General features: G+C 50.4%; 5 protein-coding genes and 1 pseudogene across 18 annotated transcripts; 3 read left to right on the forward strand and 3 right to left on the reverse strand.

The window, feature by feature from the left end:
• The first annotated feature begins 8423 nt into the window (after window positions 1–8423).
• Window positions 8424–9360, forward strand: LOC132591180 (olfactory receptor 13H1-like; annotated as a pseudogene).
• Window positions 9361–12173: 2813 nt separating this feature from the next.
• Window positions 12174–30938, reverse strand: LOC118096727 (zinc finger protein 345-like). 6 transcript variants are annotated; one of them, XM_060268420.1, is made up of 7 exons: window positions 30896–30938; window positions 24157–24260; window positions 22167–22670; window positions 21678–21759; window positions 21328–21407; window positions 20673–20799; window positions 12174–17909 (listed from the first exon to the last, which is right to left on the reverse strand). In XM_060268420.1, exons 3-7 carry the CDS (start codon window positions 22575–22577, stop codon window positions 16168–16170), a joined length of 2442 nt encoding a protein of 813 aa, XP_060124403.1. In that variant the 5' UTR covers window positions 22578–22670; window positions 24157–24260; window positions 30896–30938; the 3' UTR covers window positions 12174–16167. The 6 variants fall into 6 exon arrangements, with proteins under 6 accessions (XP_060124403.1, XP_060124401.1, XP_034994714.2 ...); XM_060268418.1 differs by lacking the exons at window positions 24157–24260; window positions 30896–30938 and adding exons at window positions 24853–24951; window positions 26870–27006; XM_035138823.2 differs by lacking the exons at window positions 24157–24260; window positions 30896–30938 and adding exons at window positions 24853–24951; window positions 26758–26884.
• Window positions 30939–31035: 97 nt separating this feature from the next.
• On the forward strand, window positions 31036–35327 carry CRK (CRK proto-oncogene, adaptor protein). Of its 2 annotated transcripts, none has more exons than XM_035138826.2 (3): window positions 31036–31321; window positions 32315–32853; window positions 34624–35327. In XM_035138826.2, exons 1-3 carry the CDS (start codon window positions 31126–31128, stop codon window positions 34759–34761), a joined length of 873 nt encoding a protein of 290 aa, XP_034994717.1. In that variant the 5' UTR covers window positions 31036–31125; the 3' UTR covers window positions 34762–35327. The 2 variants fall into 2 exon arrangements, with proteins under 2 accessions (XP_034994717.1, XP_034994718.1); XM_035138827.2 differs by having other exon boundaries at window positions 31050–31321; window positions 32315–32683; window positions 34624–34766.
• A 3926-nt stretch (window positions 35328–39253) lies between these two features.
• YWHAE (tyrosine 3-monooxygenase/tryptophan 5-monooxygenase activation protein epsilon) lies at window positions 39254–55534 on the forward strand. 2 transcript variants are annotated; one of them, XM_035138831.2, is made up of 7 exons: window positions 39254–39454; window positions 42418–42617; window positions 45829–45935; window positions 46550–46756; window positions 47452–47588; window positions 52955–53000; window positions 54037–55534. In XM_035138831.2, the coding sequence occupies exons 1-6, from the start codon at window positions 39391–39393 to the stop codon at window positions 52960–52962; spliced, it is 723 nt and encodes a 240-aa protein (XP_034994722.1). In that variant the 5' UTR covers window positions 39254–39390; the 3' UTR covers window positions 52963–53000; window positions 54037–55534. The 2 variants fall into 2 exon arrangements, with proteins under 2 accessions (XP_034994722.1, XP_034994721.1); XM_035138830.2 differs by lacking the exon at window positions 52955–53000 and having other exon boundaries at window positions 39256–39454.
• Window positions 55535–57718: 2184 nt separating this feature from the next.
• MYO1C (myosin IC) lies at window positions 57719–97434 on the reverse strand. Of its 6 annotated transcripts, XM_060268425.1 has the most exons (33): window positions 79162–79518; window positions 78546–78660; window positions 73534–73692; window positions 72866–72981; window positions 71376–71574; window positions 70918–70998; window positions 69983–70162; window positions 69720–69818; window positions 69490–69603; window positions 67994–68065; window positions 67738–67857; window positions 67408–67493; window positions 66934–67039; window positions 66479–66559; window positions 65635–65726; window positions 65317–65411; window positions 65143–65189; window positions 64966–65046; window positions 64761–64866; window positions 64317–64434; window positions 64051–64164; window positions 63907–63983; window positions 63687–63755; window positions 63029–63113; window positions 62722–62881; window positions 61717–61800; window positions 61494–61587; window positions 61350–61405; window positions 61036–61171; window positions 60573–60643; window positions 60292–60389; window positions 59542–59641; window positions 57719–59253 (listed from the first exon to the last, which is right to left on the reverse strand). In XM_060268425.1, exons 3-33 carry the CDS (start codon window positions 73657–73659, stop codon window positions 59227–59229), a joined length of 3090 nt encoding a protein of 1029 aa, XP_060124408.1. In that variant the 5' UTR covers window positions 73660–73692; window positions 78546–78660; window positions 79162–79518; the 3' UTR covers window positions 57719–59226. The 6 variants fall into 6 exon arrangements, with proteins under 6 accessions (XP_060124408.1, XP_060124404.1, XP_060124409.1 ...); XM_060268421.1 differs by lacking the exons at window positions 78546–78660; window positions 79162–79518 and adding an exon at window positions 97243–97433; XM_060268426.1 differs by lacking the exons at window positions 78546–78660; window positions 79162–79518 and adding an exon at window positions 93434–93599.
• A 4340-nt stretch (window positions 97435–101774) lies between these two features.
• INPP5K (inositol polyphosphate-5-phosphatase K) lies at window positions 101775–115199 on the reverse strand. 2 transcript variants are annotated; one of them, XM_035138832.2, is made up of 13 exons: window positions 115071–115199; window positions 113139–113246; window positions 112552–112660; window positions 111462–111578; window positions 110641–110816; window positions 109655–109766; window positions 109054–109163; window positions 108792–108818; window positions 107446–107635; window positions 106791–106928; window positions 105641–105724; window positions 105444–105548; window positions 101775–105178 (listed from the first exon to the last, which is right to left on the reverse strand). In XM_035138832.2, the coding sequence occupies exons 1-13, from the start codon at window positions 115100–115102 to the stop codon at window positions 105077–105079; spliced, it is 1410 nt and encodes a 469-aa protein (XP_034994723.1). In that variant the 5' UTR covers window positions 115103–115199; the 3' UTR covers window positions 101775–105076. The 2 variants fall into 2 exon arrangements, with proteins under 2 accessions (XP_034994723.1, XP_034994724.1); XM_035138833.2 differs by lacking the exon at window positions 108792–108818.
• Between the last annotated feature and the right edge of the window lie 1106 nt (window positions 115200–116305).

The following is a 116305-nucleotide window of genomic DNA, read 5'->3' on the forward strand; positions in this document are numbered from 1 at the left end:
ACTTCATATGTGGGTTCTCTCAGGTGGGTTGGTTTTGTGTGTTGTGGGACATAGGGCTGATGTCCCCAAATCCAAGCTCTGTATCAGATCCAGTAATTAATATATTATTTGTGACTTCCTCTTATTTCAGTGAAGGAGGTAAGCACATGACTAACTCTCTCCAACTAATAAAAATATCATCAATGTAACGTAGGTACTCTCTCTCCAACTAAAATCATCAGGTGCTAAAAGTATTGTCTTTAGTTGCCCTTCTGACCCTGACAGAGATGTTCTCTCTGTGTTCCAACTGCCCCATTTATTTCTATGAAACTAATGAGTGCATGCACAAAGGATATAAGAGTGTGTGTGTGTGTGTGTGTGTGTACACGTGTACACACACCCACACCCCCCCCCCTGCCCTGAACTGAATGGAGCAGTAGCTGTGATGCAGTGGCTGCTGCACATTTGAAATCCTGCCATCGTCCTATATCTGCAGATTTTCAACCATTCTTAAAATGCAACTAGGATTATTTATTTTTAAGAGCCATTTTGAGGAGATCAGACTTAAGAGGGGTTTTAAAAAAAAAAAAAAAAAAGTCTGCTGAGCTGAGGGACACAAGACTGATATCGGCACAGCAATTTGACAGGGGTTGTAACACTGTCACGCTTACAGGATTCTTCCCCAACCTGGTGCTCTCTAAATGTTGCAGGACTCCAGTGAATAATATTTAATATATAGATTCTCTCTGAAATTTGTGTGTTTGTGGTGTGTGTGTGTGTGTTTGTGATATGTGTGGGGGGGGGAGGGAGAGAGAGTTATGAACTATTCAGAGAGGGTTGTACGTCCATGACTATCTCTATCTCATAGAAATCACCAGCTCTTAAAGGTGCTTTACTATGGCTCTATCGACTTGTGCAGCTCCTGTACCAAGCTAAGCTCACTGTATCTCTAAGTACCATTGCGAAAAGCAAAACAAGGAAGAAAAGGGTTTGTTATCTGCTAAACTCACACTAGAGTCAACGAGGGTCTATCATTCAGAACACTACTGTTCAGACCCCCACCACTGACCACAGTCAAGAACCAGATTTCTTAAAATCAAAAGCTGACAGAACTACCACACTTACTGGCACATTCTACCACTTGGCGTTGTCTTCGTGTTGAACTCCAATTGCCTTCATCCCTGAAGTGTAAGTGGTGGTTGAAGTCCAATATGTGGAAAGCTCTGGTCTGAGAAAGACAAGTTTATAAGCTCATAATATAATATAGATTAGGGTTGCCATATTTCAAACAGAAAAGTTGTTGAGGGGTTCACTAAAAAAAGTTTAGTTCTGCTCAAATTTGTTGAGCTTAAAATGCAATTTTTGAGCTATTTTTATGGGAAATAGGCAAAAATGACACTGTCGACGTGGGCTACCATATGTCCGGATTTTCCAGGACTTTTTTTGGCCGCTTTTTGCCCAGACACTGCTGACGACTAAAGTATTCTAGATATGTCCAGGAAGTTCCAGACATTTGACAACCCTAATAAGGATTGACAATAAAGCATAAAATCTGACCTGGAGCTACGTTTAAAATGATCACAAGGACCAAACTATAGTGATCCTTCCTTTTGAAAGAACAGCAAAATGACCCTCTCAATGTTTTAACCAGTAAGAAGGTCAGCCATTTGTTATCTAGTTTGGCGTGTTTGTCTGTCTGTCTGTCTGTTTGCTTGTTTGTTTCTTTTTGGACAGATAAATCTTTAAAGTGATTAGAAATAAAACTGTAAATATTAGTGATATATAAAACACAGAATAAAATCTCTTCCAGTCCATATGCCATGAGTGAGTGATTACCCATATGGCTGTACAGACATCTGCCCCAGCCAGCTTGGCCAAAGGTCAGGGATGATGCGAGTTGTAATCCAGAAACACCTGGAGGGCACCAGGTCCTCAGGTCTCACCTTAAGAAAACCTTAATATCCCCCCAAAAAAAGGTTAAATCTGATATTGTTATTGGCTTTCATTACAACATGAATTAAATGAGGCTTTGGGTGAGGTGGAGTGAGTTTGCTTGCAAATTATTTCACCCTTTATGGCTTGACTGGTGGCGAATGTATGGTTGTAGCCCCCCAATGTATGTTGTGACCTGGGGATCTATGCTTGTTTGGCATTAATGGATGCAGACACAATATCCAATACTCAGTAGAATGGAGGGAAAGTGTTATCTTCCTCAAAGATTTAGTAGGGAACACACATACTTTTTTCACCACTGTTCCTGCATAGTGCAAACCAGTAAAATGCACCCTCCAAAGGCAAATGAAGAAAGTAATAGGCTTTAGGAAAAAGTGTCCTCCATGCTTTCCTAATTACACAGAACCAATTGAATTTCTTAATCTCCTATCAAATGTTAGTCAGTTTGCAGTACAACCTGATGCATGTTAATGTGTCACCTAAATTAGATTAATCAACAAAAGCCTTACGTTTTGCCTTTCATTAATGGCCGGGACTTAGTCATGATGTCTACACATGAACTTTTAATTTGTTTTCCATTTATAACATTTCACAACAGACTGAGGAAATAACTAGAAGGGCTGGGATGTCCTACATGAGGTCGAATGATATTTGATATCACTTTTTATAGGTAATGTGAGGGACAGGGGATATCGCGAAGTCCCTCCCCTCCTGAGTTCAAGCCCGTCCCCGAGCAAAGGGGAAAGCAGGGAGAGTTCCGATTCCAGTGGGGAAGCAGGAAGTCGTGTCCGAGGCTCAGGCAAGGTAGAGGAGCCAGGGTCCCAGGTGGGACAGGAAGGGGCAAGCAAGGGGGGAAGACCCATCCCCCCAACTCCAGAATTACGCAGGAAAAGGAGGGGCAAGAGGATGGGTCTGCCAAAGCTTTTGTGTTGGAGAAAGACGCGCCAAAAGCCATTAGGAGGTTCTGAAACCGACTGACCACATCACTCCGTGTAAATAGCAATGACTTGAGCACTGTAAATACGCAGCACCAATAAAAGAATAAAATGCAGAGCTGCGTGGCGTCGTTACTCTGAAGTAGTCCACTCCGGCCACCGTGACAGCAACCTCCTAATCTTTTTTTGGGCTACTTTGGAGTTGCCGGGATGAGCGTGTCAGAGGCGGAGAAGTGGCGGCAGATCGCGGAGCAAGCCCAGCTAGAACTGCAGCAGCTGTCGCTGCAGGCGCAGGGAGAATTGAAGGCAGCTAAAGAGGAGACTAAGAAGGTCCAGGACGACCGGCTACAACTTGCGGAACAGGTGAGAGAGCTTCAGGAAAAAGAGCAGCAATTAAGGGCGGTGGCGGTAGACCTCCAAAACAAGCTGGATGCAGAGAAAAACAAGGCGGGAGGGGCACCCCAAGTCCAAGTGCTGCCAGGAAGGAGAGCTGGGACCCTAGTTAGCAAGTTCAATGGAGACCCGAAGGAATTTCAAGGCTTTGAGACTGAGATTGTGTATGCTCTTGAGCTGCACCACGATGAGTTCCCTGATGATGAGCACAGAGTAGCGTTTATTGTGGAGCACCTTACCGGGGCAGCCAGGGAGTGGCTAAGACCGTTAATTGCAACAAGGAATCCTTGCATGAAGAATGTCAAACTATTTCTAGAAGGTTTGAAAACGATGTATTCGTCCGATAGTCATATGGACCAGACTAAGGAGGAACTTCATAATTTACGCCAAGGAAATATGACAGTTCGCGCGTATTGGGCGAAATTCACCATGCTGGTGCACAGATTGGGGTGGGAACTGGGGTCCCCCCCAATGCAAGCGGCGTTCTACTTGGGGTTGCATGAGGAGGTGAAGGATGAGCTCTCGAGAGGTCCAAAGCCCAGTGATATGGATCAGCTGAGCAAAGCGGCTCTGGCGGTGGGGGTGAGACAGGAATCCCGGTGGAGCGACAAACAAGCAACGCGCGCAAAGCGGGCTTGGTTCCCACGGTCGCAGGAGAAACCACTCCCCCAACAACCCTTTCAAGCCACGCCTGGGGCCAGCCAGGACCAGGAACCCATGCAGATTGATAGCGCGCGCGCGCGGGCTTTTCAAACCCCAGCGGCGCCAAGACGCAAGGAGGGAAAGGGCGGGAATTGCTTTCTCTGCAACTCCCCCCAGCATCTCGTCAGAGACTGCCCACATCGCAGGGAGTGGCAAGGCAGGGCGGGAACGGTGGTGCCCTCCCCCACTGACGCAGCACCACAGCAGGGAAACGGGAAAGCCTGGCTGCAGGAGACAAGGGGCAGCAGCCAGGCACAGTCAGCAGACAACAGCCCCAGCCCACCCACCCGCACAGAGAGGAGCAGAGCCAGCCCACCCCTCCCAGAGCAGGAGTGGTTCTAGAAGTCACGCTAACGCTCCCAAATGGCTATCCCCTGACGGTCCTTGCCTTAATTGACAGTGGTGCCTCAGCGAACTTCTTCTCGAGAAACTTTGCAGAAGAGCACCAGATCCAGCTTCTGCAGCTGGATTTCCCCCTTCATGTGGCAACCATTGACGGCAGAGAGCTGCTGGGGGGGGCCATCACTCATCAAACCCCCCCCATGAGAATGACGGTGGGAAGGCACTCAGAGACACTGGCATTCAACGTCACCACCATCTCAGACCCCCCCATCGTCTTGGGCATGAGCTGGCTGGCGCGCCACGACCCCTCCATCAGTTGGCACCAGAGATGCATCACTTTTGGATCGGACTTTTGCCTGGAACATTGCATGCAGCACCAACCAGGGGAGGGGCCTCCGATAGCCACGGTGGCCACCATGCACGTCAAAGGGGGTGAGGCGATACCCAAGCCGTACTGGGACCTGCAGGAGGTCTTCAGCGAAGCGGAGTCCGACCACCTACCCCCACACAGGCCTTTTGACTGCCAGATCAACCTGGTGCCAGGGGCAACTATACCCCCAGCCAAGCTGTACGCCATGTCAGACCAGGAACTGGAGGATCTGCGCGCTTTCATCGACAAGAACCTCAAGCGGGGGTTCATCAGAGAAAGCAAGGCAGCAGGGGGCAGCCCGGTCTTCTGGGTGGACAAGAAAGACACGCAACAGCGCCGCCTGGTGGTGGATTTTAGACGGCTGAATTCGGTGACAGAGCCAGTGGCTTTCCCCATGCCCAGAGTGGATGATCTCCTGACAGCAGCACGCAGGGGCAAGATTTTCACCAAGCTAGACCTGAGGGGGGCGTACAACTTGATCAGGATCCGGGAAGGCGATGAATGGAAGACCACGATGTTCACGCCTCTGGGCTCTTTTGAATATCTGGTGATGCCCTTCGGGTTGCAAGGGGGCTCAGCCTGCTTCCAGGCCTTCATGCACCACGTCCTGGGGTCCCTCCTCTTCAAGAACTGCCTGGTCTTTCTGGATGACATCCTTATCTATTCCAATGACCCAGTGCAGCATGTGAAAGATGTCAGGGAAGTGTTGCAGCGCCTGAAGGAGAACCACCTGTATGTGAAGCTGGAGAAGTGCAAGTTTCACACCAAGGAGGTGGACTTCCTGGGCTACAAGCTGTCAGACAAGGGGCTGGCGATGGACAAGGACAAGGTGCAGGCCATCCTGGACTGGCACAGCCCCAGGACGCGCAAAGATGCCCAACGCCTACTAGGCTTCGCCAACTTCTACAGGAAGTTCATCAAGAACTTCTCTCGCGTTACGGCTCCCATCACTGACTGCCTGAGAGGCAAGCAGAAGTTCAGGTGGACACCAGAGGCGCAAGCAGCGTTCGAAAGCCTCAAGAGGGTGTTCGCCTCGGACCAGAACCTGTTCCACGTGGTCCAGGACGCGCCCCTACGCATTGAGACAGATGCTTCTGAGAAAGCTGTGGGCGCCATTTTGTTGCAACTGGACGCCAACAGGGAGTGGAGACCCTGTGCCTTCTTCTCCAGGAAGTTGACACAGCCCGAGCGCAACTACACCGTGTTTGACAAAGAACTTCTTGCGATCCACGCTGCGTTCAAACATTGGAGACACTTCCTGGTGGGCGCCAAGCACCCCATCCAGGTGTGCACAGACCACAAGAACCTGGAGTTCTGGAGAACTGCCAGGGTGCTCAACCAGCGGCAGATACGGTGGGCAGAGTTCTTCTCGAACTTCAACTTCTCCATACACTACATCCCGGGAGAGCAGAACGTCAGGGCGGATGCCCTCTCCCGCAAGCCAGAGTACATGGAGGAGGAGGAGCCACCAGCCCCAAGGCACATTTTCCCCCCGTCGGCATGGTCCTGCGGAGCAGCAGTGGTGAGCGAGGCAGAACTCACAGCACTGACGGCAGCGGATGACTTTGCCAACCGCATCTTCAGAGAACTGAGAGGGGGGAGGGAGCAGGCAAAAGACTTTGCAGAACGCAGAGGGCTGCTTTTCTACAAGGGGGCACTGTACCTGCCCACCACCCAGCTCAGACGTACGGTCCTCAAACAGATGCACGACAACCCAACGGCGGGGCATTTTGGAAGGGACAAGACCACTCACCTAGTCATGAGACACTTCTGGTGGCCAGGGGTGAGGGAAGATGTTCGAGACTATGTACGGGGCTGTGACACCTGCCAGCGGGCAAAGGTGGTCAGAGCAGCGCCACCAGGGTTGCTGGAGCCCTTAGCCACGCCACACAGGCCGTGGGAAGTGCTGTCCATGGACTTCATCACAGATCTGCCTTCTTCCCGGGGTAAGACCGCAGTGTTGGTGGTGGTGGACCTCATGTCCAAAATGTGCCACTTTATACCGTGTGCCAGGGCAGTCTCTGCAGAAGAGACAGCCAAACTGTTTGTTGATCACGTTTTCAGACTGCATGGATTACCTTTAAGGGTTATTTCGGATCGTGGCCGCCAATTTGTTTCCAGGTTCTGGCGGCGGCTCATGAACCTCCTGCAGGTGGAGGTCAGCTTGTCGACGGCTAGACACCCGCAGACCAACGGACAAGCGGAGAGGGTCAACGCCATTCTGCAGCAGTACCTGAGATGTTACGTCAGCCAGAGGCAAACGGACTGGGTGGATCGCCTGCCACTAGCAGAATTTGCCTACAACAATGCAGTGCACGTCTCCACAGGGGTGTCGCCCTTTAAGGCCAATTACGGGCGCGACCTCAGATCTTTCCCAGAGAGGGAGGGGGAGGAGGAGGAGGAGGGCCCACAGGCGGAGGATTGGGCAGAGGAACTGGAGACGGTGCACCAGCAGCTCAGAGAACACTTGGAGAGGGCCAAGGAAGCGTACAAAAAGGGGGCAGATCGCCACAGGCGACTAGGGGAGGTCATCAGGGTGGGGGACAAGGTGTGGTTGTCCTCGGAGGGCCTTCCCACCAGAGGGAGGTGCAAAAAGCTGGCACCCAAAAGGCTGGGCCCCTTCACGGTCACGCAACAGGTAAACCCGGTGGCATACAGGCTGGCACTGCCAGAGGACATGAGGGTGCATCCAGTGTTTCATAGATCGCTGCTGTCGCCGTACAGGGAAAGCAGCAGGCTCCGAGACAGCGAACAAACCCCCGAGGGAGGGGGGGAGAGGGAAGGCAGGGAGCAACTCAATGAGGCCACGGCCATCCTGGATTCAAGGTGGGGGGTGGGGGGACTGGAGTACCTCATGGCATGGGAGGATGCTCCACCGTCCCAGAATGAATGGGTCCCAGCCACTCAGATACAGGAGGAATTCTTGGTGGAAGAATTTCACGCCCTCTTTCCCCACAGACCCAAGCCCTGGCACATGGAAAGGGAGGGGGAGGAGGAGGAGGCACGGGAGAGCAGCTCACCATGGCGCTGGGAAGCGGAGTTTGAGGAACCAGAGGATGAGGTATGGGTGTCACCGAGATCCACCCAGTCAGAGGAAGGAGCAGATTGGCAGAACGTTTTTACCCCCACCAGCTCTGACGCCACGGACTTTTTGGGATTCCCGTCCGCCCAGGCGGAAGGGGGGGGCTCGCAGGACTGGGGGGAGGTATTCACACCAACAGGCTCGGAGAGCACTGAGTTCTTAGGCTTCCAGTCGTCACCGACACATGAGGGGGGCCTGGGGAGGGGTGAAGGAGAGCTTGGGAGGGGGGTGGATGTGAGGGACAGGGGATATCGCGAAGTCCCTCCCCTCCTGAGTTCAAGCCCGTCCCCGAGCAAAGGGGAAAGCAGGGAGAGTTCCGATTCCAGTGGGGAAGCAGGAAGTCGTGTCCGAGGCTCAGGCAAGGTAGAGGAGCCAGGGTCCCAGGTGGGACAGGAAGGGGCAAGCAAGGGGGGAAGACCCATCCCCCCAACTCCAGAATTACGCAGGAAAAGGAGGGGCAAGAGGATGGGTCTGCCAAAGCTTTTGTGTTGGAGAAAGACGCGCCAAAAGCCATTAGGAGGTTCTGAAACCGACTGACCACATCACTCCGTGTAAATAGCAATGACTTGAGCACTGTAAATACGCAGCACCAATAAAAGAATAAAATGCAGAGCTGCGTGGCGTCGTTACTCTGAAGTAGTCCACTCCGGCCACCGTGACAGGTAACATGGAAGAATGGGGCAACACAACTGAAGTGACTGAGTTCGTTCTAATAGGCCTCTCCAGAAACCCCAAAGTGTGTGCTGTTTTGTTTATTCTCTTCTTGCTGATGTACCTGGTTGCTGTTGCTGGGAATGGACTTATTGTGGTGCTCATTGTGATGGATTCGCACCTCCACACACCCATGTATTTCTTCCTCAGCAACCTCTCCCTCATTGATGTCTGCTATGTCACCACCTCCGTCCCACAGATGCTGGCCCACTGCTTCACAGGCAGGCCCAAAATCCCCAAGGGAAGATGCTTTGCACAAATGAGCATTGCTCTGTTTTTAGCAGTGGCCGAGTGTCTTTTGCTAGCAATGATGGCGTATGACCGTTTTGTGGCAATATGCTACCCTCTACGTTATAGCTTAATCATGAGCCAAAAGGTGTGTATCTCTCTGGCAGTCAGCCTGTGGTCTAGCTCTTTCCTCCTGACCATTGTTCCCTTTTTGAGTATGCAGGCACGCTTGTGTGGGCCCAATGTGGTGAATCATTTCAAATGTGAGCTCCAGGCAGTGTTGAAATTGGCCTGCTCTAATACCCAAGCCAGTGGAGTCAGCATGATGATAACCAGTGACCTCGCTCTGCTGTTCCCCTTCTCCTTTGTTTTGGTGACCTATGGTCGTATTGGTGTCGCTGTTCTGCGTATCCGCTCATCACAAGGGCGTAGTAAGGCCTTGTCAACCTGTGGTTCTCATCTGGCTGTGGTGGGAAGTTTTCTATGGCACAATGTTGGCCATGTACCTCAGGCCTCAAGCCAAGACATTCACCGACAAGGAAAAGGTAGTGGCTGTGTTTTATGGGGTCGTCACTCCCATGCCCAATCCCATGATCTACAGCTTGAGGAACAGGGATGTGAAAGGAGCCCTTTGGAGAGCAACTGGAAGGAAAGTGGAGGAATAAGGCACTTCCGAAATTAAATTCTATATTGATAGATATTTTATCAGCAGGAATACCTAAAGTGTTTTGTTATTCTGCAAATGGGTGGAGTTCAAAGTAGTGCTAAGGAGATTATTCCATCAGTGTAAGAATTTCTGCTTTTCTGAAGGAAATGAGTTCCACTCCCCCCCTTGATGTGCTTCTCTGGAGGTTCTCTGGACCCCACAGAGCAGATTGGGGGGGGGGCAGACCAATTTCCACTAGCATGAGTCATGCTGGCTCCCACTAGCACAACTATTTAATTGAATGTAGCCCACTATTTTTATTGCTGCTGGTGGTTATGGTGGCAATATAGCTTCTCAAAGTGAGGAAAGGAAAATATTTAGCTGCACCCCAAGCAGTTTACAATCTAACTATAGGCATGGGCTGGGGAACCTGTGGTTCTCCAGGTGTTTTTGGACTCCAACTATCATCAGTCCCAGCTAGCATTGCCAGTGTGATCAGGGAAGATGGGAGCTGTATTCCAGCAACATCAGGAGGCCCACAGGTTCTCCATCTTTGCTTCAGACAGTACTTGAGTAAAAGAGTAAAAGATGGGCAATAGAGGACAGGGAAAGGCAAGGATATTTATGATTTCTTCTCTGCAGATTTCTTGAAATCCTCTTTCCAAAAATTGTATGCTCACAGAAGCAGTTTTATTTTTTTCAATTGCAACTAGTAAGAGATCATTTTTTGTTTTTTTTCTCCTTCCTTCCTTCTCTTGGGGAGCATTGTTTCCTAGTTTGTCTTCAGAAATTCTGCATTAAAACATACTTTTTAGGCCAGCTAACCAAATGCTAAAAATTTGAATCAGCATGTTGTAATATCATTTAAACTTGAGTGGTACATGATGTGCATAAAATGGTTTTTTAGTATGATTAAATCATATTAGTCATCTTTCACAGTAAGCAAAGTCCAACTCTTCTGTTTACCATGTGAAATATCTACCACACAACCCTCAGAAGTACATTTTGAGTACCATTTTCAGCCATCAAATAAATCCTTCACATACTCAGAGTACAAACAATTTGCAAATAGTCTATGTATTAAATAAATTTATTAAATATAAATATCTTCCTCTCCAAGTCTTATAATTATTTCCCCCTTATTTTACCTTTAGTTGTGAACTAGCAAAGCAATTCCTTACTTCAGTTTCTGTTATTCAACCAATTAAACTGTTTTTAATATTCGGTTGGAAACCGCCCAGAGTGGCTGGGGAAACCCAGCCAGATGGGCGGGGTATAAATAATAAATTACAATTACAATTATTATTATTATTATTATTATTATTATTATTATTATTATTATTATTATTATTATTGCTGTGGGGCTAAAAGAGTACCAGTTGATTATATAGAACAGGTATGCCCAACTTCAAGTAGGCTGTGACCCAGTATCAAAAACTGGCAGTGATCTACCACACTCTTCCATTGTCATTCTTCAACTTAAACATATTCTATTTGGCTGAGCTTATATTTGGCTTCCCCAAGGCCTTAGCGGAGGACCATGTCCAGCCCTGCAAAACACCATTTTGCTTCCCACTGCAGGAAGATGAGCCTCCTTAATTTCCTGGGGTTGGGAAGCTGCCTTATACCAAGACTGGCTGTCCTGACACAGGTTGGCAGCTTCTCTCCAGGAACTTCAGGCAGGAGAATCTTCCCAGCCCTGCCGGGGCTTCTCACAACCCCCCCACCAACCCCCTCCCAGGGCCCTTGGTGCACACGGGAAGCCAACATGCCCCCCCCCCTGTCCAATTTCTCCTTTACCAGACAATGAGTTCCATGGGGACATGGGGGGCGGCGATGGCTTAGTAAACGCAGCTAGACTGGAGCTGTAAAAGTGAGGAAAGTTCAGCGTCCACACAGAACTAGGAGCAGAAGGGCGAGAGGGGGGAGGGGGGAGGGGGAGGGGGGAGGGGTGTCACTCACCGTCTCCCTCCACGCGCTGCCTTCTCACAGCTCCCTCCGCAGCGCTACTGCTCGTGTGGAGCCCACGTGCCTTGTCATTGCTCCTCCCCCCGCCTCCCTGTTCTGGGCTGGGGCTGCAGGTGTGGAGTCACGTGCCTTGCACCTTTCTGGGGCCGGCCAGCTGGCAGGGCATGGAAGGAGCAGGGGAGAGGAGAAGGGCGGCGATGAGCCAGCCCGGCTAAGCGGAGCCTCGACTGGTCGTGCTGCCTGGGGGGGGGGGGGGGTGGCGTGCCGCTGAGGGTGCCCTGCCCAGCAGACCAGGGAGAGGGCAGCGGGTGGAGGCAACGGGTCGTCTCTTTCAATTCCTATGAGCCATAGTGCGATTGACAAACATCCATCCCATGATTAACCGATCAATCGACATGTCTGCTATAGCCGGTCCTTCTACTTGCTCTGCTCTGGCACCAGCTCTGCTGAATTCCTCCCTCCTTCTGTCTACCGCCTCCATTCCCTGCATTTTCAAAGTGCAGCAGTGAGTTGTGAGTTCCAGTCCTTATTTATACAATAGAGTGGATTTATACAATCCACACACAAAAAGGACTTATCAGCTTTAAGTTTGCAGAACTTAAAACAAAACAGAAACACCAGGAAAATAAATCATAAGGGCAGGGAAGAACAGCCAAATGAGAAGTGAGCAGACTTAGTGACCATGGAATGCTGAGTGCTGAAGTAAAAATTCATTAAAAAATCCTTCCAGTAGCACCTTAGAGACCAACTAAGTTTGTCATAGGTATGAGCTTTCGTGTCCATGCACACTTCTTCCGATACACTGAAACAGAAGTCACCAGACCCTTATGAGGGTGGGGGGGTGGGGGTGATGGGAATGGGTGATGGGCTGATAGGAGTGGTAAACCTGTTGATGACTGTTAACAACTGTTAATGACTGCAATTGGTCTTGCAGGAAAAAGCAAGGACTGAGGTGCTAAAGAAAGCTTGATCATGTATAAAACAGCTACTTTGAGATCTTGTATAGAATGTCCTGGGAGATTGAAGTGTTCTCCTACTGGTTTCTCTGTCTTGTGATTCCTGATGTCAGATTTATGTCCATTTATCAATTGGCGTAGGGTTTGGCCTGTTTGTCTAATATCTCAAAGTAGCTGTTTTATTACAGAAAATGGGAGTAAGAGAGGGAGCCTCCTTCTCCAGGAGCTTTATTTTTAAACTATTTGGAAAGACATCTGTTAAGTCTTGGTAGAATCCCAGCATGTATCTGATGACATTCCTATAATATATTAAATAAGGAAAACTCACCACTGTCTCTTTGAAATTATCATTGGTAGAGTGTAAATTATTTTGAGGCAGGGGTTCAATAAAGATATTTTGATTCTGGTCTAGGAAACCTGACAGATCTCAAAATGCAGGTTAAATATGAATGGGCTAAATGTTCACACTCAGATACTGGATTTCTCACCACATGCTGTACAGTAATGTGTGAGGAAAATGGGTGGAGGAACCTTCAATGGCACCCACCCTGTGGAATGCCCTCCCACCAGAGGTCAAAGAGAACAACAATTACCAGACCTTTAGAAGGCATCTCAAGGCAGCCGTGTTTAGGGAAGCTTTTAATGTTTGATGAATTTCTGTATTTTAATATTTTGTTGGAAGCCGCCCAGATGGGCGGGGTATAAATAAATTATTATTATTATTATTATTATTAAATATCTGCTTCGAAGGAATACCTAAGTTTCTAACTAAGAATATAGCTTTTGAATTATGAGCCCCAATTTATCCCTTTGTGCTACAGACTAAACTGCAGATTGTTGACTCCTGCATCAGGAGAGGAAAGACCTATATTTTCCATTAGGTAGTCCGGGGGCCAGAAGTATATTTTGCTGCACAATACAACCCTTGCAAAGTGCACCAGTGTCTCTATTAAAGTAAACATGACTTAGTACTGAGAACACAATAATTTAATTAATTATGGCATTCTCACTACTTTTACCAATGATAACCTTTGGGCCATGGCTGGGTGCTATATACAGTAGCTGAAAAGGGGTGTCACATGGAAGTGAAAAGTCTACCTCATGCAAATAATTTTTGAAAGCAAATTTATTTCTGAGAACTAGTGTCACACAAGACTAAAAGCTTGAGATACACAAATCATAAAGTCCCCATCTAAATCTCAGTTCCACCATGCACTCACTAGGAAAGGAGGCACACAATGACTTACTCAGTGGGAGAGTTGTAAGAGATGGGAACCTGCCCCTCTCCAGATGTGGGTGGGACTCCAACTCCATCATCCCTGACAGGAGCATCAGAGGTTGGAGTCCAACAACATCTGGAAGGCCATAAGTTCCCAACACCTGAACTAAATAATGTAAGTGAAGCACTTAGAGAATCTCTGAACTGTGTTCAATTCTGATGTTCATAACAATTTATTCTATTTGTTAGTAAGAGGTAGTAGCTGAAGAAGGCTATGACACATGCAAACAATACAGTGGTTAACGAGTTCATTTTCATGGGCATCTTGGCTCACCCCAGAGTGGAGGCTGCCTTATTCTGGCTAGTTCGCATTGCCACTCCCTTTTGCAATGGTCTTATGGCTGTGGTAATTATTTCTAATTTCCACCTCCCCACCCCTCCGTAATTCTTCCTCAGCAAACTTAGAGTCAGCCCACTGCTTTCCAGATATTTTGGACTAGCAGTCAGTATGGCCAAAGGTCACTGACTGTAGGGCAACAGGATCTGCCAAAGGGCAACAGGATCTGCAAGACTCCAACAGAGACTGCCCAGTTGTCTTAGCAATGACACTGCCAATTAAAAATCAGTGCACATGATTTATTACCTAGATAAATGTTCATTCGTTGATTCAAAATCTGGTTTACTCTACTCTATTTTAGCTTCAATATCTCTCACCTTTGTTCCTCACAGACTAGTTGAAGGCTATGACAGATGAAAACAATACAATGGTTACAGAGTTTGTTTTGGTGGGACTTTCGAATCACCCAAGAGCTCAGATGGTCCTCTTCTGGCTGCTTCTGATAGCCTATTGTATTACTCTCTTTGGCAATGGCCTTATGCAGGCATGGCCAACAGGTAGATCGCGATCTGCCAGTAGATCCCCAAGACGTTTCTGGTAGATCCCGGGTTCCTTAGTGATCGCCAACCTAAAAGAAAAGAAAGAGCTCTCCCCCTAAAAAACCCCTCAATAACTCTTGTCTCTCCCCCACAAAAAAGCTCAATAACCATGGGCAATTGCAGGGAGAGCTCCTTCCCTCTTTCCGATACAGAGCTTACCAGTATGTGTGTGACTGTGTTAGTGCATTGCACAGAATGGCTGGATTGCTCCCCATCCCTCTTGCCTGCCTAGAGCTCCCCGGTTCCTCCTCCCTCATGCCGGCAGAGAGGGAGGGGTGTGTGTGAGTTTGCGTGTGTGCATGGGATGGCTCCGCTTTCCTCAGGACGTAATAGGGTCTGAGTGAGTAGCTGGAGGAAAGTGGGAGCCCCAACTCACAGAGGGATATCCCCCGTCCCTGTCTCTTTGAGCCACTGGGAGCCAGTGAGAGAGAAAGACGCTCCTAGCTGGCTCCCAGCTGGGGGTGGGGGAGAAAGAGAGAGGTAGAAGGGTGCCCCTAGCTGGCTCCCAGCTGGGGGGGGGTGGGAGAGAGAGAGAGAAAGAGAGAGAGGTGGATGGGTGCCCCTAGCTGGCTCCCAGCTGGGGGTGGGGGGGGGAGAGATGGGTGCTCCTATCTGGCTCCCAGTGGCTCAAAGGGGCAGGGTATATACCAGCCCCACACGTCAGCACATTTGCTTTCATGGGAATAAACTACCTCCCAGCTCCCCACCACCACCAAACAACAGCCATAGGTATCAGGGCTGAAATAAGTGCTGGAAATCATGATGACCTCTGAACTTGAAAATTTTGCTCTCCTTTCCTCTCGATTACTAGTGTTAGTGACAAAAAAAAGTATGCACATACCTAAAGCAATTTCTACTATTTCACATTGTTGTTGTTGTTGTTGTTGTTGTACTCATCATCATTAATTACACACCCTTTACCAACATGTCCAAGATTGGGTTACAATTCAAAATTCAAAATTTTAAACGGTTAGCAATCAAAGGAATAGAGTGGGCCCTGAAAACACACATCTCAAAGGTGGAGAGGTTCATCTTCATCTTTTGCCAAAAGCTGAACAGCGAAGAAGCCAAACACATAACTGTGAGGAGGGAATTCCACAATTTAGGGGATTCCACAGAGAATACAATCTGGGCCACCTCCCCCCAAATTCCGAGGGCTGTGAAACTCCCAAGAGCTTCCCCTCTGCTGATCTTAACACCTGTGAGGTTCTGCACCTGTAAGGTCTTTCAGCCATGTGAGGCCTGTTATTTAGGGCTTAAAACACTAAAGTGAGTACTATAAAGTGAGTACTATAAAATGCAGCTCTTAGATCAGGGCCTACCGTGTATGAGGGCCTGGGGGGAAAACCCAGAAAAATGGGAGGAAAAACAGTTTCCCCCCCATTTTCCTCCAAAGCAGTTTTTTAGAAGTCCATGAGAAAAATGACAAAAAGGAAGAGGAAGAGAAAATGGAAAATGATAGCAGTAGTTCAGAAAATGAGATAGAATAAACTGCATGTATATGTTGTGTCTTCTGTTTCTTTCTTTTTTAAAACACTACTCAAAGGGTAGACCTTCTATGTAGCTTAAATATTGAGGTTTTCTTTTCCCAAGCAGAGATAATGTGGTGTCTTGAGAGCAGTACATGTGAAAAGGATTAGGAGTCCTGGTAGACCACAAACTTGACATGAGTCAACGAACACCGTAGCAATACTCACCCACCTACTAATTACAGTTTCATGTATTTTAAATTTGTAAACAGCAACTGCTATGGTTTCTGCCCACTGGGAATTTGATGGGAAGTGAGATTGTCACTGCCGGTGAAGCTCATTCCATATTTGAAGCATTGATATGGTTTCTCCCCACTGTGAATTCTTTGATGGGAAGTGAGAGTGCGACTGTGTCTAAAGCTCTTTCCACATTCCAAGCACAGATATGGTTTCTCTCCACTGTGAGTTCTTTGATGGGTAGTGAGAGATGATCTCTGACGGAAGCTTTTTCCACACTCCTGGCACTGAAAAGGCTTCTCCCCGGTATGAATTCTTTGATGGGCCGTGAGAGTTGTTCTGTGACTGAAGCTCTTTCCACATTCCAAGCACAGATAGGGTTTCCCCCCTGTATGAATTATTTGATGGGAAGTGAGACTTTCCTTATGACTGAAACTCTTTCCACACTCTTGGCATTCAAAGGGTTTCTCTCTTCTGTGAGTTGTCTGATGGTAAGTGAGAGTGCTGCTGTGATTGAAGCTCTTTCCACATTCCAAGCACCGATATGGTTTCTCCCCACTGTGAATTGTTTGATGGGAAGTGAGGGCGCTGCTTTGATGGAAGCTCTTCCCACATTGCAAGCACTGATATGGCTTCTCCATGCTGTGAATTCTTTGATGAACAGTGAGATTGCTGCTGTAACGGAAGCTCTTTCCACATTCCAAGCATTGATATGGTTTCTCCCCGCTGTGAGTTCTTTGATGGGCCATGAAATTAGCTCTGTGACTGAAACTCTTTCCACATTCCATGCACTGATATGGTTTCTCTCCAGTATGAATTCTTTGATGGAAAGTGAGTGTTTCCTTCCGACTGAAACTCTTCCCACATTCCAAGCACTGGTAGGGTTTCTCCTCGCTGTGTGTTCTTTGATGGGAAGCGAGACTTTCTTTCCGAGTGAAGCTCTTTCCACATTTCAAGCACTCATAAGGTTTCTCCCCTGTATGAATTCTTTGATGGGAAGTGAGATGGTTGCTCTTACTAAAGCTCTTTCCACACTCTTGGCATTCAAAGGGTTTCTCCCCAGTATGAATTCTTTGATGTAAAGTGAGTTTTCCCTTCTGACCAAAGCTCTTTCCACATTCCAAGCACTGATAGGGCTTCTTCCCGGTATGAATTACTTGATGAGTAGTGAGAGCGGTGCTGTGACGGAAGCTCTTTCCACATTCCACACACTGATAGGGTTTCTCACCTGTATGAATTCTTTGATGGGAACTGAGAGCAGAGCTCTTGCTTAAGCTCTTTCCACATTCCAAGCACTGATAGGGTTTCTCCCCAGTATGAATTCTTTGATGGGAAGTGAGAGCAGTGCAGTGACGGAAGCTCTTTCCACATTCCAAGCACTGATAGGGTTTCTCTCCAGTATGAATTCTTTGATGGGAAGTGAAAGTTGCGCACTGAGTGAAGCTCTTTCCACATTCCAAGCACTGATAAGGTTTCTCCCCGGTATGAATTCTTTGATGGGAAGTGAGATTGCTGTTGTGACTGAAGCTCTTTCCACATTCCAAGCACTGATAGGGCTTCTCCCCAGTGTGGACTCTGTGATGGGCTGTGAGAGTTCGTTTCCGACCAAAGCACTTTCCACATTCTAAGCACAGATAGGATTTCTTCCCAATGGGATTTATTTTATGGGAAGTGGAATTGGAACTCTGAGGGAATCTCTCTCCACACTCTGAATATTTATGTGGCTTCTTCATTGTGTGGATTCTACCATGGTCTCCCTTGATCATTTCTAATTTATCACCACCTACATGAGAAAAACAGATTAGAGTCACAGGAAGAAATTGAGTCCCTAGTTATTGGGCTATTGACTGTCTGGCTCTGAAGCGCCCTCTCCGATTGCATGGAGACCGGACAGCCCCGTGGTTTTCCACAGATCTGAGGACAATGAAACAATCGCTGAGACGGCTAGAGTGCCGGTGGTGGATAACTCATTCTGAAGCTGACCGGACATGGGTTAGAGCTCAGTGTCGAGCCTACCAAGTGGTGGTAGCGACGGCGAAGAAGACTTTCTTCACTGCCTCTATTGCATCTGCAGAAAGCAGCAGCAGGAGACTCTTTCAGGTGGTTCGCAATTTAGCGGAACCACCTGCTCCATTGTGGCCAAACACGGGCCACATGATCTCCTTCAATGATTTTGCAAAGTTTTTTGCAGATAAAGTCGCTCAGATTCAGGAAGAGGTAGACTCCACCGTGGGAGCAGGGCCGGGGCAGGAGAGTGTTAGAGTCCTGCCTAGTCAAATTGTGTGGGATCAATTTCAATCTGTTACCTCCGAGGATGTGGACAGGCTGCTTGGATGAGTGAAACCAACCACCTGTCTCCTTGATCCTTGCCCATCCTGGCTTATAAAAGCTAGCCGGGAAGGGCTGGGCAATGGGCTTTGCGGGGTGGTGAATGCTTCTCTGTGAGGGAGCCTTCCCACACCTGCTGAAAGAGGCGGTTATTAAACCGTTTCTTAAAAAACCATTTTTAGATACGGCCGATATGGCCAACTATCGCCCAGTCTCAAATCTTCAATTCTTGGGCAAGGTGATTGAGCGAGTGGTTGCTAAACAACTCCAGGCAAGCCTGGAAGAAGCGGACCATTTGGATTCCTTCCAGTCGGGATTCAGGCCTCATCATGGGACTGAAACTGCCTTGGTCGCACTGGTCGATGATCTCTGGCAGGCTAGGGACAAAGGTGAGAGCTGTTTCCTAGTTCTGCTGGATCTCTCAGCGGCTTTTGACACCATTGACCATAACATCCTTCTGGACCGTCTAGAGGGGTTGGGAGCTGGGGGCACTGTCATACAGTGGTTCCGCTCCTTCCTCCTGGGTTGAGTGCTCAGACCCCTGGGCCCTCACTTGTGGGATGCCTGAGGGTTCTGTCCTCTCCACCATGCTTTTTAACATCTATATGCAGCCACTAGGAGAGATCATCAGGGGGTTTGGGCTGGGTGTTCATCAGTATGTGGATGATACCCAGGTCTACCTCTCTTACAAATCAGAACCAGTGAAGGCGGTGAAGGTCCTGTGTGAGTATCTGGAGGTGGTTGGAGGTTGGATGGCGGCTAACAGATTGAGGTTGAATCCTGACAAGACAGAAGTACTGTTTGTGGGGAACAGGAGGTGGGCAGGTGTGGAGGACTCCCTGGACCTGAATGGGGTAACTGTGCCCCTGAAGGACCAGGTGCACAGCCTGGGAGTCATTTTGGACTCACAGCTGTCCATGGAGGCGCAGGTTAATTCTGTATCCAGGGCAGCTGTTTATCAGCTCCATCTGGTACACAGGCTGAGACCCTACCTGCCTGCGGACTGTCTCGCCAAAGTGGTGCAGGCTCTAGTTATCTCTCACTTGGACTACTGCAATGCGCTCTACGTGGGGCTACCTTTGAAGGTGACCCGGAAACTACAACTAATCCAGAATGCGGCAGCTAAACTGGTGACTGGGAGCGGCCGCCGAGACCACATAACACTGGTTTTGAAAGACCTGCATTGGCTCCCAGTACATTTCCGAGCACAATTCAAAGTGTTGGTGCTGACCTTTAAAGCCCTAAATAGCCTCGGTCCAGTATACCTGAAGGAGCGTCTCCACCTCCATTGCTCTGCCCGGACACTGAGGTCCAGTGCCGAGGGCCTTCTGGAGGTTCCCTCGCTGCGAGAAGCCAAGTTACAGGGAACCAGGCAGAGGGCCCTATCAGTAGTGGCACCCGCCCTGTGGAATGCCCTCCCACCAGATGTCAAAGAGAAAAACAACTACCAGACTTTTAGAGGACATCTGAAGGCAGCCCTATTTAGGGAAGCTTTTAATCTTTAAGAAATTGGTGTGTATTCTAATATTTCTGTTGGAAGCCACCCAGAGTGGCTGGGGAAACCCAGCCAGATGGGCGGGGTATAAATTATTATTATTATTATTATTGAACAATGCTAACGAATGCTTGCGATAAGAGGGAGAATTGATGAGAGTTCAGATGTGAGGTCTTCCTACAGAGTTCACTGCCTTTGTTGACTACATTCATGGACATATTTATGGGAACCTGGAATTCGCAGAGCCTGGCTGCTTTCTGGGTTGGCTCTGACTCGATCATGGAATCTGCTTCATCTCAAAGGTCAGTCAATGCTCTGACCAACTGAAAATGAACAGCAGTAAAAACATAAAACCTGACAAATGCTACTTCCACCTGTCTAACAATTCTGAAGCCTACATTTAAAAAGGATTGAGCAGTTCAGACGCGCCTAACTTTCTTCTGTAATGTTTTATTTGCAGTTTAATGTAGGTTGTAAACCGCTTTGATTTCCCCCCTGAAAAATATATAAAATGAAATGAATGATAATAATAGTAACAACTGGAGGAAGAATAATCATAGACAAAACAGTAGGCAGCCCTCCATTCAAGGTGAGCTTTGGGGATGTTAGAATCTCAGATGCTATAGTAGCCCTGTTGAGCTCCATCAAAATATTGGAGGTTTGTTACAAAGAGGTATGTATTGAATTTCAAAACAGATAATACAAACCAGCAGGGAGCCTTACCAAGTGAGTCCATGATCCCACGATTCTCCTCCATGACTTCCTTATGTAAAGCTCTCTGGGCAGAATCCAGCAATGCCCATTCCTCGTCTGTGAAACAAACAGCGACATCTTCAAAGCACACTGGACCCTAAAAGAAGGGAAATGTCCTCCACTTAGACAGCATAAAGATGATCTACTACACATTGCTCTGTTGTTTTCTGCCTGTTAGTTACTGCGTTGTTTTAATGGGGATTTTTGCTGCACATTTGCAGCCTCTCCTGCACTGTTCTTCAGGGGAAACTCCTAATGCCCTAAAGTGCACTTCAAGGGGTGAATGGGGACATGGGAAGGGAGAGGATAGAGGGGGAAAGCCCTGCTGTGCAACTGATTGGGGTGGCTAGGTGAATCCTGGCCACTCTTTATGGCTTGTCCACTTCTTAGAAACCTGTTTTAGCATTCAACTATAACTTTATGAAGAAAATGGAGATGACTGAGGGATAATTTAAGTGACATTCGGAAGTTGAGGTGAGGAAGCTGTTCCTTATTCTTAGTAAATAAACCTTCTCAAATGGCCTTTTTAGCATTTGTTCAGGGCAGCTGTGACAGAAGCTTGGGCACAGAGGCACCTGGCTGCCCCACCCTCAGCCTCTCTCCCCACAATGCTCCTTCCCGCTACCTGATCTGGTTCCACAGCTGCCGCTTCCCCTCCGTTGCCATGAAAATATGGATGAAGTTTCACTGATGTCTTTCTGTCACCTGCGAGAGACAAAGGTAAGTGGGAAGCCAAGAGTGTCTGCTTCTCTCAGAAGTTAAGCAGTGCATCTCTAACTACATATGGGCCTTTGAAAAAGCCTCACCTACTGAGTATGTTTGGACGTTTGTACCCATTTCATATTTTAGTTGTGTAAATATACATTTCCCCTCCTGGAGGTTCTTGGCCCCAAGTGTATTCCCCAAAAAGATTCAAATAACCCACTATGTTTCAAAATTGACAGAATGTGAGAGAAATAACTCGTTCCTCCTTACCCAGTGGCCTCTCTCTGGTATCCAACAGAGTCCTCTCTGCCTCAGAGGAATCCATGCCCATTTTTGCAAACAGATAATCTCCCTGAAATCACAGAATGATACAAGTTGGAAGGGACTCCAAGGATTATCTAGTCCAGGCATCCCCAAACTGCGGCCCTCCAGATGTTTTGGCCTACAACTCCCACGATCCCTAGCTAACAGGACCAGTGGCCGGGGAAGATGGGAATTGTAGTCCAAAACATCTGGAGGGCCGAAGTTTGGGGATGCCTGATTCTAGTCCAACCCTCTGCAATGCAGGAACTTCAACAAAGATTCCAAACAGAGAACTGGGAGAAGAGTTAGAAAAGGAATGGCAGAGGCAAAAACATTAGGGGTATCAAATAGCATTCCTTGGATGCTTTCCAAAAAAGATGTGCCATTGGTCCAGAATTTGAGGATACTCTACCTCATGTTCAGAGCCCCTTGGGAGTATTCAGAGGAAAGTCTCACCTGCTGTTCTGCCTCCATTCTCTCCGCTGCCTGACTCAGGAGGAAACCTTCAGCCAGGGCCACTGCCTGGGCACAGGTCTTTGCTCCACATTCCCTCACCCAGCTACCCAGCTCCGGTGGAAGGACAGCCAGGAACTGCTCCAAGATCACCAGGTCGAGCATCTCAGCTTTCGTATGCCTTTCTGGCTTTAGCCATTGATGGTCAAAGTGGTAGAGTCGACTGCAAAACTCTCGGGGACGTTTGACCTCTTGGTAGCAGAACTTCTTGAACTGCTGGCTCTGCACATCAGAGTGAAGGGTGTCCTCCTCACCCAGGGTCTGCACAGAGTTTTCCCAGAATCCCCTGCTGCTCCCCATTAGGATGAAATTGCCTCTTCCTCCTTCAGGGTCAGCTGAGTCTTGCTCATCCATCTGTAATCTCAAGAAACCTCCAAGGAATCAGAAAGAATCTGTTTTTTCTTCCGCCAAGTTCTGTCTGTCCAAAATAGAGGTGCTAGAAAAGTCCTACAAAGCACAAGCACATTGTCTATATATAAAAAAATGTAGAGGGTGCTTTTTGTTCCAACGAACCTTTCCCCACAACCGCTTACCCGATCGTCCTCAAATTTGCACACAACATCAGGACCCCATGTGAGAGTGTCTCTATCCACTTACATTGTCCATACACACACCTAGGACAGGTAGAAACCTGGATCTGTATACCCCAAAATTCCCCCCTCCAGTGGACATCCTATGAACAACATCCAACATACTGCCAAAATCCCGCCCACTCCCCATTCACCCCACCAATCAAAATCCAACATACACCCAATCCCGCCTACTCCCCATCCACCCCACCAAACAAAATCAAATATACACCCAAACTCCCACCCACTCCCCACCCACCCCAACTAAAAAAAAATTAAACATACACCCAAAATCCCTCCCACTGGCAAAATAACGGCCACTCTCCATCTACCCCACCACCCCAGAACAGAGCTCTGCCAGGGACCAGGCCACCCCAACAGTAGCCCACTCCCCAAGGACCCCCTCCCACCACAGAGGTACCTACCCCAGAGATCCCCCCCACTCCCCAGAGATCCCCCCATAGGTCTCGGCCTTCACCATCCTACCCGATCCACAATCCATGCCCTCTGCTCATATGTCGCACGATCTACGATCCCCGCCCTTGGCGGAGATCTCCCCACCGACACGAAACAACCCACCCCATAGCCACAATCGTCCTCCCCCCATCCGCCAACCCCCCAACTCGTGACCGGCAGCGAACAACCACCAGGCCGCGATCCGCAGATATCTCCCCACCGTAGGCACAAGGCCGCTACACAATCCGTCCCCCCCATCTCGGTCCCACCAGGGAGAAACCAACAGGCCCCTACAAGGAGGCCTCCCGGAGTATTCACAAACCCTCTGAGGGCCCATTTAAGAGACTAAGCCAAAGTGGGGCCTATAGGTGAGTCTGAAGGGGGACTCTGAGGGCTCATTTAGGACCTACAAGGACTCTGAGGGCCCATTTCACAGACTAAACCACAGTGGGGCCTAAAGGGGGGTTTGAAGGGGGACTCTGAGGGCCCATTTCACAGACTAGGCCACAGCAACGTGTGGCAGGGCCAGCTAGTTCTATTATAAAATGGATACACTGTCAGGAGAAGAAAAATGTTTCCGCAGCAAGCGTGGATGAGCCTTGCAAGGAACCAAGCCTGGACTGTACCACGGAACTGACTTGAACTTTCTTTTCAAAGTTAAAAAGGCAGGAGGAGGAGGAGAAGCCCCTATTTCTCCTAGTGCCTTCTTGGTAGTGGCACCCTCCCTGTGAAATGCCCTCCCTTCAGATGTGAAGCAAGTAAAGAACTACATAACTTTTAGAAGACATCTGAAGGCAGCTGTAAATCTGGAAGTTTTTAATATTTGATGTTTTTATATGTTTTTATATGTGCTGGAAACCCAGCCAGATGGACGAGGTATAAATAAAAAACAACACTAGGAAAGTTACCATGCAAAATGTGCAGGCACCTTAAGGGACTTCTGTGAGATGAATCAGCCTGGATGCTCCTGCCTTTCAGTGTTTTCAGTCAATGAACAAAGTCAGAACTGCAACTGAAGAGTGAGGAATTTGTACTGTCATTTTTGTCAAAGGAAACTTCCCACAGGAGTAGAAATTATATATCGAACAGATGGAAAGCTCTATAATCTGAGTAGCTGAAAGCAAACAGTAAGATTACTGTAACTTCTGTCATAGAGCTTCAATATACTCATGACAACATAGTGTGTGCACACACTCAGAGGATGACCTCCAAACCATCCTAAATATATTTACAGAAGCTTACAAAAAGCTTGGTCTATCACTCAACATCCAAAAAACCAAAGTGCTGCACCAACAAGTGTAGAACAACCCCTCTGCAGCACCACAAATCCAACTTGATGGTGTAGTGTTGGGAAGTGTTAATCCCTTCTCTTACCTGGACAGTTATCTCTCCACAAGGGCTGACACTGATGCCGAAATCCAGCATCACCTGAGCTCTGCAAGTGCTGCTTTCTCCCAATTGAAGTGCAGAGCGTTTGAGGACAGGGACATTCGTAGAGAAACCAAAATGCTAGTTTGGTGTGTGTGTGTGTGTGTGTGTGTGTGTGTGTGTGTGTGTGTGTTTTCCACCAAAATGCTTGTTTACAAAGCTATTGTACTACCAACCTTACTGTATGCTTGTGAAACATGGACCACTTATAAACGCCATCTCCAACTTCTCGAAAGATTCCATCAACAGTGCCTCAGAAAATTTTTACACATCACCTGGGAAGACAAGTGATCAGAAATATGAAGATGAGCAGCAAAGTCAGTCCCCAGGGAATATGCAGGTGACTTTGGAAGGGACAGCACATGGAAGAATCCCGACCAAGCCTATGAGGAGGCGTGTAGTGGTGATAGGGGATTCCCTACTGAGGGGTACAGAAGCAGTGATCTATGAGCCTGATAAGACATCTCAAGAGATGTGCTGTCTCCCAGGGGCCAAGATCCAAAATGTAACGGCTGCAAGGAATCATAAAACCCACTGACAAATACCCCTTCCTGACCCAAACAATTACCGCCCAGTCAGCCTGACATCAATACCAGGAAAGATTCTAGAACAGATCATTAAGCAAATGGTCTGTGAGCACCTAGAAAGGAATGCTGTGATCACTAAAGGTCAGCATGGGTTTCTGAAAAACAGGTCATGTCAGACTAATCTGATCTCATTTTTTGACAGAATTACAAGCCTGGAAGATGAAGGGAATGCTGTGGATATAGCCTATCTTGATTTCAGCAAGGCCTTTGACATGTGAAAAGGATCTAGGAGTCTTGGTAGACCACAAACTTGACATGAGTCAACAGTGTGATGTAGCAGCTAAAAAAGCCAGTGCAATTCTGGGCTGCATCAATAGGAGTGTATAGCATCTAGATCAAGGGAAGTAATAGTACCACTGTATTCTGCTCTGGTCAGACCTCACCTGGAGTACTGTGTCCAGTTCTGGGCACCACAGTTCAAGAAGGATACTGACTAACTGGAACGTGTCCAGAAGAGGGCAACCAAAATGGTCAAAGGCCTGGAAACGATGCCTTATGAGGAACGACTTAGGGAGTTGGGTATGTTTAGCCTGGAGAAGAGAAGGTTAAGGGGTGATATGATAGCCATGTTCAAATATATTAAAGGATGTCATATAGAAGAGGGTGAAAGGTTGTTTTCTGCTGCTCCAGAGAAGCGGACACAGAGCAATGGATCCAAGCTACAAGAAAGAAGATTCCACCTAAACATTAGGAAGAACTTCCTGACAGTAAGAGCTGTTCGACAGTGGAATTTGCTGCCAAGGAATGCGAAGGCTTGACAGCCATCTGTCAGGAATGCTTTGATGGTGTTTCCTGCTTGGCAGGGGGTTGGACTGGATGGCCCTTGTGGTCTCTTCCAACTCTATGATTCTATTATTCTAATGCCAGTGTACTGGAAGAAGGAACACTCACCAGTGTCAAAGCAATGATACATCAACATCAACTTCGTTGGACTGGTCATGTTGTGCGGATGCCTGATTATCGTCTTCCAAAGCAACTACTCTATTCTGAACTTAAAAATGGAAAGTGTAATGCTGGTGGTCAACAAAAGAGGTTAAAAGACTGTCTCAAGGCAAATCTAAAAAAAACCAGTATAAACACCGACAACTGGGAAACACTGGCCTGTGAGCGCTCCAGTTGGAGAACAGCCATTACCAAAGGCGTATTGGACTTTGAAGAAAAACAAACTCGGGACGAAAGGGAGAAACGAGCTAAGAGGAAGGCACTTTTTGCAAACCCTGACCGGAATCAACTCCCACCCAGAAACCTATGACCCCGCTGTGGAAGGACGTGTGGATCCAGAATTGGCCTCTGTTAAGAATGTGTACATGTAAGGCAATCTTACTTGGCAGCGAGGGATCGCTAAAGAAAAGAAGAAGACCCCATAGCCTCTGCTCCTAGATTTGGCCCCGTCCCGTCCCCACCCACCTCCATGCACAAACTAAACAGTCCGCCTGCAGCCTGGGGCTCTTAATTCTCCCCAATGCTCCGCAAGGGACAAGAGTGGAATCTCACCAGGTCCCAGAAGGCGCCAAGGGCGCAGCTCGGCAAAAGAGGGAGACCACAGCCCCTCTTCCCTGGCAGGAAGTGACGCAAAGGGAGGAGCCTTTGCCCGCCCCCGCCCCACCTTCATTTCCTGTCCTCTTTACAGGCGCCTTTTCAGGAGAGACGGTGAGGGTGGGAAGAGGCGACGTGCTGCTCGGCTACGTGCCGCCAAAGCACCATCATGTAAGAGGGCGAGAAGCAGGCGGAAAAGCGAATACCGCCATCCTGGAAAAGGATGGGATGGGGAGGGGGAAAGTGGCGGAAAGAGTTGCCAACGGGCCGCCGCCATATTTGACGAGGGCAGGGCGAGCAGTCCAAAGGGCGCCATCTTAGTACAGGCACTCAGGGCGGGAATTGTCGCAAGCAAGTGGGCGGAAATGGGTCTGTCGCCATGCTGGGCAAGGGCAGGGCGAGTGCCCGAAGGCGCCAACTGGGGAGAGGCCCTCAGGGGAGGGAAGCGCCGGGCGGCATCGGCGGTTGTCTCTCTCCTCAGTAAGTGCTGCCTCCCTGGCGCCTCCTGGAGCTGGGGAGAAGGGCTGGGGTCCCGGCCGGGGCTGCTTCCCCTTTCGGGCTGCGCAGAAACCGCCTTCGATGGAAGACCCCGGCGGAGCGCGCCGTCGCAGGAGGCGCCCGAGCCGGGCGGCCATTTTGTGGCGCTTCCATTCCCTTCTCGTTCCTATTTCTTCTTATTACTGTATATCGCTTGGCCTTTGCTACATTAGAGAGCTGTGGAGGGGGGGGCGCGCTTGGTCTGCTCTGGTTCCATTGCGCATCCGTTGTGCTCTCCCTTGGTACTTTTAGGTTGGGGATCTCCCGGAGATTCCTCTCCCTGGTTTCCTTCGGGAAACGGATCACCTCGGAGTCTGTCCTTTCACCAAACTCAGGGGATGCCCACGGCCGCCACTATAGGTGGCGTATATATAGCGACATATATAGGATCCTGTCCTACCAGTTGCCAAAAAATGTTTCGAATATAAATCTGTTATGCAAATGAATGACATTCCATTATAAATGCACAGAGACGGGAGCATTTGCATTTACACGTGTCCACAGAACACCAACACTCTTGCAGGTTAATGCAACCGGAGCCCTTCTGCAAATAGCCTTTGCAGCATAACTCAGTTAAATGGTAACAAAGTATCCGGATGCGCCTATTTACAGTGGATATTTTCACTTAGCCCTGTTTCTCTATGAATCCACCAATTTCTTAGTGAAATATCACCAAGTAAAAGTGTTAGGGCAAAATTCTGGGTGCGAGAATGCTCAGCCACCCAGCTCATCAGGCAAGGGCCTGTGGTCGTTGCGGAGTATAAAAGGAAGGAGTCCAGCCACGATCCGGAGCAAACAGCAAGGTTTATTACTGCGCAGCAGGTTCAATGCCAGACTGAACACCGTGAACAGGGCTGCAAGAACTTTTAAAACTTCCCACCACCATCCCATAATGCACATCGAAAGCATCATACATACATCACTTGTGACAGGGTAAAACGTCAGAAAAGGGGAAGGTGCAAGGGGCATTAGCATACAGGTAAACAGGAGGTTAAACCACTGAGCCTAGGGCTTGCTGATCAGAAGGTCGGCGGTTCGAATCCCTGTGACGGGGTGAGCTCCCGTTGCTTGGTCCCAGCTCCTGCCAACCTAGCAGTTCGAAAGCACCTCAAAATGCAAGTAGATAAATAGGAACCGCTACAGCGGGAAGGTAAACAGCGTTTCCATGTGCTGCTGTGGTTTGCCAGAAGTGGCTTTGTCATGCTGGCCACATGACCTGGAAGCTATACGCCGGCTCCCTCGGCCAATAATGCGAGATGAGCGCGCAACCCCAGAGTCGGTCACGACTGGACCTAATGGTCAGGGGTCCCTTTACCTTTACCTTTAAACAGGAGGTAAGCAGGATTAGCATAAGGTAACAATGATGTCCCAGGACATTGTTAAGCAAGTACCAGTAAGTATCTGGGAGGGGATCCTTGAGTACCTGGTGGGGAAAAACAATGGGTCCAGGTGTGAGTATTGCCTCTGGCTTCGGAGGGTTGGGAATGGCAGGAGATGGTAACTGAATGGATTATGGATATGCAGAGGAGCACCACCCTGGCTACCTGACCTCTTGCTTAAGGGATTATGGCTGTTCCCTGCATCCCTGAGAGCCCTTGGCCAGAGTAGAAAAAGGGGGTTTCATTTAGAAATAAAGATACACTGTATTCATTCATAAAGAAATATGGTTACATAGAGTCTCAGGCAACAGAGAAAGGGTAGGAAAGGGAGCCTTTATTACTCAGGGCTTGATCTTGAGGGGGTTCGTGTTGGTGCGATACTAGAGTGGTGTTGTAGGATCAAATGGGGTCCCCTTGAGGGCATTAGTGCCAATCTTGATTCCCAAATGAAGCCTCGTTTGGGTGCCCCCCCCCCAAGTAAAAGTGATCTAAAATAGGACAGAGAGCAAGACTGCAGCCATGTCTGACCCCTAGTCCAGGGGTTTTGGAGTGCCTTGAATGATGGTCAGGGTGCCGCAGGCAACACTGGCCTCTGTCCCTCTTTCGTTCCTTTTCTCCCCCCTGATGCCCACTCACATCTCTTTTTCCATCAGGCCACTAAGGCTGGGGGCATCTCCCCGCCCCCGGGGGTGGCGGCATGAGGAGACACCTCTCTTTGGGGTGGAGTGGTGACTGCTGCCCAGAGGACTCCCAAAGAGATGGGAGAGGAGAGGAGCCTGAGGGAACGCAAAAGGAAATTGTTAAAAAAAAACGATGAGGGGCTGCCAGCTTTGCAAACAAGGGGAGGCATAACTGGGTTTCTGAGGCTTGGAGTGTTTCCCCTCAGGGGAGCCACAAAAAGATTGTAGTTGGACAACGGAGCCGTGGACTCAAAAAGGTTGAAAGCCTCTGGGCTAAGGGGTGACTTCTAAAGTCTTCAAAGGCATCTGCACACCTTTATTCTGGGGCCTCACCTCCTTGCAAGGTGATAGTGAGGACTCTGCTGCAACAGAAACATAAATATATTCATTGCTTTCCATTGGTTCCTGCCTCCATTTTATCTTCTCAAATAACTTGGGGTTGGCTTTTATAGCCCCATTCCCCTTAACTTTTCCATATCAAGTTCTGCCCATGCTTGGCATACAGAAGACCCATTTGTCCCAGGCAGCATCTACCAGTAGAGTTGGCAATGTCCCCAGCATGCAATCCCAGGGGGCAGGCTGCCAGCCAGTGCAGACAATATTAAGTGGCTTCATTTAAAGCTTCTGCAGCCACAGCAGATTCCAAGCAGCAACAAAGGAGAAGAGACTCACTTCTGCTGGACTAGAATGTGGGGGTGGGGTGTCCACGCCAATCGAGCCCTCCTGTCTGCTTCCCACAGAAGGGCCTGGAAAGACGCGCAGCAGCAGGACTCCATGGCAAAAGGCCTCCTTGGAAGCTTGGTTTGATTGTATTTCTATGCTGTTATCCATTGCAACTTACCAGCAATAAATAACAGTAGCGTGATGAAGCATAATAGCGCATAAGAAATACAGCATAAATCATACCCAAAATTTAAGAAATCATCAATAAAACATTTACAATCCATAAAACCCTATTCACAAAGCAGCAACTAAAAACCTTGTATCGGGCAGAGGGAGAAAGACTGCTCCTGGCCATGGAGGCACCATTTTCCGCTATCATAGTTGGCAGCTACGTCATAAAGATATTTGGGATGCCAACGTGAATAAAATATTGGGGGGGGGGGCTGGTTAGCACTGCCCTGCATAATCAATCACAGGGTGTGGTGCACGCACATTATTTGAATAGTTGCAGGTAGGTAGCAGTGTTGGTCTGACATAGTCGAAACAAAAAATAAAAAAAATTCCTTCCAGTTGCCTCTTAGAGACCAACTAAGTTTTTCATAGGTATGAGCTTTCGTGTGCATGCACGCACACTTCAGATAGTAATGCCAATCAATTGGGGGGGCCGCGGCCCCCTCGGGCCCTCAGATTTGCTCCCTATGAAAGATCTACTGCCTCTCCCCCCCCCTCGGTCCCCGCGCGCCCGGGGAGGAGCTTTCGGGACAGTGAGGTAAATTGCAAGACTCTCTGCTTCCGGAAGTTCCTTCTCCGAGTTGTCAGATATCCTTCTTTTCCTACCTAGCTCTAAGCCCCAGGCCGTGACGCAGAGCTATGACGTTTCAACAGGATCTTCTCTCTCCCCTTTCCCCCCCTCGCTTAAAGGGCTTCCGGTCGAGCCCACCGTCACTTCCGGGCGGTGAGGCGCGGCGGCGGCCATCTTGGGCGGGGGAGGGAAGCGGCGGCGGCGGCCGGGCTTGCGGCCCCTCCTGCTCCTGCTGGTGCGGCGGTGGCGGCCCGAGGCGGCGCCCATGGCCGGGCAGTTCGACGCGGAGGACCAGGCGAGCTGGTACTGGGGCCGCCTGAACCGGGTCGAGGCGGTGGGGCTCCTGCAGGGGCAGCGCCACGGCACCTTCCTGGTGCGGGACTCCAGCAGCATCCCCGGAGACTTCGTCCTCTCCGTCTCCGAGAGTTCCCGCGTCTCCCACTACATCGTCAACAGCCAAGGTGCGCCGAGGGAGGAGCGGGGGCCCAGGCGCGGGCCTCGCCGCCTACCCCCCCCCCGGGGCTCCTCCGCCCCTTTATGTGGGCGAGGGGCCTGCAGCTCCAGCGGGCGCGGCGGGAGGCCTTTTCGGGCGCTGCGTTGGGCGGGGCCGGGGCTGCCCCTGCACGAGGCTGCTTAGGCAGACCGAAGCCTCCCCGGTTTCCTGGCGGGCTAGGCTGCGCCTGCGTTTTGCCTGAGACGGGGTGGAGCCCTGTCCTCGGTTAGGTGTATACTGGGAGAGAGGGAATTTTCGCCTTCCTGACTCCATCCTTCGCTCTTCTCTGCCTCCCCCCAAATAAAATTAGGAGGGGCCAGACGGTCCGCGAAAGCTTCCTGTCTCGCTCCAGTCAGCAATGTTTCTGATTCCTTGCTTTCTGCTGGGAACTCCCTGCTGTTGCGGTTGGCCCCCAAAGGATGTGCGCTGCTCCTACGCTTGGCTTTTTATAATTGTTTCAAAGTTCTAGCGTTGTGTTTGTTGCTGCTTGCTAGGTTCCCCTGCACCTGCTTTAAAGACATGAAGTGCCTTTTAAATCTTTTGGAAGAGCAGCAGTTGCAGAGTTTGCGATCAAGTGTTTGTTGACAGTGCTGTAAAACCTCTTGGCTTGGTTATGCATCGAGGGGGGGGGTCATTCCATTATGGAGAGAAGATTGCCCAAGTGATGCTCGCTTTGAGAATGCAGGACAAGGCACATTTGTGTGGTGATCCTCCATAACACTGGAGAATTTTTCTGTTTGCTTTTACAATGGAGTATTAGATATTTTTAAACATTGCCTTAGTAAAAAAAAAAGAGTGCTTTTAGATGGTTGCATATAAACTAAATATTTAAGATGGTCACAAATTGAAAGGTTGATTGTGCAGAAAGAAAGCTAGTTGCAGTCAGAGTTTTCTGTTTGGCCATGCTCATAGTTTCTGGAGTAAGTAATCTGTAGTTTTCTTTCTCCCCTCCCACTCCCAGGGTCAAATAATCCTCCTAGGTTTCGAATAGGGGACCAAGAGTTTGACTCCCTGCCAGCTTTACTGGAGTTCTACAAAATACACTACTTGGACACTACAACCTTGATAGAACCTGTTTCAAAATCCAAACATAACAGTGATGTGCAGCTGAGGCAGGAAGAGGCTGAGTATGTGCGTGCTCTCTTTGACTTTAATGGCAATGATGAGGAAGATCTTCCATTTAAAAAAGGAGACATACTGAGAATCCGGGAAAAGCCTGAAGAGCAGTGGTGGAATGCAGAAGACAGCGAAGGCAAGCGAGGGATGATCCCTGTTCCATACGTCGAGAAGTATAGACCTTCCTCTGCTTCAGTATCTGCTCCGATTGGAGGTAACCAGGATAGTGCGCTCCCACAGCCACTGGGTGGGCCGGAGCCAGGTCCCTATGCCCAGCCCAGCATCAACACTCCGCTCCCCAACCTCCAGAATGGCCCCATATTTGCCCGGGTTATCCAGAAGCGGGTCCCTAATGCCTACGACAAGACAGCCTTGGCTTTGGAGGTACATAATGGGCAAAATGTAGTGAAAAGAGATTGGTTCAAGCAATTTCTCTTTCAAATAGCCTTGCATCCTAAGAGGTTAAGAATCCTTTTGCTGTTAATCAAAAGTAGCCATGCTTTTCATGCATTCTTTGTTTAAAATATATGAAAGGGGAGGTGAAAACATACCATTAAGGGGCCAGTCCTGACCTTGCAGCAATATGTTGTCCTGTATCCTTATGCATCTACAGTACTAAATGTAAATGGCGTTTCTGTGTGCTCTGGCACTTGTCACGGTGCCCCATGTGCTCGAAGTGGTTTAGTCATGCTGGCCACATGACCTGGAAAAGTGTCTGCAGACAAACACCGCCTCCCTCAGCCTGAAAGCAGAGATGAGCGCCCCATAGTCGAATTCGACTGGACTTAACCATCCAGGGGTCCTTTACAGAATGTGACACTAGTGTCTGATGTTGGACCCTTGGGCAGGCAGGGTGTGCTTGCCTGCTGTTTCTAGTGCATGCAATTGCCACTTCTGTTTTTTTAAACGTTAAAGGTTTAATTATGCTGAAATCTGGGAGCAGCCTATACTGAGCTTTAGAATTGTTTCATTCTGTATGCTTGTGCATCCAAAAGAATGAGGATTCTGTGTTCTTCAGAGACAAGGGATTCTCTACATCCATGTAGTTTTCTGAAAGGCCTGATTAGACACATTGCTTTGGCAAATAGATTGCTATGCCAAATGTTGTGGGTAGCACACTGCTATGCAGTTCAATAAGGTCTACTGTCTCCTTAGAGGTTTATGCTTTCATACTACAGTGGTACCTCAGGTTACAAACACTTCGGGTTACAGGCTCCGCTAACCTGGAAGTAGTACCTCGGGTTAAGAACTTTACCTCAGGATGAGAACAGAAATTGTGCAGTGGCAGCAGCAGTGGGAGGACCCATTAGCTAAAGCGGTACCTCAGGTTAAGAATAGACCTCCGGAACGAATTAAGTTCATAACCAGAGGTACCACTGTATACAGCATTTCCCTTATGTGAGTAGATAAAACCCTACCTTTGGTTCTTTAGGAGCAGTAAATGGCAAAGTAGACTTTTGTAGGGCAGCTGCTTTGGGAAAGGCTCTTTGTTCAGGTGATCCAGGTGACTTGCAAGGCTTTTTCTTGCTTCTAGGGAGGAGTCTGATCATAGAGAGGCCTGCCTGATGGGAGTGTTACTGTTTCCACTTCCTTAATACGGTATTATTGGGAGGCTACACTGTTTCCTTAGGCTCACTAGGTAGTTTTCATCCTGATCGTAAATTTGGCACTAAATTCAAGCCCCACTGGGAGCTTCAATTCCTGCAGCAAGCGGGATTTGCTTTCTGCTCTTTGCATGTAGTTAATCATTTGACTGAGAGGTCCTTTATGAAAGCAATAAAATGGGCCAGTTCAAACCTGAAAACTTTTGTGATTGTAGGCTGCCTGTTAAATGAGCTTTATTTTCCCTCCAAGTGACTTCACTTGCTTTTGAGCAGCACCTGAGATGGTGCAGCTTTGTGTTTTCTCCTGGACACAGTGGAACGGAAATATGCAAGCAGCTGTGTAGGTTGCACCAAGGCGGCCATTCTGTGGCCTTGAAAGAGCCAAGCCATGTTGTGTGTCTTAATTTCACTGCTTCCCGTTCTCCTTGGTGCTTTTGGAAAGGGGTTCTTGACTCAGTATATTGTTGTGACTGACTACTTTGACCAAATAATTGTGGACTCTACTTGTCCAAGGAGTTGTTAACAGTGGTGCTTTCATTCTTGGTTGCAGGTCGGTGAGCTGGTAAAGGTCACCAAGATTAACATGAGTGGCCAGTGGGAAGGAGAGTGCAATGGCAGGAGAGGACACTTCCCGTTCACGCATGTCCGGCTGCTCGATCAACAGAATCCCGAGGAAGACTTCAGCTGAGTATAGCTCAACGATTCTGCTTACAGATGGGAACAAACACACTGTGTTCCACTGCAGCTGTCATAGACTGTTCCTAGATGTCAAAAGCAGTGTTGCTTCCGCAAGACATTGATATAGTTGAAATATCCCTGGGACCCGACACTTAAAAGAGGCTTGTGTTTTCAGGGTACGAAACTCAATGGCTTCTGTGCCAAAAGTGGCACATAAGGATAGGTGAATCAGAGACATTACTTCCTCCTCCCCTCCCCTCCTCCCTGCTGGAAGTAGGATTTGGCCTCCTCAAGAGGGTTCTTGAGTATGGCTTTACCAGTCCCATTGCTTTGTCTGTAGGCAGCAAACCTGAATGGTTAAGTAGGAAGCTCACAATTTGCTAACCCAAGAAAATTCCTCTTTGGATTTGACTTGCAACTCCTGCATCATAACTGCTTGTTGCATAATGAGTACAATTTGCACATTGCGGGTGACTTTTTACACATACTATTTTGATACTGGGGTAGCTGTTGCATAACTACCATCATTTGAATGGGTTAGCTATTGTATAACTATTCTACGTTTTGGCTATTCCCCAGAGTTCCCAAAAAAGGGGGTTTCAGAAATCAGTCTCCAGTACAGGCATAGCAAGTTACTGATTTAATTCCAGAAGTAGATATTCAAACCTAAAAAATAAGGTAGACTGTTTGGCCTTCCTCTAAGTGCAGAGAACTATGTTTGTTGCACTTTATTCACTGATATGGGTAACGATACAAGTTGCTGAATCTGTTACAGATCTGAGCACTACACTCCAGATGTAACCTTTGATGCACTGCAGGAAGGAATGGAAGTGCCTCAAAGTCTTTGTGTGCTTTTATTCATTCAGTATAGTAAGATAAGTATTGCCAGTGCTTTTTTCCCTTAAAAAATGTTTAGGGGTACTCTCATTCCATCTGAGACTCAGGAAACACCGTGACAGGAAATGAGGCTGCCAGCAGGGGTAGCATTGAAACTGACGATTCACCATGCTAGAGAAGAAACAATTTTTTGAAATAAAATTAGTTTCTTCTCCCGTTAGATTCACAAAATGTTTAGGGGTGTACGTACTCCTGCGTCCCCCCAGAAAATAAGCACTGAATATTGCCATCAGAAATCAAAATGCCAAAACCTTTTTTAAAACCTGCTATTTAGGTCTGTCTGTTTCCATTTGTAAAGCATTAAAAGGATGGCTCCATGAAGATCTTATTTTTAATAAACTAATGGAAATACTTAAACGCTTTGGGATTGATTCTAATACATTCATTTCACAAAATTAATTTTTATTCCTTCACTTTTTCACTACTTAAACATCCACCTTTTGTGCTAATATTTCCCAGGTTGCTTTCCCCCCAAATCCTTTTTTAAACAATCCAACAATCCACCCTGTTGCAGCAATTCCTCATTTGCTTTTTGGCCAAAATGTGCAAAACAACAGACTTGTGACCAGAATAGGCAGCAATTGTAAAGAAGGCTTTTCTTCCTAAATGATAAAGAACTGAAAGTCCTTTGGATGCTCCCATATAACTGGGATGTTGTCTTGTTACACGTTGCAGTGGAGTAGCTGGATCCCAGTATGCAGACCATGTGCAGAATACACCACCGTGTGTTAGGCCCTTGGGACTGGAACACTGCAGTGGTCATGTTAGTTCTTCACTTCTGCTTAAGTGCAATTGCTTTACGGTGAAATGGCAGTGCCTACAGAGTCATGCAAATTGGCTGTAGATGTGTGATGGCATCAGACAAGTTTTAGCAAAATGCTCTTGCTGATCAATAATTCAGGTTGGCAGGTAATATTCCTTCTGATGGTGCTTGTTGCATGTTTTATCTAGATCATGCTTCCAAATTCTTGGTCAAGTCGTGAACACAATCGGTTGCCTTCATGAACCTTCTTGGATTTCTATGGGGAACGCAGATTATTATTATTATTTAATTCTGCTCCTTAACTGGAATTTGATAGTTGAGACCTGCCTGACGGTCTCTATAAAGTTGACCAATTCCTCAGTAAGTTTCTCCCTTTTCTTTTTACAGCATTTCCTGTAAGATAACATAACTCCTTATTAAACAGCTTTAGTACATGCTACAGTCTTAAAACCCATAGACCTTTCTTTGCTTTTGTTGATTTTAGTAGTTCCTCTTTCACACTATTAAATTTTGTCATGGAACTGTATTTTACAGAGAAATGCAATAGTTTTAATTAAACCTTGATGTGCTGCATTTTTAAATAAAAAAATATAGGTGTTACAGTCCATTTCAGTTTGGAACTGATCAGCTTGGCAGTCCTAAGTCAACGGTCCTCTGGATGTTGCTGGCATTCAGTTCCAGTCAAGCCCAGCAAACCCACCCAGTAGTGCAGAGGTGATGGGAGTTGTCATCCAGCAACATCTGGAAGACCCCACCCCCACCCCTTCTCTTAAGTTGTGTGGGGAAAGTCCCTGTGTTTAAGAATGCAACAGTGATTGAGACAGAACAGAAAAAAAACAAACTTCCATTTGCTACAATGTTTGTGCTGAGTAATGCTGGAAGGCAGGGAAGCATGGATGACATTACCGTAAACTCCTGTACAAGATCAGAGGCTACTTTTTCCTTGCCACAGTGAAGCTCCTTCCTTCTTAGTTACTTCAGAGATTTAAGACTGCATCACTTGGTCAGTGTTGGGTGGTTAACTTGGGCTACAGCTAGTGTAAGTCATAAAGGTTTCTAACTACAGCACCACCATCGGCTGCCCTGTTTTCATTCTCTGGTGCAGTTTTGCATCGGTATACTGAACTCTCTTTGAATGCGCTGCTGCGTATCCTGTCTTCCATCTAAGTCAAACCCAGCCTTTCATACTAAAACTTGCTGTGGTTTAATCTTGTTAATCTGTTGGAATTCCTAATACTGCAAGTATTTTAATCATCTTTAATAACATGCAATTTGGATGAAAGATACTAAGTAAGCAAACAAGAATGAAAAACATGTAAAAATGTGCCACTGTATTATATAACACTACACACTTCCTTGACAGTTACTTTTTGTAGTATGTAATTGACATGTGCATAATACGTGAAGTAAATAAAAATTGCAAAAACTGTATTTGTGACTCATTGCTTAAAAAATATAGACATATGGATATGTGAGATACCTAGGATGATTGTAACAAAATTGAAAAGGCACCTCAATATTTTCTTAAGTGCTTTGCACATTAGGATCAATTTCTGTGTAGATGTAGGATGCAATTTGAATTACTATTAAAAGGACATTATGTGTCCCCAAAGTGGATGAGTTTCAGTTTTCCTGCCACTTTAAATTGTATATAACTCACATGGCATATAAGAGTTTTGACACTGCTTTGATGTGCTTGAAAATTTAGATTGCACTGTGGCTATTGAGACTACAGCTGACAAATAAACTAGTTCAAACCAACTTCTCCCTGTGGACATGCCAGCTGCTCACGCACTGAATAGTCACTGTTAACTGAGCTATTTCTACCTGTTTGCAGCCTACTTGTGCACTGGGCTAGTCCAAAGTTTCTATGGGCCTCTTGGCAGGCGTTGGCATTGAGTGCCTGACAGATGAGGATTTTAAAGATACATGTCAGGGAAGTCTGAAAATTAGTGCCATTGGGCTCTCCACCCTCTTGAGCTCTTTATGTTGTGTTAATTGCCCTGTGATCCTCGGATGAAGGGTAGTATAGGAATCAAACAATTCTTGTGGAAAGCTTTCTCCATTGCACACATCCTGCCAACCAGGTTTGAAGCCAGACTGCCAACATTTGGTTAACTGGTTATTTTTATTTTAAAAATCTTAATTTATTACAAAGGTGTCCCCAGTTAACTGTGCAACAGATCTTTTGAGAAATAATTATTTACTACTTTGGCAAAGTACATATTTGTATAAATTTGTATACCGTCCTGCACCCAACAGAAAAAGTGTCCTTTTGAGAAGTGCAGGGGCAAGCCTCCTCCCTGACCTTGCATTGCCGTTTGAGCGGGGGGGGGGGGGAATAGGGAGGAGGTGGCACAGGGTGACAAGGGTCCAGCCAGCAGTCGTGTGCCTTGGAAGGGCACAGGCGGGGTTGTGAGGCCCACCAGTGATGCAGAATGCATGCAGAGCACTCCTTCTCAGAGGCCGCCCCACTCCCGAATGGAGTGCTCTTCCCCAGGACACATCTGCAGGCTTTATTTATTGCATTTATATAGCACATTTTTCCTGAGAGGCAGTGAGTGGCCCGAGGTCACGCAATGAGTTTCGGGATTGAGGTACGGATTCGAACTCGGCTCTCCCGGGTCCTAGTCCGACCCTCTAACCGTTACGCCACAGGCCAGCCGCTGCGTGGCGCGAAGAGGCCGCCCGCCCCGCCCGCTGGACAACCGCTGGAGGTCAGGGCGGAAGCGGACGGCGCTCGACGCCGCGGCTCTCGCGGTTGCTAAGGAGCCGCTGTTGCTATGGACGGGAGGGAGCGCGCGCGTGCAGAGCTGTGCGCCTGCGCGCGCGGCCCGGAGTGCCCGGATGTAGCGGGAGGAGGCGCCGCCGCCATCTTTGCCCGGAGAGCAGCGAGAGCTGATCGTGATTGAGCCCCCCCCGCCGGACCATCGGTCTCCATCCGCCCCGCGCAGCCCCCGCCGCCCTCGCCCGACGGACATGGACGACCGGGAGGACCTCGTCTACCAGGCCAAGCTCGCCGAGCAGGCCGAACGCTACGATGGTGCGCGCGGGGGGCGACGACGACGCCGACCCTCTGGCCGGCGGAGGCGGAGAGGGACGGAAGGGAGGGAGGGAGGGAGAGAGGGACGGAAGGGAGGCAGCAGGCCGGCTAGCCGGGGAACCAGAACAGGGCGGCGGCGGCGGCGGCGACCAAGGGCCAGCGGAGGGAGGGAGGGGCGGGCGGCTGCCTCGCTGGCTGGCGGAGGGGAGCGCCGGGCACAAAATGGCGGCGCAGGCCGGCAAGACGGGGCGGGCGGGGAGGCGGCGGCGGCGACGACAAGGGAGAAGTGGGGGGGGCGCACACAAAATGGCTGCCGCGTGCGACAGGCGCTGAAGACGCCGGCGGGGGAGCGGGGCGGGCAGGCAGCGTGAGGGTCTCCTGGGCGGGGAGGACAAAAGCTCCACGCTGTGCCTGGGCGGCTCCCGGAGGTCTCGGCGGCGCAGAGGGGCGTGGCGGGCGGAGGCGGAGAGCCAGCCGGAGGGCGACGCGGCTCCTTGTTCCGGGCGGGCAAAGGGGCTCCCTCTCTTACTTCCACCCATTTCCCCGGTTCCCGCAGCCCCCGATCGCCTGGCGGGATGTGTGTGTGTTCGCTGTCAGTTTCGCGCACCGCACTGGGGACGGGCTTCCCCGGTGGGTCTGTTTTTTGCTGGTTAGTTGAAGCGAGCACTCCCCCCCCCCAACGTGTTTCCTTGGAAAGACCGGCAGAATTATTGGGTATTGGCCAGCCTCTTTTCCTCTCCTCTCCTGGGTCTAAGCCTCGTTGAAAGCAGAGGGGTTGGCTTCTAGAATACCACTGCCGGTTATTGGGCAGGGGGAACAACCATTCCGAGACTCGCAGGAAGATAATCTCGGGGGGGGGGGCGGTTTACTGGGAAATACCATCCTTGCTCAGCTGCCATCATTGTCCCTTGCTGGGGAACTGAAGATGTGGGGATTGCTTAGGTCCATTTGCTCTAGTATTTAAAAGCATCTGCTGCTGTGAAACCCGGAAGCAAAAGTAGACTCTCTGCTTCACTCAGTTTCCCCTTAAGCTTTACAACCTGTAGGGAGTAAGCATTTACCTGGGTTGGTGTGACACTGGCCCTTATCCTTTCTCCATGCTGAGGGGCAGGGAGATTTGACAGGGCAGAGAGTGTGGGGTGGTGCCCTTGTTCCTGTGGGTAGCACCCATTGATCACAGTGCAGGGAGGTCCTCTCCAAAGCAGGGGAGGGTGGAGCTGTCCAGGGCAGAAAGCCACTTGCTATTCGGTGGCCTGTTTCCATCCCATCCTCGCCAACTTACAATACAAGGAAGTCTGTATTTATTGAAAAGGAGCTGGGCAATTTGCAGTGACGTGTGTGGGACACTTTGGGAGTTGTAAGCGCTTGACCCAGCCGGCTTTATGCAGTCTTCACATAAAGTGCCTTTTAGCTCCATGTAGACTATGGAAGCCGCCACCTTTGTGGTTTATCCCTGGCCTTGGTAGCCTCGTCTTGGGCAAAGGAAAGTGGCAATGGATAAGAGTGCCACACAGCTTGTCACTACCACTCTTGGGCATGACTGTGTGTGTGTTGACCTGGTTCCATTTCACCTGTCTGCTTGAAACGTTAAGGCTGAGCTGACTTCTTATTTCACCTCACATGGTACATCTAAAGCATGGTAAGCTGCCTTTCAAAGGCTCCCTGCAGACACAGGAACTGAACATCACAGGTGTTCTTCTCCCTCCCCCTGCCCCTTCCAGGTTACAGCTGCTCCTCCTTCCTTAACAACAAGAGGCAAGAGGTTCTCCCAGAGCAGGAGGCCTTTCCTGATTTGAAAACTAAGCTTCAGAAGTGCAGTATAAGGTCAAAGGCACTCCCTGCTTTGCAGGGGCCTGGCAATCCCAGATGTTTGGGTGATTTCTAAGCATGAATGGATAGGAGACCATGAAGGTGCACTGAATATACTTTATTGCCCAATGTGTTTCAGGCTAAAACCCATACTCAACTCTAGAAACATGATACATGCATAACTTATTAGCATATTTTAAAGACTCCCGCCTGAATAACAGTATTGCTTTAAAATCTGTTGGGAAAATGTCTCTTGAGCATTCTTAGTGTCTCTCTCCCCCCTTTTGGTTCCTGCATTTTTTGCCCCTTCATCTTTCCTCTGCTAAAGCAGCCAGCTAAGACCTCTTTTCCCCTGCTTCTTAACCATTCTAATGCTTCTGTTTCTGCCCTTTTCCCTCCATATTTAGAAATTTATATTTTGGAAGCAGAAGGAATTATGCAGTGCAAACATGTGATAACAGATAGCAGAATACAATCCGGTCATTTTCATCACTGTTCTCCAGCACACATCTGGCTCAGCATAGCTTGGAATGCCTCATCTTGTATCATAGAGCAGATCTTGACTGCGGCTGGTGCCCAGTGATAAATGATGGTTGCCGCAAAGCAGCTTTACATAAATACTGGGCTTCCCTTTTAATATGGATACAGTTTGGAGTTGGTTGATATATTTGTGCTCCATTCCTGATTACTGTTCTTTGCGACAGTGTCTATAAATCCACTGAAGTGAAGGCACCTGCTGTTTTCATGCTACATGTGCATGAACAGGAGAACTCTTGAGGGCTGAAAAGGTTGTATGATGTACACCTAATCTGAGTAGCTGACCTGAAATCACAGACCTGGTGGTTTGTAGCTGAGCATGTCAATGGTGCAGCTCATCAGTGCCCTTTCCTGGCTCCTTGGAATAGCATAATTGATGCAAAATGAAAGTGCTTTGGTGATAACAACCACACCGCTTGAGATCTTGTAAGTCTGTGAAGCTGTCCTGGGTTGTGCAAGTGGCTGTCTGCCTCCTGCCTCCCCTGCTCAGCTTTGTCCAGACTGACATTAATTAATTCAAAGCCAGGCTTGTGTCTGGTTTGGTGATTGTTTTAAATGGGAGGGCATGGAGAGCAACTCTGCTCAAGCACACACAGACACACCTATTCTCTCTTTAGAAATGGTTGAGTCAATGAAGAAAGTAGCTGGGATGGATGTTGAACTGACCGTCGAAGAAAGGAACCTGCTGTCCGTTGCATACAAAAATGTAATTGGCGCTAGAAGAGCTTCTTGGAGAATAATCAGCAGCATTGAACAGAAAGAGGAAAACAAAGGTGGAGAAGACAAATTGAAGATGATCCGGGAGTATCGGCAAATGGTGAGTGCACTGGAGAGAAGGGACCCCTGGGACGCTTGGGCAGCTGGCAGGCCTTTGAAACCCTACATGCAACACAGTTCAGTGGGTGGGGGGCTCACAGACACTGTGGTCATAGAATCGTAGAGTTGGAAGAGACCACAAGGGCCATCCAGTCCAACCCCCTGCCGAGCAGGAAACACCATCAAAGCATTCTTGACATATGCCTGTCAAGCCTCTGCTTAAAGACCTCCAAAAAAGGAGGTCGTTCCAAGCATCAGTGTGTGAGTTTTGGATTGTGGAACACAACTTCTCCAGCTGCACAGCCATGCTGTTTAGGGTGGCCCCCAGGTAAGGGTTGCTTCATGATTTCTCTGTGATGGCTGAGTTTGGGATTAAGCAAGACTTTTCCCAGTGGAGACTGAGGCATGGGTGAGCTTGGGAATTCCCCTCCCTCCCCAACATCCCAGCTGCATGGTTCCGTTGGACTCTTTGCCAGCAAAACTGTGTACCTTGCACTGGTGTTTTGCTTGCGCTCTTCATTCTCATTCAAGGTGCACTTGGACCTTTCCTTGACCTGGGCAGCTACTTCTTGAGGCACCTGCTCTCTTCCTGGTCTCTGCTTGTTCCAGTCAAGGTGCTGGGTGTAAATGTGAAAGAGGAAGGAGGAGCTGTCTTCAGGGCTGCTGGTTACAGCACAGGCACACATTTCATCTTCAGTTGTATAGCAAATCAACCAGGATTGCTGGCGTTTGTACTAACAACCGCAACTTTCACAGAAGGCACATATCAGCTGGTTTGAGGGAACCCTAAGATTTACAGCAGAGAGGGTAAAAAGCCCTGAAACCGCCCATTGGGGGAAAAAAACTTCCCAGTCGCTGTTTACCTTTTTCGAGGGATGGGAAAGATGGAAAAGTGATGCTCAGGTACAAGGGTGGGCGGAAAGGACCTTCTTAGAAAAGGGCAGACTTAGAAAAGGGCTATAACCTGAAACTAGAATCACTTCACCTTGGAGCGTGTTGCTGCCCATTCTACTTCCTTAGAAGACTGAATCCTGTAACAATAAGGCTACCTCTGCTTGTGAAATGCCTTTTCTGCTTTTGGCTCTTGGGCTTCTGGCAATCAAAGGCCTTGGATGCTTCTCTAGGAGCCCCAATAGATTCAGGAAATGGGGTTCTTAGAGCACAGAGCAGCTGCAAGGCAAGCGTTCATTTGACCAGGAATAAAAAAAAACTTCTGAAATCTTAACAGACAAGCAAACCCATGACTATCCTCTTCCAGTTAAGCATTTTTCTGAACACAACTGCCAGTTTTATAGGGTGGCTGTGAATTTAATTCTTTATATTTGCAGCCCTGTAACAAGGTCACATGGTGTGTCAATAAATAAATAAATAAGAAAGACATTGTGTTGCATCTGATAAATAAGACTTTAATAAGCTCCAGGGATAGCTCAATTGGAGCATGGTACTGATAATACCAAGCTTGCAGATTCATTCTCCTTATGGGACAACTACATATTCCTGCATTGCAGGGTGTTGGACTAGATGATCCTCGAGGTCCCTTTCAGCTCTGTGTCTGATTGTATGAAAACCATGGGCAATATCAAAAGGCAGGAGCAAATCATGGTTCCTGAATTAGGAGGAGGAGAGAAAAGTATCCACTCCCTTCACAGCACTTGTTACATTTCTCCTTAGCTTTTCAGCTCTCTAAAGGTCTCTAAAGATCCAGTGGTGTCTCTTTGCACATGGAGGCTTCTATGAATTGGAGGGAATGGGTGGTTCCCTTTTCCTCTGCACCCTCCTTGCATTGGCTCCAGAGGGCAGTATGTATGGGGCATGCAGGAGTAAGGGGAAATTGGAACAACCGGCTCCCTACAGGAGCCAAGGGTAAAAGAGCACAAATGGTTAACCAACCTTGGGAGTGTGAACCTTTCCTCCTTGTGAAGATCTGCCCGCTTCTCCAGTGCTTTGATATCCTTTTGAAAACCAGACAGACAGCCCTGTGCCTGCATTTCAAGCACAGACAAATCATCTATTTATATATAAGGCATTTATGATATCCATCCCTTTCCTCAAAATGCCAAACATTCATTTTGCCATTGACTGCTGCAGCATAGAGTTCATTTTTGAGTACCTAAGAGCCTAGGTAGAGACCTGCCGATGGATCAGGACAGTGCCCCCATCTGGTCCAGCATCCTGCTCACACTGGCCAACCATGGAAAGCCTGCACAACAGCACCCCCCCCCCGGTGGATTCCACCACAGCACCAGGTCCGAATGGTCTCATTTTGTTCCAAGTGGACAATCTTTGGGGTGGGGGATCCGTTGTTTGGCACCCATACCTACGATCGAGCATGCCGTCCTTTGCATAAAGATGATGGGAATCGCTTGAACTGGAATTGTAAGGGAATAACAGTGGTACCTCTGTGCTGTGGAAATGAAACTGTCTAATAATTGGCATCCACAGGTCTGCACAGTGAAGAATTTGCATCTCAGGGAAACCAAGCTCTGAAAAGTTCCCTGGATTTTTAAAGGGCTTTGTGTGTTGTATTCACTTAATAACAGTAGATACAGTAGTGTCTCAGCCTTGGATTCAAATAAGAGTTTAGGGTGAGTTGCTGGGTCAAATAGCAAATCATTCATTGGTCACTGGGAAATTAGGAATAGCTTAGATCACCCTATTGCAGTGATGAGTTGGGGATGCATTTGCACTACAGTGAATACACAGATAAGGAGGTATTGTTTCTGAAAGCCGGAGATTTTAGGATTGGGGTGAGGTAGTGGAAGGATGTCGCTGTGAACAACAGCTGGGGGAAAAGTGGGCAAAAGAATTCTCTACAGGCTCCCATGTTGAGATCTGTGGGACACCTGATGAAATTTGTGCATCTCCCCACCGCCAATGCTTCCCTCAGGGGTTGCAAAACAACAGCTAGCCCAGCAGGCCTCTTCCTTCAGACCCTCCATTCTGCCCCCTGGTGCATTTAAGTGGGGCACGGAGTGCATCATGGCCTCTCTGCTCCTACTTTGTACAGTATACCTCTTGGGCTTGTAGGGGAGGGAGGTAAATCCTTGAGTCAGAAACTACCTGGCCTGGAGGCAGGGATTAGAAGGCATAGCAGCACGCAGTTTTCCACATGAGTGAGACTGATGATTATTCAAAAATTCTGTTAAAGTTCTGTTTATTCATTGGCGGCAGGTTTTCTGAATTGGCTATTCTTTTTTCCTCTCTCCCCCAAGGTTGAGACTGAATTGAAACTAATCTGTTGTGATATTCTGGATGTACTGGACAAACACCTCATTCCAGCAGCCAACACTGGCGAATCCAAGGTTTTCTATTATAAAATGTAGGTGTGAAATGGGGAAGGCGCCTTAGCTATGATGCTTGTGGGTAGAATGGGTTCTTCTCAAAGGTGATGGGATCCTCCCTAGTGGTGTAACATGTTGGGAGGCAGGGGCAGGAGAGGATGAACAGTTCTCCTGCCCCCTCCAGAAGGAAGGAGAAGTTCAGAGAGAAATGGAAGTGTTTGTAATATTTTTCATTAGTTCTTGTATAATATTGTTAAGAACATAAAATGTATTGTGAACAACATAGCAAGCATCAGTTAGCACATAAAATTATACTCCTATATTTAATTAAATTTGACATGAATGAATGTTTTGCCTTTATTCAGACAGTAAACTAGCTACTTCACCATAATGTAACAACCATTTCATGCTTTCTTGTTGGGGGGAGAGGGGAAATTAAGGCAGAAAACTATCAGTAAAGAAAAGGAAATTGTATTATTTGAGCTTAGAAACAAACCTCTCCACAGTCAACAGCTTGCGTAGCTGTTTTATTATTTATTAATTAAATTTATATATTTAAATTTCTGCTCAAATGTTCTATATGGAATGCTATGCCAGCTGGTAAGCTGTTGAAGTAAGCAATGTTTTCTTCTTTCCTTCCGCCCGCCCCAAGGAAAGGGGACTACCACAGGTATCTTGCAGAGTTTGCCACAGGAAACGACAGGAAGGAAGCTGCCGAGAACAGCCTGGTGGCTTACAAAGCTGCTAGTGACATTGCAATGACAGAACTTCCTCCAACACATCCCATCCGCCTAGGACTTGCCCTCAACTTCTCTGTTTTCTACTATGAAATCCTTAATTCTCCTGACCGCGCCTGCAGGTGAGGAGCAGCCCCCCCCCCCGCATGGGAGGGTTTGTGGGAGGAGGTGCCTGCTAAGCAGAGTTCTCAAGGTTGTCTCCAGCAGCTCGGAGCAGGGGCGAGAAGCAGAAGTTGTCAGGGCAGAGGGGCAGGTGGGTGGGTGTTGCGGCTGCCACTGCTTCTGGGTCTCTGGGCCTGTTGGAGTGCGCAGCCAGGTAGGCGTGCAAAAGGGTTGCCTTTGTGTGCCCCCCCCATACACCCCTGGTCATCTTTGTGGGTTAAAACTTTCCTCCCCTGGTTTGAGCTTGCTGTTTTGCAGAAGAGCAGCATGTGAAAAGGACAGGTTGGCCTTAGAAGTACAGTGACACACTTTTCATGAAATAGTGTTGAGTGAGAGACAAAAAGTGGAGAGAATCCTGAGAGTGCTGTAGAAGTTGGCAATGGTATCTCGGTGGTGGTTTTGCATAAGAGCCCTGCAGCCAAAGGGAGGCCACCTAGTCCAGCCTCCTGTTCTCACAGTGGCCCAAGAGAAGCCCATGAGTAGGACTTGAGTGCAACATCTCTCCCCTCACACAGTTTCCAGGAACTGGCATTGAGGAGCATTGCTGCCTCTGGCCATTGTGGCTAGGAGCCATTGCTAGCCTTGTCCTCCATGAATTTGTTTTGATTTGTTAGATCTGGTATCTTGGAACACTGTGTCATCCATCTCCTTGTAGGTTGGCAAAAGCAGCTTTTGATGATGCTATTGCAGAACTGGATACGCTGAGTGAAGAAAGCTATAAGGATTCTACACTTATCATGCAGTTGTTACGTGATAATCTGACACTATGGACTTCAGACATGCAGGGTGACGGTGAGTAGCTGATGATTCTCCAGCCTTAATCTTAACATGGGGGAGCAAGTGGGGCAGAAGGTTTCAGTGCGTCCCCATGGTTCCAGCCAGCCTGGAACAGGAGGTCTGTCACATTAGTTAGGCCGTTGTGGGGGGCACAGTATTTAAGTGTTAGGGAAGAGATAGAGTACACTTTTTCTCTCCCCCAGCTGAGCCCCTTGGGACTGTCAGCCTCAAAGCTGAATCTTTTAATGCTTATATTTTGGAGGACATGCAGTTCTGATTCCCCATCTAGGATTCTTAATGGCATTTAAACACATCAGAAATGCTCCAGTTCTTCTTCTCCATATTTCCAACTGACACATGGATAGTCTCTTGTCTTTTTCCAGGTTGATTGATGAACGGACACAGTCTGGCTTCCGGTTTATGTTGACCCTTTTCTCTTTCCCATGGGCTCAGCTGCAAGCATTTTTTAAAACTACCTTTTTCTTTTACAGTTTTTCCACAGTTTCTTTTAATTGCATACTTACGTGTGCCTAAGGATCTCCCTAGTTTGTATAAGATGCTCAGCCAGTTGAATTTGCTGTTGGAGGGGGGACTGCTGTGGCCTCCCTTTCTAGCTCTTGTTCAGGGTGCCAGACATCCACTCCACCCTCAGGAGCCCAAGCAGCACTCTTCATTTTCTTTTCCAGCTCATCAATGTGCCCATGAGACACTTTTTCTGGGGTTGCTTTTGCTTTTTCCTTTCAGCTACACTCCTGTGAGCATTGTTCTCATTCTTCTTTCTTCTGTGGCCTTGTTTTGGGCTCACTCAGTGTCTGCATTTGCTACTGCAGTGAGTTGTCATCTCTGGGTGACAAGCAGGAGGAGGGTGTTTCTTATGCACCTCAGAAGCTTTTAGTTTGAGAATCACAATTTTTTAATTCATTACAAGCAACCCACTCCCCCAATTATGCAGAAGATATGTTCTGAGGCACTGCACTCGTCAGTGAAATTGCATATATTTGAAGCACTATTGAAAAAGCCTGCAAACACTGCCCCCCCCCTTGTGATGCTTTTGGGTCACTTCTGGGTTTGGTGTGCTCCACTATCGCACGCATATTTAGCACATGTAAACAGGTGGGGTGCCTGTATTATGCATATTGCTGATTGCCTCAAAAATTATTTCTCTAGGCAAAAATACATTGGGTACAAAACAATGTTAAGGCAGCAAAAATGCAGTCACTTCAACATTGAATCCAGGCCTAGCATTAAAAAGCAAACAAGGACAAGCCACAAAATACGTCACAGATAAAAAGAGCTCAAAAGGCCATGAGGGCAGAAAGCAGCCAGTTGCCATCATGAACTTTGCATGTCAGCTGGGGTCCCACGGAGAAGCCTTGGTTCCACATAGCGGGCAGTTTGATTCCCTCAGTTTAACTGTGAATGCTGCGAGAAACTTGTTCAGTCCCAGACTAGTTGCAAAGCGTGAAGTGAAGTAAGGAAAAGAAAACGATGGTCATCACATGAGATGTTTCTGTTGAGACTACCAGCATCATAACGGCTTAAAAAGGCCTCATGGTTTTCTCCTTAGTGTACCACTGGGTAGCTCACAGAGCTCCTCCTCCCAAGCATAGCAGAGAGTTGTTTCTGTGGGAACAGTCACTGTTCCTTTTCACCCAGGGCAGCTCCTGTTGCTTGCAGAGCCTCCTTGTTCCTCTTGTCCATCTCTGCAAACCCCCCCCCCCTGCCCACTTGAGGGTTCTTCTTTGTGTCTCTCACATCCCAAATGTGGTTTGACGTTGACTTGGGCAGCCACCAATTCTAGGCTAAGAACTTGGCTAGAGAGGAAGACCAGGAAATCTTGCCAGAGGAGTGGATTGACTTAAATTGACGTGATGCAAATGATTGTTTTCAGCCATGATTTAAATCTCGCAGTGAGAGAGGTTGGGAGAATCTGAAGTTGATACATTTTCAGAATATAACCCTGAACAAGAATCATAGTCCCATATCTTTGACCTTGCTTCAGAATTATGCCTGCTTAAGAGGCTTGTGTGTCTGGCTCACTGGCAACGCATGTCAAATCAAGATATAAGATCACTTAACTGGAAACAAAGGCTGCAGATTTGGGTAAATGTAGTTTGAATGTCCATTGAATGAGGTTAGAATTTCTAAATAAGCATGCATAGGATTGAGTTGAGACGACTACCTAGAACATTCCAGAAGCAAAGGATGGTAGGTACTTGGTAAAATAGGGGTTTTCCGTAGAATTGCAGAGTTGGAAGAGACCCCAAGGGTCATCTAGACCAACCCCCTGCAATGCAGAAATCTCAACTAAAGTATCCATGGCAGATGCAATCTTGATTGCCTTATATTAGTTTTTTTAAAACCTTTTTTAACAATCTACCAATTCGCGTTTTAAGCTCAAATTCTGCTTTACATTTTCAAGTTCAGACATATTGAAGCCCAAAAGCACAGATGGCTTAAGATTTTTTATTGCCTTTAGGCAGATATGTTTCTTTCTCCCAAAGAATTAAGCAAGCTAACCTTCCATGCACACAGAATAATCTACAAGAAACTGTTCTTGAAGTTCATTTGACCTCTGTTACAATGGTTTCAATTTGATGCTAAAATATGAAGATTCTCAACGGGGGGCTGACCTTTAGTTTCAAAATTTACTTTCCCAGCTGGAATTTGGCTGCTGTTTATAATCAGGAATGGCTACGGGTAACAGTGCAGAATATTGGTGCCTGGAAGGTGGGAAATGCACTTCTGCTTGGTACATGATCCAGACAAGGTGTGGGGTAGCATTGTATGGAACCAGAACAAGTGAAATGGAGCTGAGCGCCTTGTCTTAGGTCCTGTAGGAAGCCGACCCAGAGGGGTCCTGAAGTTTTCAAGAGTACAAAGCAGCATTTGTTGGGGGGAGAGGAGCAAAAGAAGCTCCATACTGCATCAAACCATTGATCCACCTAATTTGCTAATGTCTGCTCTGACTGGCATAAGCTCAGCAGGGTTTCAGGGAGGGAGTCTTCCGGCCCTGCTTGAAGACACCAAGGATTGAATGTGGCGCCTTCTGCTTGCAAGGCCAGGTGCTCTGCCACATTCCCCCCCCCCCAATGGACTAGATGTTTTTCATCACAAACAGGGAGCACTCCATGCTGCGGATGCCAGTGCAATAAATAGTAGTATTTGGTGTCAGATACTCTCACACCCATTCTCAGGTACTTGTCACAGGTAGGTAGCCGTGTTGGTCAGCAAAAAATAAAATAAAAATCCTTCCAGTAGCACCTTAGAGACCAACTAAGTTTGTCATAGGTATGAGCTTTCGTGCGCATGCACACTTCTTCAGGTCTTTTTTTTTTTGCTTCGACATTCTCAGGTAGTCAGCAAATTGTCCAGATTTGAATTCCAACAGTTATTTTTTCTAAACGTTTGGTACATAAAAAAGGGGGGCCAGGTGGCCCCTTGGGCTTCATTTTGTCAGACTTGGATGCCCCACTCCCAGCTACAGAACAGACCCCCCTCTGCAAAACCCTGTACTGTTTCTCCACCCAGCTCTTCACTGTTGCAACACTCATAGAATCATAGAGTTGGAAGAGACCACAAGGGCCATCCAGTCCAACCCCCTGCCAAGCAGGAAACACCATCAAGGCATTCTTGACATATGCCTGTCAAGCCTCTGCTTAAAGACCTCCAAAGAAGGAGACTCCACCACACTCCTTGGCAGCAAATTCCACTGCCGAGCAGCTCTTACTGTCAGAAAGTTCTTCCTAATGTTTAGGTGGAATCTTCTTTCTTGTAGTTTGAATCCATTGCTCCGTGTCCGCTTCTCTGGAGCAGCAGAAAACAACCTTTATCCCTCCTATATGACATCCTTTTATATATTTGAACATGGCTATCATATCACCCCTTAACCTTCTCTTCTCCAGGCTAAACATACCCAGTTCCCCAAGTCTTACCACAGGCACACCATTCAGCATCATCTAGCAGAAATGGTTTTGCTGGTGGAGCCAGTATTTCTCTTCTCAGGGAAATCTAAGTGTTGCTGTCAACCCTCATTTTCTTTCAACTCAGTATTAAAAGGTTCAGTACCTTTCTGGGTCAGGAGTGTCAGGCAGCAGCAGGAGAGAAGGGCTTTTTAAAATTAGTTTTTATATGTCCTTTATGTTTGTATTTATGCAACACATAAATTTATGCTTTTTGTATTGTGTACACACCATTGTTTATATGGTTTTGTAATTTTTGCATAAATTTTTCTATGTTGTTACCCACTCTGGAATGGAATTTTTTTTAGTGAAGAGTGGACTATAAATACTGTAAACAAAACAGAACAAATCCAATTTAGAATAGCTAAACAATAATAAAGCAAAAAGTTAAAACCACTGCAAGCACAGCAACTAAAATAATTTAAAACCAGTATGGAGGATTGCATGGTGCACAGGTCTCAAATCACTAAAATAGATGCACCCATTACAATGAAAATGCCTGGGAGGACCAAAAGGTATTCACTGGGTGCTCAAAAGGTCACCCTGTGGGCTGCCACCTTCCAGAAGGCCTTGTCCTCCCCTCAGCTGCTCAAGGAAGTATCAAAAGGGCATCAAGGGGTAATCCATTCCTCCTTTCCTGCTTTTGGGGAAGTTAATTGGTTTTTCATTCAGTAGTCATCCCTATTGTGAAAAGCAAGCAGCAAGCATTTCACATGGGGTGTCCTTGCCTACCCCCATGCACGTCAGCGGAGGGCATATAAGCATGCTCTGCCCCACCCCAGTCTTCTTTCGCATCCAAAAAACCCTGTCCGTCTGTGATTGTGTGTCAATTAGACGTGCTTAAAGTGGTCACTACCTGTGTGCTAAAATGACACCCAGGGAAAAGATGCATGCTTAGGAATCTACTTGAGGATGACTGATTCTGCCTCAAAAGTTATTGGTCAAGGGAACCAGACAGAGGGCCTTCTTGGTAGTGGCACCCGCCCTGTGGAATGCCCTCCCACCAGATGTCAAAGAGAAAAACAACTACCAGACTTTTAGAGGACATCTGAAGGCAGCCCTGTTTAGGGAAGCTTTTAATCTTTAAGAAATTGGTGTGTATTCTAATATTTCTGTTGGAAGCCGCCTAGAGTGGCTGGGGAAACCCAGCCAGATGGGCGGGGTATAAATATTATTATTATTATTATTATTATTATTATTATTATTTATTAGAAAGTGTGACGGGTGAAAAGGGAGCATCAGTGCACAGTGGCAATTCCCAGGTGTGCCTGACTTTTGTGTGTGCAGTCTTTGCAGTCCCTTTCCTAACCAGTCAAATTGGGCTGGCCACTTTCCATCTCCTGCTTTCCGTAAACATTGTTCTTGGGGTCATTTGCTACCTCTCTCTAACTCCTGTTTCCCCCCCTTTCTGTTGTGTAGATTCTTAAAAGGAACTTCACCTGTTCATTTTCTAAAACTCTACTTTGTAAGTCTTCATGATTACTTGGGGAGTGACTGTCTTCCTCCTTGGCACTAATGCTCGTGGTCTTGCTTGCATATCTTGATTCTTTCAGGGCTGTGCACCAGCTCACCTGCTTCCCATAGGTTCTGAATATGGGCCATTGGCATTGGGTTTCTGGAGACCTGGGCAGGCCCCCTTAAGCGCTTGCTCTTCAGGCAGTTTTCAAGACGTTTCTGTGCCTCTCAAAATGGCAAAGCTTAACTTCTGCACTGCCAGGGTTCCCCTGAGCTTATCATTTCAGTGGCCCCAATGAAAGGGCCTGGCACGTGCAGGGACACATTCCTTCTGCCTCTTGCAAGAGGAGTGCCAGGAGGGAGAGGCACAAACAAGGCATTTTGGCCATCTTGTTGTTCTGCTGGTTGATCCGAGTCCTGCATGTCTTGGGCTAGAGCCATGCCATGTTAGGCGTGTTCTCCTTTGGATTTAGGGGTCCATGCTTGTGTGTGTAAGGCCAGGAACCAACTGGCTAGTGGCAGAGGGCAGTGGAGCAGTCTGTGTTCATTGCATGCTTCAGTCTGAGGAGGTGGCTCCAAATTAACACCAAGCATGTGAACAGCCTTGGTCAAAACAACCCTTTCTGTAACCTTTGGCACAAGGCTGCTTGTGTTGGAGTTGCAAAGTAACCATTAAAACAGTGTTTTCCTTCTGCAGAGCAGGTTTGCAGGGTAGACTAACAGTGTGCTGCTGTAGAGATATGAGCCACTGAAAAGAGCCATGGTCCTAGAGAGAAAGGAGGAAGGAGTTTCTTTTGGCTGTGGAAGTTACTTGGTTATTTTGGATGCTTGTTTTGATGGCCAGCATTTGAGCTTTCACCAATGCAGTTTGGGCGGGGGGGGGGGGCTGCTCTTGTGACAGGCACCCATTGCTGGGCTGCCCACTTGTCCTGCCGTTGCTGTGAGGGGCCAAGCTCTGTAGGTGAATCCAGGCAGGCAAAGGCCTCAACGACAGGGTGATCTGCTGTCCTATAGCCATGGCCTAATTCTGTTGTTTTCCTTCCCAGGTGAAGAACAGAGTAAAGAAGCGCTGCAGGATGTGGAAGATGAGAACCAGTGAGACATCAAGGCCAATAAGAGACCCCCATCTTTGTCCCCCTTCTACCGCACCCACTCCCATAAGCCCCTCAGTGTCCCTGGGAACCATCTGATCTGACGTTTGTGATGGGCCCCAGAATTTAGGTTCCTACCCTGTTGGTTTTTTTACACAGTTGAAAAGTTCTTTAAAAGGCAAGAGTGAATGTCTGTGGATTTTACTGGTGCCAGCTTTCAGTTTCTTTTAAGACACTAACCGGACTGGCTGCATAGAGGCTTTTTCTGCATTCCTGTGTTGTCTTCTGTCAGTGTTGGAGGTGACATCTGGAAGCCATTAGAATTCTAGCAGAGGCTTGCACTGTAGAGTGCATGTGTTGGCATTTTTCATTTTTTATAATTGTTTAAACAATTTTATATGAGTGTTTAGAATTGGGCGTTTAGCTTGAAGTTACCGGTTTCATTGGGACAGTTCTTGTAGTGGTTTTGCTGTAAAAGAAAAAACAAAAAGCAAAAAAAAATAATCCAACTGTGCTGAGATGATGTTGCTGCAACAGACGGTGCTGGTAACGGTTCAACAATCCGTGGCTGCTCATTCTTGCCTTCTCTTTACTTTCCCTCCAAGCAGGTTAGCATTGAAGGTGGCGTTGAAAGCCTGCATGTGTGTTCAATATTTTTCTCTCCCTCCCCCCTCCCTTTTCGCTAGCTCAACCTCTTTTGTTCAGTATGTGTAACTTGAAGCTAATTTGTACTACTGGATATCTGACTGGAGCCACAGATACAGAATCTGTATTGTTCTTACTGAAACACAGCATGGAATTAACATTAAACTTAAATAAAACAACCCTAAATTAAAATGATGCCAAATACTACTGCTACTTTACCCTGGTAAATGTTTAGCAAGAGCTGCAGACCGAACAAGTAGCAGGAAGAAAAGTGTTACTTAATGGAAGAGAGGTTGGCTGTAGCATAATGGAGAGGGCCATCACCAGAATTTATGGGTCTCAATTGGCGGCTGCCCAGAGAGCGCAAACTTGGGCACTGAATCAATCTGAGGTGGTTCGATCTGCTTAATTGTTGCATTGCATGGAAAGAGTTTTTATCAGGGAAGCAGCAAGGCAGACACCTGCCTAACAGTCAAAAATTTGTACTCTGGTTGAGCTAGAACACCTTTTTGAAAACCAAGCCATGCTCCCTTTCATTTCTTAACGGCTCAGTTTCCTTTCAAAGTACAACTCCACTGTTAGCTGTGCTCAGTCCTTTTGGTCACATGCTGACAAAACACTGAAAGGATTGTGGGGAAGCCTTCCGGCCCCCAAAACTGTTCCTTGGCTGCTTCAGCTGCCTCCTGCTAATGCCTTGTACCCTCCTTCTGGTCTGAACTGTCTCCTTGCCTTTTAGCTTCATTTGGGCTTTCCCCTCTGGCTGAGCAGTGAGTCTGTTGGATAAATAAAATACTGTGTCAAGATTCTGCACCTCAGACTGCTCTCTACTGAACCCTCTCAAAAGTGGGAAATGCTTCAGCACTCAATCAGCATCTGCCAGGCCCCCATCAGTCTCCATCGCTTGCAGTAATATGCTTAGTGATGCCTTTCAGTACCCTTCTTGGCGAGTGGGTAGGGGCTTGGGGCTTTTAACGTGTTTCCCTCTTGAATGATGCCAAGAATTGCAGTTGGTACTGGAGGGTTAAAAATGATCTCTTGCTTCAAGTGCCCATTCCTTCCTTTCAGCAGCCTGTTTCCATTTTGTAGAGCTGTTAATTTCTCCCCCCCCCCAAAAAAAAATTCTCAAAATGCCAAATGAGCCAGTGGTATGGCGAGTCTGCACATTAACAGATTTGTTTGGGGCAAGTGAGGTTCTGGCATTGGCCCTTGTGCTAACAGCTGCTACTGCTCCTACCTGCACACATAGAACTGCAGTTAATGGATCCCTTTCCTAGGGGGATATCTGTAAAGGGTGAGCGTCTAGCCTGCCACAAGAACCACCAGTCTGTTGAAATACTGGAGCAAATGACTTGTCCCAGGACCCCTTTTCTTTGTATTGGCCATGGAATGGCCATCTTGGGTGCCTTGTTTGGCGATGGGAGCCAGGAACCTGGTCCTCATGTGTTCCTAGGGCAGTGGCCTTCAGCCATCTCCAGTCCACAGAAACGCAATGAAAAGATCATACTAGTGTTGTGTGAAAGGTGTGCAGTTGCACAAACGTTTCCTTACACTTGCATGGACTCTTCATACTTTTTAGTTATTTATACTTTAGTGGGTGCAAGATGAGAGAAGCCGCTTTGCAGCACCAACTGTGCTACAATTCTGATGAGAAACAGGCCACACACCCATAATACCTGTGCCCTCCCCTTTCTGGTTGAACAGGTGGCAGCAGGTGGTTTCTACCAAGGACTGCACAGCAAGGGGGGTTGCAGTAGTTTGCCATTAGGCTTCATTCTGAGGCTGCTTGCTTCATCTTTCTTTGCTGCTAGCTGGACCCATATTGGACTCTATCTGTGGCTGGCACGCCAAGCTCCAGGAGCAGTGAAGTGGAGGCAGATGGCAAGAAATTTTCTGCTCAACATCCATCCCATCCCTGGCTGCCATTGCAGGCACCGTCACTTAGTGATCTGCCACCTCCCTCAGTGCTGGGCAGCAACCAATCTGTTACATGAATTTTTGATAAAAGGAAGGAAAAAACCAAATGATGCTGTAGGAGTCTGGCAGTGCCCAGCTGCTGGCTGCTGCTCTTGCAGCTTTGGGGATCCCCATTGACTCTTCCCTAGGAAGAGGTTGGAATTGAGAGGTTCTAGTTTCTTCACAGAGGTAATTCTGCTTCATGGGACCAGTTTTCAAAAACTCAAACCAGAAAAGAGAGACCATTGCCACTTTTTGGTTATCAGTTTAAAACAAGAAGTGAGCACACTAATGGGAAGATTTGAGTTGCCACCACTGTCCATCCCAAAATGGGTCATCTGTGAAAGTCACCCCAATTTCTACCCTCTGAACTTGTATTGTGTACTGGTATATATATTTTACAAAATAAAGGGTTTTCCAGGCCAATTAAAGCCACACAGGATGCTGCCTTATGTAAGGTGAGAGCAATTCTCCATCTGGAGTATTTGGCATAGTGTGTTTCAGGGGTTTTGGGCTTCTGGCCCACAAAGCCAAGGTAATGGTGGTTTTGCAGGGGTGGGGTGGGGGTGCTGCAGCCTTGGGCTAGGTGGACTAAGTACAGCCCAGCCCCAAACTGCAGTGATGAGGAAAATCACCAAACTCTGAAGAAGGAACAAGCTGAGGGGTGGCAAGGGTCATTTCCTTTATTAGATGAGGCTGGGTAGGAAAAAAGTCCCCTGGATGTGCATCTGCACATCCATCCCAGCTCTCCAGTTTGCCTACCAGTGGCTTCTCTGGATTTCAGCTCCTTTTAAACTGACAGTGCTGTGATTGAGTAGCTGCCATTGAGCTGTAATTTCTCTCAAATTTTGTATTAATGCAAGCATTGATACAAAATGTAAGAAAGACAAAGCTAGGTCAAATGTACCTCCCCCTGCAGCTTTTACATCTGACCCAGGCTAAGAGATCGCCATAGCTAAAGCCACAGTCTGCCACCTGTCATGTCATTCCTAGACAGTGTCCCAGTGCACTTTAAAGCTAGTTTGTAATGCAAAGAAAAATGATTTTAGTAAAAATTTATTTGGCATTTATATAGCAATAGTGCATTAAATCTTATATACACTATAGCATGGACAGCATTCCAGGCCTGGTGCAACATTTATTCCCGTCTGAAAAGAAAATCTAATTTGGCTTCTGAAGGTCAGCAGCAGCAGCAGCAGGATGCTAAGGATACAAGCACACCAAGTTCTACATCTTACCCATCAGTAATGTGCCTTTAAGCTTGTCCAGTCCAACCACAAAAGTAACTCCTATTCACATTTTTACGCTAAGAAGTTTTTCCTTGAGTAATTGTCCTTGAAAGCACTGCAGCTACTGTTACTGATTAAAGAAGGGCTCAAACTTTTGTGGGTCCTGTAAAAGACAAATCATGCCTCCACATGGCAATGAAGAAATGAAAAGAATTCTGACTCAATGAATAGGGCTTTTCATATAATTTGAATATTCAGATTAAAAACAATATTTGGACACGAGATGGAACTGTTTCACAAAAAGTTGGTTTAGTGTCAAAGGTGGTAAAAAAAATACTTTTGCTTCCAAAACCCAGGGGTTCCCACTGTAGCAGCCAAACACTGTAGAGCCTAAATTAAGCACCTCTGCATTCTTAAAACTCCACTTTATTGAAAAGGCATTTAAGAAGCTCTGGTTTTGTTTCCATGCTTGTCACTTCATGATAAAATACCCTGCAAAGGCTGGGGGTAGACAGGATGAAAGTTCATAGCGGGGAGGGCAGTAACTTACAGGGGGAGAAACCCCAGAGGTAGCATGTGGGGGAAGGAAACCATCATTGCCAACTGTCCCAACTAAGCTGGCTGCAATAAGGCCTGGGGCAGACAGATATTCCAGGCAAATAGCCATGAAGGACCAGAAGCCCCTCCCAGCACAAATGGATAGAGGGGCAAGCATTGCTAGTCTTGCAGCAAAAGCAGCCCAAGCTTTTTGATGCAAGATGCCACAACAGTGAACTGAGGAAATGAGAAGGTCAGGGCAAGGCAGACGGGCATTAATTATAGATTGCTATCACAGCTCTTCCAATTAAAAATAAGAAAATAGTTTTCAAAGTGCAAACATCCCATACAATGAGCTAGGGCATACTAACAGAATTACATGTATTATGGCTTTTACATTTTCATACAAAGCATCAAAAAATCTAGGAGAAAACATCTTCATAAAATATTTTTAGTATAAAATTTGGCATTTCATTTAGTTGGCCGGCAGCTCTACAGGTTCTCTCACTGCTGCTGCTGCTGTTCTGGGTCTGGCCTTGAGGTGGAACACAGCCAGGGGACAGAGCAGCCACCACTGCTGTGACAAAAGGTTCCTGCCTGGTACGATGGAAACCAAAGGACATAATTAGAGGATAATTCTTTGGATCTGCAGGTCTTTGGTAGCTACAAAGAAGGTCTGCAAAGCAGCCCCCACCCCCCAAAAGGTTGGCAGGGAAAGGGTCCAGCCAGGATTACAGAATTTCGTCCAACGAAGAGGTCCCTTGCGGAAGGGCAGCTTTTGTCATCGAGAATTCAGACGAGGAGCCACCTGAGAGGAAGACAAAGGTCAGCTGTGGAAGGAGAGCAACAGCTAGCCCAAAGCAGCTATTCCTGCTCAAAACCGAACAAGGTGAGCTGGCAAGGAGCCTGGTCAGGGCTGAGTAGGAACTGAGGCAGGGCTTTGCCAAGAGGGATGAGAGGCTCCTGATGCAGCATGAACAGCTGCATAAAGGCTCACACCTCACAGAGACTGGCTTAGGAGCCGCATGAAGTGAGCCCTGGGGGGTGGGCAGAAGGGTGGAGGCACTCCAAGCTTGGCCAGCCCAATGCTACTTACGACCGCAAGATGGCCGTTCTTGGCTTTGGCGACCAGCAGTTCGGATCCCGATGTGAAATCAATGATGCCCTCTTTGCCTTGCCCAACGGTGAACTTTATGCTGCAGAGAAAGGGTAGGAGAAGAGTTGGGGCAGCTCTACTGGGGCATCTTGGCTCAAAGCACAAAAGCAGAACCAGGGACCTAGCTAAGCCATGCCAAATCCATGTCACCACATGCCCAGGGGTGGGATTAATAGATGGAAATTGGTATACAGTAATTGGACAATAAAAGGCAGGATTAAAAACAAAACCAACAAACAAGGCTTGTCACTAGTACTGTCTCTCGAGTACAGTGACCCAATCTTCAACATGCTTCTCGTAAATTCTCTTTACAGTCCTAACATCCCTATAATCCAGGCCATGGCTGTCTGAAGAGGAACAATCTGAGGCTGAGAGACTCGCCTCTTGTGAGCTTGGAGCAGAGCTGGGATTTGATATTGGGGCTGTTTGTCAGCTTGCCCAGTGGCCTGATGCGGCACTGGCTTTCCACAGCAACACAAAATACACAGGACATTCTTCTGGCAAAGCTGTTTGACCTATAGACTGCCCCTTCCCTTAATAAAGCAGGAACAGGCCTGGAGGCCTTTACTCTTAAGAGAAGCAGGAGGGCGGTAGCTCCTAGGACCCACATCAGACAGGCCACCTGTCTTTCAGCTTATTTTATATCAAGAGTGGGGCAGACATTTTAAAATAAAAGTATAGCAATCTCACCTGCCCTGATTGATATTCACACTGTTTACTTTGTTGGCACAAATAGCAATTTTGGTCAGAGTCTCAATCACAAAATCACTCTGTAGCACCACATCTCCCTGGAAAACAAACCCAAATGTCTTTCAGAAAGATTTTCAAACTCCCACAAGGTACAAATCTGTTGGGAATCTGGCTGCTCATCACTGGATTGAGCCACCAAACCCCAAATCCAGCATGTACCTGGTCCCTCTCCCAAATCCCCTCTCCTCCCAAATCCACAGCTAATAGAGCTGAGAAGCTACCTTCTGCTTGTTATCCTCCCGGATCACGTGGAGAACAAAGAGGCTGTCACTCAAGCTGCTGACAGAGATTCCTGTTGAGACAAGAAACAGCCATTTTGCTTGGCAAAGTGGCCTCTCCAGGCACGGCCACCTTTCTCTTCTGTGGCAACACTGGCAGCTCCAGCCCTCTAGGCAGAACAGGCCCCTCTTGCCACCTCCAGAGCTCCAAGCTAGGAAGCTCTGTCAGGGACCTGGGCGGGGGAGAGAGGCCCACAAACATGCCTCACAATGCCAGCAGACAGCCAGGTTCTGGAAAGTGCATCTAAAATCTCAGAGGAAAACAAAGTTCTCTGAGTTGGCCGCATGCGTGTGTCACAAACAACAGCTCCCAACAACGGGGACCAGGCAACGCTTGCTCCAAAAGCAGCTTCTCCCCACCCAGCCTCCAGGCCAGCCAAGTGCTTGTTGGCCGCCATCTCCGCACCTGACAGGTTGCCGTAGTCAATCCGCTGCTTGACCTTGGCCTCTTCAACCAGCAGAATTGCATTCTGGGTGAGCAGCAGCTGCCGGGCTCTGGCCTTGTAGCCTTTGCGGTCATACTTGGTCACGGGAACTGCATACTGAAAGGAGCAGCGAGAATTCCCAACAGCAAATTTCCACAGTGCCTGAAGCAAGAGGCTACGGGGGGCAGCAGGGAAGAGCAGCAACTTCCACCCCGGCCAGACCTTCTGGGCCGGCTCGGCCTCCTCCCTTCAGAGCCCCTGAGCCGGGGCCAAAGAGCCTCCATGGCTCACTTACCTTGAGCGTCTCGTTTCCCAGCACTTGAAGGATTTTGGCATTAATCTCTTCGCTACCTGCCGCAAAAAGGAAAGAAGGGCATTTGGAAGCAGCTAGCTGGAGACGGCAGCCCCGCCCCTGGCCAGCCTGAGAAGCCCCACTCACCAAGGCGGGTGTTAAGGAAGAGGCGAGGGACGCTCTGAGGATAGTTGTCCTTTTTCCCCTTGAAGATCTCGCTGGCCACCACTTTCTGCTCCAGCTGCGGAAGAGACAGGCGGAGTCACAGCGCTCCCCAGGGAAAGGAGGAGCCACTTGGAAGCCGCTCACATAGAGCCATTCTCCTTGGGGTGGGACAGGCAGGGAAGGAGGCAGCCCCAGCGCTACCCACCTGCAGCTTCCACTCAGGGCTGATTCTCTTGCAGTAGCTCCACACCATGTTCTGCATGCAGAGGTCTCTCAGCAGCTGAGATGCCTGAAGGACAAGGAGCAAACACACGATGCCAGCTGGAAAGGGAGACCACAAGGGGCAGAAGTAGGGCAAAGACACCCTGCTCCTCAGCACACCATACGAGGAAGGAGCAGCGTTTGGTCAGCTTTTAAGCTCTCAGCACCCAAGCAGACGCCAGCTCACAGATTTAACTGGCCCCAAGCTGAGAGGATTGCTAAGGACCCCCTCTGGACATTTGCACAGGGTTCAGGGCAGCCCTGCGGCCTGAATGGGAGGTGGTGGCAATGGCACAACTTCACACTTAAAGGTTTCCTTAGACAAAAGCTCCCTGCAAGAGGACCATCTCTTCCTCCTCCTCCTCCTGAGCTAGATATTTTGAGGTCAGAGCAGGAGCTTTCTGCACACTTCATGCTTTTGCCTGCCTGAATAACACTTTGGGAATGAAAGGAGGAGATGGGCCTGGCACTTGTGGGGCAGGTTGCGGGGCCTCCAGCTCCTTATACGTCACTTCTGAGGGAGGGAGAGGAGGGAGGGGCGGTGTCTGGCATCTAGAATCTTCCCTCTTCTCTCCCTGCCAAATGTCCCACAATTCCCAGACTGGGTTGCAGAGTCTGTTTTGCTGACTCCCTTTGGAACATTAATAATAATACATTTATAAACTGCTTAATATTTGAAAATATCTACAGACTGCAAGGAGGGGGAAGCACATCACAATGATCTGGGTTCATTCATTCAAAAGCAGAGCATCTCATTCAGCCAGGAGATGGTGGCCTAGACACTCTTTTGCTGTCACCCACAACTGCTGATGGAGAAAGGTTGAGGCTTCAGGATGTGGGACATGCAGGCCTGCTTGGATCCAGGCCCAGGACAGCAGCAGCAGGAGGAGCTCCTTGGGCGAGGCAGGCTCCCACCCACCCCACTGCGTTGTGCTGTCTCGGGGGCTACCTCTCTCAGGGAGGGTGGAGGCACCGGCCAGGACTTGTCCAGAACATTCCGGGGCAGGTTCCGCTTCAAGTTCATCAGGAAGGAGTAGCGGATGTAGTCAAGGAAGTATTCGTTCTCGGGGCAGCGAGCGTAATTCCGGTAAATGAACCCCTTGATGAACCTGCAGGGAGACCCAGGGAAAGGCCTCTTAGGAGAGCAGAGAGGCACTCCCCCCCCAACAGCCCCCACCTCCCCTCACAAGCCCTGCAAGGGGCAGGGTGCACCCCCTCCCCCGGCCCAGAGAAGGGGAGAGGGAGCCCAGACGCACCGCCGGACGGTCTCCACGGCCCGCTTCTTCTCGGCTGCCTTGCGCCGCCCCAGTCTCCCTCGCCACCAGGACTGGATAGTGATGGCTGGAGGGAGCAAAGAGGGGGAGACGGGGGACAGTGCTGGTGAGGGGGCAGGAATGGTGGATGGAGCCAGGAGAAGGGCAGCTTGGGAGCCTGGCACAGAGGCGGCCACTCCTTTTCCACTGCTCCAGAGGGCTGGTTTGGCTGGTTCTGGCCAGAGGGTGGGCAGACAGACTCCCTAAGGGCAAGGGCTCTTCAGTGGGAGAAGAGGCTGCCCCAGGAGGTGGCCAGGGGGGTCCTTGCCAGAGATGCAGGAGGCTACCCAACACACACTCTCTCGCTCTCTGGGCATTTTGCTATTCCCACCTCGTGGCAGGAGGTGCCCTGAGGAAAGGTGCAGAAGCGCCCCCCGCCCCACCTGCAAATGGCTGCTAGAGCAAGCAGAACGCAGGGCCCAGAAACGCCCCTGAGCAGGGAGGCCCTTGCCCTGCCCACCCCCCTGCTGGCCTCAGGGGTTGCTTGGAGCACCAGCCCTGCTGCTTAACTGGTGCCATCTTGAGCATGACTGTTCCTGCCCTGGATGGGAAGGGAGGGTCTGCCCCTAGAGGAGACGCAAAGAGCTGTCGTGCTTCCTACCTGACAGCTTCATCTGCCGAAACTTCTTCCGCCGGTAGTAGCCTCTCCAGCCTGCTTGGAGCTTTGTGGCTGAAGCCAGGGAGGGAAGAGGCATGTTGAGCACAGAGATGGGCATCCCTGGATGGCCTTAAAGGTTGCTGGGGCCCAGCGCCTGCCTTCCTTGACCCCCGGAGGGCTCCAGGCATTCCCTGCCCCCAGACTCCCTGAAGGGCAAACTCACCCAGACTCTGCTTCCGGATCTCCAGGCTGTCTTCTGTTGCAAAGAGAGTCTTGGGAAAACGAATAAATATTTTTGTCCTGGAAAGGAAATTATCCGTAAGAGAGAGAGAAGGTTTATCCCCCACCCCCAGGCTCAGCCACCTACCTGCCCATCTTGAACTCCTCCTGCTTGTAGCCGAGGTGTTTCAGAAGCACAGCCACGCCATCATGGGGCCTCCCGTCCCAGGTGGGCCACGTTTCGGGACACAGAGACTTGTACCTGGCCATGGAAGGGATGGCAACCTGGTCACATGACCAAGGGAGCGCCAGGCAGAGCCCCAAAGCCCCATCCCGCTGCCCATCTCCTCTGAGGGGACTGGGGCTGCCACAGCACAGCAAGCAGGCAGATCAAGGGTTTGCATGCACAGCTACCTCTGGAGGAAGACTTCGTATTTTCGCCGATAAGCAAAGCCAGCCCGACGCACTCGCAGGTTCTCCATCAAGCCCAAGTACTTCACCTGATGCCGGATCAAAACTTCATCAAAACGGCCTAGAAAATGATTAGAATGAAGGAGTGACCCGCAAAAAAGGGCAGCTGGGCCCACGCCCTGCCCAGCGCCTGGCTTGCCCTCTTGGTGCCTATGGAGCTATTCTTCCAGAGCAGACAGTTCCCCCCCCTTCAAGAACAGGGCAGTGCAAGCCAGGCAGCATCAGAGGAGGCCTAGGCGGCAGCCAGAGCTTATAACTTGGGAGTTTTTGAGAAAACCTGGAAAGAGGGGGATCCAGCCCAGGCTCAGAATCCCCTCAGACCCGGCTCTTTGCTGGTGACCCTCCCCGCCCTCTGGGAAGGAACCAGGGACAGAGGCTCAGACCCACCCGCCTGCTTGGCGTCATTGGGCTTGATGCAGCGGATGTAGGATGGGTCCTTGGACATCAGGATTTCCATGAGCTTTGCGAGGCTGTTCTTAAACTGTGTCACTGCCTGCAAGAGAGGAGAAGAGAGGAATGGAGCAGAAGAAAGGATCAAGGCCACCTGGCCTTGCAGGAGGACGACCACCCACCACCCTCTTTGGGCTCTTACTGTCTCTGGCCGCTTCTTGTCAGTCAGCTCCGCCCGGTCAAAGCACTGGTTGACAATGGGGTTCTCTGAGTTGCACATGGCCTGTGGGGGCAGCGAGAGGGAGTCAGGGTGGGGCAAAGGGGGCCTGGCTTAACCCCAGGAGCCCAGGGCAGAGGCCCACTTCCAGCCGGGACTCACCTCTTTGAGGTTCCTGAAGAGGAGGTCGTTGTTCTTGTCCAGGAAACCTGGGGAAGGAAGCACAAAACCAGTAGCATAAAAGACCCCGCCAGGAGGAGCTGTAGGGAGGGTTTCCTCCTGAAACAGCGTCTGTCTGGGAAGGGTGGCACAGGCCTGGAGATGGCCGCCATCTACCTGCCACACTGTAGGTGACGTCCCCTGCGTAGTGCTGCAGGCGGAACTCCTCTCGGCCCAAGGACTTCCGGGTCTTGGCATCTGCCAGCTTGTGTCTGTGGAGAGGGAAACCCCATAAATGGGCAGAAGACGGGAGTGAGGGAGCCAGAACCAATGGCTCAGGGTCCCAGAGGACAAGGTTGGGCTGGAGGGGATTGGGTCCCTGTAGCAGGAGCAGATCGGCTGCTTCTGTTCTCAAAGAAGGTGCTGAAACCTAAGTGGAGCCTCCAGTCCTGGGCTGAAGATGGAGAGGCTCCTCTGGCCCCCAAGGTGACTCACGTGAGGAAGTGGGGGTGGTTCTTTATCGTCTCCTCCAGTTTCACCAGGAAGGTCATGTCGGTGGCGTCTCCAGGCCTCAGGCACTCCTCATCCTGCAGGGGGGAAATGGAAGGACTTGGGGGTCTAGCAGGCAACACCACCCTCCTTCTCCCCACAAGACCATCACTGGAGCCTTTCAGAGCAGATGGAAGCCTCCATAGGATCGGGGGGGGGGGAGGAGGCTTACAGGGGTCCCCAGGAGGCTGCCCACTGACCAACTTGGCTAATGGGCCCAAAGGAGGGAGCAGAGCAGAGCAGTGGGGGTGAGGGCCCAGGAGGGCATTTCCTGTGCTGTGGGGCTCCCTACCAACAGAGGTGCCTCTCTTGTGAAGCTGCAGGCAGACAATGTATGTTTTCAGAACCTTCCCAATTCTTTTGACTGTAAATTGTTTCCACCAATTAAAATCCTGCATTTTTGCAGCCCTGGGACCTTTGGGGAAGGACAGGACAGAAATGCTATCCCACCCCCAACAGCAGCAGCAGCAGCAGCAGCAATAATAATAATAATAATAATAATAATAATAATAATAATAATAATACCTTTAATTTTACCCCACCCATCTGGCTAGGTTTCCCCAGCCACTCTCAGTGGCACACAGCATATATAAAACATACTAAAACATCAAACATTAAAAACTTCCCTGTGCAAGGCTGCCTTCAGATGTCTTCTAAAAGTCAGATAGTTGTTTATTTCCTTGACATCTGAAGAGAGGGTTTTCCACAGGGAGGGAGCCACTACCGAGAAGGCCCTCTGCCCACAATCTTCTCACACCCTTTTTTCCCCAAAACATCCTTGAGTACTTACCAAGACTGAAATGATGCCTTTGAATTTCTCTTCCACTAAGTCACAGATGATCTTGTTGTTGAAGTACTGGACAGGCTCCCACTGCAAAAAGGAAGCGAGAGAGTCTGAGTGAAAGAGGAGAGGCACATGGGGGAGCAGCTGGCGGCACCAGCTGGCTGGGCTCTCCCTTTGGCCTTCGGGGGCACAAGGGGAAGCCCCTCATTGCCAAGAGTCAGGCATTAAGGCCTCAACTTCTTGCCCTTCAAAGGAGAAGTGATGGCTGCTTACAGCCAGGCAGTTAAAAGCAGAGCTTTACGTGGCCAGTAATCCAAAGGGCAAGAGCTCAGCAGAGGCCGGCTGGCCAAAGGGCTGACTCAGCTGGACTAAGTAAGTTGGCCTCCTCAGGTGTAAATGGCAGCCCCTCCCTTGCTGGGAAAGCAGAGGAGCCCCACCCCCTCACCACTGCCTGCTCTTACCGCAATTCCCTCGGCCTCGTATTCCTCCTGCTCCGATTTCAGTGTGAGCTCGATGAAGAGCTGCTGCAACTTTTCATTGCAGTAATTGATGCAAAACTGCTCAAAGCTGCAAAGGAGGGAAGGCAGAAAAGAGCTCTTAGCCCCAGCAGAGGCAGACCCAGCACAGACTCTGACCCCCACCCCCAAGCAACCACTTCCACTGAAGGGGGGGGCCACAGTCATGGGTGGCAGAGTGAGACCCCCCCCTCCCTGCTGGTGCTGGTTCTTCTCACAGCCATGCTGGCCTGCAGCAACTCGAGATGCCGAGTTTCAGTGGCACAGCACAAGGTCAGAGACAAACCCTCGGGGGCGGGGGGGGGGGGTTCCTGGTGGAGAGCAGCCTGAGCCCAGCCATGTGCCAGGCGGCCCCTTGCCCCTTGGAAGACAGGCAGCCCCTCCTCTTCCTCAACCTGGGCAGGAGCCAGGAAAACCCACCTGTTGTGCTGGAAAACCTCAAAGCCGTAGATGTCGAGCAGCCCCAGGACGGAGGCACTGCTTCTCCAGCCCAGGCGCTCCGTCTCCTGCCAAAAGGCACAGGGGAGTGAGAGCCCCCCTGGGAAGGGCACCCTCCCCTTGCCCCCCTGCCCTGCCAAGGGGCCTGGAAAATGGGGACTTTGCTCCTGTCCCAATGCTGGGAACCGCCACCAAGCCACCCTTGCAGAAGGAGGCCTGCTCCTTGGGGGCCCCTTTTCTGGAGCAAGGACTCCTCCATGGAGGGCGGCACCCATGACCCAGTGGCCATCATGGGGAGAACAGCCTGCTGACCTTGTAGGCGAGGGACTTGTTGATCTTGCCCACCAGCCACGAGAAGGTGCGCCCGTAGATGGCCTTGGCGAGGGCGTCCCGTGCATAAGCCGCCTGCTCCAGGTTGAGGGGGCTGACCAGCTGCAAGGAAGGAGCCGCCATCAGCCTCTCTTCGGCCAGCGGACCCAAACCAGTGACCATCACCAGGAAACGCTCCTGGGTTGGCCTGGACGCCTCCCCCCACCCTCCATGGCAGTCAGCCGGCCAACCCTCTTACCTCTTCCCCCTTGGCGATGATCTTCTTGTGGGTCAGAGCCTCTCGAAGCAGAGACCCTCCAACCCCCAGGAGCTGCAAGGCAGAAAAATGAGAGCCATGGCTGAAGAGCCACAGGAAAAGGGTCCTTCTCAGCCCTGAGAGGAGGAGGAGGAGGAGGAGGAGGAGGAGGAGGAGGAGGAGGAGGAGGAGGAGGAGGAGGAGGAGGAAGGCAGAGACCCAAACTGGGAGAGGACTGATGGGTCCAATGCAGCCAGGAGAGAAGAGAAGGTGCAACCTGCCCCACCCCTGCTTAGCATCAGAGAAAGGGTGTCATTATTTCTCATAGAATCATAGAATTGGAAGAGACCACAAGGGCCACCCAGTCCAACCCCCTGCCAAGCAGGAAACACCATCAAAGCATTCCTGACAGATGGCTGTCAAGCCTCTGCTTAAAGACCTCCAAAGAAGGAGACTCCACCACACTCCTTGGCAGCAAATTCCACTGCCGAACAGCTCTTACTGTCAGGAAGTTCTTCCTAAAGTTTAGGTGGAATCTTCTTTCTTGTAGTTTGAATCCATTGCTCCGTGTCCGCTTCTCTGGAGCAGCAGAAAACAACCTTTCTCCCTCCTCTATATGACATCCTTTAATATATTTGAACATGGCTATCATATCACCCCTTAACCTTCTCTTCTCCAGGCTAAACATGCCCAGCTCCCTAAGTTGTACCTCATGGTTGCCTTCCTCTGGACACGTTCCAGCTTGTCAGTATCCTTCTTGAACTGTGGTGCCCAGAACTGGACACAGTACTCCTGGTGAGGTCTGACCAGAGCAGAATACAGTGGTACTATTACTTCCCTTGATCTAGATGCTATACTCCTATTGATGCAGCCCAGAATTGCATTGGCTTTTTTAGCTGCTACATCACACATGTCAAGTTTGTGGTCTACCAAGACTCCTAGATCCTTTTCACATGTACTGCTCTCAAGCCAGGTGTCACCCATCCTGTATTTGTGCCTTTCATCCCCCCCCAAGTGCAGTACTTTACATTTCTCCCTGTTAAAATTCATCTTATTTGGCCCAGTTGTCTAATCTGTTAAGGTCATTTTGAAGTGTGATCTCCTCATGTTAGAGGAGAGTGGAAGTCTGGGGTACGGTTTAGCCTCTTCTCTTCCAAGAGCTGTGACTAATCCTCACCCCCCAAATATACTGAAGGCCTTATTCACACTTTTCAAGTACTGCAAAGTCATTTCCCCTGGCATTCCATCTTCTGACTCCAAGAGCTGCAGGAATAAAACTGTGGCCTGCCTTCATATTCACTGGACGTTGATTCCCCCAACATTACTTGGCCATCTCTCAGATTCCTTCATTTCTTTGATCCCTTTCTCTAGACTTTATGACACACACATCCTCCCTAAAAAAAACCCTCCAAGTGCTGCAGCTCAGGCCCATTTCGCTCCTCTCCATACCCCGTTCCCACTGCCCCCTCCCTGCCCACTTGGCCAGCTCTGCTACTCACCCTGGCCAGGTACTTGATCTGGTTCTCTGTGGTCACTTGAGAGCTGCCCTCTTCATCAGCAGCAAACTGGACGTTGCCCAAGTGCAAGACACTGGCCACAATGCTCAGGAGGTCCTGGGAAGAGAAGAGGGGAGGGCCAGGAAGGGTCACCAGCAGAAGAGCACCACAGCCCCCTCCCTCTCAAACACGGGGAGGCAGCAGCAGCTGCAGGAGCAAAAGGGGCCTCTTACCTCCACTTCGTTGTCGCTGAAGTTAATGACGGACAGGGCCCTGCGCACACCCTTCCAGTCACTCTTGTCGTTGATGGAGCTGACTTTGGCACACTGGCCCTGGCAAGAGATGGGGAACGTGGGGAGGAGACCCTCAGCAGCGGAGAGGGGAGATGCAGTGGCTGCCCCCAAAATGGACAGGCAGGCGGTCCTCAGCCACCGCTTAGCCCCACTGCAGGCCCCAGAAAGGCTTCTGCCAGGGGTGTGTGTGTGCAGTGTTTTACCTTCACCAGGAACTGGTACTGGTGAGGGCTCTTCTCCAGGCCCAGCCTCCGCAGCAGGTCCTCCTCGCCCCCTTCCAGCAGCTGGTAGAAGATGTGGAAGTTCCTCTCGCCGTGGTTCTGGTGCACCACCCGCGACTTCTCAAGGAGGTAGTTCAGGATGTGGCCCCCAATGGGAGCCCCCTAAGGCAAAGAAGGCAGCAGGTGTGGCTGGCAAGGGCAGAGAGGGAGCCAGCCAGCTGCTCAGGACCCCTTGGCAGAGGGGCAGGCAGAGGGAGCTGCTGCCAGAGCTCTCAGGGTTTCTCCACCAGGGGGCAGCCCTGCACACAGAGCCGCCTTTCCGCGCAGGGGGGGGGGGAGCGGCCTGCTGCTGAAGCTCTGTCCTCCTCATCTCAGAAACCGGAGCCCACCCCTTTTGGGACAGGCCAGTCTTTCCTCTCCAAAGAGAGATGCTCAAAAGGGGGTGGGCTCAGAGAAGCTTGCATGCATTTTCCATAGGGGACATGATGAAAAGCTTTGGGGGCTGGGGGAAACCTGGCTCCACATGAGGACAGAGAGAGGGCAGGGCCGTCTTAAGCGCCCCTCGCACCATGGTGCGCCGGATCTCTCCGGCGCCCTCCCGCCCCGTTTCCCAGCGTGGTGGGCGGGTGGGCGCAGCTGCGCGGCGGACAGGCCGGCCAGCGGGCGGGCGCAGCTCGCGGCGCCCTCCTGGCAGGCCACTGCCATGGTGCCCTGCGCCACCCAGCCTATACGTAGGGCCGGCCCTGAGAGAGGGGCTCCCCCCACTCCTCCACAGCTCAAAAGAAGGGGGTTTTCGGTGGCCCGTGTGTGCACTGCAATGCAGAAGGGTCCAGTTTCAGCCCCCGACATCACCAGACAGGGCAGGGAGAGCAGGACGGACCAGGAGGCTAACTTGGTTTGCCCTCCTAGGGACTCACCTTATAATCGAACTGGACATCCATGTATTTCCCAAACCGGCTGGAGTTGTCGTTGCGAAGGGTCTTAGCATTTCCAAATGCCTGGAGAGGAAGAAGAGGACAACTGATCTCCAGACATGGGGAAAGGACTCTGGCTCAGGCACAGCCCCTCGGACTGCAGGCCTTGCCTGGCTTGACTTTCTAGCCTGGCCCCCAGCTGGCCTCAACTCGGACCCAAGTGCTGACCACTGCAGGGCCTCTCCTGCTTCCCACAGGCATCCTGGGCCAGGGGCTGGCAGATGGGCTCCCATGGGTGTTGGCACCCAGCAGCGCAAAGCAGGCCACAAAGATGGGGCAGGTCCACCGGGGAGAAGCGGCTGTGCTGTGTTGTGTCCAGCTCTCTTCCAGGCCCAAAAGCCACAGAGGAGAAGGCGCAGCCGCAGCCCCAGCACCTTCTGAACTGGGCCTTGTGCTCTTACCTCCAGGACTGGGTTGGACTGCAGGAGCCGGTCCTTGATGGTCTCCACCTGCTCGCTGGCTGGGCAGGTGACGGCGTAGTACTGCAGCACCTTCTTGGTGGCTTCCGTCTTGCCAGCCCCGCTTTCACCCGAGATGAGGATGCACTGGTCCTTCCTCTCCGTGCGCAGAGAGCGGTAGGCATTGTCTGCAATGGCGTAGCTGAGGAGGAGGAGAGAAGCAAAGGGCCACAGTCGTCACCACCCGGCCAGCGCCACCGTCCGGCACTCCCGGGGCCTGCAGGGGGTGAGGGAAGGATGCCTGCTGAGGGGGCACAGCAGCCCCACCCTCAGGGACGGCCAACCTTCCAGGGCGCTTTGGTAAAAGCACACCCTTCACTCATCTGTGCCAGAGTTTTGCTTCTACTTCTTCTCTTTTCACCTGCCTGTGCCTTAAAGAGCTTCTGCTGAGGCCCTTTCTCCAGGCACCTTCCTCCTTTATTTCCAAAATGTCTACCGTAAACCCAGTACGCCTTGCCATTAAAACAAAATGTAAAACAAGTGTAAAAGCTGGTCGAGAGCGATATGGACAACTACAGGGTTGGATTCTATCTGGCCAGGGAAAGGCTGTGGCAACATCTGATTGACATGATGCAGCCAAGAGGGGCTGTTTGGCTGTGGTGCCCCAGCTGGGGAAGGACACCCCCAAAGAGACTTGCCCAGGGCCCACATAGCAAATGTTTTGGCACTCAGGGAGGCACTTTCCACTGCTACATCAACGTTTCAAGGATTTTGTCTGCTGGCTCATAATTGAGAATTTGTACTTTTTTGCTGTATGCTGCCCTGAAATCCCAACATGATTTTGGGTGGTATACGGAGAGCAAACTATTTTAATAAATAAATAAAATTTGATAGGGATTGGGAGAGAATAAATCCCGAATTTAGTATTCTTTTGCCCTCCCTCCCTTCTTTGCTTTCCCTCATCTCAAGGAGGCTGAAGCTTGTGATCAAGAGCCTTGCAGATCCAACAAGTGGGAAGTTGGGAGGCAGCCTGTCCATCTAAAAGACAGCACCCCCCATGCAGAATGTGACCTGGGATATCCCCTCCTTCCCCCCTCCCATCTCCCAAAGCAAAGGGGGTGGGAGGGAGCAAAGGCACTCCCTATATTTTGTACACACACACCCTGCAAGCAGTGCGGCCGGGTGTTTTGTCTTACGAACCCTCCAAAATTGTGCTCAGAATCAGTGCTCTCTTCTCTAAATGTGGAGTGTTCACCCAGCTATGCAAACAAAGATACTCTGGCGGGTTCCTGGTCTCTTAGCAACATGGGAAATGCTGGGCAGAGGGAGCAGGAAAATCCCACCCTCTGCCCTCTCATGCGCACGCACGCACACACACACACACACACACAAATTTTCCTATCCTTTAGGCGTGGCTGGCGGCCTGTGGCTCCAGAGGCCCAGGACAAGCAAGAGGGGGAGGGGGGACTGGCTTGACCCCTGGCGTTACCCACAGGTGAGGAGAGACCTCGTAGAAGCTCACGCCCCGGTAGCGCTCCATGTGCTGCTTGCTGTAGATCTCCAGGTCCTTGTAGGGATTGACGGAGACCAGGACAGAGCCGATGTACGTCTGCAGAGCAAGGGAGGGAGGTGAGGTCAGGAGGGAGGGAGAGAGAGAGAGAGAGAGAGAGGAGAGAGAGAGAGAGAGAGAGAGAGGGAGAGAGGGAGAGGGAGGGAGGGAGGGAGAGAGAGAGAGAAGCCTCTGGGATGTGGCAGTTGCATCGCAGAACACCTGGTGATCCCTCATAGTGACACTCTTCTTTGTTGCCTTGAAATATTCCTCCAGGAAATGTTCCCTGCATCCCTCAAACAACTTTGCTTTCAGCTTAGGAGGGGAGGCTTTCTCAGGGGATTATTACTGGATGTCATGAGAAACTGGAGGGGGGGCAGAATGGTTTGCATCCCTCAATATGTTTGCCTGTGGGGCTGAGAGCAGCTGCACCTCAGGCCCCACCCCAGCCTGGCATCCTGGACCCTCTGCTCCAGAACCTGCAGTGAGACCGCCCTGCTGGGTCCCAGCACACCAAAGCAGAGGGGCTCTGGGCAGAGCAGCATAGCACCACGGGGAAAGAGGAAGCTGCTGGATGAAGGGGGCTGCCCCACCCGCTCCGGCTCCACTCACGTAGATGAGGTTCTCCTTGAACCGCTTGCGCAGATTCTCGATGAAAGCCGCTTCGCTGGTGAAGTTCTCCAGCAAGACAAAGTCCTGGACTCCCACGCGGTCGCGAGCCGTCAGGGCGCTCTCCATGGCTGCTAGCCGGATCCCGTCACTGCCGACAGGCTGCGAGGAGCAACAAGAGGGGAGGCTGAGCCAGGCGGCTAGAGGTGGACAGGGAGGGAAGCCTCGTCGTGCCTGGGCTGGCTGTCAAGGAAGGGCCAAAGGATGGAGACCAGAGGAGGGGCTGGCGGGGGTCAGGGAGAGGCATCTCCACAACAAGGAGGGGACAGAAGTCCCCAACCCACCAGCAGAAGTCCACATGCCCCACTCCAGCCCAGCCAACGCCCCTCAGCTGGTTCACTACCAGAGTTTTAACATCTCCTAGACTCAGTAAAGGAGTCCAGCTCCCTGAAGCCACAAACAGCAATGCAAATCAGGATCCTTCCCAGGAAGTCTGCGAGGCAGAAGGGAGCGGCTCTTCCCAACCCCAACCCCCACAATCCACTGGCATCCCGTCCAGGCCTCCAGGTCCTGCGCATGCCATGGGGGCTCACCTCATGGTTGGCCAGGTGGAACCCCATGGGGATGAGAGACCTCTTCTGCTGGATCTGGGTCAACAAGCCCTCCACGTTCATGGCGGGGGTGAGAGGGAACGCAGCGTCCCCACGTCCTTCGCTTGCTGGGAGTGGAGCAGTCAGCCTGCCGGCCTCTCCCCAGCACTGCACAGAGCCCCCCCCTGCCCCCGCCCCGGAGGAAACTTTCCATGCCAACAGGAACATTTCCTCCCCTAGCAAATCCCCAGGAGGGGACAGGGAGAAAGGAGGCACACCTGCCCTCCGCAAGCCTCCCTCTTCACCTCTCCCTGCCACTTTCCCTGCTTTGCTACTGGGAGGGGCTCTTTCAAGGGGGGGGTAAGCCAGGGGGTGAGACCTGGAGTTTGGGGGGGCAGAGTGGGGAGAGAAAGGCAGATGCCTCAGAGACAGTTGAGCATCTCTCTCTCTCTCTCTCTCTCTTCTCCTCCCCATTCCTGCAGGGGCTCCTGGCACTAGCCAGCCCCCCCCAAAGAACCCCACCACCCTCAGCACCAGCAGCAAAGGGAGCCCAGAGGTCTTCCTCCAAACACCGGCTGGCCAAGGAGGGGAAAGCAGCAGCAGGAGGTCACATCCAAGCTGGACACGGAGACCTCTGAGTGAAGCCCACCGTCCTGCCCCCCCCCACTCCGGTCTCCCCAGTGCCACAGGTACAGTTGGGGAACAAAGTGGTGACTATGGGGGAGGACAGCAGTGTGATATATGACCTAGGCGCCAAATGATACCTTGAATCTGGGTTACGGTCACCACAGTCTGCTCACCAGGGGGTTGGACTAGATGACCCCCAGAGTCCCTCCCAGCGCTAAAATTCTACGATCCTATGATCTCAACTCTGCACTGCCAGATTGTACTTGTTCTTACAACACTTCACTAATCCCACTATGCAAGGAAGAGAAACACACACAGGGGAAACTACGGAGTAAGGCAGAGGCTTTTAAACTGTGCTTGCCAACCTGGCACCTAGAAATCGCCACACAATCACAATGGGACCTGCACCAGTAGCAAAACGCACCTGGGGAATTTTGAACCCTGGAGGAGAGGGCACTACCTAACAAGGGCCTGTGCTGCTGGGGAAATGTTTAGCCTGCCTCTGGTGCTCTCACCACTGAACACCACAGCCACAGAGCATTTGCCCTGGGGGCCCAAAGGGACTGGCACACCCAGATAACTCCTCACCGCAAACCAAGGGAGACAGAGCCACAGTGATGCTCACCCCATGGGAGGTGGAAGGAGGGTGAGAAGGGGAGAAACAGGACCCACACGGGACCCTCACCCCCACATCAATCCTGAAGGCTCATCCCTGGCAGGCAACCCCCTTGGCCAGACAGATCAGCTTGATGGGCCCATCTGGGACGAGCCAGCAATGCTCTGCACTGGCTGGCTGCCTTCCCTGGGATGCGGAGGGGGAGGCAAATGCCCCAGGGCTGTGCTGGGAGTGGGCAGCCTCCCCTTCCTCTGGGGACACGGGGCTGGCATGGCTGGTCCACCTGCAGCTTCTCTGCAGACGGGACTGAACCTGCCCATGCCCATTGTTCTGCCCGGACACTGAGGTCCAGTACCGAGGGCCTTCTGGCGGTTCCCTCGCTACGAGAAGCCAAGTTACAGGGAACCAGGCAGAGGGCCTTCTCGGTAGTGGCACCCACCCTGTGGAATGCCCTCCCACCAGAGGTCAAAGAGAACAACAACTACCAGACCTTTAGAAGGCATCTCAAGGCAGCCCTGTTTAGGGAAGCTTTTAATGTTTGATGGATTTCTGTATTTTACTGTTTTGTTGGAAGCCCCCCAGAGTGGCTGGGGGAACCCGGCCAGATGGACGGGGTATAAATAATAAATTATTATTATTATTATTACTGAGGGTCCTGAGCCTCTGCCCACAGGAGGGAAGTGCTAGATAGGGGAATCGGAGATTATAAGATGTAATGCTGTAATATACTTTAAACATACATGCCTTATTATAATACAAAAATTTATTAAGGAATTATAGATATTTATAGAATGTATATATAGTAAATACGCTTAAGTAAGAGTAATGTAGAGAAGCCAGAAGAGGGGTGGAGGGAAGTTAATTAGGATAAGATATAGATTTAAAAGAGAATAATATTGTCAAGCTGTATTGTGTTTAAGATATTTTGAAAAATTAATAAAAAAAATATTGCAGAAAATAAATAAATAAATAAATAAATAAATAAATAGATAGATAGGGGAAGTGCAACGCAGGCAGGGTGGTTTTTTGACTGCCTGGTAATATTTGGAGGTAAAGCAGGAGCAATTCTGGTGCTAAATATGCAGACATGTTCACTGCCCCCCCCCCCTCTCACACACACACACATTTTGTGCCAGGATCTTACATGCTTTTCTTGCATCTTGGATTGGGTAAAAGCAAATAAACCTAACATTTAAAAATAGTACCGTTAGGCGTCTTTCTGAAGCAAACAAGTGTAAATTCTGCAGTATTTATTCAAACAAGAATTATAAACATTCCAATCATCAGAGGCAGAACATTGAGGCCCAAGGACACATTACTTTGTTGGGGTGGAATGGAGAGATATGGGGAGGGAGGGAGGGAGGGAGGGAGGGAGGGAGGGAAGGAAGGAAGGAAGGAAGGAAGGAAGGAAGGCCTGCCTCTTGGACACGGGGACACACACACACACACACACAGGGTTTCCCTTTCCAAAGTAGAAGGAACTTGGGCATATAGAGAAGTTCAGGCTGCTGCAGCCTCAGGAATTTCCCTCCCTGCCTCTGCTGGACCACAAGCAGTGATGCCGGGCAGAGGAGAGCTTGCCTGTGTCTTGCTCCCCAACAGGGACCCCTTTCCACACACCCCATAGAAAGGGATCCTGCTTTCCACCAACCCCAAAGGCAATTTCCTCCAGAGGCAGAATTGACAACAGAGATGGAGGAGGCTGAGCTTCTCCCCACACTCCAGAAAACACCCCCTTCAGCGGATGGGCTGGCCAGCTCCACAGCTCCAGTCAAACTGTTCACTGGCCTTTTGAAATCTCTACAGGGTCCCTCCCTCACCCAGGCAGACGCAGGCACCCCCTCCTCAGCTGCCAGGAGTTTCACGGGGCATGGCAGTGGCACCATTGCCCCAGGGGGTCCCTGCCCTGGCTGGCAAAGAGGCCCCACGTCACTCTTGCCTGGCTGGGGCAGGCTAGCATCCAGGCCAGGTGCCAAGAGGGCAGGTGGGCAGCCAGGGAGCCCAGCCAAGGCACCTGGGCCACCCTGCTCCCTCCCTCCTTGCTTGGCTGCAAAGGTTGCTTGTTGCTCTGGCCGCCCACTAGGCAAAGCTCCCCTTCCAACTGCAAGACTGAGCATGTTTCATGAGTCGACTTCCTCCTGGTGCACAAGCCCAGGCCAAGAGCAACATGTCCCACAGAGGAAAGTCACCACCAGCGGGGTTTCTCCAGGCCAGCTTCCCCACTGACTTGCGGGCGCTTCTGCTTCCAACTTCCCTTGTGTTGCTGCCCTGCCCCTCGGGCTGGGACTTAGGAGGGGGGCTGTGGGTGTCGCTCAGCTGCTCCCCTGCCTGGCTCAGCCCCCCAAAGGCACCTGAAGGTGAGAGGCCCAAGTGCCACCAGAGGGTCCTCCTTCAACACCCTTTGGAAGGCTTTTTTGACTGTTTCACGTGGATTCACAATACCTCCCCCCCCCACTTGCAACACACACAGAGCAAGGAGACAGGGCAAGCCAGAACCATCCCAGGGGCTGCAGCTGAACAAATGGCTCAGCCCTGTTTGTAAGGGCGGTGGCAGCAACGCTCTTCCTTCGAGGGAGGCTGGCCGGCCGACAAGGCTCCTATGATAAGGAAAGCTGAGGCAGGATCATTGCCTGAAGCAGTCTCTCCTCTCCTTCAAAAGCCATCATGGCCCAGGATGGAGAGGGGGGTCACCTGAGGATGACGAAGGCTCCCCCTCCACGCCAGTTCACCCAGGAGGGGCCCTTGAGGCACATCAGGCCTAGCTTTCCTGGGTCACTGCAGGACTGCCGGGGGGGGGGGAGGGACAGGGACGGGACGACCAACTCCAGAGCATCACTGCTTGTGGGCTCCCCTCCCCATGTCCTAGTCCAGTGATGGGCAACCTTTTGAGCTTGGTGTGTCAAAATTTGCCAAAAAACCGAGCATTACTCAGGTGGTGTGTCACTTTGAGGGAAAAAATGTATAATTGTAATATATAACTGTATTTAATAAACCAAAAACTAATCATTTAACCAAACCAAACCAAAAACCCCTTATTTATCACAAAGTGCCCAGAGTTGTTGAGCTTTTTGGGGGGAGCTGCTGACCAAAGTTTTGGAGGGTTTTTTTTGGGGGGGGGTATGCCCCAAAGCTGCTGTGCTTTATGGGCGGGGGAGAGAACAGAAATAAATGACAAATAATACCTTCACTGGAACTAACACGCAGCACCGACATAGTCTGCCAAAGCGCCAAAAAACCCAGCACAGAACGGGTTAAAAAATGAACGCTGTTACACCCAATCATAGTCTGCCAAAGCGCCTGAAAAAACATCACAGAAAGGGTTAAAAAAACCAATCTCTGGCTACCAGCAACAACAACAACAAAGGATCCGGGTTTTAACAGTGGAGACAAGCTGTAGCAGAGACAAGCTCTAGTGGAGACAAGCTGTAGGAGGAGCAGGAGAACAAATGGGGGGAGGGAAACAAAAACAAAAACAGCGCAAATGGGCCGATGGGGCGTGTGCCAGCAGTGAGGGCTCTGCGTGTCACATCTGACACGCGTGTCATAGGTTCACCATCACTGTCCTAGTCCCTCCAAGAAATAGGCTCCCTCCCCACACCAGATCCAGAAACCCCACAGAGAAAACCTCCAGAGCTTTGTGGCCACACTGACACCCCCCCCCACCTCCTCCCAAGTCCAGGTCTGCCCCTGCAGGACAGGGCCACAGGGAGGGACATCAGCTGGAGGCCAGGATCAACCCCCAGGAGACCCATGGAGGATTTTCCTGCCCCTCCTCTCCCCACCGCAGAAAAGCCTTACCACAGCCCTGAACTTCATGGCTGCCCCTTGCCAGTGTCACGGGCCTTGGTTCTCAAAGCAGGGATCCAAAGGATGTTGCCTCTACTCTCTGTTGCCTCTCCCCTCCGGGCAGCATCGCCCTGGGCTCTCCAGAAGGCTTTCCTTCATCGCCAGCAGCAGCAGCAGCAGCCCAGATCCTGGCTCCACGGTGAGCAATGGGCAGCAGAGGCAGGCGGGCAGGCGAGTGGGCACACCCTAAATCACAAGCTGCAGCAAAAGCCTCTGCCGGCTGCCTTGGATGAATAGTTCCCTCTCAGCAGGCAAGAGGGAGAGAAAAGGAATCCAAGTGGCTGAGGAAGTTGGGCCCGAGCCCAGCACTCCTCATCAAAAGCCACAAGGAGGGGGGGGAGGGAGGGAGGGAGGGAGGGAGGGAGGGTGGCGGGCCCAGCTTGGCTCCCAGAGGACGACGGCAATGGAGAGATGCCCAGCCAAGGTAGCCCAGGAGGGAGGAGCAGGCGGCCACCGGGCCACATCCACGGGGCAGTGGGAGAAACGCAAATATATAAGCTAGGGGCTAATTGGCACCTTGAATTCTGGGCACCCAGAAATCTCCACATAGTCGCAAACTGACCCGCAGCAGGAGCAAAACGTGCCTGGTGCATTTTGAAGACTTCTGTGAGGCAACACACCAAACCCACCGAAAGTCAACAATTGACCCTTTGCCGCCTTCTTCCCCCAAAGTCCACAATGTCCTGCACACACTTTCCTGCATCTTGGCCCTCTGGGCAACAGCACCCAGTGAGCCCCCCCCCACACACAAAGTATCAGAGGTTGGGGGAGATCTGGGGCCCACCCTGCCAACAGGATTGGCATGGGGGCTTCCAGGTGGGAGGCTGTCCTGGTTCTTCTGCCGCACCCTCACATTGCCCAACCTCCTCTGGATCTCCACATGGCCAAGCCTCTGGGAAACAGTGGGTGGGTGGGGGCCAGGGCAGCAAAGGCAACTGAGGGGGTCTTCTTCAGCAGTCTCTTCTTTGCCGGGGGGGGGGGAGGGAGGACAGCTGCATGGCTCCCCTTGGCAATGGTCAGATCCCGGCCTTCCTGGCCAGACTTGCTCTACTCAGCTGATAAGCACCTGTTTCCCAGCAGGCCTGGAAGGGGGCAGGTGGAATCTCTCCCTGGGCTTGGCAAGGGGGTGGGGCTCTGCCAGCTGCATCACCAGCCAAGCATCTCATGTTGCAGGCCACAAAGGGAAGGATTCAGAAGGGCCTTGGGATCCTCGCCTGTCTGTCTGTCCCGACTCAGGATTGCCACGCTCACACCTGAGAGATCAATCGATCAACTGGTCCCATTCCCCCCCCCCCGCTTTGCCAGGATGAGCCTTTTGTATCCTAACCCCACAGCTGCTTGAGAAACGGAGGCCACAAGGGAGGGGAGGGGTGGGACAGCCGAAGGCAGCCAGGCAGCCCCCAGGAGGCTGAGCAGGAGCCCGTCACCCTGGGCCTCCCTCCCAGGTACAGGCAGGGAGTGGAGGCAGAGTGTCTCTCCGCAGGGAGCTTTGGAAGAAGCACCCCAAACAGGCCAAAGGGGTCCGCTGGCTCTCAGCTCCCCATTTCCCTGTGGCCTGTGGGTAGTTTCTCTATACAACAGTGATGCCCAGCATCTGTATTACAGTGTGGGATGCTGGTTTGACAGGCACGGACAGGAAGTCCCTACAGAGGGTGGTGAATATACCGTAGCACATGATATCATAGGCCCCGAGGTCGCTAGATGACATCGCAGGAGACAAAGAAGTATAGTCAGCCGCACCAACAGGTAAAATAACAGTTTTTATCCGTGGGCTGTTGGGCAGCTGAATGGGGGGGGGGGGAATAGTGGTGCAACTGACTTCCGACAAGCACACAGAGTGCGAACAAGACTGAGTGTATGGGGGGGGGCTTGTTTAATTTCACCACAAACAGGTGGTGTAGTGACAATAAAGGTTTATTTATTATTATTTTATTATTGTTGTTGAATCGATCAGTCGTGTCCAACTCTTCGTGACCCCATGGACCATAGCATGCCAGGCACTCCTGTCTTGCACTGCCTCCCACAATTTGGTCAAACTCATGTTCGTAGCCTCGAGAACATTGTCCAACCATCTTGTCCTCTGTCGTCCCCTTCTCCTTGTGCCCTCCATCTTTCCCAACATCAGGGTCTTTTCCAGGGAGTCTTCTCTTCTCATGAGGTGGCCAAAGTATTGGAGCCTCAGCTTCAGGATCTGTCCTTCCAGTGAGCACTCAGGGCTGATTTCCTTAAGAATGGATAGGTTTGATCTTCTTGCAGTCCATGGGACTCTCAAGAGTCTCCTCCAGCACCATAATTCAAAAGCATCAATTCTTTGGCGATCAGCCTTCTTTATGGTCCAGCCTTATTATTATTATCTGGTGCCAAAAGGCCCTCAGGGTGGGGTCCAGAGGCCATGCGGAATAAAATGCCACACTGGTGCCCCTTGCACAGGACCCTGCTTTGTTGTTTGTTGTAATGCCTTGATCCCCCTCGCCACCCCCAGCACCCAGAGCGCAGCAGCCACGCAGCCCCCCAGCTCAGCCTAGTCGCCTGCAGAGCTTCTCCCTGTCCTGCCAGATGTGGCACTGAGGAGAAAGAGCTGGATTCTGCTCAGCCAAAGCCTCTCCTCCTCCCAGCAGCCAGACCGTCATTTTCCTTTTAAGGAGAAAATATGTTTTCACTGGGAAAGTTCAGTGTCCAGAGTCTGCGGTTGCTGGAATTCCCCACCACTGGAAACGCCTCCTCTCAGCAAGAGGCTCAGGAGAGCAGAGAGACTCTGGGGTCCCCTCCTGCGTCCCCCCTGCCCCACTTGATGCGTTGGACTGATCCTGGCCCTGGTCCTGAGCCGCAGCAATGGGGCAAGAATGCCCTGCAGACGGGGCCTCCCAACAGTTGAGAAGGCTCTGCTCCACTGCCCAAAGTCAAAAAGCAAATCTGCTACCTGACTGCTCTGAGGAGGCTGCTGCAAAGGACGTCAGGTGGGGAGGACGGCAGGGCCAGCCCCTCCATCCAGGGTCCCCTCAGGGACACCCGATAGGAAGTGAGAGAAGTGCTGCTTTTTAAAGGGAGGAAACAGGATTTCCTCTGGATGATTCCCCCAGCACAATCCCAGGGAAAAGCTTCTAAGAATAGGAAATGACTGTATAAGGGCAGATTTGCACTGGGTGCCTGGCAGTTTGGGAGGGGAACGGAGGAGAGCAGCACAGCAGCTTTGCTGCTGCAACACAAACACACACAGAGAGAGGCAGGATCTGTCCAGGAGGGAGGAACTGGCCACTTTTCAGCAGCCTCTTCTCTTTGCACAGATTCAAGGGCACTGAGGCAGCGGTTCTCTCTTCCTCCCGCCCAGCAATGCTTTTGTCTAGGGCTAAGCCCCTTGCTCTGATCCCCTGCAAAGCCAGGATGCTCCCTGGCATCTTTCCCTTGGCCTCTTCCACACCTGCTCCACATGCCAAAGGTCCCCAATGGCAGAGCCAGCCCTCCCTCTCCAAACCCCTCCCCCCACCCCTCCTGCAGAGCACTGGGGCCAGGGAAGTGCTCCTGGGGCCCCAGGAGGAGGGAAAGTTGCCCCCCAAAAAACAGGTCACCCTTTTCCCAGGCAGGGACTCAGTACCTGCAACCCTGTACAAAAGAGCAGCTCCAGCTGCTGCTGCTCAGAGCCAGTCTGCGACAACTAATTAATTGGAAGGGGAAAAGCCCTCGGCTGACAATGAACAGAGAGTACTGATCAGGCGTCCCTCGTGGCTCCTGGCAGGTTGGCACAACGTCCCAGCTCTGAGCCCAGGCGCTGAGCACGCCGCCTGCCCTGTTGATGCCGGACGCCGAGCCCCAGGAGGCGCTTAATGGCTTGTTTGTTCAGCTCCAGACACAGGCCTCTCCCAACACAGAGGGGGGCGGCATGGTCGTGCCACCCCCAGCCTCATGCCCAGGGAGGGGCACCCCAGGACGGCTCGTGCTTCTCTGGCGACTTGTTGCAAGGAACGACAATGAGGTCGAGATCCTGCTCCTCCAAGGGGCTCCCAGGAGCCATTGTGGGCTCCTGGAGGAGAAGAGGCAGGCAGGCAGCTGGGAGGCAGCTGGGGATGCCACTGACAGGCCAGGGCCAATTATTGATTTGCTGCCGATTCCCACACAAGGCCCCTGGGAATTAAGGGACCGGGAAAGCCTGTGAAGGAGGCAGGGAGGTGGCAAAATGCAGCAGCTGCTCCTACTCCCCCTCCTTCCTCAAGAGCAGCCATGGGGAGGGGTTGGGTGGGACCAGGAGGCCAAAATAAGCCGCCCTTCAAATTGCTTCGATTGCCAGGTCATTTCCAGGCCCCATTCAAGGGAGACTTAGGCCTTAAATATCTGAAAGGCCACCTCCAGCCCTCCTGACCCTCTTGGGGAGGAGTAAGATCAGAGGAGGGGGGCCTTCTTGGTAACTCCACTGCCCTTGGATGGGGGCTGGGGCTGGAAAAAGGCATTCTCTGTGCCAGCCCCCTTAGGGAAGGGACGCGGCCCAGAGAGAGAGGACCTTCCTGCATGCAGAAGGCACCAAGTTCTGCCCCCAGAGGCATCTCCAGGGAGGGCTGGAAGAGAGAGTCCTGCCTGAAGCACCACCAGTCATGGCTACCAGTCAGTGCAGGTAATACTGAGCTGCGTGGCCAGCTTCCCTTGCTCCCTTCCTGCAGAGGGGCAGATATCTGGCCCCTTCATTACACAGTGTGCTGAAGATGCACCTCTTCACCCTGGCCTTTAACACTCGAGAGAACCCGGCCTATTCTTGTGATTGTAATTTGTGTTAACCTGTTTTTAATCTTGTGTTTTAAATTCTTGTAACCCACCCTGGGACCTTAGAAGAACACAAGAGCCTGTTGGCCAAGGAGCCCATCCAACTGGATGCCCCAATGGGAAGACCACAAAGAGGCCTCCCCTGCCGAGGTTTCTAGCCAGTAGGACTCAGGTGAAGCCCTGCTGCCAGGGATCCCTCTGTGGAGGCAGAGCCCAGTCCTCAATGGCCTTTACCCCCTTGTATTCCTCTAATCCTCCTTTAAGACTGTTTGTCTAATCCTCTTTTAAAGAGCAGGTAACAAAGTGAGAGCTGGACCATAAAGAAGGCTGATCAGCGAAGAATTGATGCTTTTGAATTATGGTGCTGGAGGAGACTCTTGAGAGTCCCATGGACTGCAAGAAGATCAAACCTATCCATTCTTAAGGAAATCAGCCCTGAGTGCTCCCTGGAAGGACAGAGCGTGAAGCTGAGGCTCCAATACTTTGGCCACCTCATGAGAAGAGAAGAATCCTTGGAAAAGACCTTGATGTTGGGAAAGATGGAGGGCACTAGGAGAAGGGGACGACAGAGGACAAGATGGTTGGACAGTGTTCTCGAAGCTACGAACATGAGTTTGACCAAACTGCGGGAGGCAGTGCAAGACAGGAGTGCCTGGCGTGCTCTGGTCCATGGGGTCACGAGGAGTCGGACACGACTAAACGACTAAACAACAACAACAAAGTGAATAAACAATAAGTTACATAAATGTTTATCCCATAGGGTGCAATCAGGGGAGCCAAGAATAAGGCCCCCGACCTCTCCCAGCAGATGGGTGTGGAAAATGCACCTTGAAACAGCCCAGATCCCCACCCTCATCCTCTTTTCCTTTTCTGGTAAGCAAAGGCTGGGAACATGGATGGCCTCACCCAGGAGCTCCTGGCCTTTGCTGCTGCTTCTCTGAGGAGACAGCACCTTTGCACACCCTAAAGTTTGGAGGAGTCCCCCCCCCTCTCTCTCCACAGCCTGTGACTGCTCAGCAGCTGCCCGTGAAGTGAGGCCTGCCACAAGAGCTCTCCAAATTCCTCTCCCTAGGAAGGCTCCACTTATTGGTGCTGCTGGCCAAACACTCGTGACTCATTCTTTATTGCAGGATCCCAGCCAAGGCACACGGAGCAGAACAAACACACCTCTGGGGACCAGAGTGCCAAGGCAGTGCCCTGCCCAGACAAGGGCTGCCGTCTCATGAACTCTGAAATGCGGAAACCTTCTCAGAACAAGCACCACCAAGTCCTGCAGGGGCTTTTCTTACTCAACATGGCTCAGCAGGAAGCCTCTGCTTGCCGTGCAAAAGGTCCAGGCCCCATTTTGCCGTGCAAAATGGCATCCCAGGCAGGGCGGCTAGCAACCTGGAGAACCACCAGGTGGCCAGCCAAAGGGACCAAAGGTCTGAGCAAGGCAGCTTCCTGCACACAGCAGCTGGGGTGTGGCTGCAGTTCTGCTCAACCAGGCCAGCCTCTTTCCATCATCATTCCTTTCAGATTGTGAGTCGGCTTGACTTTAAGTCCCAGACGAAGAACCAAGCTGAGCTGTTTGGTTGCCTTGCTGCCAGCTCTGTCTGGCCAAATAAAACCAGGTCCTCTTCCGATTCTGCTTGTGTGTCCCCCCCCTCTCACATTACACAAAATGCAGAAACCAAAATTATTTGTCAACCATCACACGCCCCCTGCTAAATCAGGGATGGGAGATAGGCAGATTGTTAGATGTTGCTGGACTCCAACTCACATCATGGCCAAAGATGATGGGAACTGTAGTCCAACCAGCATTCAAAACTTGCAAGGCACTGGGCACATTTCGCCCCTGGCTATTGGCCACTTGCAATGAAGTGAAGATGCCTGGGTGCCAGGATGACACCTGACGTCTCCACCATCTGGAGGTGCCTGCCTGGGGATCCTTTGGTCTGGACTGTTTTCACACACTAGCAACACAACCTGTAAGATTCTATCTGTGATATTTTATCTGCACAATCAGAATGAATTTCAGGAACCCAAAAGTCATATTGAAACATATGACTTCCAAGGCGTCTGGTGCCCAAATGGCAACTAGGCATTGAGTTTTGGCGACTGTAACCCTGGTTTAAGAAGCCATTCGGTGCCTAGTTTCTAACACTGAGTCCAATGTTATCCAGAGGACCATTGAGGCTGTGTTCAAAATTCCCCAGGCGCAAGGCGCGTTTCGTGTCTGGCCCAGGTCCAATTGCAAACAAGTGAAGATGCCTTGTTGCCAAGTTTGGTGGCTGACATTGCCACCATCTGGCTGGTGTGCAGCAGTTTTCTGCTCCTGCTTCAAAAGACGTTGCTGCATGCCAGCCAGCCTGCCAATCTGTGGCGATGTCTTGTTGCTATAATAAACTTCATTGGGGGGAAAGGCAACTGGGCAATGCATTGTGGCGACCGTAACTACGATTTGAAATTAGCAGAGCGCCAGGTGCATTTTGCACCTAAAGATTCTCCATTTGCAAGCACCTCAAAAAGTCTGGGCACCATTTTTTGCGCCTGGATGACACTCCAGGATTCCTGAAATGTAGCTGCTTTGAAGCCTTGAAGCATACATTAAGAATAGACAATATATTAAGGAGTTTAACAATAGAGCAGAGTGTTTTGAAAACTGAAGTATGGTACCAATATTCATATTGTCAACACCAAATTAAACATGCATTAACAATGTTGCTGACCCTGCCCTCAGGTCTCAGAAGCCATTTGGCTCCTACCCTTCCTATCCCAGTTTCTCACACTAACCGTAACCTAGATTTAAGGTGCCATTTGCCGATTAGCTTATCTACCTGAGTTTCTAACACTGGACCCTGACCCTACAGACCCACTTTACACCCAAAATATATACACATGAAAGGCTCAGGGAGCTATGGACACTTCTGATCCCAGAGGCTGGACCCACAATTGCAACAGCCACCTGCACCTTTGCCGCTGTCCTTACAGAGGCGCTGGGGAGTGGGGCACCCCTGCCACGCCTTCCCCAGGAAGCGCTATGGGGCAAGGCAGGGGGCAGGCCCTGCCTGGGCTGCAGACGGAGATGGCAGCTCTGCTTCCAGCCTGTCATGGCAAGCCCCCCCTCCACACAAGTCAAGCCCATGGAATGAATGGAATGCAGTTTGTGTTGAGATCTGGCAAGGGTGGGAAAGGGGGAGAGAGCTGACTTTAGTCCTACTTTCCACAGTGGGGAGGAGTGGCAATGCCAGCGTGTGGAGATTCTTGCTGAAATTCCTCTCTTGCACGGGACCCAAGTAGGGGAGAGAGAAGCAGAGGAGAGGAGCAAGGGAGGGAAGAAAGAGCGCAGGGCCCTCAGCAACGCTGCCAATGAGAGGAGAGCAGAAAGTCCCCAGGGACAAAAGGTCAGGAGGGAGGCTTTCTGCTCCCAGACCTCCGAGTGCCTGGAACAAGGTGCGGCTGCTGGTTCTTCCTGCCATCCCCACATGCAGGGAGAAGGGCCGGGGGGGGGGGGAAGCGGGTCTGGAAACCTCCGTTGTCCAAGGAAGAGCACAGGAACCCAGCAGCCTCACAGGTCCCAAGCCCCGAATCCCCACAATTCAAACTCCAAGGCAGTAAGTGGGACCAAATTCCCAGGGCTGCGCTGAGTTGCAAGCCTGGAAAAGGCTGGGATTTGGAAGAGCCTGGAATGTTTTCTATTCTTAGCAGCCTTTCCCCTCAAGAACCTTCTTTCTCTCTCAGCAGAAGAATTTCCCTTGCCAAATATAAAAGTGTCTCAAGTGCTCTTGTTCCAGAGGACTTCAGCCCCACCCCCACTCCCCGGAATTTCCCATGCCCCCTTCAGCTGCCACTCCCAGCAAACAACCCACAGATGTGGGTCCAAGCCCCACCCCAGAGGGCAGACGGTCCTTCTCTCTCTGACATGCCACATTCTCATCCCACAAGCGGGGGGGGGGGGAGCAAGGCCAGCCAGGGACAGGAGACTTCCTAAGGAGCCACTCAAGCCAGCTGGAGGGTTAGCTCTTGACAAAGCGCACACAGGGATCCCAGCAACCTTCCTGAGCAGAATGATGGTGATGGCTCACGTGAGGGAGCTCCCCCCACCCCACTTGCCAACTGGCAAGAAGACACATTCATGCACCTTCAGTTTGCAGCATATTCATGATTATTGCCTGAAGTAAACAATGTCTTGTTTTACTTCTCAAAGGCACCAAAGGATATGAACAGAACAAGAGTTTGCTGGGTCAGGCCAACAGCCCATCTAGTCCAACAAACTGCTCTCACCAGATGCCCATTGTGGGAAGCCCCTGCCCTTCTGCAACTTCTAGCATCTGGGATTCAGAAGCATCACAGCCTCTGACCGTGGAGGAAGAAGACAGCCCTCCTGGCTAGATAGCCTCCTCCTCCATGCATCTGTCCAAGCCTTTCTTAAAGCCACCCACATTGGTGGTTACCTCTGCCTCCTGCAGGAGCGAGTTCCACAGGTTAACCACGTGGCTTGTGAAGGACTTTCTTTTGTCTTCCCCAATTCACTGGATGTCCACAAGTCCCAGCACAACAAGGGAGAAAAACCTCTTTTGCCAATATGCCAAACGCCCCATTATGTCCTGCCTCACTCACTAACCTAAACCAAAAAGGCCCCCCAAAGTTGTAAGCTGCTCTCATAGAGGAGTCTCTCCACACACCCCCTCTCTTTTAAAAATCACTATTCATTGTTATTACCTGCAGTCCTGCACAGCACACTTTGAGGCAAGGCATTTCACAACAAAACATCCCCTGGCCTTCAGTTTTGGAGAGCCCAATGTGAGGCTAGCACTTCCCTTACCGCAGGAGCCTATTGCTTTGTGACAGAAGGCAAAAAACAAAACACATTTGTTGCACTATCCACAAGTTGGCAGATACCTTTGGGAGGGGGACTCTCCTTTCCAGGACTGTGTACATAATAAAAGTTCTCCATAATAAACTCCACCATTATCCAGCAAATGTGTTTGGCTGCCTTCTTCTGAACCCTTCCCAGCTTGAAAATACCCTTTTTAAGGCAGGGCAACCAGAACTGTACACCATATTCCAAATGTTTTGTATAATGGTACTGTGAAAGCGGGAGTTTTATTTTCAATCTCTTTCCTAATGGCTCAGGCATGGCATTTGCCTTGTTCACAGCTGCTGCACTGGGTCGACATCTTCGTAGAGCTATTTGCTATGTCCCGAGGTTTCATTGCTGGTCAGTTGCTGCCAGTTCAGATGCTGTATTTTTTTTGCTCTAACATGCATCACCTTCCACTTGCTTACAAGGAATTGCATTTCCCATTTTACTTCCCACTTGCTCAGTTGCGTGGAGGGGGGGGGATCAGTGGGAAAGAAAAGTAGGAGAGAAGACTCTGCCTTGCACACCCTGCATAGAGAGAGGTGGACCTGAAGGCTGGAGATGGACCTGAAGGCTAAAGCGCTCTGCATTTGAACCCCCATGGAACCATCCTGGGGTGAACATGAACCAGGCTCCTCCTCTCAGTCTAATCTACTCCACAGGATTGTTGTGAGCAAGCCTCTGCCTGCTCGCCCATATGCTTATTGAAGGAAGAGCAGGATGAATGAAAAAGCATCTGAGTTCAAGAAAGGGAGTGCTCACCAAGCTGTGTGTACAACCAGCCAGTGGGCTGCCCCTCCTTGTGGGAGATTTTTGCTCTGTTGTGACAATCACTAGACAAGGATGCAAATAAATATCACGCTCCATCTGTTTAACCTGGGGAGGAAGGGAGGCTGGGAGGGAAGAGAGCCCTGCAGAACTGCATCTGAATATGCACCAGAAGTCAGCCTCTTTCCAGGATTAGAATGTCACCCTCCCTCTTGTATGAAGTGCTAACACGTCATTCTGCATCGTCTCTCAGTGGTTCTTCATTGGGTGAGACTCAGGCAAGTGAAGAGGGGAAAGAGAATTGACCCAAAGGGCTCCAAAAGTGGTCATCCCCCCAGAAAGGAAGCCCTTTGCTTTTCAAGAGTGAAAGCTCTGTCCAGCCCCAGCCAAATGCCACCTGAGATGCAGCAGGTGGTGTGGGAGCAAAGCACACAGCCCAGGATATAAAAGGCAGTTCAATCTAAAACCAATAATCCACTCCCTTGGAAAAGCCATCAGGCAGGACTCCTGCCAGGCTCTCTAGGAGGCGAGGGGAGGGGCTGGCTCCAGGATGCTGGGAGGCCCCATGGAAGCCCTTTACCTGTCAACAGGATAAGGGCTTCCACCCAGAAGCTGCTCAACTGGCCACATCAGCAGCCAGCGCTGCCTGTTTAAACGACAGAAGCCAGGAAATTAGCCAGGCTGCAGCTAAGTGAGTTAGAGGCATGGTAAGCTTGTTCTTATGTTATTAAACCAAGCTGCCCAGGGAAACAAAGGCTCAGAATGTGCATGGCAGGCATGATTTCGGGGACACCAAGTCTGGCCAACAAAATGCATTTTCCCTGCACAAAGAACGGCTCAGAACTGGCTGCATCAGTCACTGCTGGCGAAGGAAGCCCACCCAGAACATCCAGCCAGGACCCTGCTCTCCTGGAGCAGCAAAGGCTTCCTGCTGGAGCTTAGACAGGCCCTCCCTTTTCTGTGTCTCACTAGCAAAGAGTCACAACTCCAAAGTCCTCCTGGGATCATCCATGAGCACCATGGAAGTGGGCAAGGCAGTAGCAGCGCTGCACCCAGGCGCCCCTCTCTCAGAGGCCCCACAGAAACCGGAAGCCGCTTCTCCCAGCATTTCCGGACAGGACTGAGAAAAGAGTTCCATCGCTCTGCTCCCCACCATCACATCCCAAGAAGCCAGCCATGGTAGTTTAGGTGGCAGCTCTGCATCAGGCTGGCAGAGGCTTCAGACCTGCAAGCTGGCACCAGCATCCAATTTGCAAATGTTCTGGCAACCTGACATGTGGGGGTTTTCCCCAGCCCAACTCACAAATGAAAGATAGTTTGTTTGTTTTTTTAAGTGCAGTGAATTCAAAAGCTGTGATCTTAACCAATACTGCTCTCCTCCGACATGCCACCCAATTTTTAAGGCGAGGAACTCTGCAGATCTCATCTACTTATCCAAGTCACAAATGGACAGGGGGGCGGTGGAGAGAACCCATGTCTCAGAGCTTCTCATGCAGACACAGATTGACATACCCTTATCACACCTCTTTGGCTGAGACCCCCCCCCCAACCTGCCGTTCCACTGCACTGCAACTGGGAGCCAGCCAGGAGACCTTCAAGCAGCCTCTGCAGAGGTCACCTGCTATGCTTCCTTTCCTCTTTGCATCAAGCCACTCTTGGCAATGCTGATTGTGACTAAGAGCTTCCATAACACTCATAAGCAACAGGAAATAAGAGCCCAGCAGCTCAGCCCAGAAAGATTAGGTAGTCCACCCTGAGAACAAAAAAAATCCCCTTTGGGGCAATCTTGACTTTCCGCTCAGAGTCCAGCTTCCCTGACCAAGCAGCTACTTCTGTAAGCCAGATCAAAACCCTGGGAAAAGGGGGAGAGAGTGTCTGTGCGACGACTCCTAAGGCCAAGGGTTTCCCTGCAATCATCAAGCACTGGAATGCAAAACGGAACATGAAAATGTACACGCCTAAACCCTGAGCAAAGCAAGAATACCTCCCCCTCTCCCAGGACGTCCACTAAGTAAGCATCCAGCCTGCCCTTGCAGCTGTGGATTTGCTGGCCTCTGGTCACTTTTAATTAAGACCAAATTCTCTCCAAGGGCTCGGCCTGCTAACAACCTTGACAGAGACACAAGTTGCAAGACACCCATACAAAGGCGGCAGAGAGTCCCACTCATTTTCCTTCCCAGGTTCACCAGACGTTTCATCCCTTCTGGCAGACTCTCACCCTCACTGCACTGGACAGCAACCCCAACTCTTACCAGGCACTTCCAATGGAAAGCCACACACAGACACAAGAGCAGATGAATCTTCATTCCCTTAAAAGCACAACTGCAAGCCTGTTCAGCAGGATATACCTGGAGTTGAGTCCCACGATAATCAAAGAAACACAAAAACATAACCCAGTATAGGAATCCTCCTGGCCTGCATCTGGGATTTGATGTTCTCATACATTATTATATACTGGTTATACCTAGTTACAGGTAGGTAGCCGTGTTAGTCTGCCGTAGTCGAAACAAAATAAAAAAATTCCTTCCAGTAGCACCTTAGAGACCAACTAAGTTTGTCATTGGTATGAGCTTTCGTGTGCATGCATACCAATGACAAACTTAGTTGGTCTCTAAGGTGCTACTGGAAGGAATTTTTTTTTATTTTGCTTATACATATTTATACATACTATATATGAGTGGTTCCCAATTGGTGGTTCATGGACCCCAGGAGATGGTCCTTGGCTCCAGTCACATAACAAAAACTACAGTACCATAGAGATATCAAAGTTTTCAAAAGTAGGTGGTTCATGGCTTGGCTTTTGAAAAGCATTTACTTTGGAATCACTTATAATGAGGCATATATATATATATATATATATATATATATATATATATATATATAATTAAAGTGACTTCCCCAGAGAAAAGTTAAACATGGGAGCATAATATGCTACAGGCATCTGGTTGGAAGAAGGTGCTGGACCCGATGAGCTATGGGCCTGATCCAGAAGGCAGCCTGAGGAAGTCCAGCTGAGGCTGAATCTGCCAGGTGCACCCCTGCTGCACCCGGAAGGGAGGTGGGCTTCACACTTGAGCTCTGAGTGGGGCTTGTTCAGGTGTAGCTGCTGCCTGGCATACAGGACGGGGGATGACAGCAAGTGGGCATGCCGTGCCGTGCCGTGCCGTGCTTCTCCAGGGCCACCATCCCCCGTGCCTGAGTTTGCCCGCCTTCCCTCCGGGAGATCAGCCTCTGCTGCCTCGTCTTCTCCCCACGGGAAGGCGAGCAAGCGCCGTCGGCGAGGAAGCGGCTGGCTGGCTGGCAGCAGACGGATTAGGCTAAGGAGCAAGAGCCACGCTTCGCCGCGGGCAGCCCAGGTGCCCTTCCGCTTTCGGGCGGCGGCGGCGGCGGCGGCGGCGCCCTCGCAGACCCGACCCCCCCCCGGGCTGCCGCCTCCCTCCGGCTCCTGCGCAGCGAATTCCGGCGCCGAAGCGGAGTTGTTGGCGGCCGAGCCAGAGCGGGCCTCCTCGGGAGAAAGCCAGCTCAGAAGCGCCGGGCGAGACCCGCTGCCGCGCCCCCCGGGGACACCTGCCCAGCCCTCGCCGCGGAGAGCCCACCTGGGAGGGGCCGCGTTCCCTAGGGACAGGTGAACAGGGGGCTCCTCCTCTGCACGTGGAGACCTAGCTCCTCAGGGTGGGAGAAGGCGGGGCTGCGGGAGAAGGCGGGGCTGCGGGCGGGACGCGGAGGGGGAGAGGAGCCCCGCCCCCTCAGCCCCTCCGGGGGTCGCCGCTGCCTTCGCCCCATGGGGAGACCCAGTCCAGCGGGCGGCGGGAGAGGCGCTCTGCCCATGCTCAGAGGTCCGTCCTCCGCCTCCTGGCCTACCTTGCGGGGCGCTGAGGGAGTTGCTGCCGCCGCGTGGCCCTCCCGCTCCGCCGCGCCCTTCTCGTGCCCCGTCGGCGACACTCGCTCCAGCCGCTCGGTCGGATCGGAGGCGGCGGCGGCGGCAATTGGGGCGCCCGTCACGGGCCGGGCGGAGCCGTGGCAAGGGCGGAATGCGCCTGCGCGGCGGGACTCGCGAGCCGGCCTGGCTCGGGCCCTCACGCGGGGGGAGGAGGGCAGGAGGGCGGCCTGGCCACGCCCCCGCGCCTGCGCCACCCTCTCTCCTCCTTCTCCTCCTCCTCCACCCCCCCCCGCCCCCGCGGGCCCGTTTGCGCGGGAAAGGCGCGCGCGCGAGAAGCGACCTTGGGGCGGGGCGGGGCGGGGCGGGGGTGTCTCCGTGTCCCTGAGGGAACTTCCTCCGCCGCCCCGCTGTGTGAGGCGCTTCCCCGCCTCGGTGGCGCTCGAGAAGAGGAGTTTGGATTTGATATCCCGCTTTATCACCCCCTTGAAGGAGTCTCAAAGCGGCTCACATTCTCCTTTCCCTTCCTCGCCCACACAAACACTCTGTGAGGTGAGTGAGGCTGAGAGACTTCAGAGAAGTGGGACTGGCCCAAGGTCACCCAGCAGCTGCATGTGGAGGAGCCGAGACTCGAACCCGGTTCACCAGATTAGGAGGCCACCGCTCTTAACCACTTCACCACACTGGCTGGAGGGGCCCTGGGGGACCATGCGTGGTGGCCCAGCTTCGCTCGCCCCCGGGAGCTGGAGGGCCTCTCGGCGGCACTTGGGCCTAACACCCGCCCTGCAGAGCCGCTGCTGCCCGAGCGGGTCCGAGGCGGCTCCCTGCGCAGTGCGGCCGTGCGGCCCCTCGCTCTCCGTGCGCCCCGGCCTGCCTCTCCCTGCCCTTGCGGAGGAGCCTCGTCCTTGTTCCCGGAGCGCCTCTCTGGGGCACGGCGAGCGGGGGACAGGCCGCTTTCCCTGGATCTGCCGAGGGAAGCGGCGGAAAAGCCGTCCGCTCTCTCCCTGTGACTTGAGGCAGGCCTTGAATGCTGGCGGTGACTTTTAAATCCAAGTTCTAACATTTGTCAACTCCTGGAGGAGGAAGAGAGCTTGGGATCTGCTCTGCTCACATGAAGAAAGCAGGAGAGAATTGCAATTCACGGCAGCTTTTCCCAGGTGCTCACTGCAAGGAGTGCAAACTCGGACCTAGAAAGTAGATGAGGGCTCTGCCATGCAGAAGCCCCAAGGAGACTTTCCGTGGGATTTATCCATGTGATGCCCTATACTTAGGGGCAAAGTGGAAGGGTGAACTCCCTTGCAAAAATGGCCTTTTGCAGTTCTCCACCACCAGCAGTCTTTGTCTTTGCCTTGTGGTTCAGTTGAGCCCAGCCCTGCTTGCAAATCTGACCAGTTTACAAAGTGTCAGGCTCTGGCGGTTGGCAAGTCCACAGTTTGTTTGTAAAAGGTTGTGGGTTAAGGCTTGGACTTCTCCAATGAAAGGTCTCGGGTAACAGAACTGTAAGAGACACCTGTCTGGAGAGTTGCTGCCAGTTAATGTGCCCAGTGCTGGGGCAGATGCAGCTTTAGCCTGTAAGGGAGCCCCTTGTGTAACACCTCTTTGCTCACTTTGCCTGAAGCTCTGCAGATTTCTAACAATGATCGGGGATAGTGAGGGCACGGACAATACTGCACTGGAAGGACTAACAGTCCAGCTTAGGATAAGACAGCTTCCAACATAAGGGTAGCTGACAGGCTTCTGGTAGGGTTGAGTCTTGCCTGTTTTCAGATGCTCCCAAGTAAGCTGTTGGCAGTTAATAGAGCAGTAGAGGGTTGTTATTTTAGTAATAAAATATTTCAAGTTTCTTATTTTGAAGCATCTGGAGACAGGACATTAAAAAGTTCTAAGTGCATTTATGCTCACAATGGCAGGCTCTTCAAACTACACAGCTCTTATTCCCCAAGAATCTCAAGAGTCAAATTCAGAATAGTAGAAGACTGTGGGTCCATGTCAGAGCTGTCCGCAGCACTTCAGCTAAGAGGTAAATTCTGTGTTGCTGACCTGGTAAGGATTCCCCCCCTCCCCACCGCCCCTGAAGTCACCAACAGTTGCACATCTCTGTTATTTTTAGAAGGACCTAATGGACTCAAAAAGCTGTGCTGCTTCAAAGCCTTGCAGAGAATTCCAGGCCCCCCCCCCCAACCCACAAAACAGATATGTCACTTAGGTCCTACATGAAGCAAGAACTAAGAGTGCATGTAGACCCCATTACTCTGAACCCCGCCACTTCAAGTCACATCACACACAAGATCATATGTATAACACAAAAAGCAGTGCAGTGCAGCATATTACAGCATATCAGCTAAAGGAGAGATAGGCATTCCAAGGAATGTGCCTATTTTTCAGATGGGGAACACTGAGGCTAAGGAAGTAAGCATGTAGAAAACATTTACCCCAATTAATCTCATATTTAATCAATCAATAAGGCAGCCAGGAAGGGGGGGAGGCAGAATAGAAGATGGCCTGGTGCTAGAGGAGAACGCAAGAGTGGGGGCAGGGAGGGGGAACCAGGAGCTCAAAAGAATGCACGGGCTCCAACGTGGGGGTGGGGAGTCTGATCTACATGGCATTCTCCCAGCTACTCCCAGATGAAGCCTTCCAATGTTGCCGCAAGTGTCCTGCCAGCAGCACCAGCAACCTCCACCCTCTTCATGGGTGGAACTGCTGCCATTGGACTACAGGACTGGCAATCCAACTCTGCTGCTGTCACTTCAAGCTCCATCAGCAGACTGTGGCAGCTCAGAATGTTACCCAGCCTCTGAGTCCTCTTCCCCACAACCACTGTCATTTCACACTGGCGCATTGGCTGGTACCACATGGGCACAGGAGCTGCCTGAGAGGGCACAGCAGAGCCAAAGGGGAGAGAGAGAAATCCTGCCGTGACGACAGGGCCTGGACCTTGTTACTACCATAGGAGCAACCGGGTGTGGGAAAAGAGTCCCAGGGTAACTTGAGAGCCAAATCTTGTAGCCAGAGAGCACAGGGCAAGGAAGACTTCCCCTGTCACTCCCACATCGGGTATAGCCACTAGTGCCTCACAGCCCAGCCCATGGTCCACCACAATAGACACTGGAGAAGAGCAATAATCGTTCATCTGGACTGTATAAAGCTGAGAGCCAACATCCTTTGGCAATGCAAGCTGTTAGCTTTTGGAGGTCCCAATAAAGCCAGCAACATCTGCTCCAACCTTTGTGACCTCTTTCGAATTTGGAATCCTGCCTATGTCACCTGCACAAAGAGTTAGAAACCTGCAGGCAACCTTAATTTAAAGCAACAGAGCAGATATTGGGAGATATGTATAAAGCCCAAACCAACAAATGCCTCCTCTTCACTTGTATGGTATTCCAGATCCAATCATTCACCGACATAGAGGCAGCCTGAAGCCCAGCTAATTTTACACAGCTCTTGGAGCCTTTTCCCTTATGCCCCCTCCCCTGATACTTAACATATTTCATTGTGTTTGCTTTTAACTTGCTATAGCATCAGTCCAGTGGTCTGAAATATGGACAGTGTTGTCTCCTCCTTCCTCTGGCCTTGCAAGGGCCAGTTTTCTCAAAACTTGATGCCATTCTCTTCACAAGCCATGCTAAAATGTCCCTTTCCATAAATGCGGCAGTTCCCTCACTGATAGAATCCTTCCTGAATCGTGCCTCCCTCTTCGTGTTTGTCTGTGCCAAAACAAGAAAAGGAAAGCAGGATTAGGCAGCACAAGAAGAGCCATGCTTACAGGCTTAGCCCCTCGATCTTCACCAACCTGGCAGATCATTTCTCCGGTGGGGATAAACTTTGTCCACAACTCCATCCTCCTAGGGCTCAGTCTCTGGTTTTCACCATCCCTCTGCAGCTGACGGACATCGAACAGTCCTGGCATTCTCTGAAGGAGCAGCAGCAAAATTAACAGCCTCCTTCTTGGCCCAGCAGCGGAAGAACTGGAGGCCTGTGTTTGTACAAGCCCTAGGTGTGAGCTCAAGCAACAATGCAGTTCAAGCACTTGTTTCCACCTCCTTTCAGCTGTTCCAAGAGCCTTTAATTTATGTCTTTGCTTATTGCTTTTAACTCCAATGTTTCTTCTCTCAGACCCAGGGGACTCTGGAGACCTGGATGGACATCTACAATTTTTGGCACCACCTTTGTGACCTTGGCTGTTCTGCCCCGAGAAGCTGCAGCGGAAGGGCTCTTTTCCTCCTGTGTCATGCTCTCCGGGTACATTGGCCCTCCTTGTTCCCCTTACCCAGCTGGCGCCAGGTGTGTCTTTCTTTCTGTCAGACCTCTTCCTAAGGGGCAAAGCTTTGTTTGTGTGCTAATTTGGTAAATAATATGTGCTACTTTTCACCCAAAGGCTCCTGAAGTCAGCAAGCTATTTTATTAATAAAAAAACAGTGGAAACATCATAAAAAGAGCTGCATACACATACAGTAAAAAAAAAGGCCACCACTGGCAGCAGGCAAATACATGGCAGTGATAATCTGATCTGAACACCTGTGTGACAGTCTTTACCAGTCTCTGAAATGGCCAGGGAGAAGAGAGGCTGTACCCAAAGGAAGGAGGACCAGAGTCTGTGCTGATGCCACAGCCAAAAAAGACCCTCCCTGCATGTGAACTGTCTCAAGGTCTATGGATGAAGGGCAATATACAAATTTAATAAATAATAATAATGTGCCCCCCCCCCCCGGCCATGTTTCTGCTGGAGGGGAAGGAGGGCTGTGGAGCTGGTTTTGAAGGAAGAGAGAATGAAGGAATGATCTGGTGGACATACACTATTGATTTCCTCCCACGCTGCTGCAGCGTTATCCTGCAACTGCTTCCTGATGGGGATTGCTCTGGAAATTCACCCGCAAGGGCTGTAACTGCCTCTTGGTGATGAGTCCCGCCAGCCTTCCGTGAACTTTGTCTCCTGCCCTTCAGAGAAATTGCCTTGCTTGGTCCATGTTCCAAGATAATCAGGTGAGACAGGAGACAATGTTCTGGGACTCTAAGGCTGGGCCGTCTCAAGGAAATCATAATTTAGTTTGCAGGAAGCAGTGGGGAAAGAAACAATGGCTCTTATCAGTGGATATTTTAGGGTCCAGAAAACATGTGAAATATCTTGGAAACATTTCCTGTTTACATAAAGCTGTGCTATGTAAATGCAGAGGTCCACTATTTATCCCCAAGAGAGGGGGGTGACCATTGATGGCTCCTGCCTGCATTAAGAGATGGACAGGGAGGAGCAAGTTGTCTGAAGAAACCTGCAATGTTTCACTTGCTACCCCTCTGGCTGTATTGTTCTCAAGTGATTTCACTTAGGCAACTTGAAAGCAGACAAATGTTTTCTTTGAGAAACAGCCATAGAAGACTGATGGAGCCAGCAGCTGCCAAGTATCTGACAAATGGGTTGGGGGGGGCAGGGAAGGGTCACCTGACAGGAGCTCTTCCTGCCCAAGAGAGAGCTTGGCCTTCCTCATCCACACTGGCAGTTGCAGCATGCTGGCCTCAGCAGGTATTTGTCATTTTTCCATGCCATTGCATGGGACACACACAGATACTGGGGGTCCCCTTGCCATAGCATTTTACCCACTTTCAGAAGCCACCAATCAGAATGCAAGGGCTTAATTGTAGAGGCAGAGTCTCCAGCACCCCAGCCTGCCTAGCCCCTAGCAAGGAGAAGCTCTAAGGAGCCTGCAGATTTTGAATTGCAAGTCATTCCCAATGGTGGGTGGTGCCCCCACCCTCAGGCTCCCATTCCCTACTTGCTCCTGCTCCAACTCTTCCCAGCAAACCGTACTGGCTACTTCTCATCAGAATGAGGAGAAATGGCTCCTCCAAGGCCAAAAAGAAAGCCCATGGCAATTGGAAAAAAGAAAACCCTTGGACACAATCAGTCCATGACTTCTTGCTACTTCCCTAGTACAGCTTGGTACCTAAGACGGAAACAAAAGACAGTTATGAGTCTGTGGCTGTCTGATGCAGTGCCAGAAAAAAGGAGTCCTAGGCCTTAAGCAGTTGTGCAAAAAAGTTGCAGATTGATGTTGGTGCTGGGTGTTTACAGAGGAGCTGCAGCTTGGGTGAGAGAAAACCAGAATCACTTTTGGAAGAAGTCCTTGAAAGAACATTCTGCTCTGTCCCAAGAGGAAAGACTTCCCCTGCCCCCTCTACATGCACACTCACCCACCCCTGCCCAACCCTCTGGCTTCTTTCCAGGCCCAGGCTGGGAATTAAAAACCCCACAAGACACCTCATAGACTGCTCTCATGCCTCTAACATGCAGCAGCCAGGCAAGGCAACTTTACCTATGCTACTGCCCACAGTCAGTTCAGGAAGCTAAGAGCAGAGGAACCCTCCCCCTGCTGCAAAATCTTTCTCTGGCTGGCTCTGAAACCAGGAGGGTTGGGAGTGAAGAGAACTCAGAGATACAGTACTGTCTTATTGCTCTCAACACTGACGGCCCACTTTGCTGCCTCCAGGGCATGTGTAGTCGTCTGTCAATCAATCAGGTCAGGGGCCAACCGTCTTCTTGGCAGGCAGCCATAACTGGCTTCTAGGGCAGCGCTTTGTAGGAAGATTTCTGCAGGCAAGGAAGGAGGAAGTGAAGCAGTGTGGAAGCAGCTTTATCTGGAGGGGGTGTTGAGTGGGGGGGGGGCAACAAGGAGCTGCTGCTGCTGCTGCCTCGCAGAAGATACCAGTATGAAAGAGTAGCGGATGCCAGCTGCCTGGCCCAAGCCCCATTGTGCCAAGGAGGAGATGCCTGCTGCTCCCTCACGCAGTCAGGTGGATGAACCAAAAGCAATGGGACAGGTACAAGCAGCAGCTTCTGCCGCCACCTGCCCCCCCCCCCCAGCAGCGCAAGAGGTGGGAATCAATGGCCACCACTTAAAGGGGTGGGGGGCTGGTGGGCTGGTGGTGCTGCAAGACAGAGGGCAGGCCGTGGGGGTTGCTGCTCCAGCATCTCTGGGGCAGTGAACTGGGCTAGGATTTGGGGCCTTGGCAGCTGTCCCATAATGCCAACCCTGTCTGAGGTTTTATCTCCTGACGCTTCTGCTTGTTTCAAGAATACAGTACTTCGTTTCAGTAGCAACCCAGATACAGCTTTTTTAAACACACACATCAAAACTCTTCCTCTTAGCATTGTGAACCTAAGTGGTGATTTGTCCTCCCTCATACTTGCTTTGCATTGGTAATTCTGCAGTGCTGCTGGTGGGGTTGGGGAGAGCTTAGCCAGGCCAAGGAGTTCACAGCATTTTACTAGATTACAAAAGAACACAAAATTGTTTTAGCAACCCTTGACAGCTGGTGCCCTCCAGATACCTGGTGCTGAGAGCTACAGGCCATCCTATAGGGAGGGTGCCAGGTTGCAGAAGGCTGTGTCGAAGCAAATATTTCCTATCATTGTAGCACTGCTTTTGGAGGAAACCATGATGAACAGGATTGTTTCAATTCATTAACCAGTGAACGAGAGTGCTGGGAGGGGGAAGGACAGATGTGAGAACTCCTCCCAGTTTTCTTGTATGCCTAGCAGATTTTTTTAAAATTGCCTAGTTGTTTCCATGTTTCAAGCCTCTCCTCAAATATTTTCCAGTCTCCCTCCCCTCTGGCTCAGTCATCTCTTCCCTCTCAGGCTCCCTGCGCCTGCCCGGTGAAGCCAGCCGCTCCCCTCTTCCTCCCTCCCCCCACCCCATGTTGGGAAGATTTAATTAGATGACTTTCCACTGCAGCCGTGGTAGCAGCATTGTTCTGCCGAGAGATTAGCTTATTAAAGAGCCACTCAGTTCAGAAGTGTCAGCAGTTTTCCCTGGCACATTTCTGAACTGGCATGTCTGAAGCAAGTGATCAATTCCTGTCTTGTTTTGTGGTCTTGAGGATCTGTTCTCCCTTTGCCAATAGGAGCCAAAACATAGCACTCTTTTGAGCTGTGAAAAAAACTTTTCATGAAAAAATATCCCCACTTCCTTTGCATCCCAAGTTTGAAGTGGGGGGGGGAGCAGGGGAACCTTCCCAGAGAGAGAGGCTTCCCTTGCCAATGGCGGTGAGCAGGACCATCTCTTTTCACGCGAACAATCTCCACGTCTCCCCAGCAACCCTCTTCCCCCTTGTGCAAAGGCATGCACCAGGGTTCAGGACCCACACAAGCCTCATTTAAAGGCAGGCACACCCTGCTAATGGTGAAGACTTCTGCACTGGCATCACTCAGAAGAGCTTCCGGAGGAGAGACCACACCCGAAAAACAGCTGGAAGAGTTTCAGCAGAATCTGCGTCCTCTGCAGTGCCCCCTTGTGGCTCAGAGACAACAGCAACAACTGGGAGGCAGAGTAACTATCAGAGTTAACATTTATTTTAATATTTCTTCTTTAAACCATTTGTGATTCACCTCAAGGACTGCAAGACAAGTTACCATCTAAAATAAAATAGTATAGAAGCACAATACAAACTAAGCAGTGAAGACAAATAGCAGCAGCAGCAAAATACAGCAAATAACAGGTGAGGGGTTGGGGGAAATACAGTTGTTACTTGTTACTTGGTACCTGCCCACCTAGCACGTCACATGCAAGTAGATAAATAGGTACCGCTCCGGCGGGAAAGTAAACGGCGTTTCTGTGTGCTGCTCTGGTTCGCCAGAAGCGGCTTAGTCATGCTGGCCACATGACCCAGAAGCTGTCTGCAGATAAACGCCAGCTCCCTCGGCCTATAGAGCAAGATGAGTGCGCAATCACAGAGTCGTCCGCAACTGGACCTAATGGTCAGGGGTACCTTTGCCTTTACCTTACCTAAAACATGATTTATTTGTTAAAAAAGTCGATGCCAGGCATGCCTCCTTTAAAAGTGTATCACAAAAGCAAGGCACCAACACAGAACGCCCTGTCCCAAATCACCACCTGCCTGACCTGTGACAGTGAGGTGCCAGGAGCTGGACCTTAAGATAGTGGTCTCCAGGAACCAGCAGGTTCATATGGGAGGAAGCAGAGTTCCTTCAGGTACCCTTTAAGGGATTAGGCTTTAAAAAACAGTAAGAGAAGCACCTTGAACTGCACCCAGAAACCAACAGCAACCCAGTGGTAGTCTTGAAAGTATTGCTGATACACATTCAGCAGCCTGGACATTCTTCCTAGGCAGCCGCCCACAGTTCTTACCTTGGATGTTATCAACTGCAAATGTGGCCAAGTAATTACTCAAGAGGAGATGCAAGCTGGTAAACCAATCAAAAATGATGAAAAGCATTTCCTACCTGGGTGTCAACACCAGGACTAGATTTAACGGCAGATTTAAATGTGAACCAGTTTGGTATGGAGAAGTGTGACCCCTATGCCACAAGACTCTTTGGCAAAGTGAAAGGATGGAACACCTGCTTTGCCGCATCTTGTTCTGTGTTGACAGAGCATACTTGACTGCCAAACAATTTTCAGGGTGAATCTCTCACACAAAAATTATGTCATGAAACGACGACACCAATACGATGCCTATCCTAAATTCGCACAGCAAAGAACAAAGGGAGTGGATGGTCAGGATGCTAAAAAGAGGAGAAAATGAAATTCCACTGAGGAAGCTGCCTTATACCACTGGTCCATCTAGCTTAGTACTGTTTACTCTGCCTGGCAGTGGTTCTCTAGGGTTTCAGACTCTCCCAGCCCTACCTGCAGATTGAATCGGCAGCCTTCTGCATGCAAGGCAGATGCTCTGAGCTATGGCCCTTCCTGAAGAAAGTCCTTTCCCAGGCTGTGACAGATCTCTCAAACAGAAGGATTAAAACAAACAATATGGCAGTCACAGCAATGACCCCAGGCAGTATCTTGAGGGTGTTTACTTAAAAGACAATGAAAAACCTCTCTCAATATATCTTCACACATGTAACAAAGTGACTTACAGAAAAGCAGCTGCCACCACTGGCTCCCAAGGAAGTTCCTGTCCCAGCTAGAATGCCAAGGCTCAGGCGAAGAGTCAGTCTTTGCCAGACAGGACGCTCTTCTTGTGGGCCAATTTACATAAGAATCCTGCTGTCCATCTGCCACGATTTAACTTTAAATCCATTAGGCAGTGACTGAAACTCATCTGCTAACAGGCACAGGGAAATTTGCCCCATTCCAAAACCTCCCACACTTACAGAAACTGCATTGGGAGAAATGGAAACGAGTCCAGATGCAACAGGAGCAATTCAGACAAGACAAATTGAAAGTGCTTGTACATAAGGATTTTGGTGGGTGCATCTGCCTTATCTCGGAGTTCAAAGGCTGGCCACCATGATAACACCCACCACTAATTATTTCAGCCCAGGTTTCTCCTATTCTCTGGGCAGCTTGGTACCTTTTCTCCATGGAAACCCTTTTCGTCACAGGAGCAGCTGACAAGTGCCCAGAGGGCAGGTGCATCTATATTTTTCTCCCTCCCTCGTGAGTGCAAAGGATTGGCATGAGCAGCAAAGTAAAGGGAATCCCAGCAGCGGGCAAGTCATATCCACACACAACATGCTGCCAACAGCAGCCTCCCCCCCCCCATCACTTGCATGCAGAGGGGAACTAGCCAGCCTTGCTTGATGAGCACGGGGGCCGCAGTGTGCAGCACAGCAGCCCATCCTGACAGGGGCCTTCAGTGCTGAGTGGAGCCAGAAACTGCAGAAACATGGGCTGAAGGAGACAGGCCAGTTCCACAGAAATTGTGCAAAGGTGCAAGAAATGCATCCAGATGAGGACTGGCCCCAGGAAGGTCCCAGCAAGGCTGTGTTACTGTGGAGCTTGCTCCAGAAGGGGGAGGGGGGATAACACCTACCCCTGTTCTTTCCTGACCTGTGGCTGATGGGAGTCAGGGGACCAACATCATCTGGACAGCACCACATTGGCTTCCCCTGTTGTACAGCTCAAAATAACCCCAGGTGGAATCACCAGCATGGTTGGGGTTTTTTTAATGCGACGGGCCATCAAGAACTCCCACATTCCAAGCAAAAGCCAGCTGGTTGGTTGGATGGATGGATGGATGTAGATTTACCTTCAGAATTTCAAGCATTGAACTCTTGGAGATTAAAACTACCACAGGAAGTGAGGCAGCTGGAAGTAAAGATAACAGAAGCCATGAGCTGCTCAAGTCCCTCCCTCTTCACTGCTCTGTCATGACTGCTCATTTCCAACCAACCAAAATGTCACAACTGACTGCATATTCTCTTCATCTACAGTAGAAAGTATTTCAGCTCCCAAGTAAATTCTAAGTGCATTTCATAAAAATAGGGAGCTGAATCTTGGAATGCTGGTTTTTTTAAAAACAGACCAACCATTGACTACTTAATATTGCAGTGTATTGCCTGGTTCCTAAAATAACCCCTAGGAAAATGAAGCAGCAGCAGGCCTCAGGAATAAGTGCCCCCTGCCCTGCACTAGGCCACTGGAAGGTGGATCCTCTTGGGAAAGCTACAATTAGTCAAGGTTCTTTAGTTGCTGAAGGTAGGCACAGCCTTGTTCCAGCTTCCTGGGACAGCAATAGAACTATTTATTTCCTAGGAAATGATGCTCTGGGCTGCTCAAACTCACATGCCCAGCTGTGTTTCTAGGCTTCGGAGAGAGGCCTGTTTCTAAGGCAGAGGAAGGAGGTTCCCTCCTCACAGACCCCGCTGCAGGGCCACGTGGCACAGTTCAAAAGTCACACGGTGGCTTCTCATCACAAAGCTGCTCCTGCATCCTGCTGACTCCGTCCCAGGCCAGGTCCTTCTCAGCTAACATTCTCCTTGGTTGAATCTGAAAGGAGAGATCACTCTTTGTTTTTGTTTTTTATTATTTATTACAGTTCTCTCCCACCTTTCCTCCAAGGAGCTCAGGGCTGCAGATATGGTTCTCTTCCCCTCTCTATTTTGTCCTCACAACAACCCTGTGAGGTAGACTAGGTAATCCAAAGAGGAGAACCATTTCCCCAGGTGAGTCCAGGAACATAAGGAAGAGCTCCCTGGAGGTTCTAGGAACCTAGGAAGCTGGCTTGTACTGAGTCAGCCCATCAGTCCCATACCTGAAAGGGCTGACTGATGCCAACCAGGGATTGCATTGTGTTGCTGTAATAGCACAGAAGAAACTCTCCTCCTGTTGCTGGAAGCTCCTCAGCACTGAGATAGACCTGGGAAGAATAAAGCAAAGGCAGTCAGCATTCAGCAAAACATCTGGAACGAAGCAGCCAGCAGTGATAACCTCAGGCTACTTCTCCCTCACCTGCTTTGCATCCTCCTCAGAGGAAATCTCGTTGTCTTGCACCCAGGCGTACATCACATAGTCATTTGCATGCTTGAAGGTCACCTGCAAGGGGGGAGAGCTGCCTTGAGCACAACTTGGTTGTCAGGGAAGTGAACACCTGTCTAATATGTGAGAGCTATCTGCTCTGGTTAGGCAAGGAAATGGGATGCAAACTCTGAACTGTTTCACACTTCAGTATTGCTACGAGTGGTACGGTACAAGGAAATATGACAACAAAAGCAAGATTAAGTCAAGGCCACACAATGATTCATCACAAAGTTTGTAACCTTTTCTTTAAGGAAATTATGGCAACACATGTGGTATTTAGAGGATGAGACACAGACAGAAGAACTGGCCTAAATAATCCAAAAGATTCTCATACCAAAGACGAAGTCCCTCATCAGTCTCCTGGCTTTTGACTGCTTCTATCAAACTGAGAATTTTCAGGCACAAGAAGGTTTGCCACTCACGAGCTTCTTGTCTCTGAGCCTTGCCTTTGTTTCTTGGCCAGGGTCTGCAGCCTGTTCTTTCCCCAAGGGAACCAGACCCTTTGCTCAGGTCACTCAGTGCCCTGCCACCCTGATACCTCAGCTTCACACAACCCGCCACTGCCTCCTTTTAGTCATCCTTGGCTGCAGGATGCCAAATATCCTCTCAGAGCTGTGGGCACTCTGGGCAGGAGGAAATATCTGGCACTGTGTACCCCTCAGGAGGAACCAGGAGAGCCTCTCCTTCACAAGAAAATGGCACAGTTTTTCTCATGACCACAGCACACCTCACCCTCAAAGGAGCAAAGGAAATGGAAGCCAGGCCATTGGTATGTTGGCTCTGTGCTGTCTACACCAGGCATCCCCAACCTATGGCCCTCCAGATGTTTTGGCCTACAACTCCCATCATCCCTAGCTAACAGGACCAGTGGTCAGGGATGATGGGAATTGTAGTCTAAAACATCTGGAGGGCCGAAGGTTGGGGGTGCCTGGTCTACACTGACTGCAACAGCTCTCCAGGGTTTCAGGCTGGGGGTCTTTCCCAGTTCAAGAGGCCAGGAATTGAACTGAGGACCCTTCTGCATGTCTCTGCTGCTGAGCTACAATCCTTCCCCCTCAGTACACATCTGTGGCAATGTCACCTTGTAGAGACCAATCCAATCCCAGGCACTGCTTGGAAATTCCGGAGCTGTGGAGTAGCGGACAGTGGCATCTTGCTCAGCATCCCAATTGCCCACAGGATGCAGCCTGACCAGTGGGACGGGTGGCAGAGGCTTCATCTGGAAGAAAGGAAAGAAGTTGTATCCCATAGCCACCCATTCAGCAGCAGTCAGAAGCCGCTCTTCATGCTCCCAACTCTGAACATGTTAATAATCCTCAAGTGCTGCCATTCAAAAGATAAGCTATCCTAAAAAGGTTGTAGAATGACCCTCAAAAAATTTTTGGGGGCGGCAGCTTCCCAATTAAGTAGGCTGACCCAGTTGCAATTTGCAAGCACCTACACGAGAGAAGAGTTTAAATGGGCCTGGAAATCAAAGGTATCTACTTAGGGTGCAAGGGCTCTCTCCCCACCAACCATAAGATGGTTTGTGATCTGTCTTTGAGACACAGAGCAGGACTGCAAAGCATCCATCAGAAAATGCACCTTGGCTAGCTGGAAAGCTTGTGAAGCCTTCCCAGGTCTTCTGTAGATGGGCTTCATCTGTCCAGCCATTTCTCTGATGGAAGGGACTGGAGCCGTGACCAGGTTCCTTTTTCCAAGAGCCAATTCTGCACTCAGGAAGAGAAGAACATTACCTCAAGTTCAAAGGTCCCGGTGACAGGTTTGTGGTCGCTGATGCCGTAACTCATGTGGCTGATGTAGCTGTGCAGGGACACAGAAATGGCCTCCTCTTCTGGCATCTCTCCTGCCTCTGAGGCCAACTGCAAAAGGTGCTTCACCCTCCAGAGGATCCGATCCGTCCACGCAGGCTTCCGCTTCTTCCCACTGCAAAAGGGGAGGCAGTGAGGACACACCAACGAAGCAAAGCTGCTATCCATGGCGGCAGCAGCAGAGGCATTATGGGGACAAAGCAAACCAATGCTTATGCTGCCCCCACCACCTTCATTTTATAGCTCAATCAAACAACATCTGTACGTTAGCAGATCTAAAAGAAAGGCAGGCAAAGAAAGAGGGAGGTTAATCAACTTCGTATCAGAAAACATGAACTAGCATCAACCAAGTGTTAACCAGGCTAGAGGCAGCTTTACATTTCAATGGTCCACGTAGTAAGTCATGAGAACATCAAGTGCTCAGGAGAGGTTTGCCCACATTGAAGTTTGTGCCACCTGCATTTCTGGCCCTTATCCTGGGTACTTTTTCAAAAACTCTGCTGTCTCTTCAGAGTGAAATGGTCATAAGCCCAGGAGACAAATACAGCCTGGGCTGCCTGGTCATTCTCAGAGGACTCAGTCGATAGAGCATGAGGCTTTTAATCTCAGGGTCATGGATTTGAGCCCACCTTGGGCAAAGGATTCCTGCACTGCAAGGGGTTGGGCTAGAATTAGATGACCCTTCAGATCCCTTCCAACTCTATAATTCTACGATAGAAAGATGTGGGAAGAAGACAATTTGCTCGGCAGCCAACTCTTATTGCCACCGGAGTTACCAGTAGCTCAAGATCTGACCTGTTCACTCCATTCCACACCTGGGTCTCTTTGAAAGGATTAAGCTACCCAAGGGGCAGCTGAGCAACCTACGAATCCCTTTTTAAGCTGCTGAGCTGACTAAATAGCAGCCAGCAGAGCCTTTTTGTGCCTTGTGGAAGCAAGTGCAGCAGAAGCATTTCCTATCCTGGCTTCTGAGGAGCCCCAGCAGGCAGGCAGGAAAGCAAACCTAGTGAGCCAACAAAGTGGAATCCACAAGGGCTATCATGCTGGAGAACAGCTGCTTCCTTCATCCCCATTGATCACTGTGGGGGAAACTCTCCGTTGCACCCAGATGCAAGAGGCTCTTTTTTATTTCAGGTCCATCATGCCAATTAGCAGGTTAGGATCAGCCTCCGGCAGCTGGAGAGAAAAGAGTGGCAACAGTTTGAAATGCTAATAGTCTAAAAGTCTAAAATGCTGAAGATTTGGAAAGGAGGGCATCAAAATCTCCTTACTTAAACCAAAAGAGCGTCTTCTGCCCCCTGAAATAGAAACAGACATTAGTGCAAAAATCCCAAACACCTATTTCACTGGAGCTCTTTTGGAGGACTGAGCCAAGACACTGATGAAGAGCCTCCTCAGACTAAGATGGCCAGGGTCAGCTCTCTCCTTCCCCAAACTGCCTCCCGCTTTCTTCTCAGGTGGGATGTTTATTCACCTTCACCAGCCTGGTCATACATCCAAGATGTGTGTGTTGTGGGGGTAACCAGCATTTACCTGGTATCATAGTCATTTGAGTACAGGTCAAACTTGTAGGTGGGTTTGAACTTCAGAGGCCCCTCCATGAATTCTTGAAGAATGGGTTCCTTCTTCTTAGCCATGTTAAGCTGAATAAATAAAAAGAAAGGAATAAGAGAAATGCAAAGCAGCAACCAGGCCCAACTAAAAGAATCCTACATATGAGAAGTTCTGAGGCCTCCTCTTCGAGGCTTCTTTCTTTCTTTCTTTCTTTCTTTCTTTCTTTCTTTCTTTCTTTCTTTCTTTCTTTCGGAAAGGAGATCCACATGAAGGTCATTTTACTCCACAGAAATTGATATGGAATGGGACAGGCAAGTTTCACAACTTCCCAGGAGGAAATTTAGAGCCAATTGTGAAATAGATATGGACCAGGAATAAGGCAAAAAAATATGGGAACAAAATGTAAATATTCACAGATTTGTTGCCAAGTGACATTTGGGGGGTGAGTCAGGGGTGGGTGGAATCAGCAGGCAAAATTGTAGGGTCTTCCATCAGGGGAAGCCAGAAGAGAGAGGAAAGCAGAAGATCCTGGTGGTGGCACCTGCACAGGCATGAAGAGAAGAGAACTTGGAGGTAGTACCTGGTCCTTTTCCCACAAAAGGCTGAATCGGCTGTTATTGATTGATTCTCGAATGAAATGCAGGCCGTAATCTTCAATCCGGAAGTTCAAGTCACCAAACCAGAAGAGAATGCTTCACAGAGAAGAAACGAGAAATAACTGCTTATGAAAAACAGGAGAAAGCTGCAAGGCAGACATCAGATTCATCCGCAGATGATATCTCAGGAGCACATTTACTCTGTAGCTCTCCATTCTCTTTCACCACTGTGCAAAGTTATCTGCCCTCTCGTTCGCTTTGAACTGCATGGTCTTTCCCCCATTAGGAAGCATCACTTAGTCTGAAAGTGACACAACGGGGGGTGGGGGGTGGAGTCAGGCTCACTAAAGAGCTGCCAGAACAATTCTCAAAATGGACTCCTCTGGTCCAGGCACCTTCCCTCCCTCCCTCCCTTCGCAGAACCAGGTGCTTCAGAGCAAAAGGGAAGACTTCCAAACTTGGGAGTGAGACCAAGTGCTGCTCTGCTTGAGGACCTCCTCTTCCTCCAGGAATTTTGTTCCCTTGAACGGACTTCTGTGGAGCTCTGAATAACCCCTAAACTACAAAATTCCACAACTGCCATCTCTTTTCAGGAGTTGGGCAAAAATTTAGTTATTTGCCTGGGAATTTGGAACATCAAGTAAGTTTGTGGCCTTCTGCTCAGCTTTTTATTGGGATAAGTTGAATTGAATCCACATTTTACTGATGAGCATTTTAGATTGTTTTTAATGTTCATTTTTGTAAACCACTTTGAGTTGCTTTTGTGGAAACAACAACAAATTAATCACCACCATCATCTTCATGAAATAACCATCTTCCGCATGCTCTCACTTTGGGTTCAAAGCTATCAGAGGGGCTCCCTAAGCTAAATGGACAACTACATATGTGGCAGAGGCCAAGCTGAGCTGGATCCTCTTTTCCTAGAAGCAAGACAGCAGGGTAGCCTCGACCAGATTCAGTTGCCACTCACTCGTGATCCAGGACGTTGGGAATCTTTTCGCCTTCAAACTGCTGCATCTCCAAGATACGCTCAAAGTCATCCAACCGCTGTCCTGCATTCTCCATGTGGGCTGGCAGGTGGCAGTTCAGGAAACAGATGGTATGTCCATAGACAGACATGCGAGTGGTGACACCCCCCTTGTTTCCCTACAAGACATAAGAAGCCAAGGCACCGACGGATCAGGTCCCCCAGATCACACAATAACAGTGCTTGAGGCTGTTTTAAGACTTGTTTCCATTGAACATGTTTCCATTTACAGGTACATTTCAGAAGCAACACCTACTATTCATAAATATTCGTCAAACACAGTGCTATTTTTCTAGAAAAAGAGGTGTCGGAAGGTATCAGGAACACCTCCTTTGTTCTCTTATAATGGCAATGGCGCCCACCTGAGAGGGGTTGAAACTGAGTTCCGATGAGTTTCAGTTTGGTCAATCCCAAACTTGTTTGAAGCCAAGAAAGGCACAGTGGAATCCTCAAGACAACAGAGAAGTATGGCACCATAGGAAGCCAGGAATCAGACTGTGCTTTGAGTACAGACACGAGGAGCAAATTTGCCAGCACCAGGGATGGCAACACTTTTTGCTCTGATGTGGTCCAATCCTGCATCATCATACAAATTAATCTCTGTAGCCCTTGACAAGTTTATAACTTCAGAGAAAATGTTTTAAAACTTTACTAACTTTCTTTTATTCCTCACTGAAGCCACCATAGACAACATGCAGAAGCCAAGACTAAGTTGCAATTTGAAAAGCCGTTAAAATGTCTGGAAAACACGGTGAGCTGCTTACCCAATATCCGTAGAGACCTGTGCGAGTGAACTGGCTTTGAATGTCCCGTATGAAGGGGACATGAGGCTGCTTTGCAAAGACCAGGAGGAGGAGGCCCTGCATGCGTATGGAAGATACCTGCAAGCAGAAAAGATTTTTTAAAAAAACAAACACTAGCGACCCCCCAGAAAAGGTTAGGATCATCTTCTATGATCTCAGACCGCAAGCCAGTAGCAGATGGTGCTTGATGCCCCAGAAAATCCCAGGCCTGGGAAGGGAGTCCAAACACTGCTCAGTTGGCTAAAGGAAGGCGACGGCATCTCCCTTGAGGGCCAAGGAAAGCTGCTGCTTCCTCCATTCTTGACAGAATTGGAGATAAATGGAAGTCAGGCAGTACCAAGAACCTCTTCCTGCCCAGGCCTAATAAAGGCACTGGGGAGCACCTGACCCAAGCCAGTGCAATGCTCAAGAGAACTCTGGCTGGGGAGTAGTGTCTGGGGACCAAGCACAGGAAACAGCAAAATTGTAGCCTTGTCTTATTTATTTTAATGCACAACCACTGCAATTCTAGGTGGTTGGTAGGCCTTTTGGAATCAAACCCGACTAGAACATTCTTGAAATCAAAAGAACATAAGAAGGTCCTTCGGCAACTGGATCAGGCCAAAGGGGATCATCTAGCCAACTGCCCTGTTTCCCATAGTGGCCAACCTGATCCCCATAAGCAGGACCTGAAAACAGCAGAAATACTCTCCCCACTTGCAATTCACCGGAGACACTTATTACCTCCGGATCAGTGGAGGGAGCACAGAGCCACTGTGGCTACATTACTTCTTGCATCAGAGACAATTCTAGAACACTTAATTTCAAAAGCCAGCCTTGAATGGTTTCTGCTTTGGCGAGTCCCTGGGAGGAGCGGGTAATCACTGAGAATGCCCCCCCCATGTGCCCTTCCTATGCTGAATGCAAACTCTGGAGCACTTGCAGCAGATCTATGACTGTCTGCTGGCCAGAAAGGAGGCAGGGTCATGCCCAAATGACAGGACACCTCATGTGCCAGGATATGCATCAGGAGAATAAGCCAGACCACCAATAGACAAATCAATATGATTACCTTGACATAGCGCAGAGGAGAAAGAACATTCATGAAGAAAATACTCCAAGGATCATCAAAGGCCATGTCAGACAGGAAATTCACAATCTTGGAGTTCACCTCCTGTAAACTGAACACTCCAGGGTTAACCCAGGTAATCTTACATCTCATTTTGACAAAAAGTACCCAGACCTATTGGGAAACACTAAGAGCAGGAGAGGCTGCTGGCCCTCTGCTATCCAATGAGATGTTTGTTGATCTTTTAACCCACTGCCTGCATCCACATGCACACCCATGCCCTAGTGAAAGCAGAGGAAGGAAGGGTGCATCACCAGACGGTGGCACAATTCTGGATACCATCTTAGCACACTGAGTACTGACTACTCAGTACTACTCAGTGAAATCACACGCAAGAACATTCTTTCTTGAAGTCCACACAATCCTGAATGGCTGCCCCTTTTCTTGAATGAGATTTCTCACCTGTGCCACATTCCCCCTATGTCTGCAAAAGATCTCAAGAAGCACCATGTTCGTAAAGGCCACCTTCTCGCTTCTGCAGATGGCATGGCCAGGATGATATCCCCAGCTCTAGTTCCTAAAATACCTACCCAATGACATACATGTCCATTTCCCGGTCTTGCAAGTTGAGCTGCAGCAAAGAGGTGACATCAGGAGGGGGAGAAGCTGTGCCCACGTTCCAAGTCACCAAGTGCAACCTTCAGAAACAGACAAAAGGCAGTGCGGCTGAAGTACAAACAGGTGGGGACAGGCTCCTGTCCGGCACAGCCACCTCCTCATCCCATTTATGGTATCTCTCCCCTCCTCATGCCACCTTATCTGTAATCCTGCCCTAAAAACACCAAAGCCCCGCTGGAGAGAGTCTGCCTGGGAAGGGCACCTGATCCCTTGAAGCTTCTGCTTCTGCATTTTCCCACAGATCAGAAAAGCCTCGTCGATGGTGCGTGAGACTTCCTCGTGGATCTCATCATCGGAGCTGACGTCCTCCACGCAAGCCATGAGCTGTGCCACTCGCTGCCGCAGCTGCAGCCGCCCACTGGAGCCCGTGCTGCTCACGCTGGCAGAGCGGCTGCGGAAGGCAGAGGGGGTGCCCTCCAGGTCCAGCAAGGAGACGGAGAGCAAGTCCTGGAGCGGCTCTTCAGGTTGCAAAGATGCCATGGGGCCAGCAGGAGAGGGGCATGCCCCACTCCCCACCCAAGGTGCTGCCCAGCCAGAGAAGTGTCAATGCAAGCAGAATTAAGCCTCGCTTCTGGCAAAAGCTAAGGAAGGAAGCCGTCAGCCGCACCAGAAGGCAACTCTGAGGCAGGAAGGGGTGTCCTCTTCCTCTCCTTGCAAGCCCTCAAGGTGCACCCCCCACACCCAGGCCACGCGCCAAGAATTAATGCTGCTGGAGCCTGGAGATTTATGAAAAGCTATTGTTAACTGAGGCCAATCACATGTTTCTGTGACTCTGTCATGGAGGTATAATCACTGGTTTTGAGGCACGTGCCCCACATGGAGGGATTGCCAAGCCAGGGACCAAATCTGACAAGTGACCCCCTCAGGAGGCTTTTTATTAACACAGCTTCTGGCTAGGAAGGGGTTGGGAGGTTCAGAGGTGGCTGTTGCAGCTTAGCTTGTGGGTCAGAGAAGTGTGGGGAAGGAAAAACATATTTGCCCTGTTTCCCTGCCCAAGTCAGCCCTCCAGAAGGGGGATGACAGGATGGGCACAGGATATATCCCAGAGACAGGTGGCCTTCCAAATGCTGCCAGACTATATCTCCCATCACCCCTGAGCACTAACTCAGCTGCTTGCTGGGAACTAGAGCCCAACATCTACTAGAGGCAGAAAGCGGATGTGCCGTGCAGGGCCGCGGTTAGGAAGACCTGACTGGGACTTAAGCGGAAGCCCGGAGTTGCCTGCCAAGCGCAAGACCCCCGTCCTGCGGGAGGAGGGAGAAGCGCCACCGGCAGGCAGCCCGGCAGCCCCCGATCCCGGGCGTGTTCCCGGCCGGCCGCCTGCCTGCCTTTCCACGGGCGCACCTCCCCCCCCCCCTCCCGAGGATGTGGAAAGTGCGGGCAGGGGAGCCCCTTTGGCAGCAGGCGCAGCACCTGCTATAGAAGCGGCCCACGAAGGACTCAAATCCCAGCCACTGCTTTGCAAGCCGAAATCGGCTTTCGCGCTTCCCGCGGCGATTAGCATAACTCCCGCTCCGGAGCCGCGGAGCCGCATTTGCTGTAAGAAGGCGCGCCTGTCCGCGGGAGGAGGCCGGTCATGGGGCCCCGAAATCCTTCGGGAGAGGTTGCTGCCTCCTCGCAAGAAACCCCAAGGGGGCGGAAGAGCCTCGAGGGAGCAGCCCTCGCCTCCCCAACAGCAGGGGGCACCACTTGGGGCAGGAAGGATCGGGCGCACTCTGCACATGCCCAGGGACTCCCTTGACACTCCGCCGGGGGCACGTGGGCCAAAGGGAGTTTTCCCAATACGGGTCCCCCGCGCGCATGTGCAGGTGCAGCAGCAGCAGGAGGCCCCTCCGCTTCCTCACCTGAGATGCTGCGGTCCTTCCTCCGGCTCCATCGCGGCTGCCTCCGCCCGAGAAAGAAGAGACGGGCGAGACCGGAGGAAAGAGCTCGCTCGGCTCTTGTGACCGCTCCGGCCAATTGGGGCAGGGGACGAGGTCGGCGCGCCTCCTGATTGGCTGGGATGCCAAGAGGCCGCGTCGTTCTGAGCACGTGATGCAAACAACGGGTAGCGAACGCAGAGCTATCCAAAAAGTATAGAGGGTTGCTGCGCCGGAAAATGCGAGCCTGGTGCCTGGTGCTGTTCATGGGGCCTGACCTCCCCAACCCGCAATATCCGCACGAGGTTACCCTGCAAGGCTGTTGCAAGCGGCTCTCTTCCGCGCAGAGGAGAGGACTCTCCACTCCGCTGCAGTGATGGCCGGAGACTTTATTGGCAGGGACGCGTGTTTTTAAAATTTAAAAATGCGCAGTAAAATTAAAGTTAAATTAAATTTCTCGCAAAATAGAAACCTACGCTTTGATGGGGCGTTCACGTGCCTGTGGGATTTTGTGTGTGGGTTTCTTTTGCGGGGAGGGGGGCGCTTGCCCTGCGCGGTCCAGGCTTCCACTGTTTTCTGGAAGATTCAAACATGGCTTCTCAATTGGATCCAGGGAGTGGCCCATCCCGGCAGCAAAATGGTCCCCTCTGCAATTTCGGACTCCCTTCCAGAGCGTGCCGTGACGTCCCGCCGCAGCTGCCTTCCGGGTGGGCTTTGGGCCAGGGAGGCTTCGCGCTCCGCTTCCTGGCCCTGCAGGGCGGGCAGCGTAGCGGGGCTGCCGCAAGGCCCGGCTACGAGGAGGGAGAAAGGGCGACGCGGCGGGAAGCCCCACGGAACGCAGCAGTGGGCCTTTCATAGCCGCGCCTGAAGTCGTACGATAAATAAAACCTCGATGTAGACAGGCCTCAAAGGCCAGAGAAGCCTCGCCTTGCACTGGCTTCATATATAAATTAGGGCTGTCCTAATTAGGCCGGAGTGCAAATGCGGGATAAGGGAGACCGAGACTACCAAGAACATGTGCAGAGCACCCCTTCTGCGGTAGGAAGGCCTCCGGGAAACTGCAGGCTTGGAGACGCTTCTCCCGTCGCTCCTTCGGCTCCTGGCGCCTTCTCGGCATCTTCTGGGAGGGGACTCATTCACTCACTCGCCAAGCCCCACCCCTGGCTGTCACCAACGCTGCTGAAATCATGGTCTCCACTGTAGCCTTCTAAGAGGCCAAC

This window comes from Zootoca vivipara, chromosome 15 (genome assembly GCF_963506605.1).
Source record: "Zootoca vivipara chromosome 15, rZooViv1.1, whole genome shotgun sequence".
Lineage (NCBI taxonomy): Eukaryota > Metazoa > Chordata > Lepidosauria > Squamata > Lacertidae > Zootoca > Zootoca vivipara.

Coding starts and splice junctions, on each gene's coding strand:
- LOC118096727 (XM_060268420.1), bottom strand. CDS start 22,577: ATGGATGAGCAAGACTCAGCTGACCCTGAAGGAGGAAGAGGCAATTTC. Junction 21,760..22,166: donor GAATGGAGGCAGAACAGCAG/GTGAGACTTTCC, acceptor CTGTGATTTCAG/GGAGATTATCTGTTTGCAAA. Junction 17,910..20,672: donor TGGGATCATGGACTCACTTG/GTAAGGCTCCCT, acceptor TTTCTCATGTAG/GTGGTGATAAATTAGAAATG.
- CRK (XM_035138826.2), top strand. CDS start 31,126: ATGGCCGGGCAGTTCGACGCGGAGGACCAGGCGAGCTGGTACTGGGGC. Junction 31,322..32,314: donor CTACATCGTCAACAGCCAAG/GTGCGCCGAGGG, acceptor TCCCACTCCCAG/GGTCAAATAATCCTCCTAGG. Junction 32,854..34,623: donor AGACAGCCTTGGCTTTGGAG/GTACATAATGGG, acceptor TCTTGGTTGCAG/GTCGGTGAGCTGGTAAAGGT.
- YWHAE (XM_035138830.2), top strand. CDS start 39,391: ATGGACGACCGGGAGGACCTCGTCTACCAGGCCAAGCTCGCCGAGCAG. Junction 42,618..45,828: donor TCCGGGAGTATCGGCAAATG/GTGAGTGCACTG, acceptor CTCTCCCCCAAG/GTTGAGACTGAATTGAAACT. Junction 47,589..54,036: donor TTCAGACATGCAGGGTGACG/GTGAGTAGCTGA, acceptor TTTCCTTCCCAG/GTGAAGAACAGAGTAAAGAA.
- MYO1C (XM_060268421.1), bottom strand. CDS start 97,359: ATGCCAGGACTGTTCGATGTCCGTCAGCTGCAGAGGGATGGTGAAAAC. Junction 71,575..72,865: donor TACGAGGTCTCTCCTCACCT/GTGGGTAACGCC, acceptor CCTCCTCCTCAG/CTACGCCATTGCAGACAATG. Junction 63,114..63,686: donor TCGGCAGATGAAGCTGTCAG/GTAGGAAGCACG, acceptor TGCTCCCTCCAG/CCATCACTATCCAGTCCTGG.
- INPP5K (XM_035138832.2), bottom strand. CDS start 115,102: ATGGAGCCGGAGGAAGGACCGCAGCATCTCAG. Junction 109,767..110,640: donor CCCAACGTCCTGGATCACGA/GTGAGTGGCAAC, acceptor TTCTCTGTGAAG/CATTCTCTTCTGGTTTGGTG. Junction 105,549..105,640: donor CTGAGGAGGATGCAAAGCAG/GTGAGGGAGAAG, acceptor TATTCTTCCCAG/GTCTATCTCAGTGCTGAGGA.